The sequence below is a fragment of the Melopsittacus undulatus genome, chromosome Z, assembly GCF_012275295.1.
Source record: "Melopsittacus undulatus isolate bMelUnd1 chromosome Z, bMelUnd1.mat.Z, whole genome shotgun sequence".
In the NCBI taxonomy this organism is placed as follows: domain Eukaryota; kingdom Metazoa; phylum Chordata; class Aves; order Psittaciformes; family Psittaculidae; genus Melopsittacus; species Melopsittacus undulatus.
This window is the reverse complement of record NC_047557.1, coordinates 54,062,162-54,206,340: the sequence shown is the minus strand read 5'-3', so window position 1 is coordinate 54,206,340 and position 144,179 is coordinate 54,062,162.

The following is a 144,179-nucleotide window of genomic DNA, read 5'->3' as shown; positions in this document are numbered from 1 at the left end:
AGCTTGTATCAGGGTCAATTTACACACTTTATTACCAAAACTTTATAAACTTAGCCTTCCATTTGAAAATATAACTAGTAATTTTGCAAGTTTTGGTGTTTATCTGCTGGATTCCAGACTCCTGTAAAAGCCTGTTTTTCTATCTCCAAATGCTCAGGACTTATCATCATAAGATACTACTTGTCTGCAATATGGTCCTGATTTACCTCTCAGTGGTTTCATGAGAAAAGAAGGGAAAAGGGACTGTTCTCCTGTTATTGTTCTACTAAACAATAGCTTAGTATTGTTTAGTACTAATTGTTATTAGTACTAAACTGTTATTGTACTGAAGTCTCTTTAAGTTTGTTTACTTAAGTTAAAAGACAGACCACGCTTTCTTAACGTTCTTGTGTTCTTATTTTCCGAAAGACATCACACAGTCAGATTTTTGAATATTTCCATTGAAAAGATATATTACTTTTCTCTATCCACCACACTTGTGTACATGCTAATATATTTTTAATGCAAGGTAACAGATGTAAAATAAGTAGACTTTCACTTAATAATTTCCAGAGATCTTGTGGTTTAGTTTTAATGAAGAATCACAGAACCACATTAGGGTTAGAAGGGATCTCTGGAAATCATTTATTCCAACCACCCTGCCAAGCAGGACCACCTAGAGCTGGTTATACAAGAATGTGTCCAGGCAGATTTTGAATGTCTCCAGAGAGGGAGACTCATAGCCACCCTGGGCAGACTGTTCCAGTGCTCTGCCACCCTCAAGGTAAAGTTCTTCAAGTTGAGGTGAAACATCTTGTGTTTTAGTTTATGGCCGTTGCTCCTCATTCTGTCACTGGGCACCACGGAAAAGTCTGGCACCATCCTCCTGGCTCTCATGTTTGAGATATTGATACACACTAAGGAGATCCCCTCTCAATCTCTTCTCTAGACTAATCAGGCCCAGTTCCCACAACCTCTCCTCATAAGAGAGATGCTGCTGACCCCTGATCATCCTTGTGGCCATCCACTGCACCTTCTCCAGTATCTCCTTGTCTTTCTTGTGCTGAGGAGCCCAGAACTGGACGCACTACTCCAGATGTAGCCTCACTGGGGCTGAGAGGGGGAGGATCACCTCAACGGGCAGGCCATAGTCCTCTTGGTACACCCCAGGATACTACTGGCCCTCCTGGCTGTAAGGGCACGCTGCCAGCTCATAATCAGCTCATCATCTACCGACACTACCAGATCCTTTTCAGCTTAACTGCTCTCTAGTAGGTCAGGTCCCAACCTGTACTTGTACTTGGGGTTCTTACTCCCCACATGTAATACCCACACTTTCCCTTGTTGAACCTTGTTAGGTTTCTAATGGTTTGGTTAACTTTTCGCTATAGTTTCTCCCAACATCTGAAATGCAAATTGTCTTTCATTTAACTGTGAGTTTTCTGAATGATCTTAAACACTGGGGGATGTGAATTTCTTCTTGTTTTGGTTCTAGAAACCTGAAAACTGTTAAACCAAAATAGAATTTTGTTGGTAAGCTGCTTTGGAATGCTAAAGCTCCTTGAACTGGAGGGCAAGGATTTGTCAAGACTAGGATGAGAAATTAAGGTTCATAAAAATATCATTAGTGGACTAAAAAGGGATGCTAATTATCCATTCTGCATTGATTATTAGAACAAATGTGAAGGTCAGTTCAGCCAGCTGTAAATGATAACAGGAACTCATTTGTGCTTTCCTTTTTTTTTCTGTTTTTTTTTTTTAAAGATAAGTGCTGTCTTAAATCAATGTCAGACCTTTTACAGAGGATGTACAAAGCAACTAAAACTTACAAACTGCCTAAAGCTTCCTTTACAAAAACAACAAAAGAGATACTGTGTAATTATTACAGTGATACGGGGAAAACCCCCAAAGCCATGAAGTCAGTTCACCGATATATATGTCTGCTCTATTTTGCAGAGACCCTGACAAAACAGCCAGTCTGTGAATTGTTCCAGACAGTTAGGTTGGTGTCACTCATCAAAGCACAAAAAGAGAGGAACATAGAAATCTAGAGGCATAGCAAACCTTTTCAGAATGAGTTTTGTGTGTGCATGAATATATATGAATAAGTAGCAAAGAGAATAAAGAATCTGTGTTTATTCTTAGTTTGACCATTCTGACTTGAAGGTAAAACCAGTCACATATAAAAGATCTGTCATTAGAATAGTTATGTGATTACATAGTAATTGTTCCTTACATTGATTTTCTACAATGACATCTAACCAGTGTATTGATCAGAGAGACTGAACAAAGTGTGAATTTTTCCTAGCCATGTTTGTAGGAAAACTGATATTGGGCCAATGCCAACCTCAAGAAGTTCAATGAAGCCAAGTACAGGGTCCTACACCTGGGTTGGGACAATCCCAGGCACAGGTTGGTGATTCAGAGCAGCCCTGCAGAGAAGGACTTGGGGTGTTGGTACATGAGAAAATTAACATGACCCAGCAGTGTGGGCTTGCAGCCCAGAAAGATAGTTGTATCCTGCATCAAAAGGAGCGTGACCAGCAGGTCAAAGGAGGTGATCCTGCCCCTCTACTCTGCTCTCATGAGAGCCCACTTGGAGTATTGTGTGCAGTTCTGGTGTCCTCAACATAAGAAGGACATGAACTGTTGGAACAAGTTCAGAGGAGGGCCACAAGGATGATCAGGGGACTGGAGCATCTCCAGTATGAAGACAGGCTGAGAAAGTTGTGGATGTTCAGCATGGAGAAGAGAAGGCTGCGTGGAGACCTCATAGCAGCCTTCCAGTATCTGAAGGGGGCCTACAAGGATGCTAGGTAGGACTCTTCATTAAGGACTGTAGTGATAGGACAAGGGGTAATGGGTTCAAACTTAAACAGGCAAAGCTCAGGCTACATATAAGGAAGAAATACTTTACTGTTAGGGTGATGAGGTACTGGAATGGGTTGCCCAGGGGAGTTGTGAACGCTCCATCCCTGGCGGTGTTCAAGGCCAGGTTGACAGAACCTTGGGTGACATGGTCTAGTGTGTGGTGTCCCTGCCCATGGCAGGGGGATTGGAACTAGATGATCTTAAGGTCCCTTGCAACAGTAAGTATTCTGTGATTCCATGATTTTATGTTTTTAGTAAAACAACAGTAAGTTAAGTGTTTATGTCTGGAACAGCAAAATTTGGCTGTTCAGAGACAAGGCTGTCAAGAAGCATGTTTGTGTCTATGGTAGATACACAGCATTCAAGAAAGGAGTTTCAGGGGAGGAATGACAGAGGCTGCACTTGCTGAAAAAAAAATGTCTCTGTCCTTACATCAGCCTGACCTCAACAAATCCATGACATGTCTGTCCTTGAGTCTCAAGTACCAGAATTTACATCAAAAGACCGAAGGCAAGACAGCAAGATGACTTATGCAAGATACTTGCCTTGCTTAGAATCTAAAGCTTTCAGAATGAAATTAACAACATTCATTGTTAAAATAGGGAGAGATCATAAAAAAGGATATGTCTGGAACAGTCTGAAGTTCCCATCCAGAGAGTGCCTACAGCATCAAGTTGAAAGGTAACAGTGAAAGTGGCTGTACTCAGCACCTCATTCCATGCTGGACCACTGTCTTCAGCCAGTCCATCTTCTTGCCCTTGCAGATGACTGCTTGGGCACTCTTGGACTACATAGGGAATTAACATTTCTAGTGCTCTCAGCATGCACAGAGGCAGAGCCCTAACATCCCACTACACCACTGAAGGATAAACTTGAATTTCATATTTTTAACTTAAGTACAATAGCTTTTAGCATAGGTCACAGAGCTAGATTTAAATTTTTTAGGTCTTTACTTATTAAAAGAGAATTTGAGAAAGCAGCTGAGAATGCCTCCAGGAAACCATAATAAATCTACCTATTTTTGCACAATATTTTTTGTACAATGAAAATGAAACAATACCTGAGAAGACAACCTCCAGTGGCTAGAGATAAATACGTATCCATCAAGATAATTAAATAAACTACTGCTATTTTTTCATTTTTTCTGAAATGTGGTTAAGAACACTTCAGCCTACATTTATGAGTGTATGTATTAATATATGCATATACTGGCAAAAATGTCCCTTCTATTCTGTTTCCTCCCTAGTTTATGTATTAAATAAAATAGATAAAGAAACAAAGGACACAAACAAAGGAAAAATTTAATATAAATTAATTTTCTAATAGAAATATTTGCAAACTGTGAAGTAATCCTTTCCAGGATAGTTCAAGCAAAATCCATTTGTGTTTCATTTGTACAAACAATTTACCAACTTTCATTAAAATAGCTTTATACTAATAGAAGGCAAAGAACTTTGCATATATTAATTATTAAACAAAATCATAAATGAAGTAGTGAAGCTCAGCAAAATATTTGTCTTGATCAAATAAAACAATGCTCAGAATACACTCCATCTGAAAAAGTATTTCAATATAATGCTGTATAGTTAATATTGCAGAATTAAACCAATAACAAGTTGAACTGAATTTCGTGTACTGGATTAAATCAATAATTTCCTAAAGAACAACTCAATGAAATCATAGAATCATAGAATCATAGAATAGTTAGGATTGGAAAGGACCTCAAGATCATCCAGTTCCAACCCCCCTGCCATGGGCAGGGACACCTCACACTAAACCATATCACCCAAGGCTTAATCCAGCTTGGTCTTGAACACTGCCAGGGATGGAGCATTCACCACCTCCCTGGGTAACCCATTCCAGTACCTCACCACCCTAACAGTAAAGAATTTCTTCCTTAGATCCAGTCTAAACCTCTGCTGTTTAAGTTTCAACCAGTTACCCCTTGTCCTATCACTACAGTCCCTAATGAATAGTCCCTCCCCGGGATCCCTGTAAGCCCCCTTCAGATACTGGAAGGCTGCTACGAGGTCTCCAAGCAGCATTCTCTTCTCCAGGCTGAACAGCCCCAACTTTCTCAGCCTGTCTTCATATGGGAGGTGCTCCAGTCCCCTGATCATCCTCGTGGCCCTCCTCTGCACTTGTTCTAACAATTCCATGTCCTTTTTATATTGAAGGCATCAGAACTGCACACAATACTCCAAGTGGAGTCTCATGAGAGCAGAATAGAGGGCAGGATGACCTCCTTTGACCTGCTGGTCACGCTCCTTTTGATGCAACCCAGCATATAGTTGGCTTTCAGGGCTGTGAGTGCACACTACTGGGTCATGTTCATTTTCCCATTGACTAACACCCCCAAGTCCTTCTCCGCAGGACTACCATGAATTTTCTTTTTGCCCATCCTGTAGCTGTGCCTAGGATTGCTCCCACCCAGGTGTAGGACCTTGCACTTGGCATGGTTAAACTTCATGAGGTTGGCATCAGCCCACCTCACAAGCATGTCAAGGTCCCTCTGAATGCATGCCTTCCCTCTAGCATATCAACAGAACCACACAGCTTGGTGTCATCGGCAAACTTGCTGAGGGTGCACTCAATTCCATTGTCCATGTCAGAGACAAAAATATTAAACAAGACCGGTCCCAACACCGATCCCTGGGGGACACCACTCGTTACTGGTATTCAGCCGAACATTGAACCGTTGACCACAACTCTTTGAGTGCGACCATCCAGCCAGTTCTTTATCCACCGAATGGTCCACCTATCAAATTGATGACACTCCAATTTAGAGACAAGGATGTCATGTGGGACAGTGTCGAATGCTTTGCACAAGTCCAGGTAGATGACATCAACTGCTCCACCCCTCTCCATCACATTTGTAGCCCCGTCATAGAAGGCCACCAAATTGGTCAGGCATGATTTTCCCCTAGTAAAGCCATGCTGGCTGTCACCGATCACCTTGCTGTTTTTCATGTGCCTTAGCATGCCTTCCAGGAGAATCTGCTCCCAGATTTTTCCAGGCACAGAGGTGAGCCTGACTGGTCTGTAGTTCCCCAGGTCATCCATTTTCCCCTTCTTGAAAATCGGGGTTATATTTCCCTTTTTCCAGTTGTTGGGAATTTCACCTGTCTGCCATGATTTTTCAAATATGATGGCCAGTGGCTTTGCAACTTCATTTGCCAGCTCCTTCAGGACCTGCAGATGGATTTCATCAGGCCCCATGGACTTGTGTACATTCATATTTTTAAGATGGTCTTGAACCCTTAAGATGGTCCTCCCCTTTTTCCTCAAGAATTGATTGACTATCTGAGCTCCAAAGTACCTAACCACCTCTCCCAGGACTCTGTAGTCCTTCTTAATGTTCTCCAGGCTACTGCTAGCTATACCACTAGCACTCATACGGACTATTAGAAATGGTGATAGTCAGTGGGACTTACTAGAGCAGGCAGCCTCTGCAACATCCCTGATCCGAGTCCCTGGAGGGCAACACACCTCCCTTGAGAATGGGTCAGGCCAACAGATGGGTGCCTCTGTGCCTTCCAAAGTAGAGCTCCCTACTACTACAACCCGCCACTTTCTCCTGGCAGCACTAGAAGAGATCTTTACCAGTGCATCAGCTGGTTGTTTGTTGGTGACATGGACAGTGGGATTGAGTGCACCCCCAGCAAGTTTGCTGATGACACCAAGCTGTGGGGTTTGATTGATACGCTGGAGGAAACGAATGCCATCCAGAGGGACCTTGACATGCTTGTGAGGTGGGCTGATGCCAACCTCATGAAGTTTAACCATGACAAGTGCAAGGTCCTACACCTGGGTGGGAGCAATCCCAGGCACAGCTACAGGTTGGTCAAAAAGGAAATTCAGTGCAGCTCTGTGGAGAAGGACCTGGGGTGTTGGTCGATGAGAAAATAAACATGAGCCAGCTTCAGTGTGCCCTTGCAGCATGGAAAGCCAACAGTATTCTGGGCTGCATCAAAAGAAGGGTGACCAGCATGTCGAAGGAAGTGATCCTTCCTGCTACTCTGCTCTCATGAGACCTTACTTGGAATATTTTGTGCAGTTTTGGTGTTCTCCACATAAAAAGGACATGGAACTGTTAGAACAAGTGCAGAGGAGGGCCACGAGGATGATCAGGGGACTGGAGCATCTCCAGTATGAAGACAGGCTGAGAAAGTTGGGGCTGTTCAGCCTGGAGAAAAGAAGGCTGCGTGGAGACCTCATAGCAGCCTTCCAGTATCTGAAGGGGGCCTACATGGACGCTGGTGAGGGACTCTTCATTAGGGACTGTAGTGACAGGACAAGGGGTAATGGGTTGAAACTTAAACAGGGGAAGTTTAGATTGGATCTAAGGAAGAAATTCTTTCCTGTTGTGGTGTTGAGGTACTGGAATGGGTTGCCCATGGAAGCTTTGAATGCTCCATCCCTGGTAGTATTCAAGTCGAGGTTGGATGAAGCCTTGTTTAGCATTTTTTAGTGTGAGGTGTCCCTGCCCATGGCAGGGGGATTGGAACTAGATGATCTTAAGGTCCTTTCCAACCCTAACTATTCTATGATTCTATGAAATTAGTTTTTTTTTTTTTTACTAAAATAGCCTCTCAATAAATTAATATAATACATTATTTCCCCCTTGGTTTCTTTGAGTGAATTCTGTTCTTGACTAACAGCAACAGCATCTCTTCTGGCATACATCATCCTTTTTTAATAAGATAAAAGTCTTTGGATGTATTCATAGTCAAGGTCCTATGATATATCACATAATGATAAAATACAAAAGGCAGGGGCTGTGATAGATGTTATAATACAATTATGTGTGATTGTATTGGTATTTGTAGTAGCTTAACCCTATCTGGGAATTGAACATCACACAGCTTCTGGCTTCTTCCCTTCTCCCACCCCGCACTAGGATGAGGGAGAGAATCAGAAGGGCAAAAGTAAGAATTTTCAAGTAAGTTATGGCTTGAGATAAGGGCAGTTTAATTGATAAAGAAAAAGATGTGCATGCAAGCAAAGCAAACACAAGAAATTAATTCAACGTTTTCCATCAGCAGGCAGTTGCAGCCTTCTCCAGGAAAGCAGGGTTCCATCATGAGTAACATTGACTTGGGAAGACAAACACCATGAGTCCCAATGTCTCTCCCTTCCTTCTTCTCCCCCAGCTCCATGTGCTGACCATGATATCATATGGTCTGGAATATCCCTTTGGTCAGTTGGGGTCAGCTGTGCCCTCTCTGTTCCCTCCCAGCTTCTTGTACACCCTGAGCCTGCTTGCTGGTTGGGTGGTTTGAGAAGCAGAAGAGGTGCTGATTCTGAGTGAGCACTGCTCAGCAGTAAATAAAACATCCCTGTATTATCAACACTGTGTCCAGCACAAATCCAAACCAAAGGTCATGCTAACCACTACAAAGAAAGTTAATGCTATCCAAGCCAAAACCAGCAGAGTGCAGGGGGGTTGGAACCAGGTGATCTTAAGGTCATTTCCAAACCTAACTACTCTATGATTCTATAAATTCAGGAGCTTATCGGCAGGATGCCACTTCTGAAGGAAATTTAGTATTGATAATTCTGCTAATTTTTATGTATATTTAGTAGAAAATGCACTTTTTTTTTTCCCTGAAATGGTAGTTTACAGATATGCTGTTGAGGAATTCCAGCCTATTCTGTGTCTGAGATGAAATAGGAGGAGAACATTCATGCACAATGAAGAATACTGATTACATTTTTGCCTTAAGGCAATCTGAACTCCAAGCATTAAACTGCATTCTTTCCAGCACCATCTCTGGAAGGTAATTGAATTGTATTCACTGAGCTATGAAATGCTATTTACCTTCACAGTGAAAACTTTCAGATTTCTGAAAAGTGTTCAGTACTCAAGTAAAAGGCAGGAAGAAATATGCCGGTAACTCACATTTCTGGTTTTGAAAATTGTCCTTCCAGCTACTTTGATGGGAAACAACATGGACAGCCTTACATTAAACTGAGCTGAAATACATCTCTCCATAAAGAGATGAGGCACTAGGTCCATGTCATTTGAGGCTGGAAGCAGTCTAGAGGCATTTGCACTGCATGATTTCTTTCTCTTGAGATTTCCCTAGATGCATATTCTGTTTCCTTTCCTAGGTAAGCTCAATGAAAGTCTGCACTACGTAAGCAGGAAAAGGAAAAACCATCTATTAACTGTGGCTCAGAGTTGTCCCAGGTTTCTCAACATTGGGGAAGTTTCAATGGCAAAGACAGTCAATCATATCCACTACTTTATTTCTTCATGTACCCCAAGGAATGGAAACCATTGATGCCTTTACTGCCAGTTAACAAAACTGGTACATTTCAAGGTATTTATAAATTTTTTTAACTTTAAGATAAATCTGGGAAGAAGTACACCACTAATTGTGAATAATAGAAGGGAACTTGGAACTGCCTAATGAGTGCACTGTAACATTACTGATGATAATGCAGAAGGATGTGTGGAGTGAGAACAGATGCTCAGAGGGAAAAAGACATCATTAACTATAAACTACCATGCTAATATTGAAAACATAGTATACAAATAAAAAAATTTACTTGAATAATTTTTTTCTCTTAGCAGTGTCTATGCAGAAACCTAAATTGACATCACTGTGTATAGGATGTCATCAAACCAATACACAAAGTCCTCCTAATGTATTTTTATTAATGCATATGTGGTTTTTGCCTCTTTACATGACTGAAAATATTTTTATTCTTTCACGGTGATGGAGAGGGGGAAAAAGGAATTTATGTCAATCGTACTGCTCTGCTTGGTGGAATAAAAACATGAAGATGAAATTGCATGTAGCTGAATTAAAGTTGTGAGGACTGTGTCTAATTGAAATAGTACATTGTGAGGAATAACTGTCATTTAGTGGGTAAGATAGCTATGAAGCCAGCAAAAGCTGGTGTTGAGAGTTATTTGAGTTATTATGATTAAGAGGAATTGTAAGAACTACAGAAGGTTACTCACTCAGTTGATTAAATTTATCATCATATCATCACAGGTTATATCAACAGAGTGATCATATAGATTGTCTTGCTGATAGTTTGCTAATAAGGCTTTGGGTTGATATCTACTACGTACTGTGTCTGTCTTATGTTGTGTCCATAGTAAATCCAAAATGTGAATCTGTATCTGTATTTTCAGGTGTGAGATTAATATAAGGAAGTTTTTTCTTCTTTTTAATTATTAGTTTTTATAAGAGCAAAAACTGCTTTGGGACTTCAGAAACTTCATTCCAAATTTTTGCAGAGCTGCAACCATTTTTGATACACCTATAATTCAAACTGGTAAACTCTTGGTCACTTGCCTCATCTTCTGCAATGTTGGCTAATTTAAAATCTTCAGGCAAACTCTGCTGCTCAATTTATTGGTGTATAATAAATTTTCACTTTGGCTTGCAGTTCATTTTTCCTCTCATTTCTTCATATCACTAACTTCTAGGCTGTGCTATGAATTCGTGTTTTCAAATTATAGTGAGCAATGAATATCTAGCTTAGTCTTTAGAATGTTCTCTCTCTTTTCGTTGCAACAAATTGCTTCATTTCATCACCAGAAGCTGTTGAAGAATATCCCTTAACTTTATAAATAACAGTAAATTCATGAACTGTTGCCAGGCAAGGAAGAAATAAAACTTAGATACTTGCCTAAGGAGGAATTTCTGTATCAGGTCAAGCAAAATATATATTTTTTCTTATTGTTGATGGAAAACACTCACCACTAAGACCAGATTTTAAATACTAGGTCTTCCTTTGCTGAAACAATATAATGCCTTTACATTAACATATATTGTACATGTTATCACATTGACCATGAATGTCTTAATTTAGAAACTCCTAAGTAATTTTAAACTGAGTCAAGCAGAACTTCAGAAAAGAGTTAATATTCAAATATGCGCACAAACCAAAAGAATCTAATCCGACAAAAACAGAACACCTACTGTTTCAGAATTCCTTAACTTCAAAATTATCAGATTTCACACCCTTGCTTTACATAGAATAAGTCTTCCAGTAAATCAGCTAGTACAAAATGCAGCTTTTACAAACAAATTGATTATCGTATGCTGTATTACACCAGAGCAGATTATGACTACATTAGTATGAAAATAAATAGCAGCGGTAGGTAACTGGAGTGAGCTATAACTAGCTAAAGTTCCAGGAATAGGTTGTTTCACTGCAGCTGTGGCTTGAACCTCAGTAGTGCAGGGTGTGGAAGCACCTGTGTGGTTATTCCTTGCATCCTTCTTACCACCCACAAGAAGTATAGTGAGGACATCACACAATGTGCAGACTTTGCTTGTGCCTCTCTTCAAGGCTGCCTAAGAATGGATGTTCCTTAACCAAACTCAATCCTTCCTGAACACGAAAGAACAAAGAAAACCCAACCAGCAGCTTGCCCACCATGTGAGAAAAACACTGTTTTCACATAACTGGGGATGGAGCTTTGTAATATTAGGGCTCTACAATATTTGAGCTTTAAGATCAATGTTAAGGCTTTGCAATATTAAGATTTTTCAATACTGGAGATAGGGCTAAGTTACTAAGGGAATGAAACAAAGGCTTTGAGATACCATAACTTAGAAACACACATTCTGTGATTAAAGACAGTATCATCTCTGGACAAAAGATACACTCTGTGGTTAAAAAGAATGCTATCTTTGTACAACTTATGAAACTAACCATATGCAGGCTGGTTAAACAGTAAGTTGGGGTACCACATGTCTGCTAGAGAGTTATGAAATTGAACTATAAGAAGAGATGAATAAATAAGAGGAAGGGGAGATTTAAATAGAGGTGGGACAGTCACCATGTAGATTATATGTGTCGGATAAGCTGTAAACCTTGGAGAATGCAAGCAGTGGGGAAACAACAGAGGGAAATTGTGGACTGGATAGGAAATATAAATCATATTTCTGCTTTTGCTGTGTGTGTCTACTTGCTAGGACACCCATTTTTTGCAAACACATTAATAAGTATCTGCTTCACTGTTCTGTCTACATTGTCTACCCTGAGCTATCCTGAGCTACCCTGAGACCAATGCTCACAATCTGGGGGCTCGTCCGGGATCAAGTCATAGTTGAGGGGGCCTCCGCCACTGAAGGACAGGGAGATGAGTCCTGTTGATTTCAAGGGCTTCATGCGGAGTTGACAGGGCTTCTGCAGGTATTGACTAAAATCCTGAGACCACTTTTATAAGATAGACCCAGTGAACCAGAGGAGGAATAAGAGACAGAAATAAAAGTAGGCACCACTGCAGCAACCAGCAGCTCTATACACAAACCTAAGTAATAAAATTGGACTTTAAGTATTATCTTGGTGGTTGGGACATTCTGAGAGTCTTGAGCGTGTGTGTCTGAGACATACAAATAAGTACAAAGTGAGTGTGGAGTCTGGATTTGCGTTTTTCTTCTTCTGTGAGGGATACAGCAGGAGAAGGACAAAGTGTAAGGACTTGCTGAAAGGAAGTCTTGGGAAACAGAATGGGAAATAAGAAAAATAAGCCTAAGGAAAAGAAGGATGAGAGAAATCATACTGGGAATAACATTGCTCCAGAAATCCCCTTAGAGAGGATGTTGAAAAATTAGAAATACATGTCTTATACAAAGGGAAAACACAGGAAAAAGATGATACAGTACTGTTGTTTTACATGAAGGAAGGAAAGTATTCAGCCACTGACCATTTTTTGGCCAAAGTATGAGGCTGAGGAAACATAAGTTTGTCAGGCTTTAAATCTTTATGCAAATGTCAAGGGGTAACAGGTTTAAACTTAAACAGGGGAAGTTTAGATTGGATATAAGGAAGAAGTTCTTTACTGTACGGGTGGTGAGGTACTGGAATGCTTTGTCCAGGGAAGCTGTGAATGCTCCATCCCTGACAGTATTCAAAGCCAGGCTGGACAGAGTCTTGGGTAACACGGTTTAGGGTGTGGTGGGGCATGGGAGGTTGGAACTAGATGACCTTAAGGTCTTTTCCAATCATAACTATTCTATGATTCTATAATTCTATGTTGAGGAACCTTTCTCACAAGAGTCTGATTATACAGCAAGCTGAGTACGCTGTGAGTGTGAGAATTGTAAGAGGTCTCTTGGGAGACTTGGGTCAGGATCAACAGTGAAACAGGAGGGAGAAATTCTACCCCTCCCTGCCGTTGAATTGTTCTCCTTAAAAACAGCAAACAAGAAAATTAAGGGAAATACTGAGGAACTTAAGGCATGGGATCCCCCAAAGAGTTTACCCTGTCCATATGATTCCAACCAAATAGTGTATAACCCACCCTCTGAAAATCCTGATGAGCAGCATCTACAGCTGTAGTGGGTGCAGGGCCATGCCCTTGCTCATATCACTGCTGTGTGCATACAGTCATGAGATGGTGACAAGGGCAGTCGACACAGCTCTCTGGAAGGAGGCTAGCTCTGCACCAGTAGCAGCACCCAGGATTGGCCTGGGATGCATATACCAGGTCAGATCTGAGCTGCTTTGGTAGGGCTAACTGCATAAGGCTCACACGGTGCCTCTCTCTGCTGCGGCAGGGCCGAGCCAGCAGTCTGAATCCTTCAATGTCAGAAACAAAAAATACTTGCACTGACATTATGAAGAAGGGAGGAAGCTATCAATGACTTACAGTATTTCAGGAAAATTGTTTGGCCCGGCAGTGGAAAAGTATGCTCTGCAACTTGCTGTTTGTGTTTGTGTAGTCAAGTTGATCAGATGTCTGTTCCCCAGCCACAACTCCAAAAATGCTGCTCACCAGCAGCTTCATGCAGGCACAGCACATTTTGCACACATAATCACACACAGACATCTGTATATGGAAACATACACTTAATCAACACATGTGGACATGTAATCACACACTTAATCAGACATAGTAGCTAACTTCATCTGAGGATAATTCTGCAGCTCTGGGAATTCAGATATAGTACAGCTATTACTGTATTGCATTATCTCTGCTCACAGAAAATTTAGCATTTTATCCACTTATATCAGGAAAAATTCCATTTGATTGTTTTTTGTTTGGGTTTTTTTTGAGGCTTTTGGTTTGTTTGGTTGGTTAGTTTGGTGTGTTTTTTTGTTTTGTTTTGTTGGTTTTGGGTTTGATTTTTTTTTTTCCGCCCAAAAATTTTCATGCATTTTGATTCTTCCATAAAGGGAAAAAGTTACTGCACTTAGTCTAAGAACAGAACTTTTTCCCCAGTTGGTCTGCTGTAAATGGATTGTGGTAAGGGACTCCTAGTATTAGATGTCATTTCAAATGCACACTTTAACTGAACTTGAGAAAATGGGTATTTACTACCACATTGATAAGTCAGATATGGTAGACTGTAATGATCAGTGGTTAGCTACATCTGAACTAACCAGCTCCTATTCTGATATGCCATGTGCAAGTTCAAAGGAGTTCTCTGTGGTAATTTTAGCTCTAATGCCAGAAGGATCACTTTAGCTTTTGTCTTAATCAGCAGTTAATATATTTTATGTCACTTGTCATCAGTCAGAAGACTACAGTTAAACAGAAATTAGCCAATTACATAATTTCAGACAATATTTTGCTATGCTCACAGTGATTGACATGCCTTATGGCAATATCCCTCTAAACAGAGCAATGTGGAAAGTAGAAATTCTAACCTACTTTCAAAAATCAGAAATATTTGTAAAAAAATCTAAAAGGTGAAGTGGGCCATTTCTTTATGTAAACAACGAGTTCATATACATTCTAAAGCATAAAACATTTTGTTTTAACATTACAAGTGAATGAGGAGTTGTCTTGGTTTTGCATATGAATTTAGAAATTAATTTTAATTTTTTGTTGAATTATGAAAGATTGATTACAAAGTGCTTTTTGGATCACAGTTTTACTTAAAAAAAAAGGCTAGCAAATCTGTGTAGGAGAAATTTTCTAGAAAGCGTGTATAAGCTACTGTTGCTGAAGTAGGCAAACACAGACCTGTGAGCAGGTAATTTTTAAACATTATAACACAGGCCTGGGAGTGTAATAGTAAATCATTACTGCTGAGTGTTGTATATGGCAATAAATGTGGTTTATTTAGATTTTGATATGTCTCCACCATTTAGCCAACTGGAGTGGATCATATAAACTGCTCCACACAGGCAAGATCAGCTAGGCTGCATCCAAAGCAATAGCTGGGCTGATTTTGTCAAGGCAGATCAGGAAGAGTTTGCAAAGTCCCTTGTGTCAGCATAATGATGGGAAGGTTCTTCCTAGGTGTTGGTGGAAACTGATGGTGGGGAAACTAAGCCAGTCACCTGCTCCACTGCGATTTAGAGGTAAATGTCTGCATATAGTCGGTGAACATTTTTACTATACTCATGGCCTCAAACCCAAATGTGATTTTATTTTTGTATTTATGTTAAAAGAAGGGAGAGAAGTGCTACTTTACTTGTATGAAATTCCCAAGTTTGTAAAGCACAATTTATCTCACTTCTTTCCTTCCAAATTTGAAAAGTAGAACTGATTTCTTTTGGAGGTAGCTACCTCTCACATCTTGCAGCACTCACATTTCACATCTGAAAATGAAACATGCCTCAGACATGTGTCGGAAATTAATTTTTTGCAGACTATAGATTTGCACAGTACATAGTTCTTGGCTACTGCAGAGAAAGAAGCAAATAATACATTTATTTTCATATCTGGCAAACAGTAGTTCAATGAAGTTACAACACATTTCATAGTAAAACGCCTTTTGTTCAACAACTGTATATCTTCCTTTAAAGGCAAAACTTTCTGATAAATTACATTAAGCTATACCTCTCTACATACTTATTTAATATGACCTAGAGCTATATTCCAGAGCAATTCACCTGTAAAAGATACTGCTGTGATAAAGCGAACAGAAGAGGGAGGTGAAACCAGGCCTCAACTCTTAAATAGTGTTAAAAATCTGTTCATTACCATTATTTTAGGTACTTTTCTTATTTGTCATCAGAGTAAGAAGTGAAAGGTCTGTGAAAAAAATCACAAGCAAAGAAACCAATGCTCCCAAAACTAAGGATATGCTTTAAAATTAATATTTCTTTCTCTTTAATCCTTTAATCTGCTTTGAGACTAGACCTTTGGGATCTTGGCAAGCAATTCTGTTCACTTTTGGAGGTTAACTCTAAGTGTACTCAGCTTCTTAAATATGAATACAAAATCAAGAATAACAGAAAAAAACCCTAATATGACTGATTGTACATAGTAATATGTAATATAAAATGTGAATCTATATGCTTCATACATATTTGCAAAGGCATATCTTAGTTTTGTGACCTCACATTACATTGCTACTGTGCCAGTCAATGGCACTAGGACCAAAATTGAAAGTCTGGAATCTTGGTTACATACTCATTCAGAGTCTATGAGAAGATGGAATTAATACATTTTCAGGAATACAAGCTGTTGCATTTTATTCAATTATTGCACTTCATGCCATTTGTTTCATGACAGCACAATTCTCAGTAAAGGATGTAGACCTGACTGTAAGGTAGCTTTTGATGTCTTTGGAATTATCTGATTCCTTTGATAGTTTTTATTTTGCTAAGTTCTTCTCTCTTCTCAGGTACACTTACTAACATAAACACAATACTATAAAATGATTGTAGTCTGGTCAACAACTGTCTGCATCTCTGCAACCTTCTAGTAATTATGAAGGTGGAGTTTTTTCTGTGCCTTCACATTGGCAACATGACACTTGCTAACAAGAGCATGGAGCTTGAATGGGTCAAATAGTGTAATTTCTAATGGTCAGCCTGGAAGATCTCACAATCACCTACATTTCCTTCATCTTTCAGTATGCAATCCCAGAGTGTCTACAGAGTGACAAAATTCTGAATCAGTGAACCATTGGATTTCTGACCAGGATGCTGTCTGCTGCTCTCAAAACATGATACTGATGTGTACTTGATTTCTAAACTTTCAACATAAATGCTTTTGTCATTGTAAGCACGTTTTATCAGAAAACAACAAAATGATGAGTACATGTAGTGTGCTGTGAATCACTAAGAGTGGATACTCAAAATGCAGTTTCAAATGTAGGCATGCCCTTAGGTCTCACTTCATTTCCATTTAATGTCAGTGGAACAACACTTCAGTTACAGGAAGAGGGGAGAAACACCTTTCAGATACAGTAAATGAATTCTGGGTATCACGATTTTTGAAAGAAAGATTTTCTTTGTTTTGTAAACTAAATCTCTACCATCTGTTCTGTTTTCTAATTACAAGTGCATGATGCAAATAATTCACAGATGTGTCATAAAAAATAACATAGAAGTCATTTAGATCTCTACTTTTGTATCTCCTTGTCTTAATTTTTCTAAGTAAACATCTGTTTTATTTTTCTCTTCTATTTCAGACAGTTGATCCTTTGTCACAATGAAATCTGTCATGGCTGAAGGAAGTCCAGGATGCATCAAAGAACCCTGTTTCACTCTTACAGGCTGCTACCTGGCAACTTTCATGAACATTTAAATGTACTGAATATATGTTTTATCTATCATACCTGCAGTCTTCCCAAATTTATTTTCTTATTGGTTCTTTTTTCGCGGTGATAATTTAGTGCCTTCAGGAACATTATTACTTGGAAACAAATATTTGAAAGACAGGAGACTAAGCAGACTTGCGTTGTATGGTTATGTCTCACTTCAATTATTAGTTGGTGAAGGAAAAATATCATTTTTTCAATAAATGGGCAATAATCTCTTTGCAGAGAAAAATTAATTTGTTATGTTAAAGATAGTCTAGAGTTTGAATGAAGTACCAAGGCTTATTTTATCTGTTTGTAGACAAAAAAAATTACACCATCTTCTTCCATTGCATTCCTGTGCCTTTCCTTAGGCAGCTTTACACTTTGTGTGGCAGTCAACACAAAACCTAGATTAAGAAAATGCCCCAGCTGAAACCTATCCTAGCCAAAAAAAGAGGGTATTCTTTGGCCAGGCCAGTTCCCTGGGTCTCTTTCCTCAAAATGCCAATGCAAGCACTAGCAGCCAGGAGGAAACAAAAGAGTTTAGGTCTACTTCTGTGGCAGCATACACATTCAAACTTGAGTTAAAAATTACAGAGTAGCCTAGTTATTAAAACTCTTGAGATTGTATTTCTGGCAGGAAAAAAATCTGCGTTAAATTCCAGCCAAAGAGATTTCAAAACACTCGTTTTATTCCTACCTTTTCTCTTGAGCACGCAGATGGAGCTTGTCAGTCCCTGGAGCTTCTGTTCTGGCTTTGAAGATGTTCCCCTTCCCAGAGATCCAAGACAGTCTCTGTCATTGAACATTTTGGCATTTGTGGGGCAGAGAAGGAGTTGCTTTAGTGTTTTCTCTCTAACAACTGCAGGTGTTCTGAGCAGATATGAGCTATTCATTAAGTGTATCAAGGTAAGTATTTTTGAGAAAGTGGTCAGAGCCAACTAGCTAAGGAAAACAAAACCACTCTCAAATCCACACACTTTTAATTCCACCCTTTACTTTAGGCAACTCTAAGACAATGGATATTTCTCTCATTTGAAAACTTACAAGCCTGAGGGTATGGTGTTGTTCTTGAGAATCTATGGATTATGGAAGGAGGGGCTGGCCACCTGAGACGAATATAGGACAGTTCCTAGAAGATGTAGGGAGGCAATTAGGACAGCTAAGGTCTCCTTGGAACTTAATCTTGCTAGTCGGGTTAAGGACAATAGAAAGGGCTTCTTCAAATACATAGTGAATAAAATTAACACAAGAGGCAATAGGCCCACTGCTGAACAAGAAGGGTGCCCTGGAGACAGAGGATATAAGGAAGGCAGAGGTGCTGAATGCCTTCTTTGCCTCTGTCTTTACTCCTGCAGACTATCCCCGAGGGCCCCAGATTCCTATAGCCCCAGAAGGAGTCAGGACAAAGGAGGAGTTTGCTTTGGCAGATGAGGATTGGGTTAGGGATCAGCTATGCAATCTGGACATCTATAAATTGATGGGTCTGGATGGAATGCACCCACGGGTGCTGAGGGAGCTGGCGGAGGTCATTGCTAGTCCACTCTCCATCATCTTTGGTAAGTCGTGGGGAACGGGAGAGTTGCCTGAGGATTGGAGGATGGCAAATGTCACGCCAGTCTATAAGAAGGGCAAGAAGGAGGACCCGGGTAATTATAGACTGATCAGCCTTACCTCCGTCCCTGGAAAGGTGATGGAACAAATTATTCTTTACACCATCTCTAGACGTATCAGGGATGAGGGGTCATTAAGAACAGCCAACATGGTTTTACCAGGGGGAAGTCATGTTTGACCAACCTTATAGCCTTCTATGAGGAAGTAACTAGGTGGAGGGATGATGGTAGAGCAGTAGATGTGGATTTTCTTCATTTAAGTAAGGCATTTGATACTGTCTCCCACACATCCTCATAGATAAGCTAAGGAAGTGTGGGCTTGATGATCAGGTAGTGAGGTGGATGAAGAACTGGTTGAAAGGAAGAAGGCAGAGAGTTGTGGTCAATGGCACTGAATCTAGCTGGAGGTCTGTGACTAGTGGAGTCCCTCAGGGGTCGGTGCTGGGACCAGTGCTGTTTAATATTTTCATCAACGACCTGGATGAGGGAACTGAGTGTACCCTCAGCAAGTTCACTTATGGCATTAAACTGGGAAGAGTGGCTGACACACCAGAAGGTTGTGTTGCCATTCAGTGAGACCTGGACAGGCTGGAGAGCTGGGCAGGGAGTAACTTGATGAAATTCAACAAGGGAAGTGTAGAGTCTTGCATCTGGGGAAGAACAACCCCATGTACCAGTACAGGTTGGGGGTTGACCTGCTGGAAAGGAGTGAAGGGGAAAGGAACCTGGGGGTCCTGGTGGAGAGGAGGATGACCATGAGCCAACAATGTGCCCTTGTGGCCAAGAAGGCAAACGGCATCCTAGGGTGCATTAGAAAGGGTGTGGTTAGTAGGTTCTCCTCCTCCTCTACTCTGCCTTGGTGAGGCCGCACCTGGAGTATTGTGTCCAGTTCTGGGCCCCTCAGTTCAACAAAGACAGGGAATTGCTTGAAAGAGTCCAGCACAGAGCCACAAAGATGATTAAGGGAGTGGAACACCTCCCTTATGAGGAGTGGCTGAGGGAGCTGGGTCTCTTTAGCTTGGAGAAGAGGAGACTGAGGGGTGACCTCATCAGTGTTTACAAATACGTAATGGGTGGGTGTCAGGATGATGGAGCTAGGCTTTTTTCAGTGATATCCAGTGGTAGGACAAGGGGCAATGGGTGTAAACGGGAGCATAGGTTAACATCATGAAAAACTTCTTTACTGTTAACATCAGGAAGAACTTTTTTACTGTAAGAGTGACAGAGCACTGGAACAGGTTGCCCAGGGGGGTTGTGGAGTCTCCTACGTTGGAGATATTCAAGGCCCGCCTGGACAAGTTCCTGTGTGATGTACTCTAGGTTTCCCTGCTCTTGCAGGGGTGTTGGACTAGATGATCTTTTGAGGTCCCTTCCAACCCTTGGGATTCTGTGATTCTCCAAACAATAGGGTTGTGAAGCTGCGACTCATTAAAACTCAGAGCTGAGGTGCTGAGACCTTGCCCTTTGCACTTTTGAAGGACACAGTGTGTAGGGATGTAAGAAACAAACCTTAGAAAGAAAGAAACCTCTATTTTTTTTTCCTTGACACCAATCTAACTAGCAAATGCTGAGAGGGAAATTCTTCATGAGGATGAAATTCATAGGGTTTTTATTGCATATTGTCCAATCTTTGATAGAGCAAATTAATCCATACTAGTGGATCTATGCCAACCTTGTAATGTTCTCTCAGAAGTTACAGGAATATATCTAAAAGATATGAAACATGACAAAAACTTCAGAAAAACATAGGACGAATGGCTGCATACAATTCTCTATGCAACAATATTACGCATTCAAAATGTAGAAGACCAGAAAAAAATAAAGGGTGACAATGGTCTAAAGCAGATGGGAAAAATACCTTAAATAAAAAAGAAAGTTTGGCTGAGTGTTTTGCAAAGACCTGTGTTAGAAATTGAAAAGATTATTTGGGTTCTGCACAGTGCAAGGAGCCATGCTATTCTTCTGCAGACAATCCTCCTGCACAGGGTAGGGATGGCTACTGGTGTGCCAGCGTGCAGCTGGTTAAGCCTTTCTTCCCTTTACTACTTGTTCAGCTTGCATTTTCCTGTCTCATTACTTACAGTGCTGTAGAATTTTGCTACTGGAGTCAGTGGTGTTTCGAGTCACAGCACTCTGTGACACAATTAAAATTCATCCAGTGCCTCCAGAGACTTGTTCTCCCAAAGGGAGGATAACAACAAACCAAAGACAAATTTGTGATGAAACAGAGCTGTGGAAAATCTTGCTGCCATGACCATTCTTCTTGTGGTCTTTGAAAGGACTGTTGTGAGCACAATGGCTGTTGTTTCATTTCAGGCATATGACACACAAAACCCAGCTGTCTACTGCAGTAATTTCCTTTGTGGAGTCCAAGACAATAAATAACATGCACATCCTTTTGATGAATTTATTTCACTAAGACCTTGTTATTAAACTGCCAGATATATGTCATAAAGCAAAATAAAATGAAAAAAAAAAACAACAAACAAGACAGACTCTTCTCATTATCAAGCACTTTTTATTTACAAAGAAAACAGTTTTAACCTTCTTGTGGATCTGCTTCCGGCCTGGCCTTAAAAAGGGTCTTTAACAGCTCTGCTGCCAGGAGAGCCCACTGCAAAGGGCATTGTTTACCTGCTGCTCTCTGCTACTTAAAGCAATCTCAGCTCCCTCCAGTGACCAATTCAGCACTTATAAATAGCCATGGGGTTTAGGTAATGACAATGCTAATACATTCAAACAGTTGACCTTTTTTTCAGAAGGATTCTTAGCAGACATCAGGAAGAACTTTTTTACTGTAAGAGTGACAGAGCACTGGAACAGGTTGCCCAGGGGGTTGTGGAGTCTCCTACGTTGGAGATATTCAAGGCCCACCTGGACAAGTTCCTGTGTGATGTACTCTAGGTTACCCTGCTCTTGCAGGGGTGTTGGACTAGATGATCTTTTGAGGTCCCTTCCAACCCTTGGGATTCTGTGATTCTGTGATTACCTTTGCAAACTGTTTATTCCTTTCTTCCCCATCTGATATGCTTTTATGTGTGCAAATTACCCTGGAATAGCCCAAATCTGAGTAATTACATAGACAAACAATGAGGTTTTCCATCCAACTTTAATTTAAAACAAGAGTAGTGCATAAAACTAGTGTCTGTAGTTCATGCATAGAGACAGTTCAGGCTGAGCCCATCTCAGTGTAAAGTTAATGAGTTTAACAAAACAGTACTGTTACATGACAAAGAAAAAGTAAAAAACAAGTGTTGCCTTTCCTGCTGCAATGTGTCAATTTCGGCTGAATGAATTAAGAGAACAGATATCGCTGAAAGAAGGCACCAGACCATGAAGCAGTGGAATGTGTTATATTTGCATCCACATTTCCTGCTGGCCGAGGAGCTCAGGACTGCAGTTCTGATATTATCTCCTTTCTATCAGAAGCATGCTGGACGTGTTTTGCAAGTTTTACCTGCTCACTTGACAAGGGTATAACTTCTGCTTGAAAGGAATACCACCATTTCTGTTGTACTCCCTGTTGCTGTGTGACTAGAGCCTTGCAGTGAGCTGCCACAACACAAGCTAACAAAATAAACCTTTATTTTTCTTTTATTTCTTTTTCTATAAAGTTAAAACTACAAGAAAGCAACCCCATAGGCTGCATCATCTCAACTCATAGTAGTTTTTGATTTTGATTCTTTTGTTTTTCTAAGCATCAAAAAATACTTTATATGAAAAAAGAAAACAAACCCCAAAGCCAATGAAAATCAGCCTTCCAAGAAGAAAGAAAAAATGTCCTTGTGAACTGCATATTCTTCCCTAGTAGTACTGTATAAACTATACATTAACAAATTCCGTTCTTATTCTGATTCCACCTAGAGACTGTATGAGCATGTGAGTCATAAGAGGTTACTGTAGACAACAGATGTGGGAAAAATGACTCCATATGTGGTACCAGGGAGCAGAAGGACATAAAAGCTAAGTAAGACTTGTCAGTTATAAGGAAAACGGTAATGAAAGCATGGGAAGAAGCTGCAGCTGCTGAATCCCATCTCCTGCTGAATCCCATCTCCTGGTCTTCACCAAGGGCTGATCCTCACAAGCACTGTGCACAGGGCATGGCCCCCACCAAGGTCTGCAGCAGCAACTGTTATGCCTGCTCTTAACCTATGCTATCCTTTATCATGAAGTTTGTTTCTGACTGCTCTGTTACTTGCACACACACGATCAGTTTTCAATCTTTCACATAGCACTATTTTTTAGTTTTCATATAGCTATTTTTTTCAGCTGTATGTGCTAACAATCAGAGCAAAACTACTATTAAATTTTTTGTGGGACTTCTGGGTGGAAGAAGGTGACCTTTTTATGGCTGGACAAACAGTGCACATAAACCTTTATGTCGCTGTGTGGACCTCCTTCCAGGCATCACGTTGACAAAGTGGTGTCTCTGACAGCCTTGGGGGAGCACCCTAACCCATGAGGACATGCAGAGGCAAAAGCTTCAGCAACATTTGGGCAGGTATAACCTTCAGCTGGTCTGTTATGCATATTGAATGGTACAATTCAGATTCAAAATCTAGTCAGAAAATTAGACGTGTCACCTGTTAAGACAAACATTTATGCAAATCTTCAGAACCCCCGAAGCCCTGAAATGGAAGTAAACTGCTGTGATTTTCACTCACTGAAGAACTTCTGCATAACTGTCCCTGTCAGCAAGAATCAGACAAAATTATGTATCCTTCTTCATCAAAGTAAGAGGAAAAAAATGTGATATGATCTCCGCACCAGTGCTGGCTGCCTGTACATCTCCTATTTCCACAGGTCTCTCCTTTGACAGATGATATGTTCATTTATATGTGTAAGCATTCACCAAAGAGTACAGTGTCTTGCCCTTAAAATTTGCATGTATTAATGAAAAGGAACTTTTAGAGTATTTATGAACTGCTGAACTTAATTAGAGTGCAGTCCTACTCTGAGAACGAATATAGGAAAGTGCCAAATACCCAGCTGAAAACATCTTCATGCAGAAACAGTATTTTTCTAAATATGATTTTTGGGTCAATTTCTTTTTGTTCAGCCCCATAAGACACCACTCAATCTCTGGTTATTTTTTTCAGAACTTTTAAAATGGAGTCTACTATTTTTTTTTTTTAATTTAAAATGCCTCATTTTAATGCTTCAAATACCCCCAAACCCAGGAATGAATACTTAAAAACTAACACACAACTCAAAATTCATAAGAAATGTTTTTCTTTTTCTGGACTTTACCTTTGAAGAAAAAGAATAAAAACAAAGGATGTTTAAACTTCAATCCTTGCTTCAGACAGACATTTTAAAGAGAAAATCTTGAGGCTTTTGAAGGGTAACATTATGATTCTCATTTCCCAGTTCTTATTTGTTGGGACTTTTTTATACCATAACTGAGGCATTAGTTTTTTCTCCCTTTCTCTTCTTGCTTGCCAATCAATGTGAGTAGGTCTCTGTCTCTAATCAGTAATGCATCTAGTATAGGTGTTGGCTTCTATCAGAAAAGCAAGTTCTTTTCTTGTTTTCTCCGGGGCTGCCTTTCTGAACATGAGATACATTGGATTTCTTCTGAGCAGAGCGAGGCCTCTTTTCAGACTTGCTTAGACTCTCCTCCAGAGATGAAGTGCCAAGACCAGAATATAAGAGGTCACTCACTCTTATATCTATCTTTACTTACTTATTCATCTTCATAATTTTTCCTGCTTATAATAGGCTTTTGATAGTTTCTTGCTTCATTTTCAGATCTGTGGTGCACACTGGTTTACAAGGAGACTGCCTTTAGAGCTTACCTGATGCTTGTGATCTTATTCATCTTCATAATTTTTCCTGCTTATAATAGGCTTTTGATAGTTTCTTGCTTCATTTTCAGATCTGTGGTGCACACTGGTTTACAAGGAGACTGCCTTTAGAGCTTACCTGATGCTTGTGATCTAATATTGCATGTCCTTCATTTTAAATCTAGGGAGTTTTCCTGTCAAACCACAATCCACAGGTTGTATTTCTAAGCAAACAAGCAACCCAGAGACAGATGGCAATTCCCTTAACCTTACTGTCACTTCATGACAATGATGCAGCTTTTCCTGGCGATGACAGGGAGACTGATGTGAAGCTAATCTGAGTATTACAGAGAACAGGTGATCTGCTTTAATGTTTCCAATGACCTAGAAAACATTATATTACTTCTCATAATGAAAGCAAGAAGAAGGTAGGGATGAAGAAAGCTGTCTTTATAGCAAAGTGAAGGGGTAATTAATATTGGTGATAGATAGACTTGATAGAACTCTGTATTTTCCTTCAATAGAGCTGCTCACTAAAAATTCAGACTACTTGCCTGCATGCATTTAAGATTAGTCTATCCACAGTATCAAATGTAAAGAACAATACAAAATTAATGTAACATAGCTCAGCACAAACCTTCATTATTTGGCAGTTAGCTAATATGAAAGCTTCTCAGGCAAGGTGTATGGTGAAGATACCTGTAATGTACAGTAAAGGGTACATGAGCTCTTCACATGCCTATGGCAACACAATATATTCAGTTCAGTAGCTAAATGCAATCTGAACATCAGTGTGAGGTTGATAGTCTAAAATACAGCTTCTCTAAAAGTGTAATTCCTCTTAATCCTAGATTATCACTGCATTTTAATGGAAACTTTACTTAAAAATCAATGGATGTATTCTACAATACTAGCATACTTTTTCATTTTATGTTGTCTTTCTCCCTAAGTATTTTTCCTCACATTCAGATGACTGTAAAATGGAAATTAATGAAACTGTAAATCACAATATAGTGGTAATTCATGTTATCACTTGTTCTGTGTCTCACACCTGTAGAAATGATAAATTTCTACTGGATTCTAATAAGTGTATAGAGACAGCACAGCCCTACTGAGTGTTAATTTTATACTGTTAACTTCAAAATAATAAGATGAAGCATTGTTAACTTCAAAATAATGAGATGAAAGCAGATAGATATTAGCTCTGGTTCCATTTTCAAAGTACCATTTTATTGTGCAGCACTATTCCTTCCTTTTTTTGCTCTCACAATTGGACTAGGAGCATGCCGAGAAAGGATTTAGATCATGCTGTTAGTCAGTACTTAAAATTTTTTCCATGCTTACAAGCTGCCTGGAAAAAGAATGCACAGATGGTTTGCGCCAGCAGAGAAGAGGACTTCTAAAAACAGAAAATACAGAAAAGCCAGTGATGCAACTAGTTCTCTGCAGAAGTTCTCCTGTAAAGGAAACCCTCCCACTGATCAGAACAGGAGTCAATGACTGAAAGACACCAGTGAATTCCCTGCATGAAGTTTAACATAAACTGGTTTTCCCAACTACCATAGCTACAGGTCATGTAAATTTGGATGCACCTCTTTCAATATCATTATAAATTAAATTCTAGATATTAACATATTATTAGTAGTAGTCAACTGTGCTTTAGTTATTGGACTGTTCTTATATCAACCTGTGGAGTTTACTTTCTTTCGATTATTCTCCCCATACCTCCCAGGCTGGGTAAAGGAGGAGAAGTGAGTGAGCAACCACCACAACTCCTAAAGCTCTAATGCCAACAGAACATGACCTTTTTGCTACTTGGTTATTTACTCAGAGTATACTTTTAAAACGTCCTCTTTGCTAGTATCATGATATTTTATCATGAGAATCAGTAGAAGGACATACTAATACTGACCTCCAGTTAACTGTTTCTCCAGTTCTTCAGCTTAATCGCTGGGAAGATCAAATACCATGAGAAAAGAACATAAATGAAATACGTTTAAGTACAACTTAGAGCTTAAAGATAAAATCCTAAAATGTAGAACACAACAGTATGGCAATCACACATCAGCTGAAACCCTGATCAATCTCTCCCAAAGCAGCAATAAACTTCCTGATAAAAAAGGAAAAAATAAATAAAAAGCAAAATCCCTTTGGGCTCCATCTATACAATTTAACCAGGTGCTACAGCTGCATTAGGTGTAATGCAAATGGAAAAATTCCCCTGCATGCACTGACTTGTACTTCTAATGATGCATTGTATGTGCTCTGTGTTCACTGCACAAAGTTGGTACCATGCTGTGATCACATTCATAGCCTCCAACTCTCAATATGTTCTGACTCTTTCCAAGGCTTTAAGTCTTACTAACATCATTTACTTTTTATCTATTCCTTCATGTGTGCTCCTACATACATCATTAAGCAAACACTTTTTTTGTCTCAAAGTGCATGCAAATGATAGAGGTGAGTTGCTAACAGCCTGGAAATAGGAGAGTGCGACATTACTGCAAACTGGAGGTGGGTTCCTGCTGTGTCACCCTAATGTGAATTAAAATCAGCTTGAAAAATCTACTGTGCTTTTCACTGAATGCAACATCACAGAGGACAACATATTTATACAGAGCTTAAATGATGAATAAAATTCCTTGATTTTTTTTCTACTAGTAACAGCTAATGAAAAATTTCTGTTTTCTTATGGAAAGGAAAAGCATGATTTTTTTTTTAAGCTTCTTAAGCAATGGGTTAGTGGAACCTTCTTGAAGAGTTAAATTCTGACCACAGCTATAATAGCAAAGCTTTTACTGACAATGATGACACCTGTGTTTCCAAATGAAAGTTTGCTCTTGGCATACTCAGAAAAACAGCATTTAGTTCTCAATAAGTGGAAAAGATCTACAGCATACAGGCTGTCTTACATTTTAGAGGTTAAGGTTACTGATCCCCCCCATGTAAAAGAGCTTTACTCTTGAGCTTGGGTGACAGATTTTTTCTGACAATGATTAATGTATTTCAAATGTGCTGAGGGTCTGCAGGAGATGAGAAGAAAGGGAAGGGAAAGGAAGGGAATGGATATATAAGGTAAAATCTTTCAAACCATGAAAAACGTGTTTGATTGAAGCACCACCAGCTTACCAAAAACTTACTTCTGAACTGCATTCAATGTGTTTGGGAGATATAAACGAAGCTGGTGGCCCTGGCTGTAGCTATTACTGTCACAGTGGATTATCTTTCCAAAACATACTGCAGCTATCAGCTCCAGGGAGGGCTTGCTCATCAGAGACTTTTTAGGTCTCACTGTCACTGAACTGTTGCAAAGAAATGGCTGACTTCTTTTATCTTGGCTCACACTTTCTTTCTAAAGTGCTGTTCATGTCTGGTCTTCCAGCTACAAATTTGAGCTCTTAGTGCCCTGTGTCAGAGGAGTGGGCTGTGCTATTCTAGGCTCAGTTGCTGTTGCTCTTGGTACGACTTCTTGTTCTACTTGCCTAGTCATAATGGACAGCGCATAGCACTACCCAGGAGAGGTATGGAGGGAAATGTCCTTTTTTAGCTCAGATATTTCCAAAGGAATTTGAACCATTTGGATTGCAAAAAAAGAAAAAATCGCCTTTGTCATCATCATCATCATCATCATCATCAGGATCTAGTAATAGACTCCTAAAGGCTTTCCCACTGTAGCAACTGTTCTCTCATAGAATTAAAATGTTGCAGGAACCCTCTGAGGATCTGTTATTCAGAGTGTCTATTTGGGGGCACAGGAGCGGCCTTTCTGCCCTTTGGGGAAGAATCGTATCAGTGGGTTTCTGGATGGACTGAAGAGTGCAAAACACAATATTTCCAGTCAAGAATAAAGATGTCTTTTTGTATGAACAGCTATGTGTCATAGTTGAATAGAACTATTAGAAATGCCATTATTAACTGTTAGGCACATCATACAAAGAGTTTTAGAGACAATTTCAACAGCAATGATTTTTAATACAAACGTCTTACTTGGGTGATTCCGTAACTGTGAACTTCTGGGAAAATGCAGTGGGCTCCATTCATGTCCACTGCACCCAGGTGTGGTGATGCTGTAGCAATTTGTCACCTGCTGCAGCTGTTTTGCATCTGTGACATTTGTTGAAATTTGTCTTAAAGGTGGAAAGTTTTGTTTTGCAATCTCATGCATATCTCAGTGAGTTACTATACACCTGTTGGTTCATATTCTGTCAGTAGGTAATAGCTGTGACAGCTTTGTGAAATATTTATCCAAAAAAAATCTCAAAACACGAAGCACAAAAAGTCTTGCAGGAACCAATGCAGAATCTGCTTTTATAGAGACACCTGATCATATATGACACTGCTTCTAGAAAAGTAATTTATAATACTGTGCTGTTAAAATAAGACAAATCACCATGTAAAAGCACTGTAATCCACAGCTAAATTTTGCACAACAAATTTATTTTACTTTTTTTCTTTTTCTGTGAACAACCTTACAAATAACACCACCTAAAGAAATGCAAAACACAGTTTAAGTACTGTAAATATACCGTAATGAAAAGAAATAAAATCCAGACCTTAAGAATTGAACCATGTTGTTCAGCATTTTATTTCTTTCCTTACTACAATTCATTTATATTTTGATTTTCTTCATGGTATGAGCAAAAGCCCGGGGGCTTTAACATAGCCCTTGTGTTCCTTTTGCAGAAGAACGACTGGTGTAGAACAGCTCCTGTTGCCACTGATTCCATTGATCCTGAAGACTTTCTGTGTCTTGTTTCTAAGAGTGAACAACTAGCACATGGGGAGAAATGCAAAAAGATTTTTTTTTTTTTTGTCTCTGAGATACAGATCACCTTGGGCAAGGCATAGCTCTGTTCCCTCTTAAGGATTAATATCTAAGTCAATATCAGAGAGAAGATAGTAGACATCTGAAGACTTAATTCTGCTCAAGCTGGCAAGCACCTAGTCCTGTGAAGATTGTGGAAAAGAAGATTTGTTAATTTGGTCTCCCCAGATTTGATCTGTCACACTTGTAGATTATTAGTCCAACTCTGTTTTCAAGACAACAACAAAACAGTGAACTAAAGAAACGTTGATGAATACTCTGAAGGTACACAATGGTACAGAGTGGTACAGAGAATACTCTGAAGGTGCACAGCAGATTTTATCTGAACATCTTTTATATTGCTGTTCTGACAGACTCCTCAAAAAAAAAATGGTTCAGCTATTTGATAACAGGAGCTCAGCTCCCCTAATTATTTAATGAAATTTTACATTCAAATCAAACTAAAAGTCTGTGTATGAGTAAATGTTAATACCGATATGGGAAGAAGGAAATAGGAAAGAAAATATTGAGAATTAAAATAGGAAAAGTGCAAAAGAACTTAGGAACTATTTTTTACAAATAAAGATTTTATTTTCATTGTGATTTTTCTCTCTTAACAGATATTTAATCCAATAATCCTTACCAGTACCTAGAAGCAGATTTTCTTTTTTTTTTTTGCCAGTGCTATAAGGAAATAATGTTCAAGTTCAAAGGAATGTGAGACTGTCATTGCCCCAAGAACCGTACAGTACACAAAATACAGCAAAGTGGTTGGAGGGTGGAAGATTTGGAAGGAAAGGAGGGAAGGGGAGAGGGAGGGATGGAGGGGAGGAGGTGGGATGGGAAGGGACAGGAGGAGAGGATGCAAAGGAAGGAAGGAGGTGAAAGGGCATTTAACAGGAACTATAACTCTTGCCAGCATTAGTCCTGTTAACCTTGACATTACCAGTGACTTGACTCACAGATCAGCACTTGTTAGATATTCTTCTCCAGAACTGGAGAAAAGATCTGGAGGAATTGGAGGAGTTCTTAAAGACTGATTACTGAAAATAGTTGTTTGGGTAAAAATGCTATTTTTAGGTAAATTTCTGTAAAATTAATTTCCTCTAAATTACTATTCCTATTATAAATTGAATATTTCACTTAATGGCTTTCAATTAACATAATGATCACCAGTGAGTGAGACGAATAATTTCAATATTTATTCTTTTCAGGATAATGCTTATTCCTTTGAGGAAAGAACTTCAACTTCTCAGGGTCATTGAAAAGGATGAAACAGTGCTAACAAAAGTGAGGATCTCCATGTTAATAAGCACTTAGCTTAGCTGATTGTTGTTGTATGCTACCACTCTTCCTCAGTCCAGATCTATGATGGCAGTTTCTTGTTCTTGTCACCCATCAGCAACAGCCAACAATGTGAAGCAAAACATTCTCAACACTAATTCAACACAATACAGAGTACTATATTTAAATACAATATAATCCTGCACACAATAGACTAATTATACAGTTTTAGAGTGCATTGTCTAATTTTGACTTAAATTAGAATAGTTTAGTGATGTATTCATCTGAAGAAAAGAAAAAGCAAAACAGCAATGCCTAAGGAATTTGCAGCTCTACGATGTTATTTTCCCATGAGAGTTGTCTAAACTCCTACATAATCCTCAATGTTGTAGGAGTCCCAAAAAGCCTGAAATAGAAAATATGAAACTTATTAATACTTGTAATTATCCTTCTTATAATTATCCTTCTTATATTCAGGCTAATATCCCTGAATACTAGATTTCTTCAGAAAACCAATGGGTGTACCATCATCTGTCTGGTTAAAAATAAAGATCATTTAAAAACTGCATGAAAAAGGAAGGTGTAAAAATATGATTAAAATATTTTAATATATGCATAGAACACTGCTAGTTTTATGGGCATATATATGAAACATATCAATGTTCACTCATGTGCACTATCTTATTTAAAATTATATTTTAATATCATTGCTTGCATTTCTCTATTTCCATTTCCCCACTATGAATTGTCGATCTTTTTAAGTGCGGCTGAACTTCTTAGCAATTTCTTCTTTCAAAATGTTTTCATATATCAAACAAGGAATTACAAAACTTTTTTTGTTTTCCTGCTAGGCCATATATTTTTTAAAAAGTGTTCTGGTTTTTTTTTTTTTTTTAATTTTTATTTTCATTGCCTCCCCTACATCATTATCTAGAAAGAGGAAGTATTTCTTCTTGATCTTAAAAATTATTTTCCAGAACCTTCATTTTAGACTATGTGCATCCTTTTTGTTTGCCTATTAGTCTAAATTAAATTTGTGCAGATGAATATACACCCATCTGCTTCACTGAGAACACACAGTAATCCAGCACTCAGTGCAAGATTTGATATACCCCATATCACGCAAAGGCCAAGATTCAAATACAAATAATGAAAATGGAGTTTTCTACTGAAAAACAAAAAGGGTGTGAGAAATGTTCTATCCCTGTTGCATCCATTTGTTGAGTTATGCAAGGCTTTCAGTCTTTGAGGTTATGAGTATCCTGATTACACTTTTAATTCATGCTTGCTTGAATCTGTCTACAATGCCATTGTCTGATGGCATGAAAGGCTGAATAACCATGCAAGAAAGGAAACTGCCAATTCTCTGAGACGATGCACACTAACATTATCACTGCTACCCCATGTAGTGTGACAGTGGAAGATCAATACCTGAAAGACAGAAAAACTGCTGTGCTTACAGATTATATCTCACTTGTAGACCACTGATTTTCTGCCAGAGGTCCCTTCCAAGCTACTCTTCTATTTCCCCCATAATTTCTGTTTTCTGGAGTTTTGTCCAGGTTTCAGGCATTCTTAGTACATTTTTCTGTTCATGGATTTGTTCTCCTCTATCCTGTGGATTTTACTCTTTTTCTCCTTTTTAAATATCTTTCAGTGTATAAAACTTCATTCCCTTTTCAGTAATCCTAGGTTACAGCAGAAGCTATTCTGCTGTAATGCGCATTTACATTCAGTTGTAAATGTAACTTTACAAACAAATAAGAAGTGAAATTATAAACATCATTTCTCTCAAGGAAATACACTTCATTATTTTATTAAAAGAACAGGTTAGAAAACAACCCAAAATATTGTTAACCTGCATTAAACAACATTCGTGCTCCTAAAACACCAGTAATGTAACTGGTTTCATACTTTATTCTGTGATAATAACCCTTTTGCTTACATAATGATATTATAAATAGCTTGACTACAAAAGCAAATTCCATAGGTCAGTGTGCACTGGTTGTTTTACACCATCTCAAGACTTTCACTCATCGAGGATTTTGCGCACAGCTGGGAAGCTGCAAATATTGTGAGGTAAGTATTAGATTATTGTGCTATTACTCCTTCCAATCAAGACACCCAAAGGTGGAAACAATTTCATACTTATTGCACAGGAACACAAGAATAGACAGAGACAGAGTAAAAAAATCTAATTGACTTGCCTTTCCCTTGTCCTGTCAACAGTTAAGCAAACATCATGTACGATCATTTCAACTTAAGAAATTACTTTCTCTAAACAAAGGTAACAAGAGTTCAAATATTAAGATTTCGTGCTTTTATGTGCATACACAAACAAAGTAATGTTTTATTCATCAAGATTTTTCAGGTGTATCTGTCAATTAGCTATAACATTTGAGTAAATTTGAAGGGCAATTTTGGGCCTAATCTAATTGAGTATTCTGGCATATTTCCCCTAATTGTTTTACTAGAAATCATGATTGTTTTCTTATAATCATTTTATCCATTAAGTTGAACACCATGAAAATACTAAAGGATTTGCTAATGAAATCATCTAGGGTGATGTTTGCTAATGACCAAAGGACCTGTCCAATAATCAGCAATATCTACATCCTTAGGTTGTGTTTAGTCTAGAACATGTGAGGACAGCACTGAAAGTTTCTTACAAGGTTTTCCTAACCATTTTGTGGAGTATAGTCACATCTTAAAGGAAGTTAGCTCTGTTAGTCAGCTTAGGTTTCAAAACTTTGACACAATAGGGCTAATCATATTTTCCCATGGTATCCACTGAGAGCATTCCACAGAAAACACTTAATTTTTAGTTTCCACATTCCCTGAAACTGTAATAGAAACCTTGTAGTGAATGAAGTTACACACATAGCTTACAGGATTGACACCAATTAGCTATTACTTTTTCTAAACAAGCAGCTTTATTGATCTGAGACTGAAAACTAGTTTTTAGGTTAGGATGTTGCACCAGCTTAAAAAAATTATATATTCAAGCTTTTTAAATAAAATGGCATTATCTAATGTTATCTCTTCTGTAAAACTCTTCACATGCTTGTGTGAAAATCATGAAGTCTGCTTAGTACCCTTGTACCTGACACTTTGGGAAAATGCATTCAGTGTGAAGTATGGCTCATTTTTCAGCACCTGCAACATTCTTTGTGTGAAGTTGCACAGTTAAAATATTAGAACATCTGGTCCTTGAAATAAACATTAATAATCAGTAAGTTTAGGTATCCTTCACAGTTTACAATATGTAAGATAATACACTTTTTTATTAAACAGGAGGAGCTGCTGTAACTGAACTAGTGAAAAAAGAAATCTGAAATTCCTTTGTAAACAAAAAAAATTTACATAGAGAGATGAGTGGGCTAGGGTCAGGACTTTAGGTTAGGGTTAGAGTTGAGTTTTCATGCTTAGGGTAAGGATTTAAATTTAGAGTTAGGGCTAGGTTTTAGGGTTAATATCAGGTTTAGGCTTAGGCTTAGGGTTTATGGTTAGGGTTTAGAGAAAAAGTCAAGGTGATGTTTAGGGCTAGGGTTAGGGTTAGAGCAAAGATCTAGGGCAAGTCTTATGGGTTTAAGAGTAGGTTTTAGGGTTTGGGTTAGGGTTGCAGTTCTCAGTTAGGGTTAGGATTAGGGCTGGGGTTTTCTTTACAGTTATGCTAGTATTTAGTGCTATGGTTAGGTTTCTCCCTCTGTTTTCTATTTATTCTGTAGCTATCAAGAAAAAAATCAATAATCTGAAGAATAACTCTGGGTTATTTCTTGAAATGTTTTGAAGGTTATTATCAAGAGACACCCAAGGCATAAAATTGGATTTATGCCCATTATTTAAATCTCTGTTTACTGTATTTGGTATGTAACATTTCTATAATTCTGGGGAAACCTGCTATTAATTCAGAGTCTTCAGATATCTGGGCCTGAAATATTCACATATATCTCAGCTTTGTTCTAAGAGCAATAGAGCTCAATTCACAAGAAAGAAAACACAGCCTTCCATCAGAAAATATATATTATTAATTCCAGAATTTGTCTTCTTCAGCCTTCAGTCTGTTCTTTTCTATTTCTCAATCCTCTTCATTTATTCCACCATAAATTAACACAAGCAACAGTGCCATAAAGTTAAGTCTAGAACAGAAGAATAATCCACAGAATCTTCCACTATACTGAAACACAATTGTGTGTATTCATAGTATTCCATGGCATCATTTTGTTCCATGCCAACTAGCAGTGTTAAAAATAATTCCTAATTTATCCTGGTTTGAGGATAAATACTCTGAAAGGTCCATTCACACAAAGTAGTTTGCATATGGCAGTGTTCTTTTGGACGTTAAGAAAGTCTAACAGCATAGAAACAATCTGTTCAATGCCAGACAGCCTCTATGGCCAGGAACTTCTCCAGGTATGGTTAGAAAAGAAATAAAAATATAATTTCTAGTAAATATTACAATCATTTGAGAGAAGAAATTACATCTTTATTCCAAGTTCTTTGAACAATATTTTTGGGAAACCTCAGCATTTTGTACACATTATTCTTCAGTACTATAACAACATTGCTTACTTACGTTATAGTGTAAGTGAATACCTGAGTTCAGAATGGGAGACATTGTGCTTGCACATGTGTGTACACTGAGTAGGCTAGTTCCTACACTGTGCAAGGTCAGGTTGAGTCGTTTCTTTTTTTCTTAAATAAACCATGTTAAATTAACATTTTTTCCCCAATCTTCTGCAATAGTACTATGATCTTCTTAGTGCTCTATTCTTAGTTTTTTGTTGATCAGTCTACATCCATGGCTTATATAGTACTGAATTCTGCAGCAGTGAGACTGAAGATCTCTGAAGCAAGACTAATCTCTGGCTGCAAGATGACTTGAGGTGCTGAGTCATTAAACCATCTTCTTTACAAAACCAGAGAAAGAAATGTCTATAAATGCACCATCCAATTATTTCCACTTATAAAGCAGAAACATTAAAGTGATTTTTGCATTGAGCCTCACCTGAATGTCACACTGCTATGAAGCCTCCCCTAGCTCATATGGCTGATGTAACCAGAGTTTACACATTATCGTGATTCAAGATGTGTCTATGAAACCATCTGCAGGTGTCTGTTCCTGAAATTATTAGTGGTTTGCTCATCTGCACATTTGCTCATGGGCATCTTGGCAGAATCTGTGTTCCTATCTTACTTCCAAGTCCTTTGATTAAAGAGATATGAATGCTTCATCCCTGGCAGTGTTAAAGGCCAGGTTGGATGAAGCCTTGGGTGATATGTTTTAGTGTGAGGTGTCCCTGCCTATGTCAGGGGGGATGGAACTAGATGATCTTAAGGTCTTTTCCAACACTAACTATTCTATGATTCTATGACTTTTTGATAGATGATAGAAGAAATGATAGAAGATTGGTGAGGCACCGGAGCAGGCTGCCCAGAAAAGTTGTGAATGCCCCATTCCTGGCAATGTTCAAGGCCAGGCTGGAAGAGGCTTTGAGCAACCTGGTCTAGTGGGAGGTTCTCCTGCCTGTGGCAGGGGTGTTGGAACCATATGATCTTTAAGGTCCCTTCCAACTCAAATGATTTTATGATCCTATGAGTTTATGAATTTCTGTCATTGTGAAACATCTCAGGAGTTCACTTTTCAGCTCAGTACTGTGTAAAAGGCATTGTGGTTTATCTCCTTGTTGGCCCTGTATTAGATTTTACCTACTTAAACACTTTCATAAAGTTCTTCAAATTCACCAACAGCTTCGTTTAGTCTTGATCTCTATTTTTTATACCAGCCTGTCAGTCTCTGACGTTTCAGGCTTCTTTGGACTTTTCTCAGAGAAAAAATAATTATTTTAAGCAACAGAGTTAAAGAAACTAGTATTAATTGTTGATCTTTTTTGCATTTTCACTCTTTGTATTCCAGAGCTGAAAAGTATCATGGCTGTTAAAATTAGAAATGTTTGACTCACAGTGTTTGAGGACAATGTCCAAAAGTAGCACACAATTTTTAGGAGTTAATTGGTACGTCTGTGTTTGCTATTTTATGATTGGCTTGATCTCTTCTCTGCACTCATACCTGCTCAACTGTGCAGATGTTAATGTAAGTGTCAGCAAAGGATGAAGCAAAGGTCTTGGTCCCTCAGTGTTTCATAGGAAATAAATGAGTCTAATTTAGAAACAGCATGTCCTCTCATGTCTGTAAAAGCAGACAAACTAGTTTAAGTATTGGTTGGCTCATTAAGCTCTGATAGGCTGCCACAGACTACCTGTATACCCCAAAGGGTAGGCAATGACAGATGAACTTTTAGCAGAACAAGTTGCCAGTAACAGCACATAGAACATTGGTCAGATACTGAACATAACTACCTCATAAGAACTTGAAATCAGCCACTTTAGTACAGCCACCAATGGATTCAAATAGTCAAACACTTTCACTCCTAACAGTTGTATATACTTTCCTAGTGAGCTAGCAAACAAAAGGAAATTAATAATCTTAAAGCAAAACGAGTCTTGTATTGATTACTTCAGTTACTCTTTCAGGATATAACAGGTGTTGCATGCAAAGTTAGGGCTACCTTTGTTATCACAGCATCACATCCCTGTTTTCTCTCAGTGCCATGGGACCAGACTCCTCTCCCATGGGAGAGCACTCCTCTGCCATGAAGGAGGCAGCTTAGTAACAGTAAGACTGTTGCTTTTCCTTTTTCCTTTTCCCTTCCATTTATTTATTTATATATATTTTTAAAGATATGCTCAGCCATTCTCTGAGATGTGCCATAGAATCATAGAATACTTAGGGTTGGAAAGGACCTTAAGATCATCTAGTTCCAAGCTCCTTGTCATGAACAGGTGTCATGGCTTCAGCAGTAGCTCACGCTCTGCCAGGGAGGACGGAGAGATAGGGTGCCTGGTCTGGGCTAGTCGGGGAGGTATTCCATACCACAGCATGTCCTGCTCGGGGAGGGGACTGGAAGCTGGCCGGAAGGGAAGGGGTTAACATTCTGGGCTGGGCTCGGAGAGGGAACTGTAAGCTGGCTAGGAGGGGAGGGGTGAGCTCTCTCTTCCAGGCTGGCCTCGTGGCTGCGGGTAGTACCGTATTCTCTCTCACTGTTTGTCTCCTCTAACATTGATTTGTTATTGGTACCGGTAGTTATTTCTGTTATACCTTGATTGCTGGACTGATTTTACCTCAATCCGTGGGAGTTGTATTCCTCTGGCTCTCCTTCCCATCCCTCCGGGAGTGGGAAGGTGAGGGGAGGGGAGGGGAAACAAAGGGGGAACTGTGCAGATTTAGTTTAAACCACGACAACAGGGACACCTCACACTAAACAATGCCAAACAAGGCTTTGTCCAACCTGGTCTTGAGCACCACCATGGATGGAGCATTCACGGCTTCCCTGGGCAACCCATTCCAGTGCCCCACTACCCTTACAGTAAAGAACTTCTTACTTATATCCAATTTAAATTTCCCCTGTTGAAGTTTGAACCCATTACCCTTTGTGCTATCACTACAGTCCCTAGTGAAGAGTCCCTCTCCAGCATCTTTGTAGGCCCCCTTCAGCTACCAGAAGGCTGATATGAGGTCTCCACGCAGCCTTCTCTTCTCCAGGCTGAACAGCCCCAACTTTCTCAGCTTGTCTTCATATGGGAGGTGCTTCAGTTCCCTGATCATTCTCTTGGCCCTCCTCTAGACTTGTTCCAACACTTCCATGTCCTTTTTGTGTCAAGGACACCAGAACTGCACACGATACTCCAAGTGAGGTCTCACGAGAGCAAAGTAGAGTCATCTGAGAAAGCACAGTAAATGAAAAGGGGTTTGTCCAGATATAAGGAAGTTAGAAAATCTCTGAAACATCTCTAAGCAGACACAGTAAATGGGAGTAGCAGGATGTCTAATGACACGCTGAAGCCCAGGAGACAATTACTTATTCCTTGTCCTCTTTCAAGCCTGAGAAAAAAGGCAAAGTGCTTCAATGACAATAAAGCAACCATTTCCTTTATGAAAATCCCTTATTCATGCAGCTATGATTAGTACTATATCATGCATCTTTCCCTAAGTGTTCCCCTCATAGGCAAAGTGAGGTCTGAGAGTTAGCTATGGTTTAATTGCAGAGCAAATCACATATTTGCAGATAAGCAAGCTAAACAAAAAAGCGAGTAATAACAATACTCTACTGTAACGTCCATCACTGGAGTGAGAAGTTTGACACCTCTGTCAGCCAAGTAGGTCTGAAGCTCTGCAAGCGGAACTCTCCAGTTGACTTTGCAGTCTCATCCTCTTCTTTCATGATGTCATGGAAAGTCAGGTAATAGGATGTGGATCTGTGGTTGAGGAATTAGTTTTGAGAAATAGAGTCACTAAGGTTGTCAACTTCTTTCTCTGTTCACTGCAATGATGGCCTTGGCCTTAGGAGGTTGAAGCAATAAAGCAGGTGTCGTCCATGGTCAGAGTGATACCTGCCTTAGAAAACTGAGGCTCAAACTGAAAATGCTACATGTGAGCTTCTTTAGCTTTGGTTCTACTGATGGTTGGGAAATTATTGTATATTCAGTAAAAAAGTTCCAAAATTTCTCTATTGAAATATGCAAAGGCTGCAATCCTTCTTTCAGTGACCAGAAGTGAGAAAGTGTTTTTCAGCCTGTTCCCAGTCACCTTGCTAGCCTTCCAGCCCTTGACATTGTTGGAACTAGTATATAAGTGGCAAATTAAAGTCTGATTGGTGAAAAAAATCTCCTACTATATTTTTATTGTGGCAAATTTCAATGGCTGTTATAAAACGAATGAAAATTAAATCACTTAAGAGGCATTAAAACTACCCTCTTTTTTAACATCTTTGCAATACCGTGGAAGTCTTCATCCAGTTTTCTTTTATTGAATTAATTTAAAGAAAAGCCTGTGGGTTGTCACTGTAGTTCCTTGGTCCTGCTCCACCTCCATAGGTCAGACTGTCTGATCCTTGGCAGGTCACTTATGACCATACTTGACAATGCCATTTTTTGTCTTTAGAAACACAGACAGATGCCTAACAAAGGCCTCATAAGTGGACAGCCACCAAAGTGCCATCCGTTTGAGTGCACATCTAATATAACTGTGAAATATGATTGTACATTTTTTGTGATTTTGTGCCATATAAGGCATTAAATAACTTTAATCCACACAGTCTAGCAGGTAAATTTTAAATTAATACTATATTGTTCCAACTAGGAATAGCCAAATATATATTTTTTTAAATTTTAAACTAAAAATTGTGACTGTTTAGAAAAAAGTGTGTTTATTCCTCCTTTAATTTACTTATATGTATTTTATTTTTTCATTTACATATACAGCTGTGTGTCTGAATTTACACAGATTATATTCAGTAGCAATCACATCAATATTCCTATAATGCTCTGTGTTGGCTGGAAGCTGAGGTTTTTATCAAACAGTTTCTGGTGGATTTGCATTCAGAAAATTTCTGTCAATGATAGTTGTGTTTCTTTATCTAAACTGTATTCCAGGTTTTGGAAAGTTATGTACTTGTATCTGTTTAGTAAACAATTACATTGTCAAGCAAGATATTTTATCTTTAATCTTTAGTTCTGTATACTTAAATTCTCATCTGTGTATGCCTTTCTACCATTAACATTAAAAGTCAAATGGTTTTATATATAGCACACAAACTGCAGACAGACTCACAGAATGTTCACTCCTTATGTCTATGTTCCTTCACACCTCTGATGACACCTGTTGCTGTTATCCAATATCTGTAGCTAATGAGGTTTAACATAAAGGAACTACATGAGGAAGTTAATATTTTATTGCAAAAAATATAGTCCTGTATTTAAGAATATGAGAGACATACTTGTCTTTAAGGTCACTGAAAATCATTCACTTTCCTCTAATAGCATTTTCCAACTAGACAAAATTGCAATTTGGTACCTTCAGAGTCCTGTAAATACATTAATTCCACATTAAAGTTGGAAAGCATTCTAAATATTGTGATAAGATTTTCAGATATTTTCATTGATGAAACATCAGCATTTACTTAGAGTTTTTTTCACCACTGCAAACTAAACACCAAACGTATTCTGTTAGGGTCAGTAAAGGTTCAGCCTAACAGTTTGGCAGATGAGCCTTTATTACTATTATTATTTTCATGGTGTTTCTCCTCTATCATATGATGCTGGGAGGTTTATAGAAGTAGGTATTAATCATAATATTTTAATTCCTATTTTCTGGTTCATGCTCCAGAAATGTGTATAGCCTCAAAAAGATCCATCTTGAGAAACTAATGAAATCGCAATTGTAAGAAGGAATTTAAGAGAGTTGTGGATATCATGAACTCTGCTTTACAATAGACTTTGGTTTCTCCTATGAAATTTTTTATTTGATAACTGTTTTTACGCATGAGAAATTAATTGTTTTAATTGATATTTTTTGGTGGAGCTCATGATTTTTGATAGAATGTAAACACTCATCAATGGAATTCAAGTAAATTAGAATGGAACAAAGTCCAGAAATCTGAGTTCTAAATGACAATTAGTAATTGGGATACAGTGAGGCACATTTGCATCTATATCAGTACAAGATCATTTTTAGAGCTGCTTCACTGCCATAAAAATGTGACAGAGCTATGACAGACTAAAGGACCATGCAGGTGACTTCAACCTCTTCGGCCATGACCATACTGAGTGCCTAAGAACAGCCTGAGACAGGAAAAAGCAGTGTTACTGTAATTATGCGGAATAAGCTTGCATTTCCCTTTGAATTACAGCTTGTGTACTTCCACAGCCCTCAACAGATTTTTGTTCCATAGACCTGCCTGGATGAATTTTGAACTTTTACAACCCATATGAGCATCCAACCTGCAGAACAGCCAGTGGCAAGTAATTTAATTGTTTTACTAGGCATTGTGTGAAAGAACAATCTCCTTTAGTTTATTTTGAACACCCTGCCCACTCCTTCCACTTAATGTCCCAGCAGCCTCCTCTGAGACTTGTTTCCAGATATGGCTGTGCCAGATGGCATTCTCAGGCACAGAGGAGCTGAACATGCCCAGCTTTGTCATGCTCATTGACTAGTTTTGCACAATCCTGTGAATGTCTAGTAGTCTTGAAAAGTCTTACAAGCTATCTTTTTTATATAGAGTGTCCTTTTCCTCTGGAGTGAATATCACCTGAGATAGTAGCAGTGTGCAACCATTTCTAGGTGGTTTACTTGACCAGTAATCTCACCTTTGGTATCCTTTACGTCTGCCTGCCACCCCTGCTAGTTCTAAGCACATACTTGATGCACCACATCAATGATCATTATCTAAACTCTTTAGTGAAATAATATTAAAAAAAAGGAACTATTAAGATAAATCAGGGTTTTTTATATATTTTTTTTTCTTATAGTACCAGTCTTTCACTCCTTCTTTCATCTCAGCTTCTCATGTCAATCATGTTGTGTGACTAACAAAAAGTGACAAGAAATAGAGACAGGGCTTAATGGTCTGAAGTGACAGTTTGAAATCAAGCTGATGTTAGTATTTTTTACAATGTACTTTGGACCAGACCCTTGGCAGCTGTAGTGCTGTGTTTCCACTGAGCCCAGCAGCAAAGCTAATTCCATGCCAGCTGAGAATCTACCTAAAATTCATAAATATCAAAGACAGAAGTCTTATTTATAATGATAGACTGATATTAAGACAACCTCTGAATGTCACTCAGATGCGCTGGAGTGCTGAATAATCTCAGTTGTATCATGCTGCAGTGTTAGCAGAACAACATTACACACTTAATTTAAATTTTCACATTGAAGCTTCAGAATACTATTATCTATTTCAGGACTAGGTGTGCTCTGCTTAAAATGGATGACATTTGTGCCTTAAGATGATAGTATTAAGAATTTTACTGGAATAATCCTAAAAAAAATCCATTTAGATCAACTTTGGGGTTTTTTTTTAGGGGGAGGATTTTTGAGGAAGTGCTTATTCGGTTTGGTTGCGGTTTTGCTTGTTGGATTGTTGTTTTGTTGGTTTTGTTTTTTTTTCCTGCTGTGGTTAATACCAAATGATTTGGCTGCCACATTTCCGTCCAAAGGGCTGTGAAACTGCACACACCAGCTGTAACCTGCTGTTTTCTGGAAGTAAAAAGTAACAAAGAGCTCCTGCTGAGAAATGCGGTCTGTGTTGGCATTACCATCAGTCTCCAATTAATATGCAGAAAAAGAGAGAGAAGTTAAATCCCCATTAACATGATTTTTCCCCCTTCTTTTTTTTATTGCCTAGTCATTCAGTGATTTCAAATTGTTCTTCAACTGGCCATAGTAAGTTCATCAAACAGGGCACTATATTCTACTTATTCAGAAAGTCTCATCCCACATATTTTCTGCTTTCTATTGAAGTATTTTTAAGTACTTACTAGTCACTAGTACAGTAGCATAATAATTTGAAGCATTTATTTCAGTTATAGTTTTTCTTTTTTTATATACGCTGAAAATACAGGGCAAAAAACATAAAACTAACTTCTGTGACATTCACAATAGAAGGAGAAATGGAATTTTCAAGTGACTGTTCAGCAGAACTCCAACAAGGCACATGGAACAAATTCATTTCAGAAGTAGGAACTTTATGAAACCCAACTCTTTGTGAGGAAAGACTTGTCACATGAAGTACAACCAGTACTAAGTTTAGGAACTTGAACAGTTTAGTGATCCTTCAAAGAAAGTCTGTTTTCTGCCTTTCATTTTGTTTGCATTTGTCTGCAACATAGGCTAGATTTTTTGCAATGAGCTTTGTATTGCTGTTACAATCTCCTATTCTGAAATTCCAGAAACACAATTAGATTTACTGTTTTGGGGGTTGTTTGGGTTTGTTGTTTTGTTGGTTTTTTTTTAATGGCACAAGCAAGCAAGAGGGAGGTTGGACTAGGTGATCATCAGCGGTCCCTTCCAGCCCTGGCAGTTCTGTGATTCTGTGAAGACTGGAGACATTTTTGAGTTTAAGCCTGACATTTATATGGGTGAGCCTTTTCATACCTGTCTACCATGAAGGTAGACAGAAGCCATAGATCTCATAAAAAACCATGAGAACAGGTTGCATGAACATGTGTGAAGAATTGGACTTGCTGAGGACGCATATGGATTTTGTCATAGATGAGATATTGAACTCATCTGGATCACCATGTCCAAGCAATTTCCCCTGGAACAAATATGACCATAGAGTCTGTTTCTCATGCAGTTGCCCCTCTGAAAAATACAGAGCCTGTCCATTTTGAGGGAGTTGTCTAGACTGATCCTGAGCTCTTTTTTTAGGTAGGATGAGCATGAAGCTTCAGGTAAGTGTTTTCTTTTTTCCTTTTAAAGAAGCATAAGAAACAGCTTTCAAAAGTTTCTTCAAAAGTTATATTACAGGATTTTGCAACTAAATCTCTACCACAGTCTTAAAAAACATAATAATCAACAGAATATTGTTTTCTATGAAAAAGACTGATTTTTTACAAGGAATTACTGCAAATATAAAATTCTCTGTCCAACACAAGCACATGCCACTTTTCCCTCCTACATCCATTTGGGCAGGTTTATTAGAAGGTTCATATCTTATGATACTAATTTTGATAACTTTGTGAGATCTGATATAATTGGCTGTGATGTTTAAAACACGAAGGAAAGCAATGTAATCTGTTTTCCTAATTTAAAAACTAGCAGTAACAGCTAATTCTTCAATAGGAGCTAGTGAACAACATATAAAGCAACATCATGTTTCACAAATTAGAAGTGGGTACTTAAAGGCAACGATGAGAAACTGAGACATCATTTAATTTTGGCTTTCTTTTCTCTGCATACAGACTCATTGGAGGCTGCAAGTGTTTGAGTGTGAACTATATTTACTACAATTCAAAGGCTATTGAGACAAGTCAGTGGTCCCCAGTAGTTTCCCTGGGTTTTGTATCTGAGCAGATATGTAGGTTACCAATAAAGCCTGCATTGTAATGATTTTCTGCAATGGGCCAAACAGTCCTCCTCGGTGAAAAGACTGTTCTCCCCCTATGCAATGCTATGGAGTGGCTCTGAAGCATGAAGAACATTTGCCTCAGGACAGTCACAAAGCTGAAGTCACATAGGCAGCTATAACTAATTATCAGCCTGTTAGGTACTTTTGTAAAGCTGATCTCCTGAAGATCAAATGCCAGGAACTAAGACTTACAAGACATTCATCCTGCTCATGCCAAACTCTTACTCTGAACATCAACAAAGTTATTCATAATACTTTTTGAGATATCTAGTTCATTTCTTGCATTACCAGTAACCATAAAGGCACATTTAAGTCTGCAAGGCTGGAAGAAGCTGTTGCCGTCCACTTATTGATTGATAGAGTTTTTAGGCACTGTGAATACTATAAACTGATTCTGTTCCGCTTTGTGCTCATCTGTGAAAGTCAAATTGAAAAACACAGCACTAGCTGCAAGAACCAGTTTCAATACAAAGTTATGCACTATGTAAAGGGTATTTTTTATACTTCTTTCTGAAATCCTCTACCTGTTAATAATTAAATGCATCAAAACCTATGGAAACTTCATGGACATCTCCCATGTTTCTTGATACAAGACTAGCTCAGAGAAAAGAAAGGATTCCTGATAATACTGTGTAAACATTCTGGAAGCAATTGGCATCCCTTTACTAGATTCAAAAAGAATTGCGTAAAAATACACATTCACACACATGAACATGAATTAGCATGGGGTTAATGCAGAATTAAAAGGCTAGACATATGACAAGACGTACTATTTCTGCTCCTACTTGGCAGCAATTCTTTCCTTTTAATCTACATAATCCAATAAATCAAACTTCTAAAGGTAATGAAACGTGCATTTCCCACTGACATCATTGACAACAGTTTACCTAAACTGATTTGGAACAAAGATTAAGGAGAATGCTATTAGTTACCTATATTTCAATTATGACCTTATTGGCCTTTTTCTCTGGATTTGATCTTCCTTTTAGACAGAATCCATATGATGAAATCATATGATCCATGTATAGCTACTACTGAATTATAGGGAACTTGGAAAAAGCATACAGGAGCATATAGTTAAACTAAACATCAAAAGAGAGGAACAATTAAAAATTGCTAGAGAGACTGGGAAAAGAAATTACTTGCCACTTCAACTATCAACCAATATCATAATGCCAAACTGGCAGAACAGGGGAATATACTATAAAGAACAGATATATGTAGAAAAGCTTGAGAAGTTTGTCAGATGCCTAAATAGAAAGAAATTTAAAACTTTTATTTTTTCCTGTTTCTGAACAGTCTTGAGTGAGCCATGAGTACTGCAATATAGATATTCCACAAAAGGGAGCTGTCTTATAGTCCAAAGGTTGTAAATTTCCAGTGTAAAACTATTTTCAGTTTCATAAGTGCTTTTGGAAAGCTCTTGGATGTTCATTTTTGGTAAAATTTTCTAAAGTTTATTTTCTCTGGTAAACTGTAATGCCAAAGTTTTTGCACAACTTTAAAAAATGAGCAAAGAACATCGTATTGGTTTTATTTCTTTTTTATTTGAGATACATATCATAAACTTATGGGCTAACATATATTTACAAGTACAGGTATATGGTTTTATTTGCACTTAGGTCAAAACTATAAAAAGATCTGACTTAAATGAAAATGTCATCCAAAATACTCCTCTAAGATATATGAAAGATTAAAACTATGAGTCTGTTCTTCTGACACTGTTCAGCATACTCACTTCTGTTCTTTGTACCAGAGTCCTCATATTCAGTCTAGTAAATAAGTCATCACTCTATTTCCCTCATATTCAATCTTGTAAATAAGTCATCATTCTATTTCCCATTGTTCTCAGCCGCCATTAATTGTCCAATTACATAAAATAACACCACATAGAGTGACATAATTGTTGTGGTTTAAACCGAGTCCCCCAACTCCCGGAGAGTTAGGAAGGAGAATCCAAGGAATCTAGCCCCCACAGATTGAGATAAGAACAGTTTAATAGCTAAGGCATAACACAATAATAATGATACAGCCAATAACAAGCGAAAAGAATACAACACCCCACCAGCCACCAACCCATAACTCACTCCACCCTGCCCGGCCGAGCACCGCGTGCTCCCTCCTCCATTTTCCTCCGGCGCTCCACCCCTCCAGCTCTCTCTCCCAGTTCCATCCTGGGCATCACGTGCTATGGTATGGAATACCTCATTGACTAGCCTGGGTCAGGTGTCCTGTCTCTCCTTCCTCCCAGCCTCCCCTCCTCCACCTGGCTGGAGCACATGCTCAGAAAAAGCCTTGAACAAAAACACCCTCAAAACATGCTCGCTATCAAGCAACTATTCCCAGCCCAGAAGTCAAAACACAGCACTGCACCAGCTACAAGAAGGAGAAAAATGACTGCCATGGCTGAACCCATGACAATAATTTATTATGTAAAATTATTTTGTCATATTTCTGAATTTAGTAAGGCCATAAATTCGTTTATTTGCTCATCATTAACACCATGATAGTTTGTCCTGGGTTTAGCAGTGCAGTAATTTTTTCTCCTTCTTGGTAGCTGGTGCTGCACTGTGTTTTGACTTTCGGCTGGGGAACGGTGTTGATAGCACCTATGTTTGTAGTTACTGCTCAAATGTTTACTCTGGCCAAGGACTTTCTGAGCCTCGTGTTCTGCCAGGGAGGAGGGGAGGCTGGGAGGAAGCAGAGACAGGACACCTGACCCAAGCTAGCCAAAGAGGTATTCCATACCATAGCACGTCATGTCCAGGACGTAACTGAGAGTTACCCGGAAGTGCTAGTGCTCTCTGGGGAGTTGGAGGAGGTATCGGTGGGTGCTTGGTCAGGCAGGGTGGGGTGAGTTATTGGTCTGCGGGTGGTGAAGTGTTGTATTCTCTTCACTTGTTATTTCCTTTATCATTATTATTATTAGTGGTAGAAGTAGTGATTTGTGTTATATCTTAATTATTAAACTGTTCTTATCTTAATCCATGAGAGCTACATTCTTTTGATTCTCTCCCCAACTCTCCGGGAGTTGGGGAACAAGGGTGAGAGTCAGTGAATGAGCTGTGTGGCTGGGTTTAAACCACAGCATAGTTCAAAAGGTAAGTTGTCAAAGCATCATTTTATTTTACTGTAACCAATGAATATGAAACAACAAATGCTAAACACCAACTGGAAGAAGTCATCAACTGAATAAACAGAAAGCCAATGAGATAAGTTAAAAGGCATAATTTTGCCATCTGAAACTTCTAAGCATTCTCTTAGAATTAGCTCAGTAAGTGGCCTTTGAAAGGCTGTAGAACTACAATATAGTGTATAAAAGTTAATGTAGTTAAGACATTGAATGAAAATTTAAGCCAAGAGAAGCTTTTATTACTTTTTCCCATCTTCATGACCATAGGGGTATTATGGTGAAAAATATCACATGCTTGTGAACCCAAACTGTGTGACACCAAAAATACTGGTAAAAAGGCAATTTTATTATTAAATCATCAGTTTGAGATGACATAGTAAGTGCAGTATCTCCCTGCATTGATCCTGTAGACATTTGGGTCCAGTTTTGCACTTCCAATAGACCTCTGCACAATTCTTACTGCTGCTAGATTTACTAAACTTTCTCCAGCTTCTCTAATTATCTGTAACAAGTGAAGTTTGAGGAGGCAAACCACTTTGGTCTGGACCTGAGTAAACTACAGGGCCCCATACTGTTGCACCAACCTGGAATTCACACGTCTGTTCTACCACCTGAAAAATTCACACATTAGAAAAAGATTTTTCTCCTGCTGCTTTCACACACTTACAGGAGCAGTTCCAGAGAAGGATCATGAAAAGAATGTGCCACAGCAAAATGTTCTTTCAATTCCTGTGAGGTCATCTGATATGAAGCTGAACCTACCTCCAAGCCCAGTGAGTAGGGAGGATCATCTGGTTTTATTCCCATGAGTAAATGATCAGCAGTGAACATGTGTTAACACAAGCTACAAGATATTCACTTTAAAAGAGAACTTGGTAAGAGCTTGCTGCCTGCTTCTTCCTTTATTTGTATTGGGTTTGAGTGGCAAGGTTTTGGTAGCAGGGTGGGCTAAAAAAGTAGCTTCTATGAGAAGCTGCATCCCCCACCTCAATGAATCACAATGCCTTTCTCTGACCCCTGTCCTTTGCCCAAGTGATAACATGATGCTCACCACAAACAGGTGCTCAGTCTCCCTCAGTTCTTTCTACCTTTTGTAGAAGTGTTGTGAGACATGCACAAAGATGGTCTCTTGACCATAGCACTGTTCTGTGGCTCAGTGACAGAAGATAGAGGAATGTCTTGGTCATCTTTCCTGGTGATTCTCAGAAGGAGGAAAGAGAGAGGAAAAAGAGAAAAGTATGTGAGAAATCATGAATCTTAAAATTGCAGTTCCTATTATTAAAAATATAAATGCATTTATAATGGCAATTCCAATTTTTGCTAGCCATTTTCCCTATCCTGAGTCCCAATGACTGCAGCACAGATGATAGGCAGGAACTGGGGCTCCATCTCTTAAACAAATTATGAGTTTGTAGGGGTTGAAAGATTTCAGTGGTTTGATTGGCTATTTCTTTCATTTTTTTTCCTGTGTTTCCTCTATAGAGGTACTTGCACTACAGATAGTGATACGAAATTCAGCTTCAGTAAAATTTATCATTCCACATACTAATTCTTTAAACAATAACATATCAAGAGATAGTCTATTCTGCAAGGCCTTTTTTTTTAATGGATTCATGAATAGTTCAGTTTATTAAAGCAACAGAAATACAAGTTCGGAATTGTTGTTGATAAATTCACTAATTGCATTAGGGCTAAAATTCAAAAGCTAGCCGAGGATTAATTGAACTTTTATAGAAAAACAAACCAATTAGTAATTCATTAAAGTCAGTTTCACGCAGATATCAGCTGATGTAGATGGAGGTGCAAATCTTACCAAAAAGACATCCCTGTTTTGGGATGAGAGAGGGATGCTTTGGGGAAGAGAGGAGCAAGCCCCGTTGACTTGTCCACAAAGTGGGGTTGTATTCTTGTCATATTAACATGGAGGAGTTCAAATGCCTAATACATTAAAATAAGTGGAGGTGAGATTGTAGGAAATTACTGGTTGCTGCCATCACATGTGACATAGGTATAGGCACTTTCTCACTGTGGGCATCTGTGGGCCTTGACACAGGTAGAACAGAATTGTGACACAATAGCATCACTTACTCTCCCACCCTGCTGAGGCGAGTCATCTGGTTTCCACTACACTTAGTCTTGCAATTTGTTACATCCTTCATTGTATCTCTCAAGGCTTCAGGCCCCATTCCTGCATTATCTATTCCATGATTACAGTCACACTTTCAATACCAGAATTCATTAGAGTATTAATTGGGGAATTTAACTGTTGTTTTTCCTCCTCCTTTGGCATACGTTCAATTTGATAATATTTTGTGCCTAGGCTAGATGCCATTGGTACAGACTTGGGGCTGCAAACTTCAAGCATGATGACAAGTAAGGATATAGCTTTCAGTTTAGTATAGCTCTCTTGACTAACACAGAAGTTGAGCCTGGGAAGAAAGGAGGAGTGAGGGAATGTCTTGTAAGGTTTCATTTTATTTCTCATTACCCAACTCTGGTCTGACTGGTAATTACATTTATTTCCCAAAATCAAGTGTGTTCTACCCATGAGTAATTGCTGAGTGATCTCCCTTTCCTTATTTCAACCCATGAGCCTTTTATATATTCTCTCCCCTTTTTATCTGAAGAGGGGAGTGATAAGGCAGCTGTGGTGAGCGGCTGGCCTCCAGCCAGGGTTGACCCACTACACGCTATAATGCAAATCCCTCTGGCTTGAAGGCACAGTAAGAATACTTCCGCCAGTGGGGATCTACTAATTTTTAGGCATTTCTAAACTGTCAGAAATATTCAGAATATTTACTAACACAAGATAAATGTTCTGAAAACCAGTCCCCAAGGTCTGTTCTATGACATAAACTAAATTGAACTAAAACTAGTTACTGAAATACCACTGCAGATATCTCAGTTTACAGACAAGGCTGAATCAAACTTCACTGATTTCTGTGACTCTGTCTATTTATTGCATGTGGGTCTGTGTAATATTCTATTAGAATAAGGTCAGTGAAGCAGACAAGGAGCTTATCTTCTGCTGTGAAACACGCAACAAGCTTTTTCTGTAATACTGGAGACTTTTTAGTTTTCTTTTTTTTTCCTAGACTGAGACTTAAAAAGTCAGAGCACAGGGGCATGAAAACTCATCTCAGTTAATTATGCATGAAGGGGAAAAAAAATTTGTGTTGGCGTAAACAGACACAGCAAAACAAACAGCAAAGTGTCCCCTCCTTAAGCTTAACATAAAGAACCATGGTATGATTGATACATGAGATATATATTAAATACCTATATATTGCAAATTTTGCTTGCTCCTTCATTTATGCAAACTGGACTGCATGTTTACTACCTGTTTTCATGAAGGTGACATACCAGCTTTTAAGTTCTTTCTTAAAAAGTAGGCTATAGTCACTCTTTAATACGGTACTCCTGGATAGAATCTTTAAAGTTCAACATCTAAAAGAAAACACATAAAACTTTGACAACATTTAAAACAGCATTAGAGAATATGGTAGATGTTAACTTCATCAATTTTCAACGTGAAAGTGCTGTGGAATAATTAGAAAAAAAAAAAAAACACAAAAGGTCCCACACTTTTTTTTGTATCAGCCAAAACTGTAGGTACACCATTGAAGTGAGCTATCAGAGTAACCCATCCTGCTCTGTGGGAGGATTTAAAAACTTGAGTGTTAATAAAAGAAGTGCTAGTTAAGTAAAATAATTTACTGTTCAGATGACAGATACTAGGGAAAAAAAATTGCTTAAACATTCACCCCTCTAAGTAAAGGGAAGATGGAAGTAATTTTTAGAGTATTTTCTGATAATTTGGAGAATCTTCAATGCCAATGACAAATTGTTTTCTAATGTTCCTATCACTCTTTTACCCTATAAATTGCAACAATGCACAATGAAAATATCTATTCATAGAATCATAGAATCATAGAATAGTTAGGGTTGGAAAGGACCTCAAGATCATCTACTTCCAACCCTCCTGCCATGGGCAGGGACACCTCACAATAAACCATATCACCCAAGGCTTCATCCAACCTGGTCTTGAACACTGCCAGGGATGGAGCATTCACAGCTTCCCTGGGAAACCCATTCCAGTACCTCACCACCCTCACAGTAAAGAATTTCTTCCTTATATCAAGTCTAAACCTCTGCTGTTTAAGTTTCAACCAGTTACCCCTTGTCCTATCACTACAGTCCCTAATGAACAGTCCCTCACCAGCATCCCTGTAGGCCCCCTTCAGATACTGGAAGGCTGCTATGAGGTCTCCACGCAGCCTTCTTTTCTCCAGGCTGAACAGCCCCAACTTTCTCATCCTGTCTTCATACTGGAGATGCTCCAGTCCCCTGATCATCCTCGTGGCCCTCCTCTGCACTTGTTCCAACAGTACCATGGCCTTTTTATGTTGAGGACACCAGAACTGCACACAATACTCCAAGTGAGGTCTCACGAGACCAGAGTAGAGGGGCAGGATCACCTCCTTTGACCTGCTGGTCACGCTCCTTTTGATGCTGCCCAGAATATGGTTGGCTTTCTGGGCTGTGAGTGCACACTGCTGGCTCATGCTCATTTTCTCATTGACTAAAACCCCCAGGTCCTTGTCCACAGGACTGCACTGAATTTCCTTTTTGACCAACCTGTAGCTGTGCCTAGGATTGCTCCCACCCAGGTGTAGGACCTTGCACTTGGCATGGTTAAACTTCATGAGGTTGGCATCAGCCCACCTCACAAGTGTGTCAAGGTCCCTCTGAATGGCATGCCTTCCCTCTAGCGTATCAACAGAACCACACAGCTTGGTGTCATCGGCAAACTTGCTGAGGGTGCACTCAATTCCATTGTCCATGTCAGCGACAAAAATATTAAACAAGACCGGTCCCAACACCGATCCCTGAGGGACACCACTTCTCACTGGTCTTCAGCCGAACATTGAACCGTTGACCACAACACTTTGACTGCGACCATCCAGCCAGTTCTTTATCCACCGAATGGTCCACCTATCAAATTGATGACACTCCAATTTAGAGAAAAGGATGTCATGTGGGACAGTGTCGAATGCTTTGCACAAGTCCAGGTAGATGACATCAACTGCTCCAGCCCTGTCCATCATTTTTGTAGCCCCATCATAGGAGGCCACCAAATTGGTCAGGCATGATTTTCCCCTAGTAAAGCCATGCTGACTGTCACCGATCACCTTGCTGTTTTTCATGTGCCCTGGCATGCCTTCCAGGAAAATCTGCTCCAAGATTTTTCCAGGCACAGAGGTGAGCCTGACTGGTCTGTAGTTCCCCAGGTCATCCATTTTCCCCTTCTTGAAAATCGGGGTTATATTTCCCTTTTTCCAGTTGTTGGGAATTTCACCTGACTGCTATGATTTTTCAAATATGATGGCCAGTGGCTTTGCAACTTCATTCGCCAGCTCCTTCAGGACCTGCGGATGGATTTCATCAGGCCCCATGGAGTTGTGTACTTTCAGGTTTTTAAGATGGTCTCAAAAAAGATCCTCTCCTACAGTGGGCCCAAGGTCTAGGTTTTCACAGTCCCTGCGTCCGCCTTCCAAGACTCAGGTGGTGCGGTCAGAGCCTTTGTCAGTGAAGACCAAGGCAAAGAAGCCATTCAGAACCTCAGCCTTCTCCAAATCCTGTGTAGCCAGTTCTCCCAAAAGCTCCTGGATGGGGCCTATGTTGTCCCTAGTCTGTCTTTTAGCCACTACATACCTATAAAATCCTTCCTGTTATCTTTAACATCCCTAGCCAAGTTAACCTCTGATTGGGCCTTAGCTTTCCTAACTTGGTCCCTAACTACCCTGACAACATCCCTGTATTCATCCCAGGCCACTTGTCCTTGCTTCCACCTTTTATAAGCCTCTTTTTTCTTGTGATTTTTTCTCAGCAGCTCCTTTTCCATCCAAGGAGGTCTCCTGGCCCTCCTGCTGCACTTCCTTCTGGTGGGGATGCAACACTCCTGAGCTTGTAGCAGGTGATCCTTGAATGTTAACCAAGAGTCTTGGGTCCCCCTGCCCCCTAGGGCTATATCCCATGGTACCTTGCTAAGCAGGTTCCTGAAGAGGCCAAAGTCTGCTCTCTTGAAGTCCAGGGCAGTGAGCTTGCTGCACGCTCTTCTCACTGTCTTGAGGACCTCGAATTCGACCATCTCATGATCACTGCATCCAAGACTTCCCTGGAGAGTCACATTTCCAACGAGCCCTTCCCTGTTGGTGAGCACGAGGTCAAGCTCGCACCTTTCCTCGTCGGCTCCTTTATTGCTTGCAGAAGAAAGTTGTATTCCATACAATCGAGAAACCTCCTGGATTGCTTGTGCCGGACCGTACCGTCGCCCCAACAGATGTCAGGGCGGTTGAAGTCCCCCATGAGAACAAGGGCCTGTGAGTGTGAGACTTTTCCTATTTGTCTGTAGAGTTCTTCATCCACAGGTTCCTCTTGATCAGACAATCTGTAACAGGTCCCCACAGTAATGTCTTCCATCACCGATATCCCCTTAACCCTAACCCACAAACTTTCTGTTAACTGATCACTTGTCCCCAGAGAGAGTTCCAGAATCTCCAGCCTATCTCTAACATAAAGGGCAACTCCCCCTGCCCTCCTACTGGGCCTGTCTTTTCTAAAAAGCCTATAACCCTCCATTCCAACACTCCAGTCAAAGGACCCATCCCACCATGTTTATGTGATGCCTATTATCTCATAGCCCCGTAGATGTGCCCACATCTCTAATTCCTGTTGTTTGTTCCCCATGCTACGGGCATCTGTATAGAGGCATCTGAGCCGAGCTCCAAATGAAGCTGGCTCATTGGCTAGAGCGGCTGGAATATTACTACATTGTGCAGACTATTTATTACAGGTGCTGGCAACTAACTGGGTGTGTTGGGATGGAATGATGCTCCCTTCCCCCAGCACAACTAGTTTAAAGCATCCTTGACAAGTCTGGCAAGCCTCCCAGCAAATCCACTCTTCCCTTTCTTTATCAGAGCAGCCCCACCAGCCCCCAGTAGGCCTGGCCGACAAATTTGGGCCCCATGTCCAAGACACCCAAACCCTTGACTATGACATCACCCTTTTAACCATTTATTAACCTGTCCAATCCTCCTTGACTTTGGAAGGTCCTCCCCTGTGTCTTGGAGCATTGTCGTAAAGACTATCTGAGCTCCAGAACCCCTGACAACCTCTCCCAGAGTTCTGTAGTCCTTCTTTACACTCCTCAGGCTACTACTATCTATATCCTCAGCACCCACATGTATCACTAGAAGCGGGTAATAGTCCGTGGGACTTACTAGAGCAGGCAGCCTCTCTGCAACATCCCTGATCCTTGCCCCAGGTAGGCAACACACCTCCCTTGCGACCAGGTCAGGCCGACAGATGAGCGCTTTTGTCCCTTTCAAGGCAGAGTCCCCTACTACTACAACCTGCCGCTTTTTCCTGGCGGCACCAGTAGAGATCTTCTGTACCAGTACACTAGCCGGCTGTTTCTGGTGCATTTCCTCATGAGCCGCCTGCAGGACAGCAAAGCGGTTCTGGGTTGGTACAGCAGATTTAGGAGGAAGCCCCTTGCTTTTAATTGCTCTCTTCCTCCTTTGGTTGTTTTTTTTTTTGTTACTAATTCCCAGCTTCCGTGATCAACAGCCTCCTTCTCTCCTCCATGAGTTAGAGGGGAATCTTGAGGCCCCTATGCTGTTTGGTCCTGGAGCAAGCAGTCCCGCTTCATCTCAGCTTTCCTGACATCTTGCAGCTTACTGACAGCATCCTGTAGGTCAGCCACCTGCTGGAGGAGGACCTCCATCAGGGAGCAGCGAGCGCAGCCCTGCCCATTCTGCACCTTTCCCTCACAAGACCAGTGCAGGCACTCTCTACACTCCAAGCTCTGCACCACAACCTCCCCACTTACCGGCTCTGTCTCGATCCGTATGCTGGCCACCACCGGCGCAGCCAGGGCAGAGCTCTCAGACCGGAGCCTGGTCATACGACGAGTGCTCACCATCCCGCTCGCCTGCCCTCACGAACTGCTGCGCAAACTCCCTCGACCTGCTCTGTTTGCCCGCTCTGTTCACCACGCTTCTGGTCGCCACGCTCCCTGGGTAGATTTTTAACCATTTACAGTTGGTGCCACTCCTCCTGTCTCCGCCCCCGTTGAGTCACCTCCTCGCGGTAGCTGAGCTTTTGGGCAAGTCCTGTCGAGGACTTGAGGCTCCCTCCTCAGTGGCTCTTGTCGCTCTGTGGTGAGGCTTCCGGATGCTGATCTTCCCCGGCTCCACTCCGGTGTTACAGGCGTCCTCTCTCAAGCTACTCCGCTCAGCAATGAAAAGCTTTTAAAATAGGAATTAAATACTATGAAAAAAAACATCAGAAGTAACTTTTTTCTCCCTTAACCTCTATGGTAAAAGGCAGTCCTTGCCTTTTAGAAGACTAGACCTCTGAGGTATATTATAAGACTCAGTCATAAGATTAAGGTGAGGAATTCCCAAGACTTTGATCAACTGCACTCTTTTCCCTGCACATGACATGTCTGAATCTGTGTTACAAAAATTAATACTTCCTGTTCTGATGCCAGTTCTGATCCTGGTGGCAGAGGTGCCATGTTATCCAGCACTGGAAAGAGATTGATAATCTTCTACCTCCTGCCTGTGCTAACCTGGCATGGAGTCACTAAGGCTACTGCTATTTAGTTGGGAGCAACGTCTGCTGGATCCGGGTGCTGTCACCCCATGTGTTAGCGCATGCTGTGTACTGGATAGCAGCTTTAATGTGCAAAACACTGAAAACCAGTTAGAGAATCAGTAATGAGGAGAGGGGAGAGAGACTCATGTAGTGACAATGTCCCCTGCCTCTCCTCTTGTGAATGAGTGGAAACATGGGATGAACTAATCCAGTGTTACAGCAGCAAAAGCATAGGCCCATACTGAGAATTTTAGAGCTCCAATTTGAGGCAGGACAACTGAAAATCAGCGCAGCTTTGAAAAAGTCATCATAGATGATGTCCCAGATTTAGCAAAATCCATCCTTTTTCCTGAGGGTAAGATTTATATCTAGGAACAGAAGGGAAGTCTCTTCTTCAGAGAAAACTCTCTCTCCAAAGCTACCTGGCAGCAGTCCTTTACCACTTGATGAATGCTGCTTGCCGGTCTTGAGCGTCTTGTCTGTTAAAAGTTTGAACAGATTATTGTAGCATCAATAAATAAACATGACAGCAAAAAAAATACAAGTTATATTTCCAAAACCGCAGAGATGCAATTTAACTTCCATTACACTCAACATTCCTAGTTTGATTCTTGCTTTTCCTATTTCAAGGATTTTATATATGTTTTTTCCATTATATTGCTTTCATATCTTTTCTCCAGACTACTTTCTTATTTTTTGATCTCTGGTTTTCTTTCAGTAGAAATATTTTGTGAGTGAAATGAGAGTTCACTTGAAATGGGCAGTGCAAGTTACAATGAAATCTTTAATAACATCAGTGTTTTGGGGGATTCATAAAGAAAGTTCCCATAAAGAACTTTCTTGATGGTTTTCTTGCATGTCTGTATTTCTGAAGGTGAACAGCTTCTGGAGGCTGTAGAATGGCAAGACTGGAAGGGCTGCATAAGAAAAACTTATCTGCCCATGCAACCTGAAGGGAAGAAATATGCCTCAACCTGGTTGCTAGTTACATTGTGCAAAATCTTTAGGCATTTGATTAATCTTAAACTCATATTTATGAACTTGAGAAATAAGCCTGAGCATTCTGAGAGAAGGGAACCCAAAAATCATGTAGTGGAAACTTACACACATTCCTACTTCTCTATTTACTGTTGGTGTCATACTGTTTTATACTTACTAGAAATTATTCAATCCACCTGAAAGTGTCTCATAGTTGAACTTCCTGAACTACAAGAATCATAAAGAGCCTTTCATACTTCAAAAATAGTGCATTTGTGATTTAACTACAGTAATGAGTTGCTTGAGAAACTGATTGCATATGACAGTTTTAATCCTTTTAACATATATTGAAAAACAAACTGAAAAATTAAGACACAACTAATGATAACAGCCTGAATTGCATTGTTTTTAACCTGCATTGTGACACTGCACACATAATTTATAACACACCTGAGAACTTTACATTAACAAGCATCACATTCTGAGCTGCCAGTAAGAACCTGTATCCTGAGTTGCACCAGAGAAGTGATTCTGTAAATACCCTGCTGCCCAGCATCCCATAAGCCATGTCTCTAACACCTGCAAGTGAGCTGCATTTCTAGTATGTTGTAGATCTGATGTGGATTTCAATGCGTTGAATTATTCAGCATGATGTACAAAAAGGGTTGTTACATGGTATGTGAGGTAAAAAAATAATTACTTGTATTTATGTAACCATATGTTTTGATGGATAACTTCATGTAAAGCAGGTCAAACGTAAATGTGGGTGAAACTGATGTGGGACTCAGGAGAAAGTTTTAACTCCTTGATCAATCTGCCTGCTCACCTTACTGTCACCAACTCTCTGAGATCCCCATTTGCAATCCAGAAAAAAATGATAACTGCATTTACATCTTTAGAACCCTTGTTCATAGTGGCACAGACCTAAATACAGCAAATTATCTCTTCCTGTAAATTAAGACAACCCAATACAACCTCATCCTTCTCCATTTCTAATGTCTTGGTCTTTATCCTGACCAACAATTAACAATTTCTGTGCAACACCTAGCAAAAAGTGTTTCCAAATGACTACAGCTCTAAGTACTATAATGATAACAATATTGAAGAAAATTTTTAAAATGAAGTTTTCTATGATTTTCCAGTAGCATATAAATTGCCACTAATTTGGGCTAGATCGCAGTCTTTTGTTTCAACTTTTGGGTTTCATTTGGTTGGTTTTGTTAGGGTTTTTTTTTTGTATATGGAAGGCCTCCAGTTTTTCTTGAAGGTAATAATTCTAAAGGAGAGAAAGACTTTAGGTCGCTCAGTCTCTCTTCAGCACCTATTTTCTCTTTTCCTTCTCAAAAAAGCCAGTGTATGGGCTACAATCAATATATCTACATTTCATTTTAATTCTTGAAAGAAATTATTTTGACTGAGGGTACTATCTACATTTCTTGCATGCTTTTTTTTTGCTGCCTAAAACTGGTCCTAGGATACCATAAAACATTTGACAAAGCAATTTTATGTTTTGAATTCTCAGAAGAACACAGAAACTGAAAATGACAGCATTAGTTATGTCTCATTTAGACCTGTAAGGAATGATTTTGAGTTTTAGAACTGCTATGCTCATAAAAAAGATTTGCTACTCCCTGAGAAGAAATCCTCTTAGACAACTTGAGCGTGCAGGCAAATGCTGTAAGTATTAGAACCTGATTATGCAATTATTTTGCTGCTGCAAAATTCTTTTTGCATGTTGTCATTACTAAAAAAACAATGCACTTGTTATTTCTATTAAATCATTCTTTTATCCTTGTGGAAATATGATGAAAGAGACATTTACAGAGCAGAAGACAACATTCCACCTTTTGAAAGTGTGCCCTGAGGACTTGGTGATTTCTGGCAGGACCACCACTGGTGTCAAAGGAGAGTGTACCCCTCCAGGTCTGTCTGTCATCTCTTTTCCCTGCAGCCACCCATGCCAGCTCATCCACAGGGATGGCCTGAGATTAGACAAAAGTTGACAGCTCACAGGTTTCCACCCAGGGACGACATTTTATAATCCATGGAATAGTTTTAGATTCATGTAGTAATTTATGATATATATTCTTAGAGTACATAAAATAGTGAGCAGAGAGTTCACTGCCAGAAAGTGCTCCATGAGACTTTAGGAAAATAAGACATAAGGAAAAAACCTACTTTGAGAAAAATCAATTCAGCAACTTCCATTGCAGAGTTTCAGGTACATGGAATTAAATAAGTTCATAAGCATGTTCCAGCATTTCCAGTGGTACCAGCCAAGCAGCATTTTGGTCCTGTGGTTGAACATATTCTCTTTCCCATGGAAGTCAGAGAAATGGTCTCCAAGCTTTCAGTTATGTATTATACAAATTAATTGCATTGAGCCAAGATCTACTAAGTCCTTCCTGTGTAGTAAGGATGTAATTTCTTCACTTTCTACATTTAACTAGTGTACATAGGAAACAATAAGCTTGCATGAACTTGCTAACCTGTGAATCCATTTGAAACCACTTGTTGTATTAACAAACTTCAACTGCAGACAGGTGTCCTGAAACAAAACTTTAAGCAAGTATCAGAGGAAGCATTTAGAATATCCCATTACCATGTAACATCAGGGAAAAGGGATTCTTACCTTTTTAAACTGTGGTCTTGATTTGGTAGATATCACATAGCACAGAAAATCTGTACTGACCTGAAGAAAGCAATGACCTACTCCTTGCACCTGGATATGACAGAAGAAAAAGCACAGCCTTTGGATACACTTTGTTAATAGTTTCATAAATTGATGGTATACAAGCAGTTGAAATCATACTTCAGTTTCTTGATGATATTATGTAAAAGGAAGCATTAATTCTGAATTGTTGATGCAAGTTTAATTTAGGAAAAAACAGAATAAATACTGAAGTAGTATGTTTACCATTGAAATTCAGGGCTCTGAATTTGGCCCTGGGAATTCAGCCTGCATTCATAATGCACAGTGAAAGGTACTTTACAAAAAAATATTTTTTTTGTAATTTCTGATTGAATGAACAAGGTAAGTCAGAATAAGGCATAAAGCTTTCTCTTACAAAGAATATAAATGGCAATAAAATGGCATATATAATGGCAAGTTAAATAAACTTTACTTACAGTGTGCTGAATGAAGGCAGGCAACAAATTCCTACATTAAAAAAAAAAAACCAAAACCTAGGGCTTCATTGATCAGGAGTAAAAAAATATACATCATATCTACTATTTCTCAAAGAATTAAATAAAAAGGAACAAAGACAATAATCTATTCCCACAGCTGTTCTGTGACTGAAAGAACTGATTCTTCAGATACATTTGTTCCATTGTCTTTAAGGATATGGTTCAAATCACAACCTCAATGAATTATGATGACTTTTAATCAAAGGCACGTAATTGAAACAGGAAGTCAATGTAGTGAAATTCAATCCATTTCTTCTGTGTTGCTCATCTCTCCTTATTATTTAGGACATTTTGGTATTTTAGGATGGAGACTTTAAGAAAAGAGCAATTCAGGCCAGAGCAGAATATTTCATATTGGGCATGCCTGTAGATAACACTGTGCTGCTCAGATTCTACCCTTGCTAAGTGTATCACCAACCTGTAAAGGACTTGGTCTATGCTGTAGAAATTTAGCTCTGTAGTGTCAAAATATTTTCCAGCAGCAGCAGCAGATCAAAACTTTTAGCTCATGTGTATCATGTGAGATTGATTTTTCCTCATAGAGGAAAATAAGGCTTGTGCCATATGGCAGAATTTTCCAAATGCTCATGTTAAAGGATCTACATTAGAGATGAAAAAATGAAGAATATGAGAAGTTGCAGCTTTTTTGTGACTTTGCACTGCAGACTCATATTGAATACCTCAATTCAGCACTGACTCTGGTTTTTACACTCTTTTTCTACCTTCATATTTCTTCATGCTAATAATTCTGTGAAATAAGCTTTTGGTGTAAAATTAGTACAGTGTATGGCACATGTAAAACCTGTACCAGATGGATAGTCCAGGGTTTATTCTTTACCTATATCCAGTAGTAAGGAATATATTTATCCACCTCGTTTCCCAAGTGTTATCTAACTGTAGGATATATGATACTGGGTTATTTCATGTGCCCCACTTCTTCTTACACTGCAGTTTCAGCCATAAGAGTGCATATATTGGCACTATATGCAAAAAGTGCCAATAAACCATGAAAACTGAGGAGACAAGATCTGTTCTGTGACCTTGGCATCCCTCAAGTGCCTGTGAGAGCTTGAACAGCAAATGTGAGACTCGCTCATTGAAGCCAGAACAACAAAAAGGAGGGAGAAAATAAACAGAAACTGCCTATTTCCTGGAGTCTGCTCCCAGGTGCACCCAATTTTACTGTCAAAGAGACAGCAACAAGTTGAATTAATTCTTTCATGTTTGTTTTCTTCTTAGGGCAGCTAGAAAATAACTCCCAGTGATGTCAAATCATAGTTGTGTGTCTCAGGTGACAAGAAACAACATCCTACTTCAGAAGTATTTTTCTGTTCAACAAACAGCAGTAACACATGCCAGATGGACTAACTGACACCTCCTTTTCAGCAGGAGGCAACTTTGTAATCAGTTTAAGTCTCAAGGAATGTCTGGTGAGAAATTCTGGAGAACTCTGGAGAAATAAGCTTTTTAATGCATGCAGAAAAGAGAAAGGATCCATTCATAGAAAAAATGATGACTAACAGATGAGCTTCAGCTTTATGCTTCTTATACAGAGCATTTCAGAGCCCCTAAAGAAGTTATTGAATCTGAATATAATGATTTCCTCACCTATAAAGTGGAATTAATGATCTAATCTTGATACAGTGCTTTTGTGTTTGTAGTTTGTCATGGTTTAAACCCAGCCACCCAACTTGGTTCACTCACTCCCCCCCCTTGCTCCCCAACTCCCGGAGAGCTGGGGAGGAGAATCAAAAGAATGTAGCTCCCATGGGTTGAGATAAGAACAGTTTAATAACTAAGATATAACACTAATCACTACTGCTACCACTAATAATAATAATAATAATGATAAAGGAAATAACAAGTGAAGAGAATACAACACTTCACCACCCGCAGACCAATAACTCACCCCACCCTGCCTGACCAAGCACCCACCAATACCTCCTCCAACTCCCCAGAGAGCACTAGCACTTCCGGGTAACTCTCGGTTACATCCTGGACGATGTGCTATGGTATGGAATACCTCTTTGGCTAGCTTGGGTCAGGTGTCCTGTCTCTGCTTCCTCCCAGCCTCCCCTCCTCCCTGGCAGAACATGAGGCTCAGAAAGTCCTTGGCCAGAGTAAACATTTGAGCAGTAACTACAAACATAGGTGCTATCAACACTGTTCCCCGGCCGAAAGTCAAAACACAGTGCAGCACCAGCTACCAAGAAGGAGAAAAAATGACTGCTACTGCTGAACCTAGGACATAGATTGTCTTAGCTAGGCGTGTAGTTCTTACTAAGAAAAAAACATAAGGCATCCTATTCAAAATCGATGGTTTGTTCACATATATTTTCTCTGTTAGATTGTTTTTTAACTTTCACTTACTTGCTTGTTTTGGTTTCAAGTTTCTGACAAAAGAAAAGGTAGAAAACAAACCAAAAGCAGTCTTTCCCTCTCCTCTATCCTCACCAGCACCCCCAGTCCCACACCCCTGGTGTGGTACAACAAAAGGCAACAGATAGAAGCAACAACAGGAGAAGCTTAGTTTGGAGATCAGGAAAAGAGATTTTCACACACTGACTAACCACTTGGACCAGGGGCAAGAGACACTGACATCTCCACCCTTTGTGGTGTTCAAAACATGAAAGATGTGACTCTGAGTAACCAGATCTGACTTTAAAGTTGAATCCAACTTGAAAGATGACTCTGCAAGGGCTGGAGAGTATAATCAGATCTCCCTTCTGACCAGAATTTTTCTCTCATTCTGTGATCTGCAGGGTACAAATGAACTTTGATTATTTACAGCTGTGGAGTGTGGTTATTGCTGCCAACAAGAACAAATGGCACAAACCCAGATTGAGTACATGAACAAGGTAAGACACAGTTCTATCTAACTCATGAAAACTGATTCAAGGACACAGAGCTAAAACGGGTATCTTTGTAATGAATAGCCTTTGCTGGATTTTCTATGCATTAATAAATCTGATGGACCACTGCAGTTTTTAGCTTTCCAACAATCCTAAGGCAAGTTTAAGAGCTCCATACTTCATGGATTAAGGTAGTAGACTGAACATAAACTGTATTTCCAGCTCTGATATTGAGTTGCACTGAGAAGTCACTTAATCTCTGCTATACTTTCATTCTTGTCATTCTTGCTCAATTCAGCCATAAGATGGGAGAAGTAAAGGCTGCTTCTTTTATAACGTTTGTATGTGGCCTTTAGTTATCGTGTTATAGCCACGTGATTAAAGAAACAAAGATGAGAAAATGGTTACACTGAGTAGGACTATGTCCAAGGATGTTTCATTGTTAACCAAAGTGAAGTAAGGCATTGTAATGTCTACCAACAACCATTTGTATGGCTTTTCTTCAGATCTTCTGCTGCGTTGAGTTTCCATTTATTCTCTATTGCTGCTTTCCACAATAGCTTTAAAAAAAGCCCCAAACAAACAGAATGGCCTCATGTATCCCAAAAGCTGATAGAGAGAGCCCTTTGATTAAACTCATAGGTTTTGATCCCGTATATTGTATTAGATCAAACATCTTGGCATTTTAATTAACTTGTATTTCTAGAGCTAATGCAAAACAGATATGGATTAGGAAGAAAAATGTATTGTAATGTAATTATTTTAAGGGACAACTTTTTTAATTAGCTGACCAGAAATCTTTTATATATATTTTTTCCCCTTTTCATTATTTCTGTCATTTATGTAGATTTAAGGTATTTTTTAAACTTGAAAAACAAGATAAACTATGTGACTTATAGAATAGGATCTACAAAACTAGTTTGCAGAACTGTGACTCATTGCAAACATTGTAAACAGAACAGTTTCATTGCAGCTTAAGTTCATCATTGGGTCTTTCTGATTTACAAATTTAAAATTAACCAGAACTCTTTGAATACATGACCTACTGAAATTCAATATCAACCTTTCAGAACTTCAGATATTTTATCTGATTTTTTAATGAACAGAAAGGACAAAGACAAGAGTTTCACTGTCTCCTTGTGGTAATACACTGGTGTGAAACACTATGCTCGGGCCAGCTGTCTCTTCAGAGCATCAGTTTGCAAAGCGATCATTTATAATGGTAGGCATCATCCCTCTGGGTTGGAAGACATCTTCAAAGGTCATCTGGTCCAACCCCTCATGCAATAAGCCAGGAGATCTTCAACTAGATCAGGTTGTTCAGAGCCACCTCCAGCCTGGCCTTGAATGTCTCCAGGGATGGTGCATCTACCACCTCTCCAAGCAACCTGTGCTGGTATTTTACCACCCTCATTGTAAAGACTTTTTTTTTCTCATATCCAGGCTGAATCTCCCTTCTTTTAGTTTAAGACCATCACACCTATTCCTATCACAAAAAACCCTGCTAAGAAGTCTACTCACCCAGTTCTGCTCATACCACTTGATTTCCTCCAACTATCTAATACTTTCTTTAAGTCAGCCTGAATCGGCACACAATTCGCTCAACCTATTTTTGCTAATGGGCCATGCTAGTGGCCATTTTCTGGTACTTGTAGTTGGCCTTGGACAATCTGGCAGCTCTTTGTGGCCAAGGTCTATTAGTTAGCTGGCAGAGATCTGGATATATTGGGTGAGTATGTCCTTGAAAGAAAACCATGGCTCCTGTAACCTGGAGATAGATGCCTAGAGATGTTTTAGATAGTGTATCTTTCTTAGACTCTGCCTGATTCTCCAGAAATTTGTGGATCGTCCATATGTGCTTGTATGTGTCAAGTCTTCTGGATCAGGTATTATATATATTATATATTGTATATATAATATATACTTTTTATTAGATTGGATATAAGGAAGAAATTCTTTACTGTTAGGATGGTGAGGTACTGGAATGGGTTGCTGTCATGGGTTCAGCAGTAGCTCATGCTCTGCCAGGGAGGACGGAGAGATAGGGCGCCTGGTCTGGGCTAGTCGGGGAGGTATTCCATACCACAGCATGTCCTGCTCGGGGAGGGGACTGGAAGCTGGCCGGGAGGGAAGGAGTTAACACGTCGGGCTGGGCTCGGGGAGGCAACTGGAAGCTGGCTAGGAGGGGTGGGGGGAAGCTCTCTCTCTCTTCCGGGCTGGCCTAGTGATGACGGGTGGTATCGTATTCTCTCCCCCTGTTTGTCTCCTCTAACATTGATTTGTTATTGGTACCGGTAGTTATTTCTGTTATACCTTGATTGCTGGACTGATTTTACCTCAATCCGTGGGAGTTGTATTCCTCCGGCTCTCCTTCCCATCCCTCCGGGAGTGGGAAGGTGAGGGGGGGGAGGGGAAACAAAGGGGGAACTGTGCAGATTTAGTTTAAACCACGACAGTTTTGGCGCCCAACGTGGGGCACAAACCCACGAAATAACAACAAATCTGACAGGATTTATAGTCATTTGTCACAATGCTGTTTTATTGGCTCTCACAGTTTTTTCTCTTGTTCTCACGGTTTCAGGATTTTACCAATTACATGTCATATATATTAGCTGTGTTAGTGTTTATCAAGTATGGGGTTTGGGCTAAGGTTCTGGTCTCATTGTACTTTATGTTAATGACTTGTAATACAATAGAAGCATTGATCATGAAACTGATTTGGTTTATGCTCCCGGTATGGTCACCAACTTTATATTTTGGGAGGTATATAATAGAAGTGCTTAGGAATTTCACATCTTTTTTCTCCTTCTCGGGTGGTCAACCTGTGAAGGAGACATTCTTCTATCCTCCCAGTGTTCTCTCCAGATGGTCTACAACATCATTTGAGGGTTTTGAAGTTTTTGAATGGCCTTTTAATACTGTTGAGACTTGTATGGTGATTGTGATGGGGATCACCATAGTAGCACGCATACAGAGTGTGTTTTGCTCACAGTTATTTAATCTGATTTCAAGAGTTAAGCGGAGTCAGGTCTGGTCCTGTATTGGGCTTAAACGACGAAATAGGAAGACCAGGAGATCTTCCCAGAGGCTGGTGCATTCCCATTATTCGGCTTGGTGTGGTAGATCATCTCTACGATAGCTGATTCCCTCAGAGACTGGATGCCTTTGTCTATAGTGGTCCACTTGGCCGAATGACTCATAACATCATCCTTGTATGGGAACCTTTCTTTCACAGCTGCCAAAAGCTGCCTCCAAAGACTGAGGGACTTTTTCTCTCTTGCAATTGCTTTGTCAATTCCCCCTTCTCTAGCAAGTGATCCCAGTTGCTTGGCTTCTGTACCTGCTAGTTCGTGACCATTGGCCCCATTATCCCAACATCGGAGCAGCCAGGTGACGATGTGCTCCCCTGATTGACGGGTGAAATCTTTTCGCATATTCCGCAGCTCAGTTGAAGTTCGAGATCGAGAAGTCACCTCTTCTTCTTCGTCGTGTGATGATGACCCCTGATCAGATACTAGACCAGGTAGTGGATGCATAGTTTCTTCATCCTGCCTCTTCCTTCTTGCGTCCTTTCTGGTTTTTCTCTTGTGTACAGGAGCAACCGATATTAAACTGCCGTGGTTTAAACTAAATCTGCACAGTTCCCCCTTTGTTTCCCCTCCCCCCCCTCACCTTCCCACTCCCGGAGGGATGGGAAGGAGAGCCGGAGGAATACAACTCCCACGGATTGAGGTAAAATCAGTCCAGCAATCAAGGTATAACAGAAATAACTACCGGTACCAATAACAAATCAATGTTAGAGGAGACAAACAGGGGGAGAGAATACGATACCACCCGTCATCACTAGGCCAGCCCGGAAGAGAGAGAGAGCTTCCCCCCACCCCTCCTAGCCAGCTTCCAGTTGCCTCCCCGAGCCCAGCCCGACGTGTTAACTCCTTCCCTCCCGGCCAGCTTCCAGTCCCCTCCCCGAGCAGGACATGCTGTGGTATGGAATACCTCCCCGACTAGCCCAGACCAGGCGCCCTATCTCTCCGTCCTCCCTGGCAGAGCATGAGCTACTGCTGAACCTATGACAGTTGCCCAGGGAGGTAGTGAATGCTGCATCCCTGGCAGTGTTCAAGGCCAGGTTGGATGAAGCCTTGGGTGATATGGTTTAGTGTGAGGTGTCCCTGTCCATGGCAGGGGTGTTGGAGCTAGATGATCTTAAGGTGCTTTCCAGCCCTAACTATTCTATGATTCTATGAATATATGTATAATAAATATAAGGAAGGTACATTTTATATACCTTAATTACAAGGTATTCGATGCCTGCTTTGAGAAAATCAGAAAGAAAGAACTTCCTGAGCACAAAATACTTGCTAGGGTGGTGGAGCTTTGTTTTTCAGAAGCTGTCTGTGGATATGATGCAAGCAGAATTTATTAAGGCTTCTCTTAAGACTGAGGACTTAAGGCTGGGTTACACGAAGATGACAAACACACAGACTCGGTGTTCTCTCCCCTAACACATGCTAGCAGAATGAGGTTGTATAAGTGTTGCAGTGAGATAAAATTCTGCTCTGATTTTTCCTAGTGATACATGACAGGCATAAAGGCAGTAGGAGAGAAGGAGGAATGTCTCATGTATTCTGGAAAACGTGCAACTGAGTTAAAATCTAAATTTTGTTTCACACAAAAATAATGCGTTTTCCTTACAAATGAAACACAAGACTCTTGTGTGTATATAATATCGTCTGTTATGGGTTTGTGTCACATCCTGGGAAAAGATACTGTTCAATTACTGAAATTAAAGGATAAAGAAAACTCTAGCAAAACAGTATTCCACCAGAAAAGAAAATCTATAGATATACACACACTAATTGCAACAGAAAAATATTTTTTTAATTAAAAATTCTTGCAAGAGTTGAAAGGTAAGAAAAAAAAAGCCATTTGAGCAGGTAAATCAGGATTGTGGAAAAAAGAAAGATTGCACACACAGGAGCTTTCAAAAGCATGCACGTGAGCATGTTAAGGCCTTTGTTAATGCCTCTCATCTCTGGTATGAAACTGTGCAAATGTAGCTCTAATCCTACTGGTGCTTATATAGCAGTCTTCATAAATTATCATTCCACTATTCTTGGTGTTTCATAGCTAGAAAATTTGTAGAGTGAGTTCTGTTAACAAAAGACATGAACAAACTGAAAAGGGTCTTAAGGAAATACCAGAGACTCCTGACATTTTAAAGATATCAGTATAGAAATTAAATGCTTTTTTATACTTAAACAAGACTCATGAGGAAGATGGAGAGAGACTTTTTACCAGGTCCTGTTGTGACAGGGGCAATGGTTAAGAACTAGAGGAGAGTAGATTTAAATTAGATATAAAGAAGAAAATTATCTATGATGAGCATGATGAGACTTGGGAACATGTTGCCCCAGGGAAGTTGTGAATGCCCCATCAATGTCAGTGTTCAAAGTCAGATTGAATAAGGCTCTAAGCAGGCTGATCTAATGAAAGATATCTCTACCCATGGCAGCGGAGCTGAAACTAGATGTCCTTTAAAGGTACCTTCCAACCCAAACCATTCTATCATTCTATGAAATTGTTTCTGCAGCTTTGGAAAGTTAAAAAATGTAAGCTCCTGTGCTGAAGATGTCAAATCTCTGTTTAGGGTCATAGTAAAATGAGACAGTTTTCAAAAGTGATGGATTTTCAAATAAGTTGAAGATTGCTGAAAAATCAGGGCACATTTAGATTCCCATCTCATGGTTAAGACTGATAATTATATTTAAAGTAATAGTGCTTATCAGTCTTGAATGTAACCTGTGAATATGGGCTTTAAAAACTTGAAGAGGATGTTATTTTTCACTCTCATTTTCTGTTTCCTTCATTGTGAAATCATATATGTCTGCATGATACTATGCAAAAATAAAAACTGAAACAAAAGGCGTCTCCAGTTCCTCTATGTCTCAGTATAGTGAAAAAAAAAAAAACAAACCTCAGAATGATTTCTGTATCCAGAAGCTAAACAGCTGAGAGGGACCAGATTAAAGATCTGCCTTTTGAAATACTTATGAAAATATTTCTTCCAAGAATCTGAAAACGTTATACATGCCTGTGACAGATTATTACCATTATTCATGTCCTGTAAAAAGCTCCAATTCATTAGATGTTAGGGAAAAAAAAAGGACAGAAGTATTGTCATCTTCACTTACAGGACAATATAGCTTGAAGCTAGGATAAGAGCAAACTGATTAGCTGATGGGTACAAGTGGCAAACACACACCTACAACATGACACAGACAAGGCTAGCTGGCTTGTTAAAATGTTTTACAATTCTAAAAGTAAGTTTTCAAAAGCTTGTATGTTTTTATGGCATCACAAATAAAGCATTTTAAGCAGGCATTGCAGAAAATAATAATGTTAACTTTTTTCTCTCAGGCAGGGATTAATAATTTCATGCCTGAAGTCATGGAAGGAGAAGAAAAAGGAGAAAAAGGAGACTCCTTTTCTCACGGCCCTTTCCTGTCAGGCCCTATCCTGTCAGAGCAACAGGTTGGGCTGGTAATACCAGGGAAAGGATCAGGTGGGTATGTGCAATACAAGGTCTCTGAAAGCTTCATAATTTAGATCTTTCATGAGATAATAAAGATAGCGTTGTTAGAAAGAAAGAAAATGACAAAATGGCCAAAATAACATGGAGGAAAACTTCTTTATATTAACAGCCTTATTATATATGAATATATATGCATATGTATGCATTCTTATGGTTATTAAATACATCACTGTCATTAACTTGAGTGCTTATGAGAGAGCCTAAAAGAATTTTAGCTTTTTGGAGGGGTGAGAGAGAGTAACCCTTTAGATGGCAGAATGTTAAAGACTTCAGTATCCAAAAAAAAGCACTTCAGAAGAAAACCCTTAAGATGGTACTGCTCATGTCTTTTCTAAAGGAAAACCTGCATGGCAACCAGGCAAATATTTCTAGCTGGATTTAATGAAATTGCTACTATAGTAAGATTTTCTCAATGTGAAAAGCAAGAAATCAGTTGATCCCTAGTAATCAAACTGAAGTTTGTAATAACACCATTCAAATAAAGATTAAAGGCTCTTTGAAGTAAGTACTTGTAGTAAGTTGTAAAGCAGGGACTAATGATTAGTGAAAAGACATAATGGACAATAAAATATATTGAACGAGCAGACTAAGACTAACACTAACTGTATTACAGAAGACACATCCAATAAAACTAGTGGGAAAACAAGTCAGGTTTAAAACTGATAAAGAACCAAAGCAGTGAAAAACAGACCTAACTTTTCCACTCCTTTTACAATTTTTGTCTAACAGATGAGGCAATTAACTTGATGGAAAAAGTGCTGAGTGCTAGCAGTACTAAAAAAAAAACAATGCTCTTCAAACCACTGTTGAAGTCAGGCTTTTCCAGGTATTGCAGTTGTCCATACTTTTGGTTTCTCTTCCCAGATTGTCCTGCTTCTGTATCCTCCCTTGACATGTTCCTCTATCTCTCATAGAGAATTATGACTCCTGCAGTTGGATTTCAAACATCAGTTTCTTGTCCTAAGGAAACATAGTAGAGGGGTTTGGTGTCACTTGAGTGGATTCTTTGATCCAGCTATACTAAAGCTTATTTGAGCACTTATTTGAGTCTAAGCACCACACCAACACTTTTATAACAGTAAAATGAGCACACAGAGCCATGGCAGGTTTAGGAACAGATCACCACTTCTATGAAGAGAAACCTAAAATATCAGTGACTGATGAATCAGATCAAGCTCTTCAGCTAATTTATGTCTATATAAGAATTTGTCTCCCACCTGCTGTTAGTAAAGAGATCCAATATAAGAAGTCAGAACTATGAAATCCACAGTGTTGTGTTATTAATTTCAAAACTACAAACTGTGGCCTCCTCATTTATACCTCCAAGATCTTTCCTGAGAAGGGAAAAGCGACAGGTAAGGTATGGGCTTGTTACACATAAAATTTTATACACATGTACTATACTGAGCTTGTCTTTTGCAGAGAAAATGAAATAAACTTTGTGTGTCACCCTGAAAGTTCTGGTTATCAAGCTGTAATTCACTGGTTTGCCTTCCCCATTTCTCCTGGACACATGACAACTTTAAAGAAATTACAATTAATACTGGTAGCAATGGAAGTAATCTCAAAAAAAATCCAATATATTTTGTTATAGGTAGGTTTTAATGCTCATGCAGAAGATGGAGGTTTTGCTTTGTGAGAGCCCAGAACTTTCAGCAGTTTTGTAAGACAGAGGACAGTAAGATTGACAAGTACTGATGATATTCTGTATCATGGTAGTTAAAAGTCAACTTTAGGGAAAAATGTCTTTTACGTTACGCTCTGACACTTGCTTATGTTGGTAAACTTCAGTGTTTCAGCCAGCTGCACTATCTTCAAAAACAAATGAAAAGCCTGAGGGGACACAGGGCTCCTGGGATTCATAAAGGAATTATGAGTTTCTTTTGGTACTCAGTCAATAACTCATAGAAACCTATGAGTAAAAAAACCAATAAAATCTGCACAAAGTAATTGACTCCATAAAATTGTTTGAGTATCTCAGGTTATTACTATAACAGATTTATTTTCCATATACATATGTCCCAACTGGTAGCATCAATCATTCTTACTGCATATTAAGGAAGATATCTCTGAACATCCAACATCTACATCTGTGTTGACTAACCTGAACTGGGCATGCGATTCTTACTCTTCTTCTGTACCACAGGACTGTTTTAGCATAAGGTTTTATGTGGTTTATATCTGTTTATCCATGTATACATTATAAAAAAGAGTGCTTCTAATCCTTCTTTCCTAGGAAGACAGGCCTTTGCCCTGCCCCTGCAATGCAAAAGCTTTAAAAAGGTATGAATATGAGGGGAGAAAATTCATTTTGGTATTTCACATCTAGTGGCAGTTAAGGGCTTCCCCAATTTCTACTTTAGAAAGGCAGTGAGAATTATGATTCAATGTTTGTTTGGTAACGCATAGACTTAAACAGAGGAACCAGTGATGCTGCTGAAAAAGTGACTTAGAGCGCTCACCAAGTGCGACACACAACACTAAACCATCCCTATTACTCACAACATCCTCCTTTTTGGTGTTGTTGAGTTTAGCTTAGATTAGTCTCTGCTCCCCAGTTAGAGAGAACTGCTCCCCAGTTCTTTGTATTTTTGTTCTTGTGCCATTATTCTCTCCTATCAGATTTTCGTGCTTGGTGGACAAGAAACTGCCATTCTTTAAGGTTCATCCTGTTGTGTTGTCCCCCTTACTACCTTCATATCAATAATTATGGACAACCTTTTGCTGTCTTGATAATCTATTTTTCAGACAAACATGGAAAATATGAGCTGCAGCTAGGGTTTGTGCTTCTTTGGAAGAGATTTTGCTTCAGGTGCTGTACCTTTTTCCTGGGGTAGAACAATTAGATTATAATTTCCTTTCTCATATTTGCATGTGGCTACTTTACCTCTTAAACTGAGCTGTCTGAGGATAAACAGGTCTCCCCTATATCTCCTACTTCTTTAACTAAGTAACTGGGTACCAAACAGCACTTTCTCCAGCCCTTTGTACAGTCCAAGCTGATGTGACAGGCTTGAACGTATTCCTAGCAATAACTGCTACCAGTACCTGGCATGAAAACCAAACCCAAATAGCTCTGGGGCAGCACTGGAGACAGTGCTTTTGCTTTACAGAGAATGCACAATTGAGCGCACTTGTCTCCACACACATATATGGGTGTACTTAGGCTGTTAGAAATCAGTGTAAAAAAGACATGATGTAAAAGAATAGGAAGCATATATGGGCAAACAGCTTGAAAGTCAGTGTGATGGGAACATAAGCTGGACTTTTCTTCCATGTACTCATATTAAACCTCTAAATGCAATAAGTTTGCTTAGCTGCTGATGAACAAGATTGCCATATTTTTAAAAAACGAGTTTTTTCTTTCACACCCCTGCATTCCTTCAACTCTCACTTGCTTTGCTAATAGACCTTGATGACTGCTTTGTCTCAACAGAGTTTTCGTAAAATGCTTTTAGCATAAATTCCATTGCCAAACAATGATAATAAGATTTCTTTTTTTTTTTCTAAGTTGCTTTTCTCTCTCTTGTCTGTCATCAGAATGACACTTCAGTTTCTCTGTTCAGCCACCATAACACTTAAGCGTTATGCTATATTGCCTAAGAGACCCATGATAGCGGAAAAAAAATAAAAATATCTAAGTCATCAGAGGAGGAAAAAATACACTTCAGTAAAAAAAAGTGATGTAAAAAGAGCAAAATTAGATCATCTCAACTTCCTATCTACCTCAGTCCCCTGTTATAACATATGTATGCAATTACAGCATCTGTTATCCTGGTAGCCTGGAATATAGTAACTACTTCAGCTATATGATTTTGCAAACTTCATGGTGTTTCAAGATAGGGACTCAAAGGACACTATTAAAATTGAGTATAAATGAAAACTCTCTAAAAATTGCTAAATAATAGGCAGGGGAAAACAGACTACTATTATTCTGCTAACAGCTGGGCAGGCTGCTTCTTCGTCTTGAATAAAAAAGAAATTAAAATGTCCTGAACTTTCTTCATCCTTGGCACATTCTAACCCAGAAGATGAAATTATTGCAAATTAAAGAACTTCAGTGAAGAAGTAATTTATTCTCTCAGTTCTATCCACTCAATTATACCCACAAGACTAAACAGTTTCATCTTTTCCATGGTATTAAACATACACAAACTTGTTTTCATGAGTCAGAGTCTTAATTTGGTCTGTAATTTGAGGCAGAGTCTGCTAAGTTACACATTTGAAAATTAGCCACTAGAAAGGGTAAGTAGGAGAAACATTTTCCTTGAGGTGAGATTTGTTCAAATACAAAATACTGGGACAAAACTTAACAATGCTTTCTTGGATAGGATGATAATTAGGGTATTTGTTGCTTTACAAGCTATTCTATTGTAACCTTTGCAGCACCATCTTCATTAGAACAGCATGAATTTTTGCATCCCTTGGTATTTAACAGCCATGTTGTATAAAATCTGCTGCCTTGAGTAACTGCACAAACAGAATGTTAAAGGAGTAGGAATGTCAGAAAAAAATATACGCTTTTACAGAAACTTTTAATTTCTTTCAAATAGTGTGCTTAATAAAAGGGGTTTTAGTAAAACTTTGTGATAACACCTTGCATGAATAAAGCCTTATCTTGCAGCCTCAGTACATTAGACCTGGAAAGATACCTGAAAACCAGAAAAAATGAGTGAACTGTTGCTTTAGAGATCCATTTTTTTTTTTAGTCTGGATTAAGACATTTTATGCAAGAACAAGGGAAAAAAAGACAAGGCTTTTGAGGCTGAGCTCAATACACTTACTTAATATTTGTGGTCACCCACATTACAGCAGGGAAATAGGGAGCAAACAAAGATTAGATTATTTGTTTCAGATAATCGGGGTGTGCAAAGTAGGGTATCAAAGGCATCTACATATTAAAATGTTTTGTGATAAATCCAAGGCCCAGGTCTGTTAAGCAGATTTTCTTTTCTAACTTTCTTTTTTTTTTTGAGGTATTTCTGAACTGCTTTTTAAATTTTGTTTTCTTTTTTAGTCTGTTTCTCATATTTATTTAGTAGGTTTATGTCTGTTAACTCTTATGAGAAAGCAGGACTCAATTATGAGTGAAAGAGCTACAAAATCTGTAGCACTGGCAGGCAAGCAGTTCAGTGTCAATAGCACAACTAGAATATGCCTTATCATTTATGTCCTTAAGGAGCTCCAGGACAAAGGTTCCTATCGTTCTGTACACTGTTATACATCTAACACATGAAATCTATCCCTTAACATATGATACTGTGTCTCCTATATGATCTAAAAGTACATTTTTCTATTATTCACTTACTTTACATGTTTTCTTTCCTAGTTAAACTGAAAAGTCTGGTCCATAATGTCTAGGCTGTAAATCTCCATTGTGTTTCCTCTACAATTACAGATACAGTTTTACCTTTTTTCTTATGTGAAGATGGTGAAGAAGAGAGGAAGTAGACATAAAGGAAGAAGGGTGGGAGGAACTAGGGTACGTGAACAGAGACTTGTACCTTGCTGGGTTAGGACACATTCTGTACAGTTTCTGTGCATGTGTACAGGTCATAGAATCATAGAACCATAGGAAAGTTTGGACTGGAAGTGATCTTTATAAATACCATCTAGTTCAACCATGCTGACATATGCAGGAGTAACTTCTACTAGATAAGGTTGCTTTAAGCCCCATGAAACCTGACTTTGAGGACTTCCAGTGATGGGGCATCCACAGATTTTCCGAACAACCTGTTTCAGTGTCTCCCCACCTCCACTGTAAACAATTTTTTCCTTACGTCCAACCTAAATCTACCTCTTTCAGTTTAAAAACATTGCCCCTTGTCCTGTTACTACTAGCCCTAGTGAATTGTCACTCTCCATGTTTCTTATGACATCACCTGTATATATTGAAAGGCCACAGCAAGGTCTTCCTGAAGCTTTCTGTTTTCCAGGCCGAACAACTCCAACTCAGTTTTTCTTCATAGTAGAGGTGTTCCAGCCCTATGATCAGTAATTTGTGCTGGGGACTCAGAGTTGAACACAGTACTCCAGGTGGGGTCTCCTGAGGGCAGAAGAGAGGAGGAGAATCATCTACCTCAATCTACAGGCAGCCCTTCTTTTTACATAGCCCCAGATATGATTAGTTTTCTGAGCTGCAAGTTCTCATTGCTGACTCATATCCAATTCTTTGTCCACTATCATGTCCAATTCCCCTCTGCAGGACTCTTGTCAGTTTATACCCCAGTCTGAACTGATATTGAGGTTTGTTCTAACACAGGTGCAGGACTTTGCATTCAGCCTTGTTGGCCCATGTGGACACACTTCTCAAGGCTGTCAAGGTCCCTCTGAATGGCATCCTTTCTCTTGAATGACATCAACTGCACTATTCACCTTGGTGTCATCTGCAAACTAGCTGAGGATGCACTCAATCCTGCTATTTATGTCATTAATGAAGATATCAAAGTGTGATCTCCAATATAATTTGATACCAACTGGTAAAAGCTGATGTCAGTTGATTATAGCTTGAAATCTCTGGAAACAAAATGGTCTTCAAAAGCCTTGGTACTAAGTATCTAGGCACACAATCTAACTAAGCTTTACAACCTTCCATTAGGTCATTGCTGTTTTACAACACACTATAAAGAGCTGACATGATTTGTTGTAGCTGTATATTCAGCAATAATTCCACTAACAGGTTTAACTATTACTAAGTCATAGTTCCAGTTTAAAATTTCTAATCAGTGTTGTTGAATATTTACTGAAATGGCCCAAGATAAAACTCATCTCATTTTCTTTCTACAAAAAAAAAGTTGTGGGTTTTGAAAACCCCCCATTGCAATGTTGTTTTTTTTTAAGTTATTAAATTAATATCAAATTGCAATATTTATGAGCCCTGTTCATGCAATAATATTCCACATATCAATATGATATAAGTAAAACAGAAACCATATACTTTTTCATTTTCAAATGCAGTTCCAGACAGGGGATGTATGGTGCAAAGACAACAGATACAGAAAAGGAAGATGGAGTGTTCACACTGTCTGACTTCAAATTTTAGGAGGCTTATGTACTAATATTCACTAATAACCTTAAAAAAAATAAAAAAGATATGTCTCCAAAAGGCAGAACTAGAACTAGCTAGAACAGAACTATAACTAGAACTAACACACAGCAATATCATTTTATGCTGGAGTTCTCCCCATGACATTGGCTTTAGTGGAAACCTTCAGTGACAAGGTCCCTCACCACACACAGCACAGTTAGGCAATTGTAATCTTCCTCTCAAAAACAGCAACACTCCATACTGTTTTCCAAGAACACATGGGACAAGATCAACAACTGTCTCGTCTTGTCAAGCTGTGCTTTTTTGTAAGCACCACTGAAAAAAAAAAAAAACCAACACCCCCAAAACAAACAAGTAAACAAATAAAGCACCCCTCAAAAAAAAAAAACAAAAACAAAAACAAACCTCCCCCTCATTCCCCCCCAAAAAAATCCACTAAAACCAAAAGCCAAAAAATAAAAAAAATAAAAAACCAAACCAACTAAACCAAAAAAACAGTAGAGAGAATGGAATGAGAATTGTTTGGAAAACTGTGATAAGGATGCACAGATTTAGGAAAGTGTTCATATATCTCTGAGAAAACAGGCTGAGTAGGGAAAGATGATCAGACCTACTAAGGAATGTGACTTTCCAGACATTGTGTGCCTACAGTACCTATCAACACTAAAGTTTTGTATGAATAAGGCCTTTGTCTTAGTGTGATAAAGTGCTTGGATGATCCAAACAGATGCTAAAATCATAGAACAGCTTGACATCTTGATGCTACAAATCTTGTCACTATAAAACTCCAGTACCATGTTAGATTCACAAGGTGAAGATGCAACTTAAGGTCTGCACTCCTCTGAAAAAAGGAGTGATGGGAAGACTGTGCGTGAGAGATCCTTTGATTTTCCTGTGCCTCTGAGTGTTGATGCAGGAGTCACGGACAATGTGGAGAAGATCAATGTGATCAAGCGATTGTCAAAGTTTATTCAGATACAGTGCTCCTTTTATACCCTTACACCCTTAAGTTTCTTATGTAACAGCCTTGGATACTGAGCTCTAATTGGTTAGTCTAGAGGTTACTACCATTTACAAAGCTAATGTTTATAACTTGTTATAATTGCAATTAAATACCTTACTCTAAAAATACAGTGGGAAACTACAACCTTGGCAGAGATCATTCCCTGCACGTTTTCAGTGGAAAATCACAGAGGCCTAACAAGATAATTGACCTTGCTTATGCCTGCCAAGAATCTTCTTACTTTACAGTAATAAGGCTCAGGGTATTGGGATCACTTACTACATGGCCTTGGCTCTTTAAGAATTCCCACATCTGAGTTTTTCTACAGAAAGCTTATTGTCTCATAAAAACAGTTCCATTGGATTTGTATATCTAACCATCTTCACCTGCAGCTGTAGTCTGAACTTCCCGTAAATGAGTAACGTATTTCATCCAGCTTGTTTTATCTGTACATAGGTAATTACTAATAGGAATATAAAAAGCAGTAAAAAAAGCTTCACTGTCTTAAGGAGGATTCACTGTTATTATCAGTTGCGAATGCTCCATTCCTAGCAGTGTTCAAGCCCAGGCTGGATGGAGTCTTGGGTGAAATGATTTAGTGTGTGGTGTCCCTGTCCATGGCAGGGGGGTTGGAAATTGATGATCTTAAGGTCCTTTCCAACCCTAACTATTCTATGATTCTAAGTGCACTTGATAAAAAAAAAAAAAAAATCACATAGCGGTAGCCAGTCCATTTCCACTGTTGTCAATCATTTGGTTTCCCTCTTCCCACACTCAGCATCTCTGATGGCATGTTAACTGCAGCATTCCTCAGCCATTTTTACAAATAGAAGTAAAAAACTCTAACAGAAATGGAAGAGAGCTACCTAATTTATCTTCTATTTCCAGAGGAAAGTACAGAAAACTCTTGTCTAATGAGAAATAAAGGGTGCTCTTTTATATTTCAAAGGCTGGAGACTATGATTTTCTGCTACCTAGCCTATGCATAAGCAATGCCAATGTATTAGTGATAACCTAAATAAAGTGGTGAAAATATATGACACATAATCATTTTTCCTTTCCTTCCCTCTTTCCCCCTTTCCTCCCCTCACCTCCTGTCTTCTCTCTTTCCCTCCCCTGAAGCTAACATTTACGCACACACACATGCATTATCAAGATGACCTATCAGTGGACTGTGAGATTTAAAACATTCTTGTTGATTTATCTCGGAAAGTACTCTGCCTTCCTAATTATGATGTTCTTGATGTTCCTTATGTAAGGATTCATTTTGTCAAGGTTCACATCTCCTGTTTTCATTTGTCCAATGCTAGGAGTCAAGAGCATCTTAACAAACAGGTACATTACTGAAGTCCCACGTTCTGGGAAAGTGCTTGAGTGCTGTCCTTAAGACAACACATATTTCCCTGAATCTGGGTCATGAACAATCTGTCTTTAAGATGACAACCTGCTGGGTGGCTTTAAAGTAGAATCCACAGCCTGTGTATGGTGTTTCCTTTAAATTCTACCCTATTAATCTCTGTAAAACTCAGTTATAATTCTATCTCAGCTGTAGATGCCTAAACATGAGTTACTCTGCATAATTTAATCTGAAAAGTAGATACATTATCGAAGTGCTTTCCTACATTAGCTAGGAGTACTGTGGGTGGATGGGAGTGGATAATAAATTGCACTGCTACCATGCCTCACAAAAACTAGTATGTCAGAGAATTGCCAGCAACTCATAACTTGCTTCCTTCCAGAAAAAGCTGGGGAACATTTTTTTATTTAAATCCCTAAGTTTTGTCTTTAAGGAAGGGCAGAACACACTTTATCCAAAAGCCTGAACTGAAGCTATTTTTGAGTAATGAAGACTGTGTATCTGAAACTGTGAATTCACCTAGAACCTTTACTGGGTTAGCAGGAAGCATTTGTGTTTATCCACACTGTAGTCCTGTGGACTCACTTGAAATTTTGCTATTATTATGGTTATGTGAGGTTGTGCCATGGTTTATACCTTGTGTGTTTGATATTCTTTGTTTCCATAATTCACCAGATAGCGACAACAATAAAAGTAAAATATAAATGGCAGCATTTTCCAGAAAGGCAGAAATTCCACAGGATGTGAGGGAAAAAAAAAGACCAAACCCAAAACAACAAAAACCAAACCAAAACTGAAAAAAAACCCTTTAAATAATATTGTCAAACCAGAAGCTTTCCCCCAGGACTTGCTGCCTAGTTAGCCAGCACAAGTTCTGTCACTAGACATGAATGTAAAACGTTTGACACCATAAATGCATATGAGCTACTCATTTTCCCCAGACGATTTTAGCTTAATTTGAGGAGTTAAACAAACTCCTGCTTCTGCAGCTGACGCATGAGCTATGCGCAATGGGCAGCTTAGCTGGTACCTCCAGCCAGAAATAAGGCAGACTCCTCTATGGCGTCTGGTCTGTCCTCTCTTCAATTCATTTCAATAGCAGAGGAAACAGGCTTTAACCTTATGGCTTCAAGAATATTTGAGCTTTTACCATCTCAGCATTTCCCTTATCTCCCTCTTAATACAACCTGGACTCATGAAGCAGATGTATTTTTACTTATTTACTGTGAGACACAATAACAGCTGTCATACCAACATCTATCTCAGTATTCAAAGCTGCTAAACTCTTTACTTAAAATGTGTTTATTTTCAGAACCACAGCACCGAGTCAGGAGTGTGAATAAGGTATGAAAAGCTGCTGAATTCTCAACGTTCATGACTGAACATTGCAGACATATGATTCAAAGAAGAAATTTGTTGGTAAATAACCACCGTATCTTCAACAGGTATTTACATTCCTGGTTTGCAATGTTTTCTTTTTTTTTTATTTAAATAAATTCTGAGAATCCAAGATTCAGTTCCCAAAAATGCAGACCAGAAAAGTCTGAGTAGGTGTCTTCAACATCTAGTTCATCAATCATATAGCCATCTTTGTTCCCTGGATTGTATCTTTTCTTCTAGCCTGCATTGTACATAGTACAGTCTTGTAGGCTCTTCACATTTTGTAAATACAGGTCACATCTCAGTTTATGCATCAGAGGAATGTGTAGGATTCTGAGGGTAATGAAGGTTTTTTTCCCTGTGGCAATGAAGTTTCAAAAAGCAAGTAAAGACACTCAAACTCTTTGCAGTCTTCCTGATAATTATGCAATTGCTTATTACTATTTTTCACCTTCTCAGGTTTTATCTTCATCTGTAAGTCTGACAACTTGTTTTTTCACATACCTTTGAATTTGGTATTTTTTAAACCCACTCTTCAGTCTTCCTTTGGTCTTGGCAGGCATTGAAAACAAAGTTATGAAATGAAGGAAGGACTTTCAATTCAGTGAGGTCCATGATGGGATCTTTTCCCCTTGGCTTTGATACATCTTTATTCTTCACTTTTTCCTTTACCAGCATTTAGTATGAGGCTTGAATGAAAAAATATTTTACTGTTTTCATATTTTAAAGGTATGTTAAGCGTATTCTCAAAACAAAAGATTTCAGTATTTTTCCTTTGCCTTTTAAACTAGTCCTATAAATCAGAATTACTGATATTACTCACCTTTTGAGTCACAATACTTTAAAATACACAATTTGGGATTGAGATTGCAAAAACTTTAATGTCAGTCTGGTTCATTGGTTGGGGGGTTTGGTTTTGTTTTTCTTTTTTTTTTTTTAATAGGTTTCTAATATAGCCTCTTTATAACATCTTGCAGTTAATTCTGATACTTCCTCCCATGTCCCCCCTGCAAACACACATCCCACATACACAAATAAATAGTAACCCAGCAATCTAATCCAAGTTAATAAATTACGAATTTTGAGATGGGATGATGTGAAGCCACTAGGGCATAGCCCTGTAGACATAAACAAGACTTGTCTAGTAAACTTTATGTCAACAGACATCTGACTCTTAAGCAAGGATGAGCTTTATATTAAATTGTCTAGAATTTATTGAGCTATAACTTAAATGGAGAAGTAGACATCAAGGATGTGTGGTAAAACAAACACACAACACTGCAGCATCATAAAAATTTTCCAAGGGTGTTAGCCTACCAAGCAGGCACTTCAAGATGTGAAACTGCCAGTGATGAAGAGGGGAGTTAGGTGTGGCTTGATTTACATGGTGCTACTACCCATAAATCAGTTATTAGTCCCCAGGAGTCCCAAACAGCTGGAACAGATGTGGATTTCAGGGAGTGTAGGTCCCTGAACAAATAATCTCTTTCTAAACAGAGTTTCCAAAGCTATTTCAAGGAGCAGCACTGGGATTCCCTTGACCATGAGGTCTACCTTTTGTCCAGCTTTGTAGAAGAGCTGAACAGCTTATCTAAAACACTGAAGACATGGGAACAACAGCAGCAAGCAGCTCCTTTGGAAACCAAGAAACACCTCAGAGGATCTGTAGCTGCTCAGTGAACTGAATCACACATCAGCCGCAATTTGAGGGGTGTTTTGACAGTGAAATCTTTGTTCTGCAATGAACTATGCAGGAGACATTCACTTTTCTGCCAAAATTCTTAAAACAGTTTATGCCTGGAAAATCAGTCTAAACTATAAAAGAAGTCTTTTGGGGTTTGTTGCTATTGATTTGATTATCTTTCTTTGTGTGGATTTTTTTTTTCTTGTTTGGTTGGTTGTTGTATTTTGGGGTGTTTTGTTTAGTTTGTTTTGTTTCATTAGCTTTGTGCTCCTACTCTTTACATCTGACATCTATCCTCCATATTCAAAGCACTCTCTTTCCAGAACTGTCTATAAAATATACGCAAAGCAGTTGGGAGCAGAACACATTAAATCCTGCAGCTCAGGAACATTTCCACCAGGGTTCTGGACGTGTGTTAGGCTCAGCATTGCCTCCTTTTTTGTGCACAAAAGAGGTGAATTTTTTTTTTCTTTCTAAGAGATTTTGAGAAGGAAACCTCACTGAGACTCAGATGAGTGGAGCTGTTGTGTTCAGAGTGACCTGGATATGTGGTGTTCAGCCTTCTTTGGTTTTCTTCCCTTGTTTCCATCTATAGTTTGGCTAAAGAATTACATGAAACAAAGCTCTGTTTTATACATTCATTAAAGAAAGGCAGCCACAAGCTATATGTTCTGAAGGCAGTAAAGATTTATAGGGTTTTGAAACCATTTTTAAAAATTATAGCCATGAAGAACATCCTCACCCTTTGATTTTCAAAACAAATGAAGTGGCATTTTCAGAGGCATTTTTCTTTAGAAAGACCCCTCCACCCCCACCCCAAGCCCACACAACATAACAGTGCTGAAAAAATGTCATTATTGAAATCACCATTAGCAGTCATTTTGCAGAAATATGAAGCAAAGCCAAGACAGCTGATCAGCTGGGAGCTGGGCCCTCCATGTAAATTGCTTGTTTATCATACATGAACCCTGTGTTCTAGGGTTGCCATATCGTGTAAAGACAAGCTTGTGGACTGAAAAAAAACCCCAAATATTTAGATAGTAATTTTTTTATGCCATCATCACCAAAGATGTCTATGGTGTGAACTGAGGAATTTGAGCTCAAGGAAAGCTGGAAACCAGTCAGTTGAAACTGCTATATGAGGTGCTGCTTGAAGTGATCAGAGTACAGCCTACAGAATGTATTCATTTCATTAAATGCTGTTTGTGCTGGTTTTGGCTGGGATAGAGTTAATTTTCTTCACAGCAGGTAGGATGGGGGCTATGTCTGAGATTTGTGCTGGAAATGGTGTTGATTACACAGACAGGTTTTTTTACTCCTGAGCAGCCATTGCATGCTGTCAAGGCCTTTTCTGCCTTCCACCCCATCCCACCAGTGAGCAGGCTGGGGAAGGACATGGTGCTGGGAGGCGACAGAGCTGGGACAGCTGACCCCAGTTAACCAAAGGAACATTCCAGACCATATGGCATCATGCTCAGCATATAAAGCAGGAGGAGAAAGGAAGTGGATGAGATTTGGACTGATGGTGTTTGTCTTCCCAAGTAGTATTATATATGACAGAGCCCTGCTTTCCTGAAGGTGGCTGAACAACTCCCTCCTCATTATTTTAGGAGGTTGCCTTTCAGTATTTACAAAAAAAGAAACTACTTGTATATACAAGCAGATTATTTATACATTTTTAATTTTCCATACATTTATTCAGACCTTTTTGGTTAAATATTAGAGTAATATAGCTTTTTCTCAAACAGTGCATGCTGGTAAAATCGATATAAAGATGTTCCAGAATTTAATAGCTAGATGTTATAGATTAATAAACATACAAATTCATCAAACTTCCCCCTAGGTCACTGCTTCTGTTGTTGATACAACCAACAAATTCATCAAACTTCCCCCTAGGTCACTGCTTCTGTTGTTGATACAACCAACATAAACCACTGTGCTTCCATACAATTTTACAAATTACTTTTAATGAGACCACAGGACTCAAGTTTACAGTGTTCAGCTGAAACTAAGTGTTCTTAAGTACCATGGTAATATTGAAAATCTGATTTTTAAGTTAGCACTAAACCATAATTTCCTAGATAGAAAGCAATACAAGAATTACACAGGTCTGTTTTTCTTGGAGCCAACAGGAAGAAAAAAGTGGAAAATTTTGAAAAGCAGTTTAATTCAAGCCAACTTTGGTTTAGTGATCAAAGCAGAAGAGACAAAAATAAAGCTTTTCCTTTCACATTGTCGTGGTTTAATCCCAATCCACACAGCTCATTCACTCACTCCCCCCCTTGCTCCCCCGACTCCCAGAGAGTTAGGAAGGAGAATCCAAAGAATGTAGCCTCGACAGGTTGAGATAACAATAGTTTAATAATTAAGGTATAACACAAATCACTACTGCCACCACTAATAATAGTAATAATGATAAAGCAAATGACAAGTGAAGAGAATACAACATCTCACCAGCCGCTGACTCATAACTCACCCCACCCTGCCCAACTGAGCACCAACCGATACCTCCACCAACCCCCAGAGCTCCAACCCTTCTAGGTAACTCTTGGTTACATCCTGGATATGACGTGCTATGGTATGGAATACCTCTTTGGCTAGTCTGGGTTAGGTGTCCTGTCTCTCCTTCCTAGCAGAGCATGAGGCTCAGAAAGTCCTTGGACAAACCAAACATTTGAGCAGTAACTCAAAACATACTTGCTATCAGCAACCGTTCCCAGCCTGAAAGTCAAAACACAGCGCTGCAACAGCTACCAAGAAGGAGAAAAATTACTTCTACTGCTGAACCCAGGACACACATACAGAACAGTGTGAAGTTTTACTAAGCTTTACAGTGGTGACTGCAGTGCAAATGTTCAGCTGAAGTAAATATGACATTTATTTGAGATGTGGATATGATCCAAGTTCCTATATGTTATCTGGCTTTAAATCTTTTTGGTAGCATGTGATTGAATTCTTTCTTGATGCTTTCTTAGAAGACACATAGTATTTTCTTTCTGTCTCTGCAACTCAAGTGATAGAAGAGTACAAAGTTTATCACATTTTCTTAAGAAAATTTTTAATGTTCATCCATGCAGTGGAAATCTTTATTACCCCTAAGACTTCATATTTCTACAGTCAAACTCAATCTGTTTATTAGATTATATTAATTTTTATGTAGTAATATCTTGATTTCTGGTTGCTAAAATTATGATTCCTTGGAGATTATTTTCCTTTTCCTTTCCTTACTTGGATTATTGATGGCCAGAGAGGTAGGAATTCCAAGGGAATGGGTAAGTATTCAATTTAAAGGATGATTCATCAAGGATGTAAGTTCTGCTTAGTTTCCTGTTTATGTTTCTACAGGTTAAAGATGTCATTCTGTTTCCTCAGGGTTACTGATAAGTAATAGTGATGTTGTAACTGTGTACAGGGACCTTCTGATTGTCTGATAATTGGACAGAGATAATCAAAATATCACAGTTCAACAGTATATATGGCTCTCTGAAAGAATTTAAATACACGATGTACTACAAAACAAAGTATAAACTTTTAAAAGTAAAGTCTGCCTGAACAAGCTCTTTTATAGCATCACATTTGTGATATCACTATTTATAAGGGGGAAAAAAAAGACAATGACATACCAAACAACAGTTCTGTCCTTTGACTTTCCTTTACAGTTCATTTGATACTGTCTCCCACAGCATCCTCATAGCTAAGCTAAGGAAGTGTGGGCTTGATGATCAGGTAGTGAGGTGGACCAAGACCTGGTTGTAAGGAAGAAGGCAGAGAGTTGTGGTCAATGGCACTGAATCTAGCTGGAGGTCTGTGACTAGTGGAGTCCCTCAGGGGTCGGTGCTGGGACCAGTGCTGTTTAATATTTTCATCAACGACCTGGATGAGGGAACTGAGTGTACCCTCAGCAAGTTCGCTTGTGACACTAAACTGGGAAAAGTGGCTGACACAGCAGAAGACTGTGTTGCCATTCAGCGAGACCTGGACAGGCTGGAGAGTTGGGCGGGGAGAAACTTGTTGAAATTCAACAAGGCAAGTGTAGAGTTTTGCATCTGGGGAAGAACAACCCCATGTACCAGTACAGGTTGGGGGTTGACCTGCTGGAAAGTAGTGAAGGGGAAAGGGACCTGGGGGTCCTGGTGGAGAGGAGGATGACCATGAGCCAGCAATGTGCCCTTGTGGCCAAGAAAGCCAATGGCATCCTAGGGTGCATTAGAAAGGGTGTGGTTAGTAGGTTCTCCTCCTCCTCTACTCTGCCTTGGTGAGGCCGCACCTGGAGTATTGTGTCCAGTTCTGGGCCCCTCAGTTCAACAAAGACAGGGAATTGCTTGAAAGAGTCCAGCACAGAGCCACAAAGATGATTAAGGGAGTGGAACACCTCCCTTATGAGGAGTGGCTGAGGGAGCTGGGTCTCTTTAGCTTGGAGAAGAGGAGACTGAGGGGTGACCTCATCAGTGTTTACAAATATGTAAAGGGTGGGTGTCAGGATGATGGAGCTACGCTTTTTTCAGTGATATCCAGTGGTAGGACAAGGGGCAATGGGTGTAAACTGGAGCATAGGAGGTTCCATGTTAACATCAGGAAGAACTTCTTTACTGTAAGAGTGACAGAGCACTGGAACAGGTTGCCCAGGGGGGTTGTGGAGTCTCCTACTTTGGAGATATTCAAGGCCCGCCTGGACAAGTTCCTGTGTGATGTACTCTAGGTTTCCCTGCTCTTGCAGGGGTGTTGGACTAGATGATCTTTTGAGGTCCTTTCCAACCCTTGGTATTCTGTGATTCTGTGATTCATTAGATTCAAACTCTTCACCCCATAAGCTTATATCTGATATTTTGTGTCATGCTTAAAAAATGGTAAAGCTAATCAATATAGAGGCTTTGAAGGTAACAGAGTCCTTAAAAATGTATTCACTTTAGAGGTAGAAAATATTACTGAATAATTCAATTTCTGAGCACAGCACTAGAGCCTTGGTCACCTACCTTTCACAGACCTCTGTGACCTCCCAAAGATCAAATCCTTCTGAGTCTCCAGTTAAAGAAATGAACCACTGAGTAAGTTTGCAACTCCATGTTTTAAATTTTGAAGTCTCCAAACTTAGTTAATGTGGCAAGAACCATATTATTGTCCTTGGCTTAAACACAGTATCCAAATCAGTCCTGAGTGGTACCTTTACTCACAAGCTGCATGCATTTTAGAAGATACTGAGAAAACATGTTACTTCTATCTAACAGAATTAGCTGCATTTATTCTTCTGGCTCATTGGAGAAAGCTGTTTAGAGAGAGCACATTTACTTTGAAATTGTCAAGAAAGTGAGGAAACACCTCAGAAGCAACTGAAATATCAAGTTTGCTGCTGTGAGGTTTGCTTTCCAAGTTGGACAGTAAACCACTTTTTTATTACAGGGTACAGGTGATGTGGCCTTAGTGATCTGCAGAGTATGTTCGCTGATCTTCAGCAGAGCACTGAAGGCATGTCAGCAGTAACTCTGCTGCCTCTGAATTCTCTGAGTTGCTCAAATCCTTTTTAAATTGTCAAAACTAGTAGCTTATTAAACTAGAATCTTTTCTTACAGGTTACTGAGTGTGATGTACGCTCTTAGGAGGGATGTTTTTCCATGCAATCCTGTGAGTTCACGCCAACCAATTTTTGTGACACTGTTAACTTTCAGACTGAAGGATTTTATTGTGTCCAAATGATTTCAACTAAATGAGAATCAAAATGACTGATTACTCTGATTGACTGCCATGTATAGATTTTTGCAATATCTTTTAAGTAGAATATTGTGCTGTTTGCTTTAGGGCCTGGATGGAGTCCAATGCAAGTGCATCAGTGTATAGCGGTGAGCCAACCTCTAACCAGTAACAGTCTTCATTTGTTCTGCAATTAAGGATTAAGTTAATCAGGGAACTTCACTGGACAGATAAATGCTGTCATTCATTCCCCTGCATTTCCCTGTCTTACCCATAAATAATGAGTAGTTTTAACAAACTTCCTCTGTTAGAATGTCTCAGCAATTATTTTGCTTTAAGACAAAGAAAACCAAACCAAACCAAACCCTACAATCGTATTCAAGTCAGGGCTCACTAATTTCCTTCCAATATTTGTGTAACAAGTAATTAGTTACTTCAAATGTCATCTGCAGGGCCACACATCTACAGTTTACCAAATACAAGGCATCAATTTATTATATAGATATTACTTTTAAATGAAATAATTTGATACGTATTTTCCTGCTATACAAAGAATACCAAAATTTGCAAGCATAGGACAATAATCCAAAGACCTCACAGCTTTATACATTTACAAGAAATAATAACCTCCTAAAAACTATTATTTCAGGATTTCTCATTAATTTCATTTATTTTGGTTTTCATCAGTTTGCTAGATAAATTCTTAAGTGGGAAGGCTTATTCCAAACAGTTTTGAATGCACCTCTAACACAGATCACGAATGTATTAAATTACAGCCTCTGAAGATCAAAGCCAATGTTTGGCATAAAAGAAATTGAAATAATTCATAGAGGAAGACAGAGGAAGTTTTGGATGCTCAGTTTTGTCTTTTCCTGCATAGTAAAAAGGTTCAGCAGCTTGAAATAATTCTCAGTGAATGAAAGCAGGTTTCCAAGTGGGTCTGCTAAATCAGTAACAGTTAAATGATGGTGATGCCAAGATCCAGATAATTCTGGAATTACTGACCCAGAAGTGATCTCTCAGAAAAATAGAAGTTCCCCAAGATCACTAATATTGGCACTGGTAGCTTGGCACAGAAAGTGTGGTGTCTTTATGCCACTCTCAGGAGGCCCCTCCTGAAGTACTACATTCAGTTCTGTATCATCCTCAAGGACAAGAAGGATGTGGACCTGTCAGAGCAGGTCCAGAGGAGGGCTAGGAAAATGGCAATAGTGCTGGAGCACCTATACTACGATGAAAGTCTGAGAGAGTTTGCAATGTTGAGCCTCAAGAAGAGAAGCTGCTGGGGAGACCTTAGAACAGCTTTCCAGTACCTTAAGCAGGCCTAAAAGAAATCCTGAGAGGGATATTCTACAAGGGCAGGTGGTGATAAGATAAAGGGAAACGGCTTTAAACTGAGAGAGGTTAGATTTAGATTAGATGTAAGGAAGAAGTTTTTGTGAGGTTGTGTTGTGAGGCCCTGGCATAGGTTGCCCAGAGAAGCTGTGGCTGTCCCATCCCTAGCAGTGTTCAAGGCCAGGTTGGACAGGGCTTTGATGTATAAGGAGCTGCTGGGAAAAAATCACAGAAAAAAAAGGCTTATAAAAGGTGGAAGCAAGGACAGGTGGCCTGGGATGAATACAGGGATGTTGTCAGGGAAGCTAGGAACCGGGTTAGAAAAGCTAAGGCCCAGTTAGAGGTTAACTTGGCTAGGGATGTTAAAGATAATAGGAAGGGATTTTATAGGTATGTAGCGGCTAAAAGTCAGACTAGGGACAACGTAGGCCCCCTCCAGAAGCTTTTGGGAGAACTGGCTACACAGGATTTGGAGAAGGCTGAGGTTCTGAATGACTCCTTTGCCTCAGTCTTCAATGGCAAAGGCTCTGACCACACCACCCAAGTCTTGGAAGGCAGATACAGGGACTGTGAGAATGAAGACCTTGAGTCCACTGGAGGCCAGGATCTGGTTCGAGACCATCTTAAAAATCTGAACACACACAAGTCCATGGGACCTGATGAAGTCCATCCACGGGTCCTGAAGGAGCTGGCAAATGAAGTTGCAAAGCCACTGGCCATCATATTTGAAAAATCATAGCAGTCAGGTGAAGTTCCCGACAACTGGAAAAAGGGAAATATAACCCCGATTTTCAAGAAGGAGAAAATGGATGACCTGGGGAACTACAGACTAGTCAGTCTCACCTCTGTGCATGGCAAAATCTGGGAGCAGATTATCCTGGAAGGCATGCCAGGGCACATGAAAAATAGCAAGGTGCTTGGTGACAGCCAGCATGGTTTAACTAAGGGGAAATCCTGCCTGACCAATTTGGTGGCCTTCTATGAAGAGGCTACAAAGATGATGGAGAGGGGTGGAGCAGTTGATGTCATCTACCTGGACTTGTGCAAAGCGTTCAACACTGTCCCACATGACACCCTTGTCTCTAAACTGGAGAGACATCAATTTGAAAGATGGACCACTCAGTGGATAAAGAACTAGCTGGATGGTGGCACTCAAAGTGTTGTGGTCAACGGTTCAATGTCCGGCTGCAGACCAGTGAGAAGTGGTGTCCCTCAGGGATCAGTGTTGGGAGCGGTCTTGTTTAACATCTTTGTTGCTGGCATGGACAGTGGGATTGAGTGCACCCTCAGCAAGTCTGCTGATGACACCAAACTGTGTGGTTCGGTTGATATGCTGGAGGGAAGGAATACCATCCAAAGGGACCTTGACACGCTTGTGAGGTGGGCTGATGCCAACCTCATGAAGTTGAACCATGATAAGTGCAAGGTTCTACACCTGGGTCAGAGCAATCCCAGGCACAGCTATAGGTTGGGGAGAGAATTAATTCAGAGCAGCAGTGTGGAGAAGGACTTGGGTGTGTTGGTAAATCAGAAACTTAATATGTGCCAGCTTCAGTGTGCTCTCACAGCCCAGAAAGCCAACTGTATCCTGGGCTGCATCAAAAGAAGTATGACTTCAAAGAAGGTGATCCTGCCCCTCTGTTGTTGTGAGACCTCACTCGGAGTATTGTGTGCAGTTCTGGTGTCCTCAACATAAAAAGGACATGGAACTGTTGGAACTAGTGCACAGGAGGGCCATGAGGATGATCAGGGGACTGGAACACCTCCCATATGAAGACAGGCTGAGAAAGTTGGGACTGTTTAGCCTGGAGAAGAGAAGGCTGTGTAGAGACCTCATAGCAGCCTTCCAGTATCTGAAGGGGGCCTACAGGGATGATGGGGAGAGACTCTTCATTAGGGACTGTAGTGACAGGACAATGGGTAATGTGTTCAAACTTAAACAGGGGATGTTTATATTGGATATGAGGAAGAAATTCTTTCCTCCTATGTGGTGAGGCACTGAAATGGGTTGTTCAAGGAAGCTCTGAATGCTCCATCCCTGGCAGTGCTCAGGGTGATGTTGGGTGAGGCCTTGGGTGGCATGTTTTAATGAGAGGTGTCCCTGCCCATGGCAGGGGGGTTGGAACTAGATGATCTTAAGGTCCTTTCCAGCACTAACTATTCTATGATTCTATGGTTCTATGTTATTTCTGTTCTCTTTTTTCTTCTAAATAAATACCAAGGCATTTATACTTACAGTGAGTAATAAAGGGATGAAAAGTGGCTTGTAGTGATACTGGACTATACTAAATATTGATGAACATTGTTATAGTCTACAATGTCACGTGATACTGAAATATTTTGTATTTTGGGATTTAGTTAGGCCAAAATCAAAATTAAAAAAAAAAAATTTTTATCAATCTATTCTATTTATTAATCTATTTGTTAATTCTATTGAGCTCACAGACTTCAATTTCTTTCAGTCTTTTGGTAAACTCTTATCTTACTGCAGAAATTGATGTATATGCCAGCCTGATGTATTTAAAGGTAACAAAAGATTTTATGGTACAAGAATACATAGTAATTCTGTCATATACTTTAGAATATTATTAATATCGAGGATTTAATTTCTTCATTTTAATAATTTATTCTCACATTAATAAATAATCCCTATTTTTTATTTTATATTGCTTCCCATTTTGTGTGAGATGACTAGGTCATAAAGTACCCAAGTTTCTGTTCCTTTAGTTTGTTTTCAAACTTTATAATTTGTGATTTTAAATTGAAATCCTCTTTCCAGTATTTACACAATGAGAAAAAGAACGCATTTTCATTTCAACCTAAGGAAACAGATTCTTCATATTTAATGCCTTGATAATTAGATTTTTTCACACTGAATATGAGATAATACAAGAATATCAGCAATATAACTCTCTACCTTCCTGATATTAGTATGCTGTTTCTGTTGCCCTCATCAAAAAATCTGTTTAGGCAACTACTGATAAATAATTTCATAAATACTTAGGCAACTGGTTTTACTTGCCAGTCCTTGAAGTTTATAATTTGAATTTATGATGTTGAAAAATTTTATCTTTCACTGAATGTTGACAAGTGTTTTCAAAGGAAACCTTTGTAAAGGCAGTAGTAAAGTTACACAACTATTTAATAACTATGGAAGAAAACCAAGTACTCTTTTGCCATCCTCCAGTTTAATGACTTTTACCTTGAAATAGACTCTTAGGTCTCAGTGATGCCACTTCCTGAAGCCTTTGCATAGAAAAGCAGTTCAGTCAGCAGCTGAAGAGTTACTTGTTAAGCCGAACCAAACTCCAAACAGTGCAAATATATCATATTTTATTTTCTTTTTACTGTATGGCTAAATCACTTAGAAAATTGTTTTCCTTTCACTCAATGTCAGTGTTCAAATCTACCTTTTTTATTTAACTTCAGCTGTCAATACCAAGTGAATTTGTAACCTGAAAAGGGGAAAGTTGTGATATTTGTAACTCATCATAAACCTGGAGATAAAGAGAAAAGTATGTGCACAGAAACTGTAATATCTCAAGTACAGTCAGAATTTACCAGGCAAATTAGACAGATGTAAATAATTTTTTTCCCCCTTGTCGTGGTTTAAACCAAGTCCCCCAACTCCCGGAGAGTTAGGAAGGAGAATCCAAAGAATGTAGCCCCCACGGATTGAGATAAGAACGGTTTAATTGCTAAGGCATAACACAAAACCCCTATTGCCATTTACTACTACAAATAATAATGATACAGCAAACAGCAAGTGAAAAGAATACAACACCCCACCAGCCACCGACCCATATCTCACTCCACCCTGCCCGGCTGAGCACCACGTGCTCCCTCCTCCATTTTCCTCTAGAGCTCCATCCCTCCAGCTCTCCCTTTCCCGGTATGCATCCTGGGCATCACGTGCTATGGTATGGAATACCTCATTGGCTAGCCTGGGTCAGGTGTCCTGTCTCTCCTTCCTCCCGGCCTCCCCTCCTCCACCTAGCTGGAAAAAACCTTGAACAAAAACACCCTCAAAACATGCTCAAACCATGACACCCCTTTTCACTATATTTGATTTTGTATTAAATGGAAATAAATGAAGCTTAAACCAGAAAGATCAGATTCCTGTCTATAAGTACCTGCATGAAGTATATTCTAGAGAGAAAAAAAAAAAGCTAAAGAATAAGCAATCTAAATTATCTGTAAATTTAGCTTGATAATCAAGTAGAGGAAGTTTAGGTTAGATGTAAGGAAGAAGTTCTTTAATGTGAGGGTGGTGAGGCACTGGAATGGGTTGCCCAAAGAAGCTGTGAATGCTCCATGCCTGGCAGTGTTCAAGGTCAGGTTGGACAGAGCCTTGGGTGACATGGTTTAGTGTGAGGTGTCCCTGTCCATGGCAGGGGGTGTTATAACTAGATGATCTTAAGATCCTTTCCAAACCTATTTCATAATTCTATGATTCTATGATTGGGAAAGGGTTCCTCAATAGTAGTACTTACATGAACCCATTTGTCAAGGAATGGTGGAAAAAAAACCCAAACAAGAAAACGAACAAGCTGTTCAGGCATGCATGATACATTTAAGATACATTTGACTGCTGTCTGCAGGCAGTGGTATTAGGCCCCAGGCACAAAGAAGTTGACAAAGTGTCCAGGGACATAAAAAAGTGCAGGGAAGTATGATATTTTTCTATGGCTTTGCTTAGAGAAGGTACAAAAGCTGCCTCTGGCTAGTCAAGGTGTTGGCTGGAGCATGTTGATGTCTCCTAGCTCAGGTTCCTGACTCTTGTGTGACTCGGTCCCTAGGGCAGCTGAGTAATGCTGTGTGAGTAGGCTGACCTGCAGACCTACAAGGAGAAAGAGCAGAAGGGTCTGCCAACCATGACAGGGAACTGTCAGGAAGCAAATGCCCATCTGCTACCTCATCCCATTATGGGGAACTAGTCTGCTTTGCAGATATATCTCAGCCTCACCCTGGAACTGCAGGGACTTGACAGAAGTGTTTCCATTTCCTCCATTTCATGTGCTGAAATGAAGTCCTGATGATTGGGAAATTTCATTTCCAAGTTAAAGGCAAGTTTTAATTTATAGCTTACAGAACTCCCCATTTTTGGACAGGATGGACTAAACCAGCAGAGGCTACTTCTCATTGTGAAGGTCTGAGAAGAAAATTTTGACCATCAGAAGATCTGAGGCAGCTTGGTCGCAGTGTAGGCTCCTTCTGCAGTGGCCATCAGCCATCTTTTGCAGCTCTACTGGAGCTGTAGAGTTTGGGAGAAAACACTTGTCTCTGTTGTGAAGGTGTTTTAGTGCTGTCTGATGTTTGGGTGCTGCAGAGATGATGCAGGACAGACTGGACAAAGCTTCCCATGTCTGCATGTCAGAGAAAAAGCAAAAGCAGATCTCTAAGTGTGAGCTGTTACCGGAAACATTTAATGCTTTGGTAGAAGTACTTCTTATTTTCTCCACACCCCAAAAATGAGTTTACAATTGTAAAAAAAATTACAGCTTTGAATTCTTTAAGTTAATAATTCAAACCTGAAGAATAAAATTTGGTGGGGTTTAGGAAAAACTTTTTTTTTTAATTAATTATTCATTACTTTGGGTTGGAAACATGGGGGAAAGTAGCATTTTCTAATCCTGACAACAGGAAGACAAACAAAGAATTGAAGGTGCATACAAGCAACTTGTATCACTACCTATGGGATATTATAAAATATCAGCAACTCGGAAAAAAACCTAACCCACACCTTCTAATTCTATCACAGGCTCTAGCATTTTACATAAATGATTGGCACTTCTATTTAAAAGAGACGTAGCAATATTTCACCTAGAGGTTTTTGGCTTATTAGGCCAGCCTATTTGGGATTTGATTTAATGATGTGCATGAAAACTGTATGTAGTTTTCACCTGCTAGTATTCTCATCTTGTGTGGCAGGCTACATTTTCACTTCAATTAGCATAATCTCTGAGCGTTACTCCCCGTTGATTGCTTTCCCTGGTAAATACCTCTGAGATACAAATGTAGCATTATTGTCCCCAGGCATAGAAGATGTTTATCAGTTTATTTCAAGTCCATGTGAACATTTTGAATTGGGGTCTTAAGTGTTCTGTTAGATCATATTCATTTTGTTTCTAACAAAGGCATTCATTCATAGACATTTTTTAATATCTCAAAATAAAAGAATAAAAAACCCCTAAAACTTCAAGAGCAAATTCCTCAGTGATTGGGACCCTGAAAACCCATGAAGGCTTTTTTTTTTTTTTGTTAAGTCTTCTATAAAGTCAGTAGAAAACCGTGACCTGAACCGGAATCCCACTCAGACTCAGACAAAACCATGCAAGATGAACTCAGTAGTGGTGCCAAACATTACAACAAATAATGGTAACAGAAAGCAGTGCTTCTATTTTAAAAAAGGTGATGTAGTTTGTTAATATCTGGATGCTTTCACTTACATGTTTTTGGAGAAACTGCAGTGTCTGATCTCAGTTTTTTACACACTAATATGTTCAGGTAAAGGCAATTCCTATCAGCTAGTGAATGCCAGACCACTAACAAAATGAGTTTCCTGTAGTGTTGTGATTACAGAGGAACTTCAGTGAGGATTTTGCACCTTCTGAGCTCCTTTTCTTGGTAAATTCTTTGACCATATGTGCAGAATTTGGAAGACTTACTTAAGCAGCCCCTACTCTGGTTTGTTTTATATAAAATATTTAATATACAGTTTGTGTAGCAGATGTTATGTGCCCTGAAGATAATAAGTATTGTGTTTATTGATAATTTAGATAAAAAGGACATGTGTCAAATTAATCTGTTTTATTCAGATTGAGCGAGTCAGTTGCTGAGGAGAGTAGCTTGAGAGAGGATGCCTGCAACACCAGAGTCAAGGGGGGGAGATCAGTGTGGGGAGGAGCCTCACCTCAGAGCAACAAGAGCCACAGAGGAGAGAGCCTCAAGTCCTCGACAAGATTTGCACAGGAGCCGGCAGCTCAGCTCACATGAGGACCTGACTCACCAGAGGCGGAGACAGGAGGAGTGGCACCAACTGTGAGTGATTAAAAACCTGCACAGGACCACGGTGACCAGGAGCACAGCGAACAGAGCGGTTCAAGGCAGTTCACGTGGCAGTTCGTGTGGACAGGCGAGCGGGATGATGAGCACTTGCTGTATGATCAGGGCTCTGTCTGGGAGCTCGGCCCTGGCTGCCCCAGCAGCAGCCAGCATAGGCACCCAGACAGAGCCAGTAAGAGAGGGGGCTGCTATGCAGAGCTTGGAGTGTAGAGAGAGCCTGCACTGATCTTGTGAGGGAAAGGTGCAGAATGGGCAGGGCTGTGCTCGCTGCGCCCTGATGGAGGTCCTCCTCCAGCAGGTGGCTGAGCTGCAGCATGCTGTCAGTAAGCTGCAAGATGTCAAGGAAGCTGAGATGAAGCAGGACTGCTTGCTCCAGGACCAAACAGCACAGGGGCCTCAAGATTCCCCTCTAATTCATGGAGGAGAGAAGGAGGCTGTTGATCACGGAAGCTGGGAATTAGTAACAAAAAAAAAAAACAACCAAAGGAGGAAGAGAGCAATTAAAAGCAAGGGGCTTCCTCCAAAATCTACTGTACCCATCCAGAACCACTTTGCTGTCCTGCAGGGGGCTGATGAGAAAATGCATTTCCAGAAGAAACAGCCGGCTGGTGCACTGTTATGGAAGATCTCTACTGGTGCCACCAGGAAAAAGCAGCGGGCCGTAGTAGTAGCAAACTCTGCCTTGAAAGGGACAAAAGCGCTCATCTGCTGGCCTGACCCGGTTGCAAGGGAGGTGTGTTGCCTACCTGGAGCAAGGATCAGGGATGTTGCGGAGAGGCTGCCTGCTCTAGTAAGTCCCACGGACTATTATCTGCTTCTAGTGAGATATGTGGGTGCTAGGGATATAGATAGTAGAAGCCTGAGGAGTATAAAGAAGGACTACAGAACCCTGGGAGATGTGGTTAAGGGCTCTGGAGCTCAGATAGTCTTTTCGACAATTCTCCAAGACACAGGGGAGGACCTTCCAAAGGCAAGGAGGATTGGACAGGTTAATGAATGATTAAAGGGGTGGTGTCATAATCAAGGGTTTCGTGTCTTGAACATGGGGCCCAAATTTGTCGGCCAGGCTTAATGGGGGCTGGTTAAGCTGCTCTGATAAAGACAGGGAAGAGAGGTTTTGCTGGGAGGCTTTCCAGGCTTTCAAGGATTCTTTAAAATAGATGTGTAGGGGGAGGGGGGAATCATTCCATCCCAACACACCCAGTTAGTTGCCAGCACCTATAATAAATGCTCAGAGCAATGTAGTGATATACTAGCCACACCAGCAAATGAGCTGGCTTCATTTGGAGCTCGGCTCAGATGCCTCTATACAAATGCCCGTAGCATGGGGAATAAACAACAGGAATTAGAGATGTGGGCACATCTATGGGGCTATGATATAATAGGCATCACATAAACATGGTGGGATGGCTCCTTTGACTGGAATTTTGGAATGGAAGGTTACAGGCTCTTTAGAAAAGACAGGCCCGGTAGGAGGGGAGGGGGAGTTGTCTTTTATGTTAGGGATAGGCTGGAGAGTATGGCACTCTCTCTGGGGACAGGTGATCAGTTAACAGAAAGTTTGTGGGTTAGGGTTAAGGGGATATCGGTGATGGAAGACATTACTGTGGGGACCTGTTACAGATTGTCTGATCAAGAGGAACCTGTGGATGAAGCACTCTGCAGACAAACACGAAAAGCCTCATACTCGTAGGCTCTTGTTCTCATGGGGGAATTCAACCACCCTGACATCTGCTGGAGCGATGGTATGGCCCGGCACAAGCAATCCAGAAGGTTTCTCAATTATGTGGAAGACAACTTCCTTCTGCAAGCAATAGAGGAGCCAACAAGGAGAGGCGCAAGCTTGACCTCGTGCTCACCAACAGGGAAGAGCTCGCTGGAAATGTGACTCTCCAGGGAAGTCTTGGATGCAGTGATCACAGGATGATCGAATTTGACGTCCTCAGGACAGTGAGAAGAGCATGCAGCAAGCTCACTGCTCTGGACTTCAAGAGAGCAGACTTTGGCCTCTTCAGGAACCTGCTTAGCAAGGTTCCATGGGATATAGCCCTAGAGGGCAGGGGGGCTCAAGACTCTTGGTTCATATTCAAGGATCACCTGCTACAAGCTCAGGAGTGTTGCGTCCCGATTAGAAGAAAGTGCAGCAGGAGGGCCAGGAGACCTCCTTGGATGGATAAGGAGCTGCTGAGAAAAATTCACAGGAAAAAAGAGGCTTATAAAAGGTGGAAGCAAGGACAGGCAGCCTGGGATGAATACAGGGATGTTGTCTGGGAAGCTAGGAACCGGGTTAGAAAAGCTAAGGCCCAGTTAGAGGTTAACTTGGCTAGGGATGTTAAAGATAACAGGAAGGGATTTTATAGGTATGTAGTGGCTAAAAAACAGACTAGGGAAAATGTAGGCCCCCTCCGGAAAATTTCAGGAGAACTGGCTACACAGGATTTGGAGATGGCTGAGTTCTGAATGGCTTCTTTGCCTCGGTCTTCACTGACAAAGGCTCTGATCACACCACCCAAGTCTTGGAAGGCAGACGCAGGGACTGTGAACATCTAGACCTTGGGCCCACTGTACGAGAGGATCTTTTTTGAGACCATCTTAAGAACCTGAATGTACACAAGTCTATGGGACCTGATGAAATCCATCCGTGGGTCCTGAAGGAGCTGGCGAATTAAGTTGCAAAGCCACTGGCCATCATATTTGAAAAATCATGGCAGTCAGGTGAAATTCCTGACAACTGGAAAAAGGGAAATAAAACCCCAATTTTCAAGAAGGGGAAAATGGATGACCTGGGGAACTACAGACCAGTCAGTCTCACCTCTGTGCCTGGCAAAATTTTGGAGCAGATTCTCCTGGAAGGCATGCCAGGGCACATGAAAAACAGCAAGGTGATTGGTGACAGCCAGCATGGCTTCACTACGGGGAAATGCTGCCTGACCAATGTGGTGGCCTTCTATGACGAGGCTACAAAGATGATGGAGAGGGGTGGAGCAGTTGATGTCATCTACCTGGACTTGTGCAAAGCGTTCAACACTGTCCCACATGACACCCTTGTCTCTAAACTGGAGAGACATCAATTTGAAAGATGGACCACTCAGTGGATAAAGTACTGGCTGGATGGTCGCAGTCAAAGTGTTGTGGTCAACGCTTCAATGTCCAGCTGCAGACCAGTGAGAAGTGGTGTCCCTCAGGGATCAGTGTTGGGAGCGGTCTTGTTTAACATCTTTGTTGCTGGCATGGACAGTGGGATTGAGTGCACCCTCAGCAAGTTTGCCAATGACACCAAACTGTGTGGTTCAGTTGATACTCTGGAGGGAAGGAATATCATCCAGAGGGACCTTGACATGCTTGTGAGGTGGGCTGATGCCAACCTCATGATGTTTAACCATGACAAGTGCAAGGTCCTACACCTGGGTGGGAGCAATCCCAGGCACAGCTACAGATTGGACAAAAACGAAATTCAGAGCAGCCGTGCGGAGAAGGACTTGGGGGTGTTGATCAAGGATAAAATGAGCATGAGCCGGCATTGTGCACTTACAGCTCAGAAAGCTAAATGTATTCTGGGCTGCATCACAAGAAGCGTGACCAGCAGGTTGAAGGACGTTATCCTGCCCCTCTACTCTGCTCTCGTGAGACCTCACTTGGAGTGTTGTGTGCAGTTCTGGTGTCCTCAACATAAAAAGGACATGGAACTGTTGGAACTAGTGCACAGGAGGGCCATGAGGATGATCAGGGGACTGGAACACCTCCCATATGAAGACAGGCTGAGAAAGTTGAGGCTGTTCAGCCTGGAGAAGAGAAGGCTGCGTGGAGACCTCATAGCAGCCTTCCAGTATTTGAAGGGGGCCTATAGGGATGCTGGGGAGGGACTATTCATTAGGGACTGTAGTGATAGAACAAGGGGTAATGGGTTGAAACTTAAACAGCAGAAGTTTAGATTGGATATAAGGAAGAAATTCTTTACTGTAAGGGTGGTGAGTTACTGGAATGGGTTGCCCAGGGAGGTAGTGAATGCTCCATCCCTGGCAGTGTTCAAGGCAAGGCTGGATGTAGCCTTGGGTGATATGGTTTAGTGTGAGTTGTCTCTGCCCATAGCAGGGGGATTGGAACTAGATGATCTTAAGGTCCTTTCCATCCCTAACTATTCTATGATTCTATGATTCTAAGTTCAAACTCCTACTAATGTGGTAAATCTCAAGATGAGAAAGTGTTTTATCTCTAGCAGCATACTGAAGGAATGGTTAATGCCATATTGCACTAGACACCAGCAATCTGCATCTTGCATCTTGCAAAGAAAATCTCCTTTGGTTTCCTTTTGTTATGTATGCCAGGAAACTATAAGGCCCTTACACACATACCTCAGACACACAATGAAATCTTGAAACTTTTAGGAAAAAACAGGTAGCTCAGCTAGTTCTTTTATTTCAAAAGAGTTGTGAAAATTCTTTGATAGTTTAATTATTAAGGAGTCAAAATATTTTTAAAGATGCCCTCCAAGCACGTTCACTGACAATATCAATGGTACTGGAATAAAATATTTAATATATATAGTCTCAGATTCTAGAGCTGGTTACCATATGATAGTAAGCTGCTCTGCTGCAAATGTGTAGAAAGTCACCTGGTAATGTTCAAAAAAGTGCTGTCTAATGCAGAAGAAACTATTCTTTTCCACAAAGAAATATGTCATTTAACATGAGTGTTTAAGCTTTATCTCAGAACTAAGTTCAAAATGATCTGAGAAAAATAAACATGAAAATGGTACTATCGATTAGACTTGTCTGAGGAAGTGTGTCAGCAGCTAGTTGATCTCCATTTTCATCTCCTAATGAAAATGGATATCGTCATGAAAGAGCTAATCAAGACAAAAACAAAAAAACCCCAAGCAAACAAGCCAAAGCCACATATATATATATATATGTATGTGCGGCCTGTATGCTGAATAATTTAACTGAAATACTACAAAGAATAAGAAAAGAGAAGCAGCTGATTTGTTTTGGTTTGTCAGGGAAAACACGACAGGTTAAGGTTAAACATGAGGTATAGATTTCTCCTGCACAATAAAAAAAGGTTCAAGCTTCCCTTGAATGAAGAATTAAAAATATGTCAGTTATGGATTTCAGTCTCACTGAAACTATTTATGTTGACTCATTTTTTTTTTTTTTGAATGAGGTGGGTCTCAAGCCAAAAGATTTTTTTCTGTCTTTCTCATTTACATCATCTGCTACAACAAAGGACACTAGGGCTTCATGTAAAGTTTGTTTCCCAGCTGGCTGCCCGCAGCTAAAAATATCTCAAAACAGCAGTCTCCTGATTCAGCATTACTTTGGTAGCAGCAGGGAAGGATGAAGCATGCTTAAGCAATGCCCAGAATTAATCAGAAAACATTTTTATGTATGGGTTTGTTTTTGTTGTTGTTTTTTTTTTTTGTATCTGTCTGTAATTAGGAATGAAAAAAATCTGCATTTTTACATTCTAAATTAAGATATGCATGGTTTTTCCAGATTCTACAGGATTTAAACTACATGTTTCTTGAAAGATAAAAGAAGCCAATATTGGCAAAGAGAAAAGAATTAAAAAGGTTTTGAAACATCTGCAGGTATGATATCAATTAAATAAAATAAGATTAAGTAATTTATTTGAGTTTATAAGCTTTAGTCTTTATCCACTTAAAACTCCTTGAACTGGCCTTAATTATATTGTGCTTATATTTCTGATAGAATAATGTTTATTTTTCAGTGCCTTTCTCAAAACAAATACAGAATTAACCACATAACTACATTTAGAGACACTCATAAAAGTCAGGATCCTCTGAATCTAGCAGTAGCTTGGAAAACTGCTGACTGTATCCGTAGTTATATCCTACTTTATTCACCTCTATCACTTGCTCCCTACCAGGAAGAATGTTTTCCTTGAGTGACATACGAAAGAAACTGAGTAGCAGAGAAAGTGAGTAGGATCCTCATACATAAAAAAATAATAATCTGTAATTGAAGTGCTAAAGGGCAGAATAAGTCGATCAAAGTAGACCAATCACCTTAACGGGATTTTAAATCATTAACATTGAAATTCAGTGCAGACAATTTTATTCTATGTAGGTAACTGCACTGTCATTGCTTTTAATCTGGAGCAATGTTCAGATTTTAAATTAACTGTAAACAGCTCCCCTGTTGTTGCCTGGCTTCATTAAAACCATACTGCTTATGGACGTGAAAATGAGATGAATATTACAGTTCTCACGACATATCATGAATGAAACATTTTTTTTTTGACAGTCACATTATCATCACAGAGAAGTATGTATTAGTTCTGTGGACTTCCACGAGGTTATGAGTTCAGACCAGCTGAGAACATTAATCACTCCAGGACTCTGTAAAAGTGCTGTGGTATTCCACACCTAAGTCTGGAGCCATAATTACAGGCATATTTTAATTCCTCCTATGGCTATATTCTTGGATGTGCTCTGTATTTTACTTTCACTCTATCAAATGTGCGATCAGTTTTTTAAAAGGACACTATAAAATACTTCTGAAAATTGCATAACTAGAAAGTTATTAGAAAGCATAATCAAACATTTTTTGATAATTGAATCAATGGTAACAGGATTTTAGCTTGTAAAGGCAAGTGGAAAATATGCAAACTATTTTCTAGTCTCTCTTTAGGATAGATTTCTTAGCAGTACACTGTGTGTAGAAAACACACACCTTTATTCCCTTAATGGGTATTTTGTTTGTATTGCATGACAGCTCAGGTTATAATCGACATCAAAAGAAAAGCTAACAAATAAAACCCCAGACATCTAAAGACAAGGAATATCAGGTAACTCCAAGGTAGTTTTCAGTGGGTCCACTAGGTGAACACTTGGTGTTGTTAGAGAAGTGACACTAAATAAAGTTAGTAAGAGATGTACATTTGCTGAAGACTGACCATTTTATGTAGTTTGCTTTAACAATAAGCAGATTCATTAGCTCAAGGTATGTTCCAAAACCACAGCTGATCTGAACAGCAATGCAGATCACCTCATTGAGCTAGTAAGTCCAACTGCTGTGCCATTAGCTTGGTTTGAAATTTTCACAGAATGAGCACTCAGGTTTTAATTGCTGACTGTCATCTGGGCTGTGAGTATTCAGTTCCTCCACAATGTATGAACTTGGCAACTACAGCCAAGCCAATTACAAAAGGCTGAAGCATATGGACACTATGGTTGGAGTCCCAGGTAGAGAGATCAAGTTCTTCCATAAACGGAGACCTGTCAATGAAATGCAGTAGTTCAGCACTTACTATTGTTATAAAGCTCTAACAAATGTAATAATGGAGTAGGTGTTAGTGCATAACTCTCAGCACAATTCAAGAGCTGTATGCAAAAGCTAAGGACCATGTGAATGTTTATTTTAACTAGAAGTAGTCTGATATTAGTGTTCTGCTGTATTCAGGAAGAATATAAAATTTTCCCAGACTGGTATTTTGCATGCCACTTGCTAGACTTGAGCTTCATTCAAAGCTTCTGTTTGGAAGAAGAGATGGTTGAAAACCCATTTTCTATGGTAGCTTTGATTCTTTCTGGGCGTTCGGCTCCTGGCAGTTGCAGTGCTGAAACATGGACATCCCTGCTGGGTGTGTGTCCTGCTGCAGCAGATGGTTGGGATCAAAATGTTCATCAGGGAGAGAGCCCAGCTCCCCTGACCCACAGCACCAAGTGCTCCAAATTGCTTGAAGTAGCCCCAACACAAGCCTTTTTCAAACACAAAGGTTACTGAGGAGCAGCTACCAAAAAATCCCCGCACACTCAGTAAAAGCAAAGCAAAGTTGAAACACTGTAGGGAGTGCACAAGGTTACCAAGAAAACAGTTCATTGTTCATGTTGCGTTACAAATATGCGAACCAGGGACCCACAGGGGATAGAAGTCAATCAAAGGAGTGGATCTGGCACACCAAGTGTGTGCATAGTGGAACACTGCATAGATCAGACACAGAGACCTCCATTCCAGCCATTTGCCATGTTGTCTTGTGTAAAGACCAGGTAAGGCCATTCACACCAGCCTCGAAACTTGGCCATCTGCTACCTTTGACTGGCATGAGCATCCTGCTGTGAGGATGCAAGAGAGCTGTCGCTGAGCCAGACAAAAGCTCTTAGTTATGTGTGCTAGGGCTTTACGTTTAGAGTAGCATCCTCCCAGGCCCAGGCTACAGTGCATAGTTGTGTTAGTTGAACTAATATGAACTCCTGCAGGTTGTATGGGTTAGTGATGTACTGCATTGCTGCAAGGTATGAGCCTTTGTTTTTCAGCTGTAGTATTGACTTCTGTCATTGGGAATCAACATGTTTGGGGAAAACAAAGCCAAAAAAATTAATTATTTCTGTGCACAACACACACAAATTGTTGCAGTGACAAAAGAAACAAAGGGAATTTCTGTATAACTTACAGGTATTTGCAGATTTTAGTGTGGTCAGGTTTCACAGTGCTTGTAGCATTTCTATTAAGGTGGTGGGAGGTGAAGAAATTATTTCCAGCTCTCCTATGATAAACTGTTCTGATTACCTAAGATGTCAGTGCTGTTGAATGTTTTAAGCAGAAAAAATTCTGCACAACCTGAAATAAACCCTTTTTTTTTCCTTCATGAATGAATTTTCCTTACTGAGGTTAACAACCTGGTGCTGTCAGAGTCATTTCTCCTAAAGAGAACAATAGCATGAGGAAGTATCTCCTGTCTCACTTTTTTCCTTGTGAAAAATAAGATAACATTCTCAATTACTTGTTTTATTTTAAAGTTCTGTTGCTTGGTGAATCTGAAGCGGTACCTTTATTTGCAATACGTTTCAAAGCTTGTTTTAGCTTGTATTCATTACATAAAGTCACTTCTTGCTCCTAATTTGCCATTTTGTAGAGTTAACTATGTTTGCTTTATCCCCAGAACAAAAATATCATTCATTTCTAGAAGAAAGGTTTCCATGATGATTCTGTATTCACAGAGATCACTGAGATTTTAAACATGTTTTGTCCAATTATTAATGCTATACTGAAGTGACAGAGAATCCTACACCTCTGTCCTGGGCTCAGAGCATGTTTTGGAGAACATCCTTCTCCAGTCTCCCAGAGTCATACCTTGTTCTGGCAGCCCGTTTTCCTATCAGTCTTAAGCAGTGAAGTCAAATTGCAGACTGCAAACTGAGAAGTCCAGAGGAGGGCCATGAGGATGATCAGGGGACTGGAGCACTTCCCGTATGAAGACAGGCTGAGAAAGTTGGGGCTGTTCAGCCTGGAAAAGAGAAGGCTGAGTGGAAACCTCATAGCAGCTTTTCAATATCTGAAGGGGAGCTACAAGGGTGCTGAAGAGGGACTCTTCACTAGGGACTGTAGTGATAGGACAAGGGGTAATGGGTTCAGAATTAAACAGGGGAGGTTTAGATTTGATATAACGAAGAACTTCTTTACTCTGAGGGTGGTGAGGTACTGGTATGGGTTGCCCAAGGAAGTTGTGAATGCTCCATCTGTGGAAGTGTTCAAGGCCTGGTTGGACAGAGCCTTGGGTGGCATGGTTTAGTGTGAGATGTCCCTGTCCATGGCAGTGGGGGTTGGAATTTGATCATCTTAAGGTCCTTTCCAACTGTAACTATTCTATGATTCTAAGATGACATAGATGCTACTGAGTACAGAGGTGTCAGTATTCTGGGCCGCTTGTGGGACTTAATGGGTTGGGACTTAATTCCCTGAGCTGGTTAACTCGGCTTTCTCTGTAATGCAGACACTGAGCAAGAACCCAGAAAGTGTCAGGATATTAAGAAAATACTGAGGGCATCAGCAAGTGAGATGGCCTTGAATTCTTCTGCGCTGAGCACTTTTACAGGTTTTAAAGTTCAAGGGGGAGTTTGAAAGTTATATCCTGAATTTCTGGAGCCTGACATCCTTCTAAAACAGGGCAAGTTAATTCACCTCATCTAATGTAGGGGGAATTGCAATGGCTCCTGCCATTGTATCTCCTGCCTGCTCCTGAATTGTATCTCACCATACAATCCACCACATGGTTATTGGAATAGATCCTGTTTCATCAGGCTTTTCCCCTTCAATTTCATGGAATCATAGAATTATGGAATAGTTAGGGTTGGAAAGGACCTAAAGATCAGCTAGTTCCAACCCTCCTGCCATAGGCAGGGACGCCCCTCACTAAATATATAAGATATTTTAATTATCAAAAGTGTGCAAAATTCCCATCCCGTTATCCCCAAAACAGTGACATGCAAGTATGTAGAAACAACTCAGTTCTGTTCCTTCCCCAGCCTTAACTACAATAATTTTTGTATGTAGCTAGCTCCAAGACTTGGCATACGAATATGCCTCTGGCCCAGATTTATGTTTTCGTATAGCTACAGAGCAGTGTTCTGTCAAAGTACATCCAAATTACCTAAAACGTTTTAGATGTACAGAGATGATTTCAACACCAAAGGATAATCATCACTTTAACCAGGGCAAGATGAAATAATGCTGTACTGCTGTTGGAGCTTTTCAGAGACAGTTAGAACAATTGTAATCTTCCCTAAATCTCTACCATTCTCAGAACTTCACTTGAGAAAAAAATTCAGAGGGGTCAAGAAAGCATCAGTTCTAAATTAAAGAAAAATATTAAAAATTGTATCCTTAATAGCAAATAGTGTTATTTCTTTTCTTCTTTTTGTTCTCTATTGTACAATATAGACAATTAAAATTAAAAATAAGACTAATACAGTTTTGTATCTTGTGCTTGAGCTTCTGGGAATCTTTTATGTAAAGTCTATTCAGATTTTATTATTTTTTTATTATAAAGTAAGAAGAAGCTTTCATTCTGTGTTTCCTCCTACCATCTGATTCCAAAGTACAACAGAAAGCCACTAGATCCCAGCATGTTCTCTTTCTGTGTATCATATATGAACTTTGAGAAGGACAGAAACACAACCAGAGCCCACTCTGATGCAGCTGCTGAGAGCTGGTCCTGTTGCACCCCTATAAAGGATGACCCCATTCCCTGTTGTCATGGGTTCAGCAGTAGCTCATGCTCTGCCAGGGATGAGGGAGAGATAGGGCGCCTGGCCTGGGCTAGTCGGGGAGGCATTCAATACCACAGCACGTCCTGCTCAGGGAGGTAACTGGAAGTTGGCCAGAAGGGGAGGGGTTAGCTCTCTTCCGGGTTGGGCTCGTTTCGGCGGGTGGTATCGTACTCTCTCTCCTTGTTTATTTCCTCTAACATTGATTTATTAGTGGTAGCAGTAGTGATTTGTGTGATACCTTAATTGCTGGATTGGTTTTATCTCAATCCGTGGGAGTTGTATTCCTCCATTTCTCCTCCCCATCCCTCTGGGAGTGGGAAAGGTGGGGGCAAAACAAAGTGGGGGGGGGGGGGGAAACGAAGTGGGGGGGGAAACAAAGGGGTGTGTGGTACTGTGGGAGACTGAGGTGGGGTTTTAAACCACGACACCTGTGTTGGCAGCAGAAGGCCAGAGCTCAGCTTGTTTATGGCACAGCTGCACCAACTGTGTACGTAAATCTGCCTTTGACTTCTGAACTCAAACAGACCATCTTCTGCAGCTCTGGAGCAGCCAAGATAACACTCATGAAAGCAGTTTCATCATGTCTCTTTTCCCAACAATTTCAAAACAGATTAAGAAATAACAGCGGAAATGGCAACCCTAATTAAACAAACTTAACAACAACCTATATGCTGTTAAGAACGTATGAAACCTATATACACTTCGTGCTGAAGGTTATTATTTCATATAAAGAAATAGCCATGTAATGTTCCTGACAGTCCCACAGATACACACATAACTGCCAGAACTGAAGCATGTTAATGAAACCCCACAATCTCTTAAAAGGCTCTGTTTGAATGTCTTTAGGTTAAGGCTTACAAAAATCCAGGATTTTGTATATGAAAGGAAATGATAGGTGAGCACCTGCTGTCAAGAATCAAGAAGTTCTCATTGTGTGTGTGTGCATGAGTTTGATGTCAGCATATACCAGTGTTCTTAAAAATTTTGTGATTCATAAGTATATGAAGACATTCATATGCATCTTTATCACATTCTTAGATGATTAACTCAATAAGCTTCTTGTTGGGATGCATTTTTACAGACAGATACAATTTCCATTTTACTGAGTCTGCTTTGCAGGTGATCAGCAGTTTGTATATGTAATTCCCCTGGCAAAGTGAGAAAAGAAATTCCAAGCAATATAAAAAAAAAAAAAAAAAAAAAGTAGAATTTACAAGTCTTCTTCCCCTCATCTGTGTGCTCAAAATGTTGGAATTTTGCTTCATAATCTGAAGTTATGGTTTTTTTTTTTTGTTTGATTTGTGTTTTTCTTTCTCCTTCATGTGTGCTTGTGTGTTGCAGACAGGAGTATTTTCAAATGTCCCATTGATAAACATGTAACATTGTGCAGATTACTTTTTGGAGCAAATGCCTCTAATTCTGTCAGAATTTGAAAACTTCTTATTGAAAGAATAAGAGTACTTGTGAAGTCTTGTGACATAGCAAAAGCAAGTAATAGAAATTATGAGTACTGCCATTTTCAGTTCTACTTATCTTGACTCAAATCAATATTTAAACCAATTTTAATATAGACCAGAGTAATGATAGCTGCCCAGAATCAAAAACTCCTAAAAAAACTGTGTTGTACTGATATTAACTGTTTATCTTAATTTGTTGTTAGCTCAGTCATATGCAACCTCACAAAAAAATACGAAATCAAGATACAGAAAGAACTGTATCCTCAAAACTTCATGTATCTGGCCATATTTTACTTTTTTTTTTAATTTTAGCTTTCTTTTAAATAAATTTGAGTTAGTTGGATAATGTCTGTGCTAGATTTAAAATTGAAAAGCATAGCTGATACATCTGATTCATTATTTTGCAAAATACTCTTCCAAAATACTTGAGAGTAGCACTTCCAAATGGCTGCAGGGATAAACTCAATGTTAATTACAATTAGTTGAATCTTTTTAACCCCAAATACTTGAACAGCTGAGAAGACAGTAAGAATGAGATGTTATTTGTGAGAAAGACCTCCATGCTTCTAGCTAAATTTCTGTGATTCACAAAAGCAGCTATTGTAATTTTAGATTTTGTAAATAGCTGCTTTTAATCCCAGAATTTCCTTCAAGTCAGAAAGACTTTTAGAACTCAAGCCATTTGGGTCAATACTTACAACCTTATAACTGACAGCCTGAGTGTATATATGCAATATTACAAATGTACATTGTGTTATCCTTCTTCTATTGATTTCTGTTTTCATTTGCAAAGTAATTTTTAAGCTTCATTGACTACTGTGTTATCTCACATTAACAGTTTACAGTTTTCTGAAGAGAGTTTAGCCTGAATTTCTTCCATGCTTATATTTCCTTTAGGGATATTCAGGTTAACAAAATCTTAGAAAAATGTTATATCCACTTGCCCTTTATTCTTTAGAGAAGTTAAAATATTAAGAGAACACTTTTCAGCTTAAACTGACTGTCTGAGACATATAAAAAATTATGGGAGGCTAAAATTAAATGTATTACATCTCATTGCCCAGCACATGATGCTTGAAAAAAACATTTCCATGAAATGCCTGCACTTACTGAGTCCAGCTGCATGAATTCACGGGGATTTTGTGTGCTTTCTGCGTTCAGATCAGTTGCCACACCCCAAGTCATGGTCTATGACTAGGAGAGAGCACATGATGCTCCAGCATCTTCAGAATAAGGCCATGCTGTTGAACCTAAAACTGGACTAGCAGTGACAGTGACTATGTCACTGAAAAAATAAATAAACTATGATTTCCAAAAATTGCCAAAAAGAATTTACCCCTTGAATCTTTTCTTTAAGTTTATGGTGGACAGAATTTAGTATAAAATAACCAGGAAATGTTTGACAGCTCAGAGACTGTAGATATTCATGCTTCCCAGTTTTCAGTCAGGTTTTCAACTAAAGATCATAAAGTGAGAAGCTCAGTATTTAGGTCTTGAAAATCTGACCCTCAGCCTCCCTAGGCATCTAGGTACCTACTTATTTTTTCAAAAGTGCAGCCCAGATTAAGGAAAGCAACACGTATGGGTCTTAGGAGCATCTAGTAGAAATGCCTCCATTTAGGTGTCCAGTATTAGTAAGATACTTCAGATTAGCAGATAAGAAAACCTTGAATAAGATTATCCTGATGGAATAAATCATGATAATTTCCAGTCCTTCTGGGCTAGCAATACTTTTCTTTATCTGGGAGAATTAGGGTTTTAAATATTTGTTTGGAATACATCTATTGAAAATTATTTTTAGTCAGACATCACAGTTAATTTTTATCAGCTAAATTTTACCCAGGAATCCTTGAATTAAGAAGGAAGCTTCTCAAAAGTTCCTTCATTAGTACAATTCACTCCGAGCATCATGAAACACAGGTGGAAGGGAAGGCTTCTCATTTGCATCTTCTGGGAGACAGAAACTCTTCCTTTGGAGTAATTTAAAATCATCAAATCATAGAATACTTAGGGTTGGAAAGGATCTTAGGATCATCTAGTTCCAATTCCCCTGCCACAGTGCCACAAACTAAACCATGAAACCCAAGACTTCATCCAACCTGGCCCTGAACACTGCCCAAGATGGAGCACTCGCAACTTCCTTGGGCAATCTGTTCCACTGCCTTACCATCCTCACAGTAAAGGATTTCTTCCTTATATCTAACCTCAGCTTCCCCTGTTTAAGTTTGAACCTCTTACCCCTGGTCCTGTCACTACAGTTCCTAATGAATAGTCCCTCACCAGCATCCTTATAGGGTCCCTTCAGATACTGGAAGGCTGCTATGAGGTCTCCATGCAGCCTTCTCTTCTCCAGGCTGAACAGCCCTGACTTTCTCAGCCTGTTGTCATATGGGAGGTGCTCGAGTACCCTTGTCATCCTTGTCCCCCTCCTCTGGACTTATTCCAGCAGTTCCATGTCCTTTTTATGCTGAGAACACCTGAACAGTACACAATACTCCAAGTCAGGTCTCACGAGTGCAAAGTGGAGGGGCAGGATTGCGTCCTTCGACCTGATTGTCACACTCGTTTTGATGCCGCCCAGAGTACGGTTGGCTTTCTGGGCTGTGAGCACACACTGAAGCCGGCTCATATTAAATTTCTCATCAACCAACACCCCCAAGTCCTTCTCCACAGGACTACCATGAATTTCCTTTTTGCCCAATCTGTAGCTCTACCTGGGATTGCCCCAATCCCGGTGTAGAACCTTGCACTTGGCTTGCTTGAAATTCATGAGGCTGGAATTGGCCCACCTCACAAGCATGTTGAGGTCTCTCTGGATGGCATTCCTCCAACATACCAACTGAACCACATAGCTTGGTGTCATCAGCAGACTAGCTACTAGCTATTTTAAAGACATGGAAAAATATAAACCCTACTGTACCACACTGAATTTCATTCTAATAGATGTCTAAGAAACTTTTCTTAGTTTCTCTCTTATGCCAAGACATGAAAGCAGAATGTCTTTTTCTCCTTGTTTTCATAAAACGTAATAGTCCCTCCAATTGTTATTGGTTTATTTGTGTTCTGGAAATGACAATAGCTAAAAGAAATATATGCACATGCATCAAAACAGAGTGAAAGATTTCATTAAACTAGCTATTGCATCTTTGCTGAAAAATGTTTATTCTGAGAAATCTTTAGTCCTAAGGATGGAAGCAAGGAAAATAGTGAATGAAGATGGTGTCTTTCTTGAACTTGAATGGATCTTAAAATTTGGCTTTAGAGAAAGCGTACAAGATAAAACCAAAAGTAAGCACATTCTAAAATATATATATATTTATTTTTTTTATCAGGCTTTTGGATTGCTGAGGAAGACATAAAGGTTGCAAGGCATAACTAAAAGATGTGTGACACTAATCTTTAAATGACTACAAGTATTAAAAGCCCCAAATGTGACCACCTATCTTAATTCTGTTCCACCAACAGATAATTAATTTAAGAAACAATTTTTTGTTTTGTTTTGTTTTGTTTTTTAAATACTGGGATTGACATTTGTTGTCCATTAGAAAAGTTTAGTTTTTAACAAATGTCAAAGAATGTTTTTCATCACTTCTAAATAAGTAAAAAAAAAAAATTATAGTCTCTATATGTTCTTTTTTAAAAAATAAATAAAGAAAATAGTTTTCCCATTTACAAGGTTTTCCGCTCAGAACTTTGAGGGCTTGTATTGCAATCTGTAAATGATTTCTGAATGGGGTTTTTGACATATTAAAAGAACTTTTAATTTCTGAAATTATGCTTTTTCATGGCAATGAAATCTACCTTTGAGAGTATGACACTTCATTTTTTCAAAATTGATTTAGCATGTGTAATGTTGTTTTTAAACAGGAAATTCAAATTAAAACCCTGTCGGGTTGAGGGGGTTTTGTTATTTTGTTTAGGATTTTTTTCATATCTTTTCACACCCAAAATCAAAACAAAAGTTGAAAACAGTTTGGAATGACATCTGTATGCGAGGAATGAATTTACTAAGCACTACAAAGGAATGAATTTACTAAGCACTACAAAGTCTTAGTTATCTTCCTAGAGGGCAGCAAAGCTCTTTAGATAATACAGTCCCAATTTGCTGTTAAAAGTGAGGGCTAGGATAAAAAAAATTTTCTACCCATTCCTTTGTATATTCAAGGATAAATAAAACAACAAAGGAATAAAACAACAGAAGAATCTGGGGTCAGTTTTACAATTTTATTTAGTTTAAACAGAAAAAAAAATCATACTTGAAAGAATAGAAGAATACATGAACATAGCATTTTTTAAGGTTTTGTTTTTAAGGAAATATAATAGTAACTCCAACATATGGAGAGAGGCTGCAAAAAAAGACAGATGGTGAGAAGAGAGAGTGGAGACAAGAGCAGTGATAGCTTGGGAGAACAGCCGTGCGACTGCTCTAGCCTTTCCAGCACTCAGAACTTCTATGTGTGGGTCCTAGGAGGCCCATATGCATTACTGTGAGATGGGCTGAGATAAATCAACATGCTTGTGAGGCTATGAACCAAAGCAGCCAACCATGCAGAAGTCTGAAGCCATCTTGTTTTCTTGTAGGGCTTGGCATTTAATTCACAGAGAACTAAAATCAGAACAGGTGAGATCAATAAGACACAGAAAGTTAGCTGACATAACTTATTCAAGTGCTGGTTAGTCTGAAAAAACAGGGCTGCTGAGCACAGGTGTTGTTTTCGAGAAAACATCACATCCTGTGGGAGCCAAATTATAACTGACTCAGGACTCAATGCAACTTTTGTAATTCTATGCAGTGACTGCTATTAGAGCTCAGATTAATGAGCTGAAGAAACCCAGCAGCTCATAACGTACAAAAGAGCAGTGTTGCAATGGATACTTGTGGCAGTAACAAAAGATCAGCAGCACATCAGCTATAGCCCTGCTGAAGGGATGGTTAATGAACAGTGGATGCTGCTGTGTTCTTGTCTGCTTAGACAAATATGCATCCACAGCTTCCCTCCTTAGCCCAGCCCATGTAATTTTTTTAATTTGTGTACTCTAGCTAGTGGTTCTGACTGCTAATGAGAAGGTTGGAAGACTCCCCGTCAAATCAGGAGTAAACATAAATATGAAAGTTGAGACTGTCAGGCAGGACATGATACACCAGAGGAAAGAAAACTTTTCTGGAAGAAGAAATGTGCCTAAATCCCATGTTATTTCCACATCTGAGTTTTCCCAGGGCAGTGGGTTCAACAGATTCAGGATCCCATGGACTGTTCCTTATTTCTGGCCTTTATATTCTAAGAAAACATCTTAAAAAATCCCTATGAGGCTGTTGGACTCTTTAAGTTGATACGGTACATGGTGAATTTCTAGAAAATTAATATGAGTCCACAATAAAAAGATTTATGTAATCCTGTTATATAAATCCTAGGTCAGACCCATTAGCTGATGTAAATAAGAACAGTTCAATTTCCATATATCTACCCTGATTTATACTAGCCAAGAGCATAGCTGTATATTTTATTGGTCTGACTACATGACTATTTTTTAAAAGGGAATGTTTGTTTTTTTTTACAATACCCTAGAGATGCAAAACAACCAGGTTTCAAATTTAATTTCACTGAATATATATTTTTTATATATTCCTTCTACCTGAGCTAAAATCATGGGAAACCTATAAATTTGGAATATTTTCTCAACAGTGTTATTACTGAGATAATTTAACATTTGCTGTCTATTCAGAAAGTCTAAAACATGTTAAAGCTAAAGTTGTATGCAATAAAGCATATGAGAAAACATGTGGAATGACTTGTCTTTACTTAAACACTAAGAGAGCTGTGAATCTGAATTGCTGTATCTGTTCTGCACAGTTTTACACACAGATGCGCTTTCCCAAAAGAAGACAGTCTGAGTTAAATGAGTGTACAATGTTCTGTTTTCTGGGGTATAACTGTCCCCATGGAGGTATTTGGGAGTGATTAATAAGGGTCAGTGTTATGACCAAATTATCTTCTCTCTAAGGCTCTATGAAATCATCTTAGGAGGAATAGAAGAGCTACTGCTGCATTCTAGCTAGGTTAAAGTGGCGTGGATACAAGAAAACCAATGCTTGAACCAAGAAGTTCAATTCCTAGCATGCCTGGATTTCCCTGAAAATAAAACTCAGAAGGAAATGCACTGTGTATCTACCATGACAGGGAAACACAGCAAAGAAAACTGGATGTGGCATTTCCCTTGAATAGTCATCAGCTTCAGAGAGGAAAAGCTCCTCTGGCTTATAGTATACACGCAAGTTTTATTGCTGCGGCTGGATGCTGCAGTGACACATTAAAAGAGCTAAAACACCAAGAAGATCATCTCTCAGTCTTTGTTCTCTTAAGTTCAGGCAAGTTTAAAGAGGTATCAGGCAAAATTAGGAAATCAGTTTCCATGAAACTCATACTCCAGCCAAACCAACAGGAGATAAAATATATGAAGTGGAAATTGTGTTTATGCCTGTGCAAATATTTTAGACACATCAGACTAGCCATGTTTAAGTGTGTGTCATGGTCAGTATTCACAGTGCTCTTCCCTGATTTTATTCTTTTTTTATTCCTTTTTTCTCATCTTTTCTTCATAGTGATGTTTGAAACCCACAAGGGTATTGTCTTAAATCCCAATTTTACCTCCATCAGCTGTGGATTCACAAGAGGGTTTTACTGTATCTAAGAGATGTAGTTTTTAGATGTTGTCCTTTTGCTCAGCCAATAAAGGAGAACAGCAGTAGGAAAAACTGGGCTGAAGTCACATTCATATGCAAGTCTTCAACACATTTCTTTCCAGTGTCTATAACAAACCCACTCCACAGATGATGTGTGACTGTTAGACTCTCAGCAGGCATCCTTGTTTCCTTAGCTGAAACCACAGGAGCTCTCGTTTTATGAATTTATTTACTTTAAGTGACAAGGGTGTCTTAGTTCTTCCCACAATGTGTCAGCCAAGATGGTGGCTGTCACAAAGACACAAGTGAAGACACTTCTTAGATGCTCCACTCAGCAAGGCCTCCTACTTTCTTGGAACTGCCATTACCAGTCATACATCTATAACCAGCGATGGGAAATCACATCACATCACAGAATGTGTGACATCCCTGCATGTGTCATATAAAGGCCAACCACCTCGCAGATGTTTCCTTCTTCTTAGTTCCCCTGTCTTTGCAGAGTTCCTGTTCTATCTACTACCAGTGAAATTCATTGACTGAGCTCATGCTTGATTAGTTTTCTGTCAATAGCCACGTAAGACCCGCTTTTCATTTTTCTTAAGCCTACCTTCCCTTTCGTCTTCAGAATGAAAAGAAAGGATCAGAAATGAAAGCTGTCACACTTTGGCTATCAGTAATGAGTATTCAGTGTCTGATAGCACTAGGCAGAGATCCCATGATATTTGAAGCTCATACCCGCTAGGGAAGATTTCCTTCCTTTTGCTGTTTCACAAGAATTAATATTATTTCATGTAACACTTTCACTCCATCTCCTCCTCCTCTTTTTCTCAAGGGTGCCTTAGAGATCAAAAGTATCACTGCATTACAGAATAAGAGTTCAGATTTTTATACATACTTTGTATCTCAGTTCTAATGACTCCTACTTTATCTATGATGATATTCTTACATTCTGAGGTTTAAAATACTTCCATTATCAGAGGGAACATATTGGTGTTTTTATTGCATGAGCCAACCTAAAATTGGATGAATCCCTCTCAGAATGTACTTCCTGTCTTTCCTTACAATAGAGAAAGCCCTGAGCAGGTACTGCTTCAGCTTTCTAACCATCACACCAAGACAACACACAGGTCTTCCTGGGAAGCAGAATGATCAGATAAGTCCAGATGGAGACCAGATGGAGTCAGTTTTAATGCTTTTAATGCTGTATCATGCATTTTATCATGTATTCAAGCCTACTACTTATCGTGGGTTTCACTGAGGCTTTGATGGCTCCTAGTTGTACTGGTAGGCTGTGAAAATAATTTGTATAGTTTTGATAAATATCTACATCGACAAGGGAAAAGGCAAAGTAAGTGTCCTAAGTTCAGCAGTAGCAGTCATTTTTTCTCCTTCTTGGAAGCTGGTGCAGCGCTGTGTTTTGACTTTCAGGCTGGGAATGGTTGCTGATAGCAAGTATGTTTTGAGTTACTGTTCAAATGTTTGGTTTGTCCAAGGCCTTTTCTGAGACTCATGCTCTGCCAGGGAGGAGGGGAAGCCAGGAGGAAGCAGAGACAGGACACCTGACCCAGGCTAGCCAAAGAGGTATTCCATACCATAGCACGTCATACCCAGGATGTAACCGGGGAGAAACCCGGAAGGGCAGGAGCTCTGCGGGGATGGAGGAGGTATCTGTCGGTGCTCGGTCGGGCAGGGTGGGGTGAGTTATGGGTCGGTGGCTGGTGAGGTGTTGTATTCACTTCACTTGTTATTGGCTTTATCATTATTATTTGTAGTAGTAGTAGCAGTAGTGATTGTGTTATACCTTAGTTATTAAACTGTTCTTATCTCAACCCGTGGGAGCTATATTCCTTGGATTCTCCTCCCCAACTCTCGGGGAGTTGGGGGAGAAATGGGGGAGAGTGAGTGAACGAGCTGTGTGGCTTGGGTTTAAACTACGACAGTAAGATAAAAATCTGTGGTCACTTATTTAACAACTGTGGTCGGTTGTTTGTGTAAAGGTAACTATTTGCAGATGCTTTTTTTTTTTTTTTTTCCAAATATTAAGTACCAGAAGTATTAGGAAAGGGGAGTGCATGACTGAGGATGTGATAATAAACATGTTTTCATCCTTTCTGCACACAAGACAGGTTTGGGGAGCTGCTTCTGTGACTATGGAGAAGCTGAACAGCTCCTGGTGTGGCATGTTGTCCACTTCTGCAGGGACCGGCACTAGAGATGTCTACAGGAGTGTGGAGGACAAGATGCCGGAGCAAAGAGCATTGATGAGCAGGTGTCAGAAACACCATGGTGAAGGCTGCTGCTGAGCCACCTGGTTCCCCAGTACTGAACCAATTGTCAGCCTGTTAATTAACAGCACTGGCAATGACCAGCACCAGCAAAAACCACAGAAAGAGCCTTCCTCTGCCTTCTTTGTCACTTCAGCTCAGGTCTCACATGTCATCCACATGTCCCCTTGTGTTGGAGACACATTGATTGAGTCGATCAATGCAGGGTCAGCACTGTGGCTTGGGCACAGCTGTGCCCTGTGATTCTTCTGCTCAGAATAACCACAGAGTAAAAATTGTTTGTTAATGGTGCCCTGGACATTAAATATTCAGCAGAAACACATTTTATCCAGCACCTTTGTGAGTTGCTATGTGACAGCAAACAATCTGTCAATGTGATAGTCCTCTAAAATACAAAACCCAACCCTCTTCTGTTTCTTTCTGCTGACTTTTTTTTGAGGATATTACAACAATCATACTTCAGAATTTATATGCATAACTTAATTGAATCAGGTTTGGAGAGAGTAAAGAAGGATAATTAAAATGCAAATGTTTAGGTGTTTCTATTAAATATAATGAAACCTGTAAATCACATATACTGTCCAGATGTGAAAAATAAGTTTTCAGCCCTGGACACTTTAAGCATTTACTACATAGTTACTGCTTAAGAGGAAGATTAGAGAAAAAGGAACCCTTCTGAGCACCATCCAGTGAAGAGAGAAGCTTGATGAGGTGATCTGTGATACTCTTCTTTACGAATATTTTTGATCCTTAACTGCAGGCAGGTAGATGGATGCTGATATAGCAGGATGCTGCTGTATCTCTGGTTCTGTCTGCCTTCCCAATGCAAACATTAGTCTCCCAGGATATTCATTGCCAAGAAGAACTTTTGGCCTTCCATGCTCCAATGACCGGGAAAAAAAAAGTGGTGGGAGAAAAGATTTTTCATGTGCTGGGCAGAGGGCAGAGCACATTCTCCATTCCACAGATTGGAAGTACATGGAGATCCACAAATGACGATTCTTAGGTATGGCAAATGGAAACATTGTGACAAAAGTATTTTTAAAAAATCTGAATGTGTTTCTTTTTTGAACTTTTTTTTTTTTAGTTGTTGCCACAAATTTTAAAACAGTTTCAAGATGATGTGATGTACGCTTTTAATTAATAAAATCTTCTGTCATAGGTAGTTTAAAAATGTTTCCCTTCTCCATGTCCTGATGGACAGATGGAGACAGGAAACCAATTTAGTCGCAACCTCCGATCTTATTATAAGTGGGCAAGGGGGGAAGAAAGGATGCTTTTAAATTATCCTGACATACATGAGACAACCAAGAAACTGTCCAGGTACCTTGAAAGTTGTGTGTCTATGTTCAAAGCTTTATTTTGCTTTAAAATTAAGGGACTAAGGAGATATTGGGATGTCTGATTATCCTTTGATCAGATAAAGACAAATATATCAGAGACAGAAAAAAAAAGTCTGATCATTGTTTAAAGCAAAAAAAAATATATATATCTGAAGAGAGAAGTGGACTGCTGAAGTATATGATGTCAGATAGAAACAGGCTTTCAGTGAGGCAGAGGTACATGCTGCTTACAGCAGAGCTAATGGGGAGGGAGGGATAGATTAAATTCCTTCAAATATTTGATTTTGTTTCTTCATTCTCAATGTCATTTAGAAGAATGAAAATTGTTAAGTAACTAAATCTGGAAGAAGGTGATAAAGGGTAAGAATACATATATCAAGAATACATGTATCAAGAACTCAAACCCCAAAAATATTTTTCATAAAACCCTCCACATTATGCCTAAAACATGTTGGAACACTAAAAAAACAGCATAAACTAAAGATGAGTATAAATTAGTGGTGGAAAGTATTCCCACAAAGGCAGGATTAGCAAGACTGTATCTTTAAAAGTTCATAAAGTCAAATGAAATGTAATTTTTGAACAAGAAAAACAAAACTGATTTTTTTAAATAGTAGAAACTCCATGCTATAATATTAATGCAACAGGAAGTCTGCTATTCTGGTGTGGAAAAATATACTGATGGCAGATCACAGTGACAGTAAAAAAAACCCATAGGTTTTATATAGGAATAATACATAACCCCTCCCTTGCCCAAGCCACTTTCATGTATTTTGGTAATGTGTCTGCCAAGTCTATTAAGTAATCAAATTTTTAAAATATCCAAACATATCTTTTTACAGAAGGAAAAGAGAAATTCCTCTTTACATTAAAGCGATTCAGACCAAACTACTCTGCTACAGTTGAGCATATAATCAATTTTACTTGGAAGTGTAGCTAAGGTAATAATTAGCAGGTAAATAATAAAGATTACAGGTCAACAGTGCACTTAGCACTGCCTAGTTCAGATGTTCTGAATTACTTACTAGAGGAAATTAAATTCAGTCATTGGCTCTAGAGTAGAGAGCAGTCTTTTCAATTAGGCAGGTAAATTAGAAGATACCCCAAACCCTACATTTAAAGTCCAACTATGTACTTTTTAAATGGAATAATAGAGAATTAATTTGAACTAGCAGGGTTTCAGTAAGTTATTTTTCTCTTCCCCCCCCCCCCCCCCCCCCCCACTGAAAAATCTGTGTGGAAAAAAATGATGGAAGATAAATCTCAGCTGCTTGTTCATTTTAATGATCCATTCTACAAATCTGAGGTGAAATTATAATTTTTCTAGCACATATTTTTAAGCTCAGAATAGCCCTGTTTTAGGAACAGGTGAAGCCATGAGACCACAACAGGCATCATCAGGTCTGGTGACTCCCACATTATTTATACATGACAATTCAGCTTAATTGCCACTTTTGTATACCAGAGACAGCCTTCACTTGTGTCATACTTGTGATTGTGACAGGTGACCAAAGCAGTGCACAAGATATAAACCAATATTTATGGAAAAGTGAGACTTCATTCCTGCTTAGTAAAATGTTGACCGTCTTTCTGTTGATGTGCACATAGAGCTTACCATGATTGGGGTCTGAACATGCCTGTAGTCTTTTTTCTCCTGTCCGCAAGAATTAAGCAATGCCACATCTGAAATTATCCAGAAAACAGGCCTCTCTGCTTTGAGAAACATGCTGGCACTGTGACAAGAAAAATGTTCCCCTCCTGTAATTTTGATATGCTGTTGACATACATATCTGTAATGTTTCAACCTGACTATTACTCTTCTGCCTTGTTGAATGAGGTAATTTGGTCAGTTGAAATAGCCCATTCTCCTGACTTAGTGTATAAATCAAAGTGTTGCCTCTCTTCAAAACCAATTAAAACTTGCTTGAAATATAGGTAACAGTTTCTAAAGTTTGGCAGAAATACATGAGCCCAGGATCATCTGACTTGGCTAACAATTTAGGAATTTGTAAGGATCTGGGCTCCCTATTCAAGGAAGATCCCTGTAAGGATTTCTGTGAAAAAAAAATATTCTGCATTGCAAGCAACAAATCACATGGAAATGCTTTTTCATTGCAGGAGAATCAGAATGTTTTCCCTCTCTAGCATGAAGGTCTATGCAAAATAAAGACAATTTCATAGGCACTGTGAAAAACGGCCTTGCTCCTATATAACCTATGTAGCAAGATGGCAAGACGATATGTGAGTCTGGATATTCTCAAACACTCTGAAATGCTGAGCCTTGGTCTTCTATCCACCACTGAGGACTCTAAAACACAGTACAGGAATATCCCTGACCTTTTGAGTATTAAATCTTGCTATCACTTGTTTCGCAAAAGAAAGACATAAACAATGTTGTTTCTCCACAGGTCTCTTGGAAAAAAAAAAAAAAAAAAAAAAAGAAAGAGGAAGAATTCAGGCTGGAGTCGAGCTTTTTTCTCAAAACAGGGTCAGCTGTGAGATCAAAATGGGTTACTTAGGGCTGTGTCCAGTTCTTGAAGGAACCCCAGCAACAGAAATACACAAACTGAGCATGCTGCTCCAATGCTTAACTGACCTCTCAAAGAAAAACTCTTTTTCTCATGTCCAGATCCATGTTTCACTGATGTCTGCTGCTTCTTGTCCCAAAAATGCAGACAGTATATTTTCTCACATAGACTGGATTTATCTGCACTTAGAAATAAAAGTCTGCAAAACTCAAAACCTATCTGTCCCAATAGTTAGATCAGGACAATGCTCACACTCATGGAAATGAATACAATAAGAGCCCCAGGCAAACTGAGTGGCAAAAATAGTTTGTAAAATGTACACCCTAAAGTGCTCAGCTATAGAGCTCTTGTAATGAGAAAAATCATTTGCAGGAAAGCAGAATAAATGGGGTTGTTTGCTATTCCTCTTGAAAATAGCTGGCCTTCTGTACAGCTCCCTTCTTTCCCCTTTTGTACTGATGTGCTGAAAAGAAAGTGAGCTGTCAGTCCTGGAGGTGCATGGGCTGTCTTCACACCATAACAACAAAGGAGAGAAAACATAGGACTTTGCACGGACTAGGAGAAAGAAGGAAGGGAGGGAGAAACTTTGTTTTCTGGGTGTATCAGGGGAATATTTAGGGCTATATTCACATTTACCTGTTGGTTTTCCAGGAAGCTTTCTGTCTGCATTCTTCTTGACCTTTGGAAATTAGCTTAATATGAGACCACAAAAAGACTCCTTAGAGCTTCTTGGCTACACAACATCATTCAATATCTTTTATCAGGATCAGCATCTTAGACCAAAAATACAGCTGCATTTTATATTTTTTCTATATATAGATTTTTATTTTTTTTAAGATTTCATGTTGTTTTTCCTGGTTTCAGTTGGGATAGATTTAATTTTTGTCCTAGTAGCTGGTGCAGTGCCATGTTTTGGTTTTAGTCTGAGAATAATGCTGAAAACAGACCAATGTTTTAGTTGTTAAGTAATATTTACTCCAATCCAGAACCTTTCAGTCTCTCATGCTCTGCCAGTGAGAACAGGCACAAGAAGCCAGAAGGAAGCAGAGACAGGACACCTGACCCAAACTAGCCACAGGGGTATTCCATACCACAGGACGTCATGCCCAGTATATAAACTGGGGGGAGTTACCTGGAAAGGACTGATTGCTGCTCAGGTTGGGCTGGGTATCAGTCAGCGGGTGGTGAGGAATTGTATTGTGCATCACTGTTGGGTTTTCTTTAACTTTCCCTTTTTTAGTTCTGTATTCTCTCCCCTTGTTATTTCCATTATCATTATTATTAGTAGTATTACTACTAATTGAGTATCAGCAAGAACATCTGATCACTAGGCTTTTTGACTTTATATCATCAATCAGCAGGAACAGTGTGATCTCCTTTCAAAAGACAGAATGATGAAGAAGGTGATCTTAGACATACCCTAAAACATCCATCTCCCTGCAGAGGTAACCTACAGCCAGATAAAGTGCTGACAAAGGATAACCCCTAATTAAAGATGATGATCAGAATATCTGGAACAACATGGAGTTTCACTGAAAACTGTCACACTGGAAAGTGAAAAAAAACAATATTTTTAGTATGCTGACTGTTGAGCAAAGACCTGGCTCTTGGGAAAGGGAAACTGGGTTCTAATTTCAGTTATCTGTGGCAAAATAATGAGCTCAGACTAGATAAAAATACCCATGAACCAGTAGTTTCTTATCTTGCACTTCATGAGTTTTCATTCACATACTGTTTTGAGCATTTTCATGTATTAAAATTGTGTCTGTCCCTGTTTCAATTCAATTCAATATTTTATTTTATTTTATTTTATTTTATTTTATTTTATTTTATTTTATTTTATTTATTTTATTTTATTTTATTTATTTATTTTTATATTTTATTAAAAAAATAATTAAAAATTTTTATTTCAGTGGTTTTCCACAAACCCCTAAACAACTATTTTCAATGTAAAACAGTCTCTAAAGTTACATAATGAAGTCAATGGTGAGAAATGTTTAGAACAGAAGGTTAAATTTAATTTTTTGTGTTATTCTGAGAGAACTACCCTTTGCTGGCCTCTAATAGCAATACAGTTTATCCCTTTACTTCATTTCTTAAAAGCACCCAGTGGAATTAGGTATTTAACATCTAGGGAAAAGTACTGGAGCCTCACTACTTTGCTTAATTATTGTGACTCCTGTGAAAATTCAGGCCAGACTCTGACAAGCCACGTAACCAGGGGACCAACCTTCTTCTTGAGGAAGCTTTTTTATCCAAAAATTCAGTCAGTTCTATATCACACCATATTTGGCACACCATTTTCTAAACAAACCTGTAACAGAGGCACAATTCTGATAGTAGAGAAGTTAACCTATCGGAGTAGCTTTTCCCTTTACTGATATAGGTCAGTATTCATCTTTTTACTGAAGCTCACATACCCTTGCAGGTCTGTATGCTTGATTGCATACAAAAAACACACTCTGTGATTTACATATAGGTTTCATGGGAGCTTTCTGTTTTAACTTTTCTGAAAAATTGTAACCAGGTTCTTGTCCTGAAAAGTCTAAAAATATTGTTAGAAGTTTTTTTCCCCCAATTCTTTATATACACTCTGAGTCTGATTTGTACACAGAAGCTTCTGAACATTCATCATAGGAACAGAAAACGTCTTTCTTGGACAATTTTTAATTTTTTTTTATTTTATTCGTGAGTTGTGGGAAACAGCAGTGAAATGACTTGCAGCTTCACCCATACCACAAATCTCATGTGCTGTGTACCTAAGAGGGATGTTTATAGCAGAGGAAGCTGAGAGGCAAAAAGCACTTCGCAATTTGTTATATTTTTCTGGCAGGAGCAATGTATATGATTAAAATCCAAAAAGTTATGCATCTACTGGGGCAATAGGATATACCATTTATTTCAGTAATACTCCAGGCCCACCAATATTATTATTCTTGGTTGAAATGACAGAAGAATACTGAAGAAAAGCAAGTGGAGATGGAAGTAAGGGGAGAAAAGGAAAGAAAAGAAAAATGATGGCTGTTCTGAGATTATTTGAGACTAGAGAAAGAAATATATCCATAATTGTCCAAAGAGGAAGATTTGTAAAATTAAGAGATCATCATGGAAAGCAACCCACCAGTCTAATATATATGTATGAGCATTTGTGTCTCTGGCTGGCTGGCTTCAGCGTTCAGTCTGCTTTCACACCAAAGAGGAATTATGGGCACAGCCATCCATGGAATTGCACCCCACTTGCTCTGGTACATCTCATGAAGCTGAGGGTCAACTTTGTCCAGAACCGGTATCAGTGGTGGGCACTGGCTCTCCCTTCAGGGACACAAGGAGACTGGGACATACATGGTGGCTTTTTGTCCACCCTCCATCCCTGCCTCTTGAATGGTCCTGATGCAGGGTCTACGCTTTGCAGCATGGCTTCTGTGAACAAAAGGAAGTTTCTTAGTACAATATAGGGACTGGCAAAAGCATCTGAGAGCATGAGCTTTTGAAAGGGTCAAGGCACAGTGGATGGTGCAGATATCCCTTAAATGGTGGCAGGCTGAGCTGCTGCAGTACCATCCCTAGAGAATTTCAACTTAATCTTGAAGAAGCATAAGAGCACAGTATAACAGTGCTCTGTGTGAACATTTTCCACTGAACAGGAATGTTTCACATGTACACCAGCCTGCAATTTAGTTGCAGCCCCTGCAGTGCAGTCAGTCAGAGCTGGGTTGTTGGGCATGACTAATTCACCCATGCCCAAGCATGAACTGGCACTGCCTATAACTAGGCTACTTGGTGTAACTGCCTGACTTTGTAAAGGTGAAACTTTGGTAACAATGACAGTATGTTCTTAACATAACCTTAGAACTGATTTAATCTCAAGAGTAGTGACCAGCGGACTTCCAAAGATCTTTTTCTTGTACCTTGTGGGGGTTTTTTGGTTGGTTGGTTGGTTTTCTTTATTTTTTTTTTTTCAGTTATGGGTAAAATAGCCTATCCACTAGCTAATTTTGTCTATTTATTTGCTGAAAATCCTTTGTGAAGATTCAATTTTAATAAGAATCCATTATACAATTGGCACAAAGCTTGGATATTGCAGAAAGTAAGATGATAGATTAATTTAACATAGCTGGAATTTAAATTTCCATTAGTAACAGTTTAAAAAGACCTACTCTACTGAGCCCATTCAAAGTAGTCAATATTTGGACTGCCTGTAATTATCTCCATCTTGTGAAACAGGTAATAGGTTTTTCCTTTGACTATCTCTCAAGTGACCTATCAAATGTACTAAAGTCTAGTAAGTTACCATTAATACATTTCATAAAAGACATCGTTTCCTGTCATAAAAGACATAAATGCCTCTCAGGATTAATTTGGTCATTTCTTTATGTATGTTCAAAATTCCCATGTTAGGTGAGCAGAAAGCATTTCCTTCTGTATTCCTTAAGAAAAACTTCTTCACAGAATTGCTAAATGCTACTCTTCAGCTTCCCCACCAACATTAAGCACTGTGGAGGAGAGACAGGAAGGAATATATCTTTTCTAAGAGATTGAGAAACATATAATTACTTTCAAAAACATTTTTAACTATCCTAAATTGAGGTTTGTTTCAATTTGAGATTAAATTGAAGATATAACAACTTCTTAACTTGAAGCAAAATGTTAGCACCAAGGGAAATTCTAAATCTGTAGTTTTGAAGAAATTCACTTGATAACTTTTTTGAAATAATTATTTAAAAGCTAGATTTTCTTTATATAGTGCATTTAATACCATCATATTTTACTATAGAAAACTGTCAGCCTCTTTTAAAATACTTTCTAGTGTGCAGCAAGAATTTGTCATAATTTTTTTCTGAATTCCTGTCACATCCTTTCTTTTTTCTCAAAAGATATTGGCTGATTGAAACAGAAACGTTGCAGCAATATTCTGGAAACAGTGAAAACTCTTTCCTGGGGTAGTGACACATTCTGGATCTAAGCTCAGTGATAATCGCTGATACTTTTAAGGAAAACAATAGTTGGTCATTACTTCACTTGAAATACTACACTCATATTACCCCTGCAAGAGCTCAAAAACAAAGAGTATGTTCTTTACATCATGACTCCTAAAATGCCAAATAAGATCATCTCCATTTCTATAATACAGCATAGTTGAAGTTTTTTATCATGAAATTTTATCAAAACATTTTCACGTTGCAACTGTATTTTGTAAATACCTGAAATACCAACCCTGCCATTGCCTTCCCATAGGAGAGGTTCCTGGTTAACATTTTGACCCCAACAGCACTTGATCCCATGGCATCCCCTTCAGCAGGACTAGGATGTCACAGCTTGTGGTTTACTTAGGACCCAAAGGGCTCACAGAAAATGTCTGAGCTTCATAACTGTGAGTGCCCTTCAGTAGAGCATAAACTGAGAGCTTGCTCCCTGAGAGGTAGAAGAAAAACAAAGTCAGGAGAAAACTTAAGAACTAGGTTCTATGTTCATTCACCCATAAAAAAATTATGCTTTTCTGACAATGCTTGCTCTGGGTTTTTTTCAGTCTTAGGGACCATGTTTCAAATAACTCAGTTGTACTAGTTTGAAAGTGCAGAGGTGCACCTTATGCATGTTTAAATGTTTTTAAGAGACATTGTGTGTCTGCATTGCTGCAGCCTAAGTACAAACCATGTTAGAGATATAACTGCTGCTCAGTTTTATCTGTTCCATCTACTTTACTACTGAAGCCTTTAATGCAGAGCAAACCTGCTACTTACAGCCATGGATCACCAAACACTTCTGGTCTTTGTATATTCTCCCCAGCATCAATGTTGATGTATTTCAACCACTAGCATTCATTTTCAATGGTCCCAAGAGACCACAAAACCATCAGTGCATCTCAAACCAAAGAGCCTTCATACGGTTTTTCCAGGTGAGTAGTAACTACAAAGCCAGGGAAACAAATATGGGTTAAATTGTGTCTTCTAAAAAATATGTCTTTCCCCAGAGGAGGTGAATATTCAGTGAGAAGCTAAAAGGCCATTATAAAAACAGAAATACTAGGAGTTTTCTCTAAGAAACTCTGGGCCAAGAAGGGAGGGGAAGGGCTCACATTTTAAAAGAATTTTCAGTACAACCTTCATTTTTAAAAAAAAAGCAAAACCAAGCCCACAAGCAAGCAAACACCAAAACAAACAAACAAACGAACAAACCCCCAAAAGAAACAACAAACAAAATGCAACAAAAAAACCTGAATATTAAAAATAAATGTGCAAGGCTGGTTTCTCTAAATACCAGTTTTTAATTCTTTTTCAGCTAAACATCTTCTGACATGTTGGCAACATATTTTCAAGATTTTCCTCTTTATATTCCTGAAGTTTAAAATGGAAATAAAAAGTTCCAATGAAAATGTATATTACTTGAGTTTGGGTTTTCTTGAATCAATGTTTCAGCAAAAAAAAATTATGAAAAGCCCAACTCATCTAGATGACTGACATTTGTCAAAAAGCTTGCTCTTTCTTCAATAGCTTTTAATTTCTGTAGTTGAAGAAGTAATTTGAACTGCCGCTAGACATCAGCCAAAACTTATGCATGTCTTCAGTAGTCTTATTGTCATCACCAAATGCGAAAATACATCCAGATACTCACACCACACCACAGCAATTTTGTACTGCCAGAAACATTCCAAGGAATCACTAAAGGGTGGCCTCTGTAAATCTGCAGGGATTTTTTTGTACAGCAACAGGAAACCTAGGACCCCTTGTCTTTAGCATACAGTTTTTATGCTGAAATTCAGTTGCAATAATGAAGAAAGCTAATTGTCAGAATAAAGACACAAAAGGGTGAAGCATCATGGCCAGAAGCATAAAGCCAACTATTGACTGAGAAGAATGGCACCCAACATCTCCTCCTCACTAGCATGCCAGGCCACTCTTCAGAAATTACCCTAATTCTCACTATAAATGTAGCTAATTTCAGAGGTATGATATTAGGTGAAACACAAAACTGATCCACCAACCTCATTTCTATGTAAAGTTTATCAGCCTTCGCTTCTGCTGAGTTCAGCTAGTATGAAAAGGTATAGAGCAGCTTGGCACATAAACAGTGAGATAAGCTTTTGTTTCTTCCATTGTTAAAAAATACCATTAGAGATTTAATGACTGATATAGTTATGATACAGTGCTTATGACATTCCAGACCACTAACCTCCTTTGCCATGTGCAAAACAGAAAAGCTCTGTTGTCACAATTAAAAGACCAAGACACAGAAATAATTAATACTTATCAGACTAGTCATAATTAACATATGCAAATATAAGCAGGTGCTGAGACTGAAGTGCACCATCTCTGACTCTGCACACAGCTGTGCAAAACCCTTCTGTCATATCATTAGCTTGAAATATCCTTTCTGGTTTGCAAATGTGTTTAGGCGAGCACGGGTCTTCTGTATGTCCTCTGTTGTGTCTGCCAGTCCTACACTTACATCCACATTTACAAAGCCTGGTACCACTGTGGGAGACTCAAGGAATTCCTCTAGTTGCCTGGTCATGTTACAAACAATGGGTCAAAACCTGCCTGTTCTTGCATAGACATGAAGAAATCCTTTCCCACCTTTAAACCTTATTAAAAGTATTATTTTACTGAACAAAAAGGATGTTTCTGTTATAGTGCTGGTGATATCTTAAGGGAACTTGGTGAGCTGAATTCCTTTATACCTGACCTGCAACATTTCCACTGGCATACAAAGAGCTCTGGTACAGTGCCATGCTCTTCAGCATTACTTTTTATCCACCAATAGCTGGAAACAAAAAAAATTAATAGAGAAGCCAAGAAGGCATCTGTACCAATTCTTCGTTTACCCTGTTTGTCAGAGAGTCTACACAAGTAAACCGGAAAACAAAAAAATTCCTGTGCACTTTCTGTGTTTAAGGAATCAGACATGTTCTGCCTGCAGTTCACAGCTTAGTCTCCCAGTCCCCACAACCATTTCATCTAACTAAAGTAAAACTCAATGGCTTAGACATGCCCAGCTGATTCCTATTGTCTGCTTAGACAAAAAGCAAGCAGCTGGATCCTCTAGCGGTCACTTCTGGCTTTGGATATTTTTTACTCCAAATTAAATCATAAGTAGTCAAAGCATTCAATTAATGCAGTCAGCAATTATTAGCAGGACAGAGAAGGTATCCTGTGTCAATTCTGGTTTAGGAGTCAAAGACTCCTAGTGCCTGTTCACTACATAACCTCGTGATGTGATTATGCTGCAAAATGGGAGCTCAGTGAACCTGCCAAATATTTTGGCATCAGATCCAAGCAGACTTGGCTACTTTAGTCACCTGGAAATCTCCATTAAAACAATTGTTCTGTCCTGCTTTTGACAGCACCTTTACCTGAATGAAGGATTAGTTCATTGCTTTCTAACACCCCTTTCCTTTGCAGAGGTCACAATAAAAATGTGACAAGACACAATTAAACAGAAACAAATTTGGTAAATCTGGACAGCCTTTCTATTCCTCCTGAAAGTTACATCTCCTAAATGTCAAATGGTAGAAAGACAGCACCTTTGTAATGACCGAATAAAAAGATATGCCCTGCTCCATACAAAAAAGCTACTTACCCATTGCCATAGGTCCTCAATAATTCTCATCATTAATTTCAATACATTATGGCTTACACTTTTTTAAACCTTAATTCAAATCTTAATGAAAAAAATCAATATTAGTTGTGGCTTCATAAAAGACTGATATAATTTCTGAAAATTGTCTATATACATATTGATAATACAGGTATACTACCACTTCATCTGGGATCAAGAGTATCCTTTCAGGGTGAATTTCCCAACCATATCCATGTACAACACACTCATTCGTTTAATGGAGCACTTTGAGTCTTTTCTTTCCTAAAGAAAACAATGAGTTTTCTTTAGGGAAACACTTAACCAAATGCTTCAGTTCAGAGGCTTTCCTAATATGCTGCACATGCTACATTGCTACATCTTTTCAGTCTACAACACTGGTTTAAGGTTAATTCAGAGTAAACCACCCTGAATTTGTGTGATGTGAATGTCTGCCATAAGTGCTTTTTTGCTGTGCAGATCTACTCCTTTTGCTCTACAATGCCTCCTAATGTAAAAATACCCATGTTTTACTTCTGGTCAGCATAATCTTGGCTTTACTTGAATCACTTCAATAGATTTCTAAAACATAAATATTAGGATAGAGCTATAAATACTGTCTGTAGGTAGTAAATAATTACAGGAAACTGCCTTATATTGTTTGTCAAGATTAGCAGCTGGAGCAGTGGTGCTACCATTAGACTAAAATGCTGTTGTCCAATACTGCAGAAGGCAGATTCCAATAGTTTTGACAAAGACTGCCAACACCAAGAACAGCTGAAAAGTATTTTTGCATTTACTACAGTGTTCCTCTGATGGCCTTGTTTTCCAATCTTTTTAATGAAATTGGGTCTTTTTCAATTTTGTTTCATAGAAAACCTTTTGGCTAAGTCCCTCACAGTCTAAATAACCTTTTCAGAGTGTGCTGGATTTACTGCAGGCAGCCACCAACCCCCCTTCCCTGCTAATTGCTCAGTCTCTGCCAGAGGAATGAGGAAGAGGATCAGGAGGGAAGAGAATCAGAAGACCAAAAGCAAGAAAATCTCATGTGTTGAGATAAAGATGATCTAATAAGTGAAGGGGAAATAAAAGGGGGAAAAAAATGTAATGCTAAGACAATCACTCACCAGTACGAAGACAACTCAGTCTCCAAGCAATGTCTACTTTAGAAAAAGTTCCTTTATCTCCTGCAGTTTTATGGCTGAACATGATGTCAAATGATACTGTATGAATATCCCTTTGGATACTTTGGATCAGTTATCCCATATCTGTCAAACCCCTACAACTTCCCCAACCATGTCCTGCTCTCTGAAAGAGCCGAGAATAACAAAGATATTGATGCTGTGCAAGCACTGTTCAGCAATAATCAAATATCAGTGTGTTATCAATGCTGTTTTGGTTACAGATCTGACGTGACCCATACAGGCTGAAAATTCGATCCCAGGCCAATGCAGAAAGGGACCCTTAATTTTTTTTTTGACTTCAATGGCACAGAAGTTTTAAACCAGGAGTTTTTAAAATTTCTCAGAATTGTAATGCCTCAGCAAGACTGTCATTCCTATTTCTGACTCATCTTCACTGCTTTTTGGCTCAGTCATACAGAGACAGACTGCTTCTTCTGTCAAAAGAGATAGTCATTCCTTTAGTTTATTGACCCCAGGAGTTTTCAGGCACCTGGACTCTCAAGGTATTTCAAAAGAAGATTACAGTAATCATCTGGAAAATGCAGAGGTTCTTTTGAGGAAAGAAAATGGCAGGAACCTTCCTGAAGCTTTTTCCTGTGGTCATAGTAAGTCAAAGTTCAACACTGTGTTGAAATTGATAATCTGTCAGTAAAACTAAAGGAAGACACTGGATGTACAAAGACATATCATAAATGATGCATGAGATACCAGTCATGTTGATGTTAAAATTAGAGTCGATCTTCAACATTTCATAAAGGACAAAGACATATATGCTTCTGTAACCGAATTTCTGCCACTGTATGAGAGACATCATCTGCTTCTGACAGGTGTACTACCTGTGAGAAAATATAAGACACTTAAACATTTTCAGAAGTGTTCTTGCCACCTGAGACAACAGAAAGTATTTTTATCCTCTTGTTTCCTCATTTTCATGAACTGCAATACTGAGAACCAGCAAATATCTCCAATCCAAGAAGGATTTTTGAATATCAGTTTTAGTTAAAGCATTTGCATTATTGCTACAGACTTAGTCAGAAAAATGTTCAAGGTCAAAAGCACACACTCAACAAAATCTACTCATTTCTAAATCCCTTAAAGCCTTCACAGAAATCTTATGGAAGATTATTTCCTGGTACTTGAGCTAATGGAACATCAGGGTTAATTTAACTGTAAATCTTAATGGCTGCTATGCAGGGGCATGAAGATGATCAGAGGGCTGGAGCACCGATCCCATGAAGACAGGCTGAGAGAGTTGGGCATGTGCAACACAGAGAAGAGAAGGATCTGGGGATATGTTAGAGCAGCCTGCCAGTACCCAAATGGGCCTAAAAGAAAGCTGGAGATTGACTTTTTGCAAAGTAGCAATAGGACAAGGGGTAAATGACCTTTAACAAAGAGGCAGGATAGATTTAGTCTAGACATTAGGAAGAAATTCTTCACTGTGGAGACTGTTCTCACAGGAGAATGAATATTTGGTACGTGAGCTCTGAATAACTCCAAAAGATACAGCAAGGCCATGAGAGGCCAGAGGAAGCTTAAGCAAGCAAGATAAGAAGAAGTTGGAATTCACTGAGTGATGAGAACTGCGGACTGTTGGCAAGCTTTCGAAGTCAAGTTCTCACACCTGTGCTTAACCAATTATATGTTAGTCACTACGGGTGCTCAAGACAAGTATCCAATCATGATATGCCAAATTGCTGTAGGTGTGTGTAAGCAACAGTATATAAGGAGTTAATGCTTTGCAATAAATGGCTTTTTGTCTGATCATATTGATCTCTGACTGAGTCCATTCCGCGGCACTTCACTGTGAGGGTGTTGAGACATCGGAACAGTTGCCCAGAGAAGTTGGGAATGCCCCATCCCTGGAAGTGTTTAAGGCCAAGTTGGACAGGGCTTGAGCAACCTTGTCTAGTGAAAGGAGCCCCTGCCCATAGCAGGGGGATTTGAACTAGATGATCTTTAATGTCCGTTCCAACCCAAAGCATTCTATGAGTCTGTCAAATGAAAATGAAGTTTACAAAATCTCACAGGATTTTTTTAATCTGAACTTTGAGCTATAGAAAAGGGTTAGCAATAAAAATGTGTTTTATCTTACTTTATAGATATGATTATTTTAAATGACACTTTGCTAACAAAATGGATGGATGCTGATTACAATGGAGCTGAGTCACAGACAAGCCTACTGTGTAAAAAAATGAGATAACTACTTTTTTTTCTTTTCCATTTTCTAAGGAGGTTTGAAAAGCCAATTGAATCAGAAATTTAATAATTTAATAATGCTAAGATCATTATTACAAAGCTGTAAATGAGCTCCTTTATGTATCTCACTGCATTTCCTTCTCTTTTCCATGGCTCACTCCAGACTGATTTAAAGCAACAAATAATAAACACAAACAAAACCCAAAAGTCAATTTGGTGATCTTAATGTCCCTTTCTCCTAAGCACCTGTTATAGGAAATTCAATGCACAGAGTTTCAAAAGCAGAGAAACCACTAAAGGGTAGAGTGCATATATAGACAGTTTCACTACAAAACTACACTTGATAAATATTCATGCAATAATTTTTTTGCACACTCCTATTCCTGCGTTGCTATTTCTGGTGTTGAACAAACCGAGTCTAATTAGAAAACCTGTTCCTGTCCAGGGAGGTTTTCTGATGAAGTCAAAAGGAGATAAGCATCATTTAGTTATCAGCCAGATAATCTGATTCACTTGAGTCAGACATGCATGACAGAAACATCTGCAACATGCAAGTGTCTGAAGGAGTGACTGATGATGCTATTTCAGTGCATTTGGAGGACAGCATGTCAGCTTTAATCGAGTCAGATTGTCCTCGCTACAATCTGAGGTCTCTGATTAAATAATGCCCTACTTGCTTTCTTCACCTGATCAAGTGTGTCAGTGACAATAGATAATGGTCTATGGTGAAATGCACAAAAATAGAAAAGTACTGTTGGCACAGTTTGTGGGAACATAATCTTGAAAATAGGGGAGCTAACACCACTGTTAGCAAAAAGGAGTCTTATACCAGTAAACATCTATTCACATGATGGCCTCGTGTGCGCTGATGTTGCAACTGGTAATTTTCCATTCCAGCCTGAGGGGGAATATAAAGACCTGTGCAGGGACAGATGGGTGAGAAGGCCAGACACACATATTGATTCAGGGGACACCTTGACGATGCACTGCCTACCACCCCTCCACCCAGGCAACATGTTCCATCTCCTTCTCCTGCTCCGTGGTATCCCATGCAACCAGGGGTTGGTATGCATGTAACTTGCTTAGTATTATTACACATATTTTTTTTCTCTGCACTAAGAACTCAATAAATAGGTTAGAGCATTTGATTGTTTACATTGGGTTTGGTGTCCAGTCTTTGTACATGGGAATCCTGCGAACCTGGAACACCAAGGCTCACCTTTTATGCTATAGGTGATAGCTGGCTTTTGCCAACTGCATGATAAGAGATCATTAGCAAGGCAGAAAACAAAATACAGGAACTGCCATATCAGATCAAACCAGTATTTCAAGTCCAGTATCACATACCTGTCAGTAGCCCATTCCAGGTACTTCAGTGGAAGGTGAAAGAAACCATGCTGTTGGAAAGCTGTGGAGTCATCCACAAGGAAGCTGGTGTTTCAACTCTCTCAATCAGAAAAATGAGGAATGTACACCTGATGTTTAGCATTATAGCTACTGAAACAGAAGAGACAATGAGCCTAAATACCCTGCAAACATCAGTGTTATGTGATCAGTACAAAGAGGGAAGAGTCAGAGAACGGAGAATCTTTCATGCTACCTTATTTACCCAGCACAGATGCTTAAGTTTAGGCATTATGGATGTCTTTTCTTAATCTCACTAGCTATTTTCTCTGCTTGTTGCATGCAACAATGATACTTGTCTTTCTCAGAAGAGTGAGACAACAGAAAATTCTTAAAGCACTTAAATTTCAGAAAAAAAAATTTGCCATTAGAAAGAATAAATGCCTGCAATAGGGATATAGTACCTGACTGTTGTGCGTCGATAGATCTCACTGCACTTAACATAAGACACTAGGAGGCATTTTCTCCATTTTACAGAGAAAGAAAACAGTTCTTTCTGGATGTACGGTAAAATTTTCATAGGCCTTTACATAAGATTCTAGCAAGTGTTTCCTCTATTTTTTTTAGTGGAAGTCAACTTTTATTTCTGGATGTATGTAAATGTATACCACCATAAACATGCAATTAGTTTTGAAATTCCAGCACTTATTTAGTCATGAAGATACATGGAATCATGGGTGGTTAGAATAGATGTCCATTATGAGTATTGTGTTCTGTGCTCCTGTGCTGTAATTCTTGTTGGTTGCAATTGTATAAACTACAACAGTAATCTTCACAAGGCCAAATGTAGTAACAAATATTCACAGCACTATGTTCTAAGGCCAAGATTTTAAAACTAATAACAATTCAGATGCCTGAATTGAGGTATTTAAATATTCACTTTTCTAAGTAGACAGAATTTGTGCAATTTGACTGAGCCTTCTTCAGGGATAGTAAATTGGATTGTTAACAAAAGATCCATCTGCAATTATAAGTGGCCTTTAAAGACTGCTTTCCAGATCGTATCTTTTTGGCACATCTTTAGATAACAGGCTAGAAAAGCTGTTTCTCACAGTGGATTGAAATAATCAACTGAATTTCAGAAGAAAACGTTATCTTAAATCAAATTATATACTACATAGAAACCTCTTAACTGAGCTACATTTAGATTCAATCTAGAGTAAAACCAGTTTTCCACTGACACTTTTTGGAATTAGCATGACTTTTTCAGTATTCATGTACCCAGAGAGGAAGATACTAACAAAGAAAAGCTTTAAATTCAACACTTACCATGACTTCTAGCAAGTTCAAGCTCAATTTTGCAGTCAGGTGAATAGTTCTTGGCCAGAAAATTAGTTCCATTCATCCTGGTATTAGCAGTGCACGTAAAGGCCATGTACTGTGCTAATGATAATGTCTTAAATCAGGGAAAAAAACCCAACAAACCACCTCCCCATGAAGGTCCAACACACCTCTCAAGATTATGGTAAGTTTTTAATAAAAAGAGATTTCAAACAACCTGTTTGAAATAAATCCCCTCATAGACTAAATGAGCATTTTTCTAGCTGAAATTTCAAATAAATGTTACTACATAAACCTGTTCAAAGCTAGACTGCAGAAAGTTATTTCAAGGGTACAGAAAGAGTGGCACAAATTTCACTCAATCTAGGAAACCACCTGAGGACCTTCTCCATTCTGAGACCTGATACCTACCAGAAATGTATGTGTCAAACCACCATGCAGCATAGACATGTGCTTCACATATACTCACTGCACATACACATTTCCTCCAGCTTTACATGGGATATGTAAGCAAATGCCAAACCAATTGTGAACTGAATTGCAAATCTTAAAATAATATATTAAATTATCGTTAGTCAGGTTAGCTTGTACTGTTAACTGAAATACTATTTGCATGGTTGGAAATGAAGGTGGAAAAGCTCCAGCAAACAAGTAATTCCTGTGATTAAATATGCATATGTACAAGATGACAAATAGTATTAATATGAGAAATTTCACAGCAAGCTCTCAAATACGTAATGCAATATAACAGTCACTCCCTTTAGCGCACCTGACCTAACATTATCCGTATTTGCCATTCTGCCTGAATAAAGGCTAATGACATTTCAGAGCTGATGTGATGTCCACAATCCATGCTAACTGTTCCTAGCACACAGGAAAAAGAGGAAATGGGAACATATTACTTGATCTGCTGCCTGGAATTCCTCTGTCTGATTGCTACAAGGCAGGAGATCAGCAAGGGCCATATGCCGTTGGTGCAACCTCAGCATTAGCTGGAGCAAAGGGGAAGAAGCTTGCACAGTGATGGCCACTTTTACAGAAAACATGCACTTTGCCTTTTGGGTCTTCTCTCTCCATCCCCAGCCATTTCTCTTTGTCTAAGCAGAGAGTTGGCAAAGCAAATCAGACATTACAGAAGACATTCATGCAAGCAGCATTTTCCTAGAGATTAATAGTTTTGATAATCTCAGATGTAAGAGATTTAATATTTAGAAAGGTATACAAGCTGTGAGGAGTATCAGGCACTTGGCACTTCTTTCACTTAGCACATGGTAGAAGTCTTAGCATGCAAAACAGTAAGTCCAGGATTTCTTTATTCACTGTAACATATTATCTGACAAATATCACGACACTTTATTCCCAGCCTTTCTTTTTCTCCATCTGAGTTCATTCTACATTTTTGTTAACATTTGCAAACCTCTGCTATATACATAAAACCAAAATAAAACATCAAGAAAACCCATAATCTCAGAAAAAAAAAAAAAAAATCTGTGGTATAGACTTGCGGCATTTTCATGCTGTACCATTATCGACTGTGTTTTAGCTCCAGAGCTGCAGACTACAGTTTCATCTAGGGACAAACATTCCTTTAATATATACCTAAAGGTCCCTGAAGTACTTTTATTGCTCTGTTGCTCAATGCTACTCAAGAGATATTTAGAGAAAAATGTTCTCTGCTTCATTGCTTTGTTTGATTTTCCTTTCCTTCATGAATGATTTTCATTCCTTTGTTTGATTTTCCTTCCTTTCCTTTCCTTCCTGGAAAATATACTTTCATTTACACTTGCAGTAAAAATTTTTAAAGGAAGTAATGGGTGCAAGGTGAAGGTCATGTTGGCACTGAGAACTTTTGCTTCTAGTGCACTGCAATAACATAACAAATCCTCAACCAATTAAAATGGCCAAGTCCTGGACCATGGGATGTCACTCACTTGCTCTGAGGTCCAGGAGTCTTCCATAAACATCCTAGTAAACCAAAAATATGTCCAGATTGTGACATTCTCTATGCATGTGAGAGCAACAAGGAGGGCATCTATACTTTTCAAGAAAAAAATTCTTAGTTTATCAAAACCATCAACCCACTTCCCACCACAGGTAAGCTGTTAATTTTAGAGACTAAAACCTCCCTGTAGTCCAGTGAAGATAAGAAAGACATTTTCAAAAGAATAGGTGGTGTTATAAAATACCTGAGACTCCAGTGAAAATTCAGATATATGAACCTCACCTGAGGAATGTTCTATCTCCATCAGAAGAGAAAAGGCAACAGGAAATGTAGCACATAATAGCAAGCAAAAATGCAGGTGAGTGAATGTAGCAGCTGCCATTGACAAGATGGATACAGTAGAGCATGAATTTCTCCCAGATCCAAGATAGACATGTTACGGGGAAAGACATCTATGGGAAAGGACATTATAACAGGGATATTTACAAATGATAACTTCCAACATTCAGCCTAGGGCATTTACCCTGGTGTCATATCAGTACAGACAAATGACTGGCAATACATCTTGGGCAGGCTTACTTTGCAACACCACTCTTTGCCTGTGGAATCCAAATGATCTTTCCACCTAAAAAAAAAAAAAAAAAGAAAGAAACCAACAGGATACTCTTCCTTTACATAACAGTGCAGAGGTGGCTCATATACACGTCATATACCTTTCCCAGCAACATCAGGATTCACATTTCAGGTTGCTGAGTGGTTTCTGGGGTTCCCGCAACTTCTCTGTGGTGGACAGATCTGCTCCAATCACTGAATGCATGGTGCAATAGCATTGCAGTTAAACCACAATTTTTGAGAACAGGAAGATAGCACATTGAGAATTTATAGTGCCTTACCTCAACCCAGTGAGGCTGTGCTGTCTGGGCTCCATCTGTGGTCTGTACAAAGACAAGCTTCCAGAACACTGGAACAGAGTAACCAGCGAGGTTGTGGGGTCCCCTTCTCTGGACATATTAAAAGCCTGCTTGGGCTGGATCTTGTGCAACCTGCTCTAGGTGAATCTGCTTTGGCAGAGTGTTGGACTAGGTGATCTCCAGATGTCCCTTCCAACCCCAATGATTCTGTGATTATCCAGGGCATGTTGAAGAGCAACTAAAACAAATCTTTCTTCTGGACAACCTTGTACATGAATCCAGGTATTGCTGATGACTGTAGAGGGTCTTTGTTAAAAATTCAGAAGAGCCTATTTTGTGGGTCTTCTGTTGTTTAGTACATCCACAAGAGGAAGCATATGTACTCAGACCTCAATCCAATGCTGTCAGTCGACCAGATCACTTACTAGGACCAAACAACATTCCAGTTAAAAATCGTATAAGTAATAGAAACCTAAACTTTGCAGTGGGATAAAATATTGAAAAAAAAAGAGCTAAAACCATAAAATTTAGCAGGTTTTAAAATCTTACTTTTCTGTCATCTGTGGATATTTAGCTTTAAATGTTTTCAGATATGACCAGATGTCCATCTTCAGACTCCATCCATAACCATCTTTGAAAGCAGCATCAAGATATTATTGCACTTTACCTCTTCCCATCTCCCTCTCAATACGTATGTGCATCTTCAGTTTGAATGACAGCTGAAGATCGTGGACATTTGATCTGTACTGAATTAATTTGCCTTAGGACTGGCTGTCAACAGTAAAGATTTGCTTTAAATGTCATGTCCTCCAACATTTCTGTCACCTTCTCTGCTTTTCCCTGGTTTGCATAAGCCTTCAAATGCTGTTGACTTCTGCAAGCTAAATAAACTGGCAATGCAGCACAGATTAAAAACGTTGGGGATGAAAGATTAAATCCCTGAAGTAAAGTGGACTGATTGGGAACCGTGCTTGAGTTGTCATCAAATTAATTCACTAAGCAACCATTTACCAACACAAAATGTTAGTAGATGTGTCCAAATCCTGACTAGAGTTTTAAAATAATTGCAGACAAAACACATTGCGTTTATGCTGCTGTCCTGGGTTCAGCAGTAGCAGTCATTTTTTCTCCTTCTTGGAAGCTGGTGCAGCGCTGTGTTTTGACTTTCAGGCTGGGAATGGTTGCTGATAGCAAGTATGTTTTGAGTTACTGTTCAAATGTTTGGTTTGTCCAAGGCCTTTTCTGAGACTCATGCTCTGCCAGGGAGGAGGGGAAGCCAGGAGGAAGCAGAGACAGGACACCTGACCCAGGCTAGCCAAAGAGGTATTCCATACCATAGCACGTCATACCCAGGATGTAACCGGGGAGAAACCCGGAAGGGCAGGAGCTCTGCGGGGATGGAGGAGGTATCGGTCAGTGCTCGGTCGGGCAGGGTGGGGTGAGTTATGGGTCAGTGGCTGGTGAGGTGTTGTATTCTCTTCACTTGTTATTGGCTTTATCATTATTATTTGTAGTAGTAGTAGTAGTAGTGATTGTGTTACACCTTAGTTATTAAACTGTTCTTATCTCAACCCGTGGGAGCTATATTCCTTGGATTCTCCTCCCCAACTCTCGGGGAGTTGGGGGAGAAATGGGGGAGAGTGAGTGAATGAGCTGTGTGGCTTGGTTTTAAACCACAACAGCTGCAAAACGTAAATCTCTTTAATAAACAAAATTCTACAAAATGCTACATAATGACAGTAGCACTCTGCTTCCCAATTTGTCCTAATGCCACATTATTTTTTGTTTGCTTTTGAGCTTGTTTTTTTTTATTATTTTTGTGTATGGTTTGATAGTTTTGTTTTAGTTTGGTTTTGTATGTTTGGTTTTTCTTCTTGTTTTTGTAGATGGGTGAAGCAATATCTAGAAGTCTGCAAGAAATATCAAGGAACAAGGGAAATAACCCAAACTTCAACAGTAACATTGTATTTAATGCAGACATTAATGAGAATCTTCAAAGTGACTTATCTAGAAAAAAGAACTCAGCCTGCATATTTCAAATAAAGTTCATGTAAAATCTTTGCATTATGAAAAATGCTGATATCAATGACTTTAAGTAGCTTTGCTTTCATGTCTGTTATTTTGTTTTTTGGTCCATGATTAAATTATTATTATTTTCAAACAGGACAATAACAGGCTAAAGGTTATTATGATTTTGTAGAGTTAGAGTTGATGCTACCATTCACCCTGAATTCAAACTATGAAAATAAACTTATTGTAAATTGATTCAAATAAACAAGAAAACATGCAGGAGTTCATGAGGAATGAAATTTGGAGACTACAAGTTTCTGAAGCCCGCTATCTTTTTGCAAGGCAGATAACCTTTATCTTTTAACCTGAAACAGAAGATAGAATCGTAGAATCATAGAATAGTTAGGATTGGAAAGGACCTCAAGATCATCTAGTTGCAACACCCCTGCCATGGGCAGGGACACCTCACACTAAACCATATCACCCAAGGCTTCATCCAACCTGGTCTTGAACACTGCCAGGGATGGAGCATTCACTACCACCCTGGGAAACCCGTTCCAGTACCTCACCACCCTAACAGTAAAGACATTCTTCCTCATATCCAATCTAAACCTCTGCTGTTTAAGTTTCAACCCATTACCCCTTGTCCTATCACTACAGTCCCTAATGAATAGTCCCTCACCAGCATCCCTGTAGGCCCCCTTCAGATACTGGAAGGCTGCTGCGAGGTCTCCAAGCAGCCTTCTCTTCTCCAGGCTGAACAGCCCCAACTTTCTCAGCCTGTCTTCATATGGGAGGTGTTCCAGTCCCCTGATCATCCTCGTGGCCCTCCTCTGGACTCGTTCTAACAGTACCATGTCCTTTTTATGCTGAGGACACCAGAACTGCACACAATACTCCAAGTGAGGTCTCACAAGAGCAGATTGGAGGGGCAGGATCACCTTCTTTGACCTGCTGGCCACGCTCCTTTTGTTGCAGCCCAGGATACGGTTGGCTTTCTGGGCTGTGAGCGCACACTGCTGGCTCATGTTCATTTTCTCATTGACTAACACCCCCAAGTCCTTCTCCGCAGGACTACTATGAATTTCCTTTTTGCCCAACCTGTAGCTGTGGCTGAGATTGCTCCTACCCAGGTGTAGGACCTTGCACTTGTCATGGTTAAACTTCATGAACCCACCTCACAAGTGTGTCAAGGTCCCTCTGAATGGCATTCCTTCCCTCTAGCATATCAACAGAACCACATGTTTTATTTGTGCTTGAGAATAAAATGGAAGTTTTAGTCCTCTTCTTCATGATCTACAAGACAAACAATTATATAAATCTTTTTCATTCTGAAACAACTTTACTGGTCCAATTTTTATTTTTGTCTTAACTTTTTCAAATATTGAAAGATTTCAATACACCTGATTAACATGTTTTCTGAGCCTTGGAAAAATTTGAGTGTGAGGAATACATTGAATGCCTTTTAGGTTGTTGTGTTGTAAAAGATCAATTACAATAAATAAAAGGTTATAAATATTTAATGTTTTTCTTTGAGACAAATGTGTTTAACTTTGTGTTTTAATGTGGGAGAGTCCTAAACCACAGAGGTTATTCTAGTTAATGATATCGTTTGTTATATCAGATCTCATTTCTACTGGGTATGGAACACATTAAGATGCTTGAAATTGGTACAGCACTATTATCACATCAGATAACAAATTATCGATCAGATCCTTAAAACACTTGACAAAACATAAAGCACAAATAATGTACACACACAAAAAAATGAGTAAAATAAAACTCTAAGTAAAAAGAAATCAATTCAGTGAATACCATTAGAGAAAAAATAATTTCAACTCTGGGAGATTTTTTTTTTTTAAAGAAAAGGTTAATTTGTCCTCTTGTTATTATTTTATTTTAAAAAATAAAAATAGCAATGCTTATAAGAAAGACGTAAAAGGGAGATCTTAAGTTTTAGTCTGTTTACCATATAGAAGGATAGCTATTGCAGGTAAAAGACAAGGATATTCAGAAAATACAAGAATAATAGATTAAAATCACAGAAGTAAACTTACAGGTTAGAATTCTACTGCTGGAAGTTGTAAATTCAAGAATGCCACAATTTACTGAGAAGCAGTAAGATGCTTAGCCACCTTATGATGTCCCCCAGCTTCTATATGCATATTAAGAAAAACCTGCCAGGAGAAAGTATTGTTTCTCTCCCTGGTATTGATCTTATATATAAAACGACCCCAGGAGCTGGCAGGGACTCAGAGAACACCCAACTTTCTTTAAGGATGTAAAAAGACAGGCTGTGTTAGCATTCATTATCAATTGCTTTTGCTTTTTTTTTTTTGAGATTAACTATCCAATCCTTTGTACTGATTTTATGCACAGATTTTTAACTGCTCACTTACACTGATTTGATTGAAAGAGAATTTTGAGATATGACAGATTAAGACCTGAGCAGCTGGCATGGTATTTCACATATTACTTTCTTAAAAGAAACAAGCAGAACAAAAAAAAAAAGCAGCAAAACAGAACAATGTATTTGCAGTCAGATTGAAGCAGACAGAATAGAGAATTCTGATTTCAATTTATATTCGGAGAAAATAACTGCCTGGCACAGAGTTGGAGGGGCCATAAATC